At 41.8% G+C, this 144,179-nt stretch overlaps 2 protein-coding genes across 11 annotated transcripts; both read right to left on the bottom strand.

The window, feature by feature from the left end:
* Positions 1-23,702: 23,702 nt before the first annotated feature.
* On the bottom strand, positions 23,703-124,236 carry IL1R1 (interleukin 1 receptor type 1). 10 transcript variants are annotated; one of them, XM_082642198.1, is made up of 14 exons: positions 121,617-122,815; positions 86,080-86,238; positions 58,074-58,224; positions 52,396-52,460; positions 52,227-52,293; positions 44,659-44,893; positions 44,371-44,560; positions 43,427-43,595; positions 41,411-41,476; positions 36,977-37,094; positions 36,103-36,254; positions 27,346-27,489; positions 26,429-26,596; positions 23,703-25,902 (listed from the first exon to the last, which is right to left on the bottom strand). In XM_082642198.1, exons 2-14 carry the CDS (start codon positions 86,137-86,139, stop codon positions 25,484-25,486), a joined length of 2,004 nt encoding a protein of 667 aa, XP_082498324.1. In that variant the 5' UTR covers positions 86,140-86,238; positions 121,617-122,815; the 3' UTR covers positions 23,703-25,483. The 10 variants fall into 10 exon arrangements, 9 of the variants coding, with proteins under 9 accessions (XP_082498324.1, XP_082498331.1, XP_082498323.1 ...); XM_082642205.1 differs by lacking the exons at positions 86,080-86,238; positions 121,617-122,815 and adding an exon at positions 124,130-124,236; XM_082642197.1 differs by lacking the exons at positions 86,080-86,238; positions 121,617-122,815 and adding an exon at positions 122,883-122,934.
* On the bottom strand, positions 77,618-86,072 carry LOC309815410 (protein LSM14 homolog B-like). The gene has a single exon (XM_082642207.1). It carries the CDS (start codon positions 82,064-82,066, stop codon positions 81,299-81,301), a length of 768 nt encoding a protein of 255 aa, XP_082498333.1. The 5' UTR covers positions 82,067-86,072; the 3' UTR covers positions 77,618-81,298.
* Positions 124,237-144,179: the final 19,943 nt, after the last annotated feature.

The raw sequence follows: 144,179 nt of genomic DNA, 5'->3' as shown, positions 1-144,179 counted from the left end.
TTGGTAGTTTATATATGTCTATGCCTCTCCCTCGCTTTGTCACAGCTTACCCTTTCCCCTCCCCATATCCTCAAGTCCATTCTCAAGTAGGTCTGTGTCTTTATTCCTGTTTTACCCCTAGGTTCTTCATGACATATTTCTTTTTCTTAAAGTCCATATATATGTGTTAGCATACGGTATTTGTCTTTCTCTTTCTGACTTACTGCGCTATGTATGACAGACTCTAGGTCTATCCACCTCATTACAAGTAGTTCAATTTCGTATCTTTTTTTTTTTTTTTTTGTGGTATGCAGGCTTCTCACTGCTGTGACCCCTCCCGCTGCAGAGCACAGGCTCCGGACGCGCAGGCCCAGTGGCCATGGCTCACGGGCCCAGCCGCTCAGCTGCATGTGGGATCCTCCCAGACCGGGGCATGAACCCGTGTCCCCTGCATCAGCAGGCGGACTCCCAACCACTGCGCCACCAGGGAAGCCCTCAATTTCGTTTCTTTTTATTGCTGAGTCATATTACATTATATATATGTGCAACATCTTCTTTATCCATTCGTCAGATGATGGACACTTAGGTTGTTTCCATCTCTGGGCTATTGTAAATAAAGCTGCAATGCACATTTTGGTACATGACTTTTTTGAATTATGGTTTTCTCAGTATATGCCCAGTAGTGTGATTGCTGGGTCATATGGTAGTTTTATTTGTAGTGTTTTAAGGAACCTCCATACTGTTCTCCATAGTGGTTGTACCTATTCACATTCCCACCAGCAGTGAAAGAGTGTTCCCTTTTCTCCACACCCTCTCCAGCATTTATTGTTTCTAGATTTTTTGATGATGGCCATTCTGACTGGTGTGAGATGATATCTCATTGTAGTTTTGATTTGCATTTCTCTAATGGTTAATGATGTTGAGCATTCTTTCATGTGTCGGTTGGCAGTGTGTATATCTTCTTTTTTTTTTTTTTCTAGTGCGATTTTTATTTATTTTGGGTTTTTTTTTTTGGGCAGCCCTGTGGTTTGTGGGATCTTAATTCCCCCAAGAGTTATTGAACCTGGACCCTGGGCAGTGAAATGACGGAGTCCTAACCACTGGACCGCCAGGAAATTCCCTAGTTTTTTTTTTTTTTTTTTTGCTTTATAACAAATTTAATCAGTTATACATATACATATGTTCCCATATCCCCTCCCTTTTGCGTCTCCCTCCCACACTCCCTATCCCACCCCTCCAGGCGGTCACAAAGCACCGAGCTGATCTCCCTGTGCTATGCGGCTGCTTCCCACTAGCTATCTACCTTACGTTTGGTAGTGTATATATGTCCATGCCGCTCTTTCACTTTATCACAGCTTACCCTTCCCCCTCCCCATATCCTCAAGTCCATTCTCTAGTAGGTCTGTGTCTTTATTCCTGTCTTAGCCCTATGTTCTTCATGACATTTTTTTTCATAAATTCCATATATATGTGTCACCATACAGTATTTGTCTTTCTCTTTCTGACTTACTTCACTCTGTATGACAGACTCTAGGTCCATCCACCTCATTACAAATAGCTCAATTTCATTTCTTTTTATGGCTGAGTAATATTCCATTGTATATATGTGCCACATCTTCTTTACCCATTTATCTGATGATGGACACTTAGGTTGTTTCCATCTCCGGGCTATTGTAAATAGGGCTGCTATGAACATTTTGGTACATGTCTCTTTTTGAATTATGGTTTTCTCAGGGTATATGCCCAGTAGTGGGATTGCTGGGTCATATGGTAGCTCTATTTGTAGTTTTTTAAGGAACCTCCATACCGTTCTCCATAGTGGCTGTTCCAGTTCACATTCCCACCAGCAGTGCAAGAGTGTTCCTTTTTTTCCACACCCTCTCCAGCATTTATTGTTTCTAGATTTTTTGATGATGGCCATTCTGACTGGTGTGAGATGATATCTCATTGTAGTTTTGATTTGCATTTCTCTAATGGTTAATGATGTGGAGCATTCTTTCATGTGTCAGTTAGCAGTGTGTATATCTTCTTTGGAGAAATGTCTGCTTAGGTTTTCTGCCCATTTTTGGATTGGGTTGTTTGTTTTCTTGCTATTGAGCTGCATGAGCTGCTTATAAATTTTGGAGATTAATCCTTTGTCACTTGCTTCATTTGCAAATAATGTCTCCCATTCTGAGGGTTTTCTTTTGGTCTTGTTTAGGGTTTCCTTTGCTGTGCAAAAGCTTTGATGTTTCATTAGGTCCCATTTGTTTGTTTTTATTTTCATTTCTCTAGGAGGTGGGGCAAAAAGTGTCTTGCTCTGATTTATGTCATAGAGTGTTCTGCCTATATTTTCCTCTAACAGTTTGATAGTTTCTGGCCTTACATTTAGGTCTTTAATCCATTTTGAGGTTATTTTTGTGTATGGTGTTAGAGAATGATCTAATCTCATACTTTTACATGTACGTGTCCAGTTTCCCCAGCACCACTTATTGAAGAGGCTGTCCTTTCTCCACTGTACATTCCTGCCTCCTTTTTCAAATATAAGGTGACCATATTGCGTGGGTTTATCTCTGGGCTTTCTATCCTGTTCCATTGATCTATCTTTCTGTTTTTGTGCCAGTACCATACTGTCTTGATTACTGTAGCTTTGTAGTAGAGTCGGAAGTCAGGGAACCTGATTCCTCCAGCTCTGTTTTTCGTTCTCAAGATTGCTTTGGCTATTCGGGGTCTTTTGTGTTTCCATACAAATTGTGAAATTTTTTGTTCTAGTTCTGTGAAAAATGCCAGTGGTAGTTTGATAGGGATTGCATTGAATCTGTAGATTGCTTTGGGTAGTAGAGTCATTTTCACAATGTTGATTCTTCCAATCCAGGAACATGGTATATCTCTCCATCTATTTGTATCATCTTTAATTTCTTTCATCAGTGTCTTATAATTTTCTGCATACAGGTCTTTTGTCTCCTTAGGTAGGTATATTCCTAGATATTTTATTCTTTTTGTTGCAGTGGTAAATGGGGTTGTTTTCTTGATTTCACTTTCAGATTTTTCATCATTAGTGTACAGGAATGCCAGAGATTTCTGTGCAATAATTTTGTGCCCTGCGACTTTACCAAATTCATTGATTAGCTCTAGTAGTTTTTTGGTAGCATCTTTACGATTCTCTATGTATAGTATCATGTCATCTGCAAACAGTGACAGCTTTGCTTCTTCTTTTCTGATTTGGACTCCTTTTGTTTCCTTTCCTTCTGTGATGGCTGTGGCTAAAACTTCCAAAACTATGTTGAATAAGAGTGGTGCGAGTGGGCTACCTTGTCTTGTTCCTGATCTTAGTGGAAGTGCTTTCAGTTTTTCACCATTGAGGACGATGTTGGCTGTGGTTTTATCATATATGCCCTTTATTATGTTGAGGAAAGTTCCCTCTATGCCTACTCTCTGCAGGGTTTTTATCATAAATAGGTGTTGAATTTTGTCGAAAGCTTTCTTTGTATCTATTGAGATGATTATATGGTTTTTCTCCTTCAATTTGTTACTATGGTATATCACGTTGATTTATTTGCATATATTGAAGAATCCTTGCATTCCTGGAATAAAACCCTTTTGATCATGGTGTATGATCCTTTTAATGTACTGGGGAATTCTGGTTGCTAGTATTTTGTTGAGGATTTTTGCATCTATGTTCATCAGTGACATTAGCCTGTAGTTTTCTTTCTTTGTGATATCCTTGTCTGGTTTTGGTATCGGGGTGATGGTGTCCTCATAGAATGAGTTTGGGAGTGTTCCTCCCTCTGCTGTATTTTGGAAGAGTTTGAGAAGGATAGTTGTTAGCGCTTCTCTAGATGTTTTTTTTTTTTTTTTTACAAATTTTTTTGGAGTATAATTGCTTCACAAAGGTGTATTAGTTACTGCCTTATAACAAAGTGAATCACTTGTACATATACATCTGTTCCTGTATCCCTTCCTTCTTGCATCACCCTCCCTCCCACCCTCCCTATCACACCCCTCCAGTCGGTCACAAAGCACCGAGGTCATCTCCTTTTTCTTTGGGGCTCCTTCCCACTATCTATCTACCTTACGTTTGGTAATGTATATATGTCCATGCCTCTCTCTCGCTTTGTCACAGCTTACCCTCCCCCCTCACCATATCCTCAAGTCCATTCTCAAGTATGTCTGTGTCTTTATTCCTGTTTTACCCCTAGTTTATTCATGACATGTTTTTTTTTTCTTGAATTCCATATATATGTGTTAGCATACGGTATTTTTCTTTCTCTTTCTGACTTACTGCACTCTGTATGACAGACTCTAGGTCTATCCACCTCATTACAAATAGCTCAATTTCATTCCTTTTTAAGGCTAATATTCCATTGTGTATATGTGCCACATCTTCGTTATCCATTCATTGGATGACGGACACTTAGCATGTTTCCATCTCCGGGCTATTGTAAATAGAGCTGCAATGAGCATTTTGGTACATGACACGTTTTCAATTATTGTTTTCTCAAAATTGATGCCCAGTAGTGGGATTGCTGGGTCATATGGTACTTCTATTTGTAGTGTTTTAAGGAACCTCCATTCTGTTCTTCATAGTGGCTGTACCAACTCACATTCCCACCAGCAGCGCAAGAGTGTTCCCAATTCTCCAAACCCTCTCCAGCATTTATTGTTTCTAGATTTCTTGATGATAGCCATTCTGACTGTTGTGAGATGATATCTCATTGTAGTTTTGATTTTCATTTCTCTAATGATTAATGATGTTGAGCATTCTTTCATGTGTTGGTTGGCAGTGTGTATATCTTCTTTGGAGAAATGTCTATTTATGTCTTCTGCCCATGTTTGGATTGGGTTGTTTGTTTTCTCGCTATTGAGCCGCATGTGCTGCTTATACATTTTGAAGATTAATCCTTTGTCAGTTGCTTCATTTGCAAATATTTTCTCCCATTCTGAGGGTTTTCTTTTGGTCTTATGTATAGTTCCCTTTGCTGTGCAAAAGCTTTGAAGTTTCATTAGGTCCCATTTGTTTATTTTTGTTTTTATTTCCATTTCTCTAGGAAGTGGGTCAAAAAGCGTCTTGCTGTGATTTATGTCATAGAGTGTTCTGCCTATGTTTACCTCTAAGAGTTTGATAGTTTCTGGCCCTACATTTAGGTCTTTAATCCATTTTGAGGTTATTTTTGTGTATGGTGTTAGGGAGTGATCTAATCTCATACTTGGACATGTACCTGTCCAGTTTTCCCAGCACCACTTATTGAAGAGGCTGTCCTTTCTCCACTGTACATTCCTGCCTCCTTTATCAAATATAAGGTGACCATATTGCGTGGGTTTATCTCTGGGCTTTCTATCCTGTTCCATTGATCTATATTTCTGTTTTTGGGCCAGTACCGTACTGTCTTGATTACTGCAGCTTTGTAGTAGCGTCGGAAGTCAGGGAGCCTGATTCCTCCAGCTCCGTTTTTCGTTCTCAAGATTGCTTTGGCTATTCGGGGTCTTTTGTGTTTCCATACAAATTGTGAAATTTTTTGTTCTAGTTCTGTGAAAAATGCCAGTGGTAGTTTGATAGGGATTGCATTGAATCTGTAGATTGTTTTGGGTAGTAGAGTCATTTTCACAATGTTGATTCTTCCAATCCAGGAACATGGTATATCTCTCCATCTATTTGTATCATCTTTAATTTCTTTCATCAGTGTCTTATAATTTTCTGCATACAGGTCTTTTGTCTCCTTAGGTAGGTATATTCCTAGCTATTTTATTCTTTTTGTTGCAGTGGTAAATGGGATTGTTTTCTTGATTTCACTTTCAGATTTTTCATCATTAGTGTACAGGAATGCCAGAGATTTCTGTGCAATAATTTTGTGCCCTGCGACTTTACCAAATTCATTGATTAGCTCTAGTAGTTTTCTGGTAGCATCTTTACGATTCTCTATGTATAGTATCATGTCATCTGCAAACAGTGACAGCTTTGCTTCTTCTTTTCCGATTTGGATTCCTTTTGTTTCCTTTCCTTCTGTGATGGCTGTGGCTAAAACTTCCAAAACTATGTTGAATAAGAGTGGTGCGAGTGGGCAACCTTGTCTTGTTCCTGATCTTAGTGGAAGTGCTTTCAGTTTTTCACCATTGAGGACGATGTTGGCTGTGGTTTTGTCATATATGCCCTTTATTATGTTGAGGAAAGTTCCCTCTATGCCTACTCTCTGCAGGTTTTTATCATAAATAGGTGTTGAATTTTGTCAAAAGCTTTCTCTGCATCTATTGAGATGATTATATGGTTTATCTCCTTCCATAAGTTACTATGGTATATCGCGTTGATTTATTTGCATATATTGAAGAATCCTTGCATTCCTGGAATAAAACCCTTTTGATCATGGTGTATGTGCCTTTTAATGTACTGGGGAATTCTGTTTGCTAGTATTTTGTTGAGGAATATTGCATCTATGTTCATCAGTGATATTAGCCTGTAGTTTTCTTTCTTTGTGACATGCTTGTATGGTTTTGGTATCGGGGTGATGATGTCCTCATAGAATGAGTTTGGGAGTGTTCCTTCCTCTGCTATATTTTGGAAGAGTTTGAGAAGGATAGGTGTTAGCTCTTCTCTAAATTTTTTTTTTTTACAAATTTATTGGAGTATAATTTCTTCACCATGGTGTATTAGTTTCTGCTTTATAACAAAGTGAATCACTTGTACATATACATCTGTTCCCATATCCCTTCCTTCTTGCATCTCCGTCCCTCCCACCCTCCTTATCGCACCCCTCCATTTGGTCAAAAAGCACCGAGCTTATCTCCTTTTTCTTTGGGGCTCCTTCCCACTAGCTATCTACCTTACGTTTGGTAATGTATATATGTCCATGCCTCTCTCTCGCTTTGTCAGAGCTTACCCTTCCCCCTCCCCATATCCCCATGTCCATTCTCAAGTATGTCTGTGTCTTTATTCCTGTTTTACCCCTAGATTATTCCTGACCTGTTTTTTTTTCTTGAATTTCATATATATATGTGTTAGCATACGGTATTTGTCTTTCTCTTTCTGACTTATTGCACTCTGTATGACAGACTCTAGGTCTATCCACCTCATTACAAATAGCTCCATTTCATTTCCTTTTATTGCTGAGTCATATTCCATTGTATATATGTGCCACATTTTCTTTATCCGTTCACCAGATGATGGAAACTTAGGTTTTTTCCATCTCCGGGCTATTGTAAATAGAGCTGCAATGCACATTTTGGTACATGACTCTTTTTGAGTTATGGTTTTCACAGCGTATATGCCCAGTAGTGGGGTTGCTGGATCATATGGTAATTCTATTTGTAGTGTTTTAAGGAACCTCCATACTGTTCTCCATAGTGGCTGTACCAACTCACATTCCCACCAGCAGTGCAAGAGGGTTCCCTATTCTCCACACCCTCTCCAGCATTTATTGTTTCTAGATTTCTTGATGATGGCCATTCTGACTGGTGTGAGATGATATCTCATTGTAGTTTTGATTTGCATTTCTCTAATGATTAATGATGTTGAGCATTCTTTCATGTGTTTGTTGGCAGTCTGTATATCTTCTTTGGAGAAATGCCTATTTAAGTCTTCTGCCCATTTTTGGGTTGGGTTGTTTGTTTTTTTGCTATTGAGCTGCATGAGCTGTTTATAAATTTTGGAGATGAATCCTTTGTCACTTGCTTCATTTGCAAATATTTTCTCCCATTCTGAGGGTTGTCTTTTGGTCTTGTTTATGGTTTCCTTTGCTGTGCAAAAGCTTTGAAGTTTCATTAGGTCCCATTTGTTTATCTGTGTTTTTATTTCCATTTCTCTAGGAGGTGGGTCCAAAAGGATCTTGCTGTGATTTATGTCATAGAGTGTTCTACCTATGTTTTCCTCTAAGAGTTTGATAGTTTCTGGCCTTACATTTAAGTCTTTAATCCATTTTGAGCTTATTTTTGTGTATGGTGTTAGGGAATGATCTAATCTCAAACTTTTACATGTCCCTGTCCAGTTTTCCCAGCACCACTTATTGAAGAGGCTGTCCTTTCTCCACTGTACATTCCTGCCTCCTGTATCAAATATAAGTTGGCCATATGTGCGTGGGTTTATCTCTGGGCTTTCTATCCTGTTCCATTGATCTATATTTCTGTTTTTGGGCCAGTACCGTACTGTCTTGATTACTGCAGCTTTGTAGTAGCGTTGGAAGTCAGGGAGCCTGATTCCTCCAGCTCCGTTTTTCGTTCTCAAGATTGCTTTGGCTATTCGGGGTCTTTTGTGTTTCCATACAAATTGTGAAATTTTTTGTTCTAGTTCTGTGAAAAATGCCAGTGGTAGTTTGATAGGGATTGCATTGAATCTGTAGATTGTTTTGGGTAGTAGAGTCATTTTCACAATGTTGATTCTTCCAATCCAGGAACATGGTATATCTCTCCATCTATTTGTATCATCTTTAATTTCTTTCATCAGTGTCTTATAATTTTCTGCATACAGGTCTTTTGTCTCCTTAGGTAGGTTTATTCCTAGATATTTTATTCTTTTTGTTGCAATGGTAAATGGGAGTGTTTTCTTGATTTCATTTTCAGATTTTTCATCATTAGTGTACAGGAATGCCAGAGATTTCTGTACATTAATTTTGTATCCTGCTACTTTACCAAATTCATTGATTAGCTCTAGTAGTTTTTCGGTAGCATCTTTAGGATTCTCTATGTATAGTATCATGTCATCTACAAACAGTGACAGCTGTACTTCTTCTTTTCCGATTTGGATTCCTTTTATTTCCTTTTCTTCTCTGATTGCTGTGGCTAAAACTTCCAAAACTATGTTGAATAAGAGTGGTGAGAGTGGTCAGCCTTGTCTTGTTCCTGATCTTAGTGGAAATGGTTTCAGTTTTTCACCATTGAGGACAATGTTGGCTGTGGTTTTGTCATATATGCCCTTTATTATGTTGAGGAAAGTTCCCTCTATGCCTACTTTCTGCAGGGTTTTTATCATAAATGGGTGTTGAATTTTGTCGAAAGCTTTCTCTGCATCTATTGAGATGATCATATGGTTTTTCTCCTTCAACTTGTTAATATGGTGTATCACATTGATTGATTTGCGTATATTGAAGAATCCTTGCATTCCTGGAACAAACCCCACTTGATCATGGTGTATGATCCTTTTAATGTGCTGTTGGATTCTGTTTGCTAGTATTTTGTTGAGGATTTTTGCATCTATGTTCATCAGTGATATTGGCCTGTAGTTTTCTTTCTATGTGACATCCTTGCCTGGTTTTGGTATCAAGGTGATGGTGGCCTCGTAGAATGAGTTTGGGAGTGTTCCTTCCTCTGCTGTATTTTGGAAGAGTTTGAGAAGGATGGGTGTTAGCTCTTCTCTAAATGTTTGATAGAATTCGCCTGTGAAGCCATCTGGTCCTGGGCTTTTTTTTGATGGAAGATTTTTAATCACAGTTTCAATTTCAGTGCTTGTGATTGGTCTATTCATATTTTCTATTTCTTCCTGAGTCAGTCTTGGCAGGTTGTGCATTTCTAAGAATTTGTCCATTTCTTCCAGGTTGTCCATTTTATTGGCATAGAGTTGCTTATAGTAAGCTCTCATGATCTTTTGTATTTCTGCAGTGTCCGTTGTTACTTCTCCTTTTTCATTTCTAATTCTATTGATTTGAGTCTTCTCCCTTCTTTTCTTGATGAGTCTGGCTAATGGTTTGTCAATTTTGTTTATCTTCTCAAAGAACCAGCTTTTAGTTTGATTGATCTTTGCTATCGTTTCCTTCATTTCTTTTTCATTTATTTCTGATCTGATCTTTATGATTTCTTTCCTTCTGCTAACTTTGGGGGTTTTTTTGTTCTTCTTTCTCTAATTGCTTTAGGTGCAGGGTCAGGTTGTTTCCTCGAAATGTTTCCTGTTTCTTAAGGTGGGATTGTATTGCTATAAACTTCCCCCTTAGAACTGCTTTTGCTGCGTCCCATAGGTTTTGGGTCGTCGTGTCTCCATTGTCATTTGTTTCTAGGTATTTTTTAATTTCCTCTTTGATTTCTTCAGTGATCACTTCGTTATTGAGTAGTGTATTGTTTAGCCTCCATGTGTTTGTATTTTTTACAGATCTTTTCCTGTAATTGATGTCTAGTCTCATAGCATTGTGGTCGGAAAAGATACTTGATACAATTTCAATTTTCTTAAATTTACCAGGGCTTGATTTGTGACCCAGGATATGATCTATCCTGGAGAATGTTCCATGAGCACTTGAGAAAAATGTGTATTCTGTTGTTTTTGGATGGAATGTCCTATAAATATCAACTAAGTCCATCTTGTTTAATGTATCATTTAAAGCTTGTGTTTCCTTATTTATTTTCATTTTGGATGATCTGTCCATTGGTGAAAGTGGGGTGTTAAAGTCCCCTACTATGATTGTGTTACTGTCGATTTCCCCTTTTATGGCTGTTAGTATTTGCCTTATGTATTGAGGTGCTCCTATGTTGGGTGCATAAATATTTACAATTGTTATATCTTCTTCTTGGATTGATCCCTTTATCGTTATGTAGTGTCCTTCTTTGTCTCTTCTAATAGTCTTTATTTTAAAGTCTATTTTGTCTGATATAAGAATTGCTACTCCAGCTTTCTTTTGATTTCCATTTGCATGGAATATCTTTTTCCATCCCCTTACTTTCAATCTGTATGTGTCTCTAGGTCTGAAGTGGGTCTCTTGTAGACAGCATATATATGGGTCTTGTTTTTGTATCCATTCAGCCACTCTGTGTCTTTTGGTGGGAGCATTTAGTCCATTTACATTTAAGGTAATTATTGATATGTATGTTCCTATTCCCATTTGCTTAATTGCTTTGGGTTCGTTATTGTAGGTATATTCCTTCTGTTGTGTTTCTTGCCTAGAGAAGTTCCTTGAGCATTTGTTGTAAAGCTGGTTTGGTGGTGCTGAACTCTCTCAGCTTTTGCTTGTCTGTAAAGGTTTTAATTTCTCCATCAAATCTGAATGAGATCCTTGCTGGGTAGAGTAATCTTGGTAGCAGGTTTCTCTCCTTCATCACTTTAATTATGTCCTGCCACTCCCTTCTGGCTTGTAGAGTTTCTGCTGAGAGATCAGCTGTTAACCTGATGGGGATTCCCTTGTGTGTTATTTGTTGTTTTTCCCTTGCTGCTTTTAATGTGATTTCTTTGTGTTTAATTTTTGACAGTTTGATTAATATGTGTCTTGGTGTATTTCTCCTTGGATTTATTCTGTATGGGACTCTCTGTGCCTCCTGGACTTGATTAACTATTTCCTTTCCCATATTGGGGAAGTTTTCAACTATAATCTCTTCAAATATTTTCTCAGTCCTTTCTTTTTCTCTTCTTCTTCTGGAACCCCTATAATTCGAATGTTGGTGCATTTAATGTTGTCCCAGAGGTCTCTGAGACTGTCCTCTGTTCTTTTCATTCTTTTTTCTTTATTTTGCTCTGCATCAGTTATTTCCACTATTTTATCTTCCACCTCACTTATCCGTTCTTCTGCCTCAGTTATTCTGCTATTGATCCCATCTAGAGTATTTTTCATTTCATTTATTGTGTTTTTAATCGATGCTTGATTCACCTTTAGTTCTTCTAGGTCCTTGTTAACTGTTTCTTGCATTTTTTCTATTCTATTTCCAAGATTATGGATCTTGGAAATAGAATCTTGGATCAGCTTTAGTATCATTATTCTGAATTCTTTTTCAGGTAGACTGCCTATTACCTCTTCATTTGTTAGGTCTGGTAGGTTTTTATCTTGCTCCTTCACCTGCTGTGTGTTTTTCTGTCTTCTCATTTTGCTTATGGTACTGTGTTTGGGGTCTCCTTTTTGCAGGCTGCAGATTCGTAGTTCCCGTTGTTTTTGGTGTCTGACCCCAGTGGCTAAGGTTGTTTCAGTAGGTTGTGTAGGCTTCCTGGTGGGGGGGACTAATGCCTGTGTTCTGGTGGTTGAGGCTCGATCTTGTCTTTCTGGTGGACAGGTCCACGTCTGGTGGTGTGTTTTGGGGTGCCTATGGCCTTATTATGTTTTTAGGTAGCCTCTCTGCTAATGGGTGGGGTTGTGTTCCTTCCTTGCTAGTTGCTTGGCATAGGGTGACCAGCACTGTAGCTTGCTGGTCGTTGACTGAAGCTGGGTGCTGGTGTTGGGATGGAGATCTCTGGGAGATTTTTGCTGCTTGATATTATGTGGAGCTGGGAGGTCTCTTATGGACCCGTGTCCTGAAGTTGGCTCTCCCACTTCAGAGGCACAGCACTGACTCCTGGCTGCAGCACCAAGAGCCTTTCATCCACCCGGCTCAGAATAACAGGGAGAAAAAGTAGAAAGAAAGAATTAGTAGAAGAAAAAAAGAGAGAGGGAAAGAAATGAAGAAGGGAAGAAAGGAAGGAAGGAAGAAAGAAAGAAAGGAGGGAGGGAGGAAGGATGGAAAGAAAGGAGGGAGGGAGGGAGGAATGAAAGCAAAAGGAAGAGTGAATGGAAAAAGGGAGGGAGGGAGGGAGGAAGGAAAGAAAGAAAGAAAGACAGGAGGGAGGGAGGGAGGAAGGAAAGAAAAAGTGGAAAGAAGAAGGGTGGGAGGGAGGAAAGAAAAAGAAGGAAAGGAGGAGTGGAGGGAGGGAGGGAGGAAGGGAAGGTAGGAAAAAAAGAAAGAGCAGGTAAAGTAAAATAGAATAAAGTATGAAATATAGTAGCATTATTAAAATTAGAAAGTAATTATTGAAAAAAAAACGGACCGATAGAACCCTGGGACATATGGTGGAAGCAAAGCTATACAGAGAGAATCTTACACAGAAGATTACACCTACACATTCACCAAAAGAGAGCAGGGGGAAAAATCAAAAATCTTGCTCTCCAAGTCCACCTCCTCAATTTGGGATAATTCGTTGTAAAAAGAGGAAAAGGGCGAGAAGTCTGAAATCTTGCTCTCTAAGTCCACCTCCTTAATTTGGAATAATTCGTTGTAAAAAGAGGAAAAGGGGGGAAAGTCTTAAATCTTGTCCTCAAAGTCCACTTCCTCAATTTGGGATGATTCGCTGTCCATTCATGCACTCCACAGACGCAGGGCACATCAAATGGACCGTGGAGCTTTAATCCGCTGCCTCCGAGGCTGCACAGAGAGATTACCCTGTCTCTGCTCTCACAGCTCCCGGGTCTCAGCCTTGGACCTGGCCCCGCCTCTGCGCGTAGGTTGCCGGAGGGCGTCCGTTCTTCGCTCAGACAGGACGGGTTTAAAGGAGCCGCTGATTCGGGGGCTCTGGCTCACTCAGGCAGAGGGGAGGGAGGGGCGCGCAGTGTGGGGCGGGCCTGCGGCGGCAGAGGCTGGCGTGACGTTGCAGCAGCCCGTGGCGCTCCGTGCACTTTCCCGGGAAAGCCGTCCCCGGGTCTCGGGACCCCGGCAGTGGCGGGGTGCACAGGACCCCCGGAAGGCGGGACGGACAGTGACCCGCGCTCGCACACAGGCCCGGCGGGGGCGGTGGCGGCTAGCCGCGGCGGCGGCGGCGGGCGGCGGCGGCGGCGGCAGCGGCCGCCGCCCACGCCCGTCTCCGAGGTCCGCGCCTTACCCGCGGCTCGCGCCTGTCTCCGGCGCTTCCCCAAGCAGCCCTCTTAATGCCCTCTCCTCGCGCATCAGGAAACAAAAGGGAAAAAAGTCTCTTGCCTCTTCGGCAGCTCCAGACCCTTTCCCCGGACTCCCTCCGGGCCAGCCGTGGTGCACTAACCCCTTCAGGCTCTCTTCCTGCCGCCAGCCCCAGTCCTCTCCCTGCGCTCCGACTGAAAGCCGATACCCGAGCCTCAGCTCCCAGCCCTGCCCGCAGGGCCGAGCAGACAAGCCTCTCGGGCTGGTGTGTGCCTGAGGGCACCGGTCTTCTGTGCCAGAATCTCTCCACTTTGCCCTCCGCACCCCTGTTGCTGTGCTCTCCTCCGCTACTCCGAAGCTTTCCCCCTCTGCCACCTGCAGGCTCCGCCTGCGAAGGGGCTTGTAGTGTATAGAAACCTTCCCTCCTTCACGGCTCCCTCCCACTGGTGCAGGTCCCGTCCCTATCCTATTGTCTCTGTTTATTCTTTTTTTCTTTTGCCCTTCCCAGGTATGTGGGGAGTTTCTTGCCTTTTGGGGGGTCTGAGGTCTTCTGTCAGCGTTCAGTAGGTGTTCTGTAGGAGTTGTTCCACGTGTAGATGAATTTCTGATGTATCTGTGGGGAGGAAGGTGATCTCCGCGTCTTACTCTTCCGCCATCTTCCTCTGGGCCTCCTTTTTCATTTCTAATTCTATTGATTTGAGTCTTCTCCCATTTTTTCTTCATGAATCTGGCTAATGGTTTATCAATTTTGTTTATCTTCTCAAAGAACCAGCTTTTAGTTGTATTGATCTTTGCTATCATTTCCTTCATTTCTTTTTCATTTATTTCTGATCTGATCTTTATGATATCTTTCCTTCTGCTAACTTTGGGGTGTTTTTCTTCTTCTTTCTCTAATTGCTTTAGGTGCAAGGTTAGGTTGTTTATTCGAGATATTTCCTGTTTCTTAAGGTAGGATTTTATTGCTATAAACTTCCCTCTTAGAACTGCTTTTGCTGCATCCCATAGATTTTGGGTCGTCGTGTCTCCATTGTCATTTGTTTCTAGGTATTTTTTGATTTCATCTTTGATTTCTTCAGTGAGCACTTCGGTATTAAGTAGTGTATTGTTTAGCCTCCATGTGTTTGTATTTTTTACAGATCTTTTCCTGTAATTGATATCTAGTCTCATAGCATTATGGTCAGAAAAGATAGTTGATACAATTTCCATTATCTTCAATTAACCAAGGCTTGATTTGTGACCCAAGATATGATCTATCCTGGAGAATGTTCCATGAGCACCTGAGAAAAATGTGTATTCTGTTGTTTTTGGATGGAATGTCCTATAAATATCAATTAAGTCCGTCTTGTTTAATGTATCATTTAAAGCTTGTGTTTCCTTATTTATTTTCATTTTGGATGATCTGTCCATTGGTGAAAGTGGGGTGTTAAAGTCTCCTACTATTAATGTGTTACTGTTGATTTCCCCTTTTACGGCTGTTAGTATTTGCCTGATGTATTGAGGTGCTCCTATGTTGGGTGCATAAATATTTACAATTGTTATATCTTCTTCTTGGATTGATCCCTTGATCATTATGTAGTGTCCTTCTTTGTCTCTTCTAATAGTCTTTATTTTAAAGTCTATTTTTTCTGATATGAGAATTGCTACTGCAGCTTTCTTTTGGTTTCCATTTGCATGGAATATCTTTTTCCATCCCCTTACTTTCAATCTGTATGTGTCTCTAGGTCTGAAGTGGGTCTCTTGTAGACAGTATATATATGGATCTTATTTTTGTATCCATTCAGCAAGCCTGTGTCTTTAGGTTGGAGCATTTAATCCATTCACGTTTGTGGTAATTATCGATATGTATGTTCCTATTCCCATTTTCTTAATTGTTTTGGGTTGGTTATTGTAGGTATTTTCCTTCTGTTGTGTTTCTTGCCTAGAGAAGTTCCTTTAGCATTTGTTGTAAAGCTGGTTTGGTGGTGCTGAACTCTCTCAGCTTTTGCTTGTCTGTGAAGATTTTAATTTCTCCATCAAATCTGAATGAGATCCTTGCTGGGTAGAGTAATCTTGGTTGTAGGTTTCTCTCCTTCATCACTTTCAATATGTCCTGCCAGTCCCTTCTGGCTTGTAGAGTTTCTGCTGAAAGATCAGCTGTTAACCTTATGGGGATTCCCTTGTGTGTTTTTGTTGTTTTTCCCTTGCTGCTTTTAATATGTTTTCTTTGTATTTAATTTTTCATAGTTTGATTAATGTGTGTCTTGGCGTGTTTCTCCTTGGATTTATCCCGTATGGAACTCTCTGTGTTTCCTGGAATTGATGAACTATTTCCTTTCCCATATTAGGGAAGTTTTCAACTATAATCTCTTCAAATATTTTCTCAGTCCCTTTCTTTTTCTCTTCTTCTTCTGGAACCCCTATAATTCGAATGTTGGTGCGTTTAATATTGTCCCAGAGGTCTCTGAGACTGTCCTCAGTTCTTTTCATTCTTTTTTCTTTCTTCTGCTCTGCAGTAGTTATTTCCACTATTTTATCTTCCACGTCACGTATCCGTTCTTCTGCCTCAGTTATTCTGCTATTGATCCCATCTAGAGTTTTTTTAATTTCATTTATTGTGTTGTTCATCATTGCTTGTTTCGTCTTTAATTCTTCTAGGTCCTTTTTAAATGTTTCTTGCGTTTTCTCTATTCTATTTCCAAGATTTTGGATCATCTTTACTATCATTATTCTGAATTGTTTTTCAGGTAGACTGCCTATTTCCTCTTCATTTGTTAGGTCTGGTGGGTTTTTATGTTGCTCCTTCATCTGCTGTGTGTTTTTCTGTCTTCTCATTTTGCTTATCTTACTGTGTTTGGGGTATCCTTTTTGCAGGCTGCAGGTTCGTAATTCCCTTTGTTTTTGGTGTCTGTCCCTAGTGGCTAAGGTTGGTTCAGTGGGTTGTGTAGGTTTCCTGGTGGAGGGGACTGGTGCCTGTGTTCTGGTGGATGAGGCTGGATATTGTCTTTCTGGTGGGCAGGTCCACGTCTGGTGGTGTGTTTTGGGGTGTCTGTGGCCTTATTATGATTTTAGGCAGCCTCTCTGCTAATGGGTGGTGTTGTGTTCCTGTCTTGCTATTTGTTTGGCATAGGGTGTCCAGCACTGTAGCTTGCTGGTCGTTGAGTGAAGCTGGGTGCTGGTGTTGAGATGGAGATCTTTGGGAGATTTTCACTGTTTGATATTATGTGGAGCTGGGAGGTCTCTTGTGGTCCAGTGTCCTGAAGTTGGCTTTCCCACCTCAGTGGCACAGCACTGACTCCTGGCTGCAGCACCAAGAGACTTTCATCCACACGGCTCAGAATAAAAGGGAGAAAAATAGAAAAGAAAGAAAGGAAGAAAAGAAAGGAAGGAAGGAAAGAAGAAATGAAAGAAAGAAAGAAAGACGAAAGAGGATAAAATAAAATAACGTAAGATAAAATAGAATAAAGTTATTAAAATAAAAAATAATTATTAAGAAAAACATTTTTTTAAAAAGAAAAAAAAAATGGACGGATAGAACCCTAGGACAAATGGTGACAGCAAAGCTGTACAGACAGAATCTTACATAGAAGCATACACATACACACTCACAAAAAGAGGAAAAGGGGAAAAAATAATAAATCTTGCTCTCAAAATCCACCTCCTCAATTTGGGATGATTCGTTGTCTATTCATGTATTCCACAGATTCAGGGTACATCAAGTTGATTGTGGAGCTTTAATCCGCTGCTTCTGAGGCTACTGGGAGAGATTTCCCTTTCTCTTCTTTGTTCGCACAGCTCCTGGTTCTCAGCTTTGGATTTGGCCCCGCCTCTGCATGTAGGTCGCTGGAGGCCATCTGTTCTTCCCTCAGACAGGACGGGGTTAAAGGAGCAGCTGCCTCACAGACTCTGGCTCACTCAGGCCGGGTGGGGGGGAGGGAGGGGTGTGGATGCGGGGCAAGCCTGCGGCGGCAGAGGCCAGCGGGACGTTGCACCAGCCTGTGGCCCGCCATGCGTTCTCCTGGGGAAGTTGTCCTTGGATCCTGGGACCCTGGCAGTGGCAGGCTGCACAGCCTCCCTGGAACGGGGGTGTGGTTAGTGACCTGTGCTCACACACAGGCTTCTTGGTGGCAGCAGCAGCAGCCTTAGCGTCTCATGCCCACCTCTGTGGTCCGCACTGTTAGCTGTGGCTCGCGCCCGTCTCTGGAGCTCCTTTAATCAGCACTCTTAATCCCCTCTTCTGGGAGGTCTGAGGTCTTCTGCCAGCGTTCAGTAGGTGTTCTGTAGGAGTTGTTCCACATGTAGATGTATTTCTGGTGTATCCCAATGTAACAAAGCCACACAGAATTTTTGACAACTCATCTTACTTCAGAGAAGTGCACCTGGTAGTGTTGGAGGGTCTCCTGCAGAGGCAGGGGGTGGCTCTGTCTCACTGTGAGGACAAGGACACTGGCAGCAGAAGTTCTGGGAAGTACTCCTTGGCGTGAGCCCTCTCAGAGTCAGCCCTTTGCCCATTTTTGATGAGGTTGTTTGCTTTTTGATACTGAGTTGTATGAGCTCTTTGTATATTTTGGAGATTAATCCCTTGTCAGTCACATCAATTGCAAATATTTTGTGCCATTCTGTATGTTGTCTTTTCATTTGTTTACAGTTTCCATTGCTGTGTAAAAGCTTTTAAGTTTAATTAGTCCCCATTTCTTTATTTTTGTTTTCTTTCATTACTCTAAGAGAAGGATCCAAGAAGATACTCCAGCAATTTTTGTCAAAGGGTGTTCTGCCTTTGTTTTCCTCTAGGAGTTTTACAGTAACTGATTTTATATTTAGGTCTTTAATCCATTTTGAGTCTTTTTTTTTTTTTTTTGCAGTACACGGGCCTCTCACTGTTGCGGCCTCTCCCATTGTGGAGCACAGGCTCCGGACGTGGAGGCTCAGCGGCCATGGCTCACGGGCCTAGCCGCTCCGCGGCATGTGGGATTTTCCCAGACCGGGGCATGAACCAGTGTCCCCTGCATAGGCAGGCGGCCTCTCAACCACTGCGCCACCAGGGAAGCCCTTGAGTCTATTTTTGTATATGGTGTTAGAGGATGTTCTAATTTCATTCTTGTACATCTAGCAGTTCCATTTTCCCGGTACCGCTTATTGAAGAGACTGTCTTTTCTCCATTGTATATGCTTCCCTTTTTTGTTGTATATTAATTGACCATAGGTACATGGGTTTATTTCTGGGCCTTCCTCTTCCATTGATCTATATGTCTGTTTTTGTGCCAGTACCATACTGTTTTGATTACTGTAGCTTTGTAGTATAGTCTGAAATCAGGGAGCCTGATTCTTCCAGCTCGGTTTTTCTTTCTGAAGATTGCTTTGGCTATTTGGAGTCTTTTTTGTCTCCATACAATTTTTTTCTTCTAGTTCTGTGTAAAATCCCATTTGTAGTTTGATAGGGATTGCATTGAATATGTAGATTGCTTTGGGTAGTATAGTCATTTTGATAATATTGATTTCTCCAGTTCAATAGCATGCTATATTTCCATCTGTTTGTGTTGTATTCAGTTTTTTATCAGCATCTTACAGTTTTTGGAGTACAGGTCTTTTGCCTCCTTAGGTGTGATTATTCCTAGGTATTTTATTGGTTTTGATGCGATGGTAAATGGGATCATTTCCTTAATTTCTCTTTCTGATCTTTCATTGTTAGTGTATAGAAATGCAACAGATTTCTGTGTATTAATTTTTCTATCCTGAAACTTTACCAAATTCATTGATGGGCTCTAGGAGTTTTCTGGTAGCATCTTTAGGATTTTCTATGTATAGTATCATATCATCTGCAAACAGTGACAGTTTTACTTCTTCCTTTCCAATTTGGGTTCCTTTTATTTCTTTTTCTTCTCTGATTGCTGTGGCTAGGACTTGCAAAACTATGTTGAATAAAGGTGGCAACAGCCGGCATCCTTGTTTTGTTTTTGATCTTAGAGGAAATGCTTTCAGCTTTTCACCACTGAGTATGATGTTAGCTGTGGATTTGTCATATATGGCCTTTATTATGTTAAGGTAGCTTCCCTCTATGCCCACTTTCTGGAGAGTTTTTATCATAAATGTGTGTTAAATTTTGTCATAAGCTTTTTCTGCATCTACTGAGATGATTATATGGTTTTTATTATTCAATTTGTTAATGTGGTATATTACACTGATTGATTTGCAGATACTGAAAAATCCTTGCATCACTGGGATAAATCCCTCTCAATCATGGTGTATGATCCTTTTAATGTATTGTTGGATTTGGTTTGCTAGTATTTTTTGAGGATGTTTGCATTTATATTCATTGGGATATTGGCCTGTAATTTTCTCTTTTTTGTAGTATCTTTGTCCAGTTTTAGTATCAGTGTGATGGTGGCCTCATAGAATGAGTTGGATGAGTTGGAAGTGTTCCTTCCTCTGCAATTCTTTGGAATAGTTTCAGAAAGATAGGCATAACCTTTTCTCTAAATATTTGGTAGAATTTGCCTGTGAAGCCATCTGGTTCTGAAGTTTTGTTTGTTGGGAGTTTTAAAATCACAGATTCAATTTCAGTACTTGTAATTGGTCTGTTCATATTATCTATTTCATTCTGTTTCAGTCTTGGGAGACCGTACCTTTCTAAGAATGTGTCCATTTCTTCTAGGTTGTCCATTTTATTGGCATATAGTTAGTTGTTTGTTGTAGTCTCTTATGATCCTTTGTATTTCTGTGTTGTCAGTTGTAATTTCTCCTTTTTCATTTCTAATTTTATTCATTTGAATCCTCTCCCTTTTCTTGTTGATGAGTCTGGCTAAAGATTTATCCACTCTGTTTCTCTTTTCAAAGAACCCGCTTTTAGTTTCATTGATTTTTGCTTTTTTCTTTGTTTCTATTTCATTTATTTCTGTTCTGATCTTTATGATTTCCTCCTACTAACTTTGAGTTTTGTTTGTTCTTCTTTGTATAGTCACTTTATGTGTAAGGTTAGGTTGTTTGAGACTTTTCTTGTTTCCTGCGGTAAGATTGTATTGCTATAAACTTCCCTCTTAGAACTGCTTTTGCTGCCTCCCAAAGATTTTGGATCAACACGTTTTTGTTTTTATTTGTTTCTAGCTTTTTCTGAATTTTCTCTTTTATTTCTTCACTGGTCCACTGGTTCTTCAGTAGAATATTATTTAGCCTCCACATGTTTGTGTTTTTTGCATTTTTTTTTCTTGTAGTTGATTTCTAACCTCATAGTGTTGTGGTCAGAAATGATGCTTGATATGATTTCAGTTTTCTTAAATTTACCAAGGCTTGCTTTGTGGCCCAACATGTGATCTATCCTGGAGAAGTTCCATGTGCACTTGAAAAGAATGTTTATTCTGCTGCTTTCAGATAGAATGCTCAATAATTATCAGTTAAGTCCATCTGGTCTACTGTGTCATTTAAGGCCTGAGTTTCCTTATTGATATTCAGTCTGGATGTTCCATCCATTGATGTAAGTGGGGTGTTAAAATCCCCCACTATTATTGCCCTACAGTCAATTTCTCCTTTTATGTCTGGTAACATTTGCCTTATATATTAAGGTGCTCCTATGTTGGGTGCATATATATTTACAATTGTTAAATCTTCTCTTGGATTGATCCCTTGATCATTGTGTAGTGTCCTTCTTTGTCTCTTGTAACAGTTTTTTTTTATTTTTTATTTTTTTTTTGTGGTACGTGGGCCTCTCACTGTTGTAGCTTCTCCCATTGTGGAGCACAGGCTCCGGACGTGCAGGCTCAGCGGCCATGGCTCACAGGCCCAGCTGCTCTGTGGCATGTGGGATCTTCCCAGACCGGGGCACGAACCCGCGTCCCCTGCATCGGCAGGCAGACTCTCAACCACTGCGCCACCAGGGAAGCCCAGTCTTTATTTTAAAGTCTATTTTGTCTGATTTAAGTATTGCTACTCCAGCTTTCTTTTGATTCCCATTTGCTTGGAATATCTTTTTCTATCCCTTCACCTTCAGTCTGTATACGTCTCTAGATCTTAAGTGGGTCTCTTGTAGGCAGTATAAATACAGGTCTTGGTTTTGTATCCAGTCAGCCAGTCTGTCTTTTGGTTGGAGCATTTAATCTGTTTACATTTAAGGTCATTATCAATATGTATTTTTTATTGCCATTTTGTTAATTGTTTTGGATTTGTTTTTGTAAGTCTTATTTTTTCTTTCCTCTTTTGTTCTCTTGTGATTTGTTGATAATCTTCAGTGTTGTGTTTGGATTCCTTTTTCTTTTTTGTGTGTATATCTATTATAGATTTGGGGTTTGTGGTTACCATGAGTTTTTGGTATAGCAGTCTCTGTATATACATGATTGTTTTAAGTTGCTCACCTCTTAATTTTAAATGCATTTTATTTTCTTTAATTTTTATTGGAGTATAGTTGATTTACAATGTTGTTAGTTTCTGCTGTACAGTAAAGTGAATCAGTTATACATATACATATATCCACTCTTTTTTAGATTCTTTTCCCATATAGGTCATTACAGAGTACTGAGTAGAATTCCCTGTGCTATACAGTAGGTCCTCATTAGGTATCTATTTTATACATAGTAGTGTGTATCAAATGTATTTTAAATATCCAGCATTTGTACTCTCCTGCTCTCACAATTACTGTTTTTCATATCATATTTGTGTGTGGATGATTCCCTACCTTTACTGTATGTTTGCCTTTACCAGGCAACTTTCCCATTTTGTTAATTGTCTTGTTTCTAGTTGTGGCCTTTTCTGCTTACAAAAGTTCCTTTAGCATTTTGTTGTACAGCTGCTTTGATGATGCTAAATTCTTTTAGCTTTTGCTTGTTTGTAAATCTTTTGATTTCTCTGTCAAATCTGAATGAGAATCTTGCTGGGTAGAGTATTTTTGTTGTAGGTTTTTCCCTTCCATCTCTTTCAGTATATCATGCTATTCCTTTCTGGCATAGAATTTCTGCTGAAGAATTAGCTGAAGCCCTATGGGGATTCCTTTATATGTTTGTTGCTTTTTCTTTGTTGCTGTTAATATTTTCCCTTTATCTTCAATTTTCCCTTTATCTTCAATTTTTGTTAAATTGATTACTATGTGTCTTGGAGTGTTCGTCCTTTGGTTAATCCTGTATGGGACTCTCTGTGCTTCCTGGGCTTGGGTGACTGTTTCCTTTCCCAGGTTAGGAAGGTTTTTAGCTATTATCTCTTCAAATATTTTCTCAGGCCCTTTCTCTCTCTCCTCTTATGGGACCCCTATAATGCAAATGTTGGTGCATTTGACCTTGTTCCAGAAGTCTCTTAGACTGTCCTGATTTCTTTTCATTCTTTTTTCTGTTCTATGGTAGTGATTTCCACCCCTCTGTCTTCCAGCTCACTTAGTTTTTCTGCCTCATTTATTCTGCACTAGATTTCTTCTAGTGCATTTTTCATTTCAATTTTTGTATTATTCAGCTCTGGTTGTCCCTATATATTCTTTGTTAAAAACTTCTTGTAGCTTCTCACTCTGTGCATCTGTTCTTTTCCCGTGTTCTTGGATCATCTTTATGATCAGTACTCTGAACTATTTCTTGGGTACATTGCATATCTCCACTTCACTTAGTTGTTCTTCTGGGGTTTTATCTTGTGCCTTTATCTGGAATATATTTCTCTGCCTTCTCATTTCATTTAAATTTGTTTGCATTCTTATATATGTGGAAGGTTAGTTGTTTCTCAAACTTGGAGAAGTGGACCTCTGTAGGGAATGTCCTATGTGTCCCATCAGTACACTCCCTTTCTTCACCCAAGGGCCAGGGGCCAGCTGTTCCCAGGGTAGGTTCTGACCTGTGCTTGGGGACTCATATCCACAGGCTGTAGGACTGTAGTTTTCTTGCATCTGGTGTCTGCCCCCTGGTGGGTGAGGCTTGTCTAGAGGCTTGTTCATGCTTCTGGGTGGGAGGGCCCAGTGTCTGCCCACTGGTGGTCAGTGCTGGGTCTTGGCCTTCTGGTGAAAATGTAAAAGTCTATACAGTGGTTGCCCTTATCAGTTTTTGGACTGGTAAAGGGTTAATAAGAAGACTCACATTTTAATCCATTTTAGGAGCAAGCAAACAGATGGAGTACAGCTGAGGCTACAAAGGGGAATCAGCCCTCATTGGTTAGCTAATGGTCTCTGACCTCCCCAGGTAGAAGGTGTCCTCACTCTCTATGGGACCTGGGAGTGTGCAGGTAAACTCAGGAGAGGGCCGGCAAAGAAACAGATTTGAAGGAGAATGGTCAATACCAGGTTTTGACAATTTTATTGGAAAATAAGTACAGTCCATTGATCAGTGATATGTGCTGTACATGAATCTGGCATCTTACTATATAAAAATATTTGGTATCTGCTACAGAATTATACAAACAAGTTTTTAAAAAAAAAACCCTTCATCATTAACCAGTACAAATATAATTTATCAAAAATATCATTGAAAAAATGGCTCAATACCCTTTCTTTTATTGCAAATAAAATAGAGGCAGAAGGGGGAAAATAAAAATTCTGCTAAGCCAGTTTTAACAACTGGAAATGAAACACTTCATTGCATTTGCAAACTTAAACTGTTAGGCTGACCAGAACAAACAAAAAACTTACCATCAAATAATGCAGTAAAATCTAATTAATGGGGAAGGCCTGAAAGGAAGAGGTTAGAGGAAACCTTAGAAGAGATTTTCAAAAATTAAATAAGATAATCTGCGGACATTTTTAAACAATAAAGCACTACACAAATCTGTTATATGTGCAAATTACTTCTGAAGGCACCTCTGACAAAGAGACACACCCACACCTCTCCTGCAGAGAGCAGGGCTCCTAGCTGGAGACAGGACAAACTTCCCATAAAGTGACAGCCAACAATAAGTATAATCAGACTGAGAAAAAGAGAGCAAGTGCCTTAGGGCAGTTTCTTGGGGAAATATCTTGGAGGAAGTGACTTGGAGTAAATTTTGAGTTTCAGTAAAATTCTGGTCAGTTGGAGAAAATGTGAGAATTTCCAGTCAGAGGAGACAGGAAGGAGAGGCAGAGATGGAGGGGCACTGGGGGCAGGTATGAAGGTGCACAACTTGGGATTCGCAGAGCAGGACCAAGAGGGGTCCAGCTGTGTTGCGGTGGTGAGATGCTAGTGGGAGAACATGGGCTTTAGCTACTGAACCAGGAGGAGCCGGTGGAAGTATTCTAGTAAGGGCAGGATGAGATCAGAGCAGCATTGTGGGAAAGATGGTTCATCTGGGGCCGTGTGTGTATGACAAAGTATAAGGAGGAGGTGACTTGGAAGTTGTCCTTCCAAAGAAGTTACGAGTCAAGTAAAATGCAGAAGAATAAGGTGGAACCGAATGGTCATTCCAGGGGGAAGGCATTAAGAGGTGGATCAATTCTTTGCAACTCTTGCTCTTGAAACTCTCTCTCTCCTGCAGAAAGCTCAGGTTATTGCAAACCTTTCTAATACTGGAGAAGTCCTTTGTTCATTGAAATGACAGTTTTAAAGGTCTGTGAAGTGAAATTCTATCTTTGGAAAGTGACTGCCAGCTGTCAAGGGGTATAGGAAATGCAAGGCAAATGGAAAGTTCTCCAAGAATGCATCTAATTTCCCTGGGAAGTATGGGTCTCACTGTGCCTGCAGCAATGTCCAAGAGAACCGCTCGAGGACCAGTGACCCTGCTGTCCCCAGACTGGGCCACAGCCCTGCCCTCAGACTGTGGGTGACTTCCTAAAGCTGTCTATAGAAGGTATTTCCTGCATGTTCATTCCTCTTGTTTGCTGCCTCAGTGCCTTTTCTCAGCAGTTCAAACATTCAGACAGGGCATCTGCTGCCTTGTTAAAGGACTTCCCAAGCCCTCTGCTCTGAGTTGCCCTGGCCACAGGGCAACTGTCACCACATACTGCTCCCTTAACAATCCAATTCTAGGTGACCTCAGGGATAAGGGACTACACAGGTGTGTGGTATGACTGTACAAGTCAGTGAGGCCCAGCCCCGCCTGCAATGCCTGAAGACAGGAATCACCAAGGAACTCTTGACCAAGCTTCTCTGCTACCCGAGGGGCACATGGACCTCCAGTGGCCGTTTCTCCTTAGAGTCCAGCTGAGTGGCTGGCGACAGCAACTTGTGCTTGGCCGAAGGCGGCTGCCGCTGGACTGGCATGTGGTACCTGACCCTCTTCCAGAACCTCGAGTTCGTAGACTGCGTCCCTTCTCTAATGTCCCCTGACCAGCGTATGGCCCCCTGTTTCTGCTTAATGAATTTAATGGATTCTGGCATTTTCTCATAGTCTGGGATTTTCTCTAGCTCCAGAAGGACAACTTTAATTCCTTCCTGAATGAGAGCGTTGTACATGGCTATCTGCTCTTCAGATGAATTTCCCAGCCAGCAGAATCCTGATATTTCTCGGGCCAAAATGATGATCAGTCTTCTGCTTTTCTTTATGGTTTCATTAGCAACCTCAACGATGCCTGAAAAACACGAAGCACAGCAAGTAAACTTTCAACTTACAATCATTCCCTCCAGAACCAAAACCCCTCAAGGTTCTTCCCACCCATGGCCTATGTCTCCTAATGCTCTTTTTTTCTTGCCTTACCTAAGATTGAAGGAGTTTCTCATTTTACAGAATAGATCAAAAACTGACCCACAAAAAGTGAGCAGGGGTCAGAGTACTTTAAGTAGAAATTTATAAACTTTCTTGTTAAACCACTGGATCTATATCACTCCTATTTTACCATCAGTTGTAAAGTAACTACTGGATCTAACTAGTTAAGTTTTCCAAAACGAAATAAAACTTAGTTAATTGTTGCCCCAAAAGAATATGAGAAAGGTAAACACTTTGCATTTAATATGACAATTGTCATCATGCACCACTTAAGAGGCTCTTAAAATTGTCAAATATGTACACCCAGGTCACAGTCTTCCAGAAAGAGGGAGCCCAAGTTTAGTAATTAAATTAGTTTTACAAGACTATTACTTTTTCCATTGCATACATACTTTCCCCAACGTAGTCATCTCGGCCACGGATGAACAGCTTATATCCACACTGTTTTTCCAAGACCTCAGGTAAGACTTTAAACACAAAAATATCTGAGTTAGAGGTGGACCCTTCCCCAGGGGTCTTTGGACATAGTATGTATGCATCATACGTCTTTCCATCTGAAGCTAAAGAGAAAATGCAATATATTTAGAACCAAAAGAAAAAAAATGAGATTTGGTAAAGTCAATATCGCAAACATGCATTTCATAGTTAATTATTAATTTTGTGCACAATGGTATGAAGCAACAACACCAAAAGTATAATGCCTTTTTAAAGTGTTCATCTCTTTACAAGTTTACATTTATTCTGTTTTACTACAAAGTTCTTCTTATATTATTCGATGGTCCCCTCATATGCAAACATTCTTTACCCCTCAGTATGGAACTACCCTTATCTCACTGTTCTCATCTTCCCCAAATGTCTAAGCCCTGAATTCTATCCATTCTTCCTTTTATATATTAGTGTAGTATTAGTTTTTTGTGAGGTTTAAACAAAAGAGAGTGCTTCCCTGATGCATGAAAATGACATCATTTCTTCCATTTGATGGCAGATCATGGGGTGATCTGTGTTCTACCCAGCACAGAGCAAGTCCTCAATCACAGTTTCTGAATAACTGGATTTATAAGCAGATGCTCTAAATGCCTGTTTATCCCACCATTATGAACACCAGAGCAGTAACTTAGAAAATAATACTATCCAGTCTATTTGGTTAAGAAACTATAATTATGTATAATTGTTATTTTGTATATGCCACATTTCAATTTAAAATTTAAATAAAACCCCTCTTAGTTAGCTTTTACATCTCTTAACTATCCCAACAAGAAAATACTATGCATAGAAATGCATAGAAAATGCATAGAATACAAAATCGTACCTTTTTTTGGGAGAAAATCATAGAAAGAATCTCTGTACCAAAGCACAATGTCAACCTTGAAGACTTTATAGATGAAAACAGAGCATGTAATTACCAATGTTAACATGACAAATATACCAATTGTGGGTGTCTGGTAATCAGGGACTACAGCAGAAAAGAGGAGAAAAAATATTAGAACCCAAAGAATTTAAAAATTGAGCATAGCAAATTAAACATCATCCCAGAGAAATCATATTTGGGATTGGCCTGTAATCCCAAATCCCAGACAGTATTAACCCATTCATTATCATCTTTTATTAATGAATACTAATGTACAAAGTCATTGAGAATGGATACTGTATAAAACAAAGGTGCATTATATTAAATTTTCACCTAAGTCGTATGTAATAACATAGAAAAAATACCAAAGACCATAGGATAGAGCATTCCATAGGACTACGAGTGAAGTCAGAGTCACTCAAAAGCCTACAAAAGTTCTACCAAAGTAGAAGAGTCAGGTGGAGAAAGCTGAAGACAGGAGGAAAGGAGAAAAGGGTTTAGGGATGCCAGACAGTGTTTCACACTTCCACATCCTCCCAGCTTCACATGCTAGTTATTCATCTGATGACTGCAGAGGAGTCATGTGGAGAGGTAAGGGGGAGGAGAGTAGAGAAAGAAGGAGCCTTCTAAATGTCAGGGGCCAAGGAGGCATCCAGAAAGCTCTGTTATTTTGCTTTTCCAATTTCAGTCATTGATCCATCTGCAGTTGAACTGGCTATGAAGTGGAACTCAAGATAGATCAATATCCGATTGGCCCAACTGATAGTGCACGTTTACAGTCTTAATTACTGTAGCTTTGTACAAGATCATGATATCTGAAGTGTAAATCTTCGCGATTTGTTGTTTTTATTCAAGACCACCTTGACTAGTCTTGGCCCTTTACATTTCCAATATGACCTTTAGGATAAACGTGCCCACAACAACATGCCCACACAAATGCACACCCACACCTGCACAAATATTGCTCAGATTTTGATTGGCATTGTTTTGAATCTATAGATTAATTTGAAGGGAACTAACATATTTATAATACTGAGTATTTCAGTCTTTCAATCCATGGATATTGTATAGCCCTCCATCTATTAGGTCTTTAATTTATCTCAATAATGTATTTTTAGTTTGTATCACAGATTTTGAACAGCTGTTGCTGGATTTATTCCTACATACTGAATATTTGATAGTTTTTGATGCTACTGTAAATGTTATTTTTTAAACTTAATTTCTACTTGTTGGTATTTGCAGAAATACACAGAAATACTATATATAAACATATACACTAGTGATCGTGTTAAATTCATTTAGTATTAATTCTAATAGTTTGTCCATAGATTCTTTTAGATTTTCTTCCATGTACACATTCATAAATACTGTATTTTAATTCAACTACAAATTATCTTAAAATATTTCACAAACACTTTAAGATTTTTTTATTGGAGAATAGCTGATTTATAATGTCATGTTAGTTTCAGGTATACAGCAAAGTGATTCAGTTATATATACAAATATGTATATAATTCAGTTAGATATGTATATATATTGTATATATATATATATTCTTTTTCAGATTTTTTCCCCTTATAGTTTATTACAAAATATTGAGTATAGTTCCCTGTGCTATACAGTATGTTCTTGTTGGTTATCTATTTTATATATATTAGTAAGTATATGTTAATCCCAAACTCCTAATTTATCCCCCGCCCTCCCCTTCCACTTTGGGAACCATAAGTTTGTTTGCTATGTCTGTGAGTCTATTTCTGTTTTGTAAACAAGTTCATTTGTATCTCTTTTTTTTTAGATTCCACATATAAGCGATATCATATATTTGTCTTTCTCTGTTTGGTCTACTTCACTTAGTATGATAATCTCTAGGTCTATCCATGTTGATACAAATGGAGTTGTTCTATTTATGGCAGAGTAACATTTTATCGCAAATATATACCACATCTTCTTTATCCATTCATCTGTTGATAGACATTTAGGTTGCTTCCATTGTTAAATAGTGCTGTTAGGAACATTGGGGTGCATGTATCTTTTTGAATTATAGTTTTCTCTGGATATATGCCCAGAAGTGGGATTGCAGGATCATATGGTAACTCTATTTTTAGTTTTCTAAGGAACCACCATACTGTTCTCTATAGTGGCTGTACCAATTTACATTCTCACCAACAGCATATGAGGGTTTTTTCTCCATTCCCTCTCCAGCATTTATTATTTGTAGATGTTTTGATGATGGCCATTTTGACAAGAATGAGGTGACACCTCATTGTAGTTTTGATTTGCATTTCTCTAATAATTAGTGATGTTGAGCATTTTTTCATGTGCCTGTTGGCTATCTGTATGTCTTCTTTGAAAAAAATGTCTATTTAGGTCTTCTGCACATTTTTTGAATGGGTTTTTTTTTGTTATTATTATTATTGAGTTGTATGACTATTTGTGTATTTTGGAGATTAATCCCTTGTCAGATGCATCATTTGCAAATAATTTCTCCAATTCTATAGGTCATTTTCTCACTTTGTTTATGGTTTCATTTGCTGTGCAAAAGCTTGTAAAGTTTACTTAGGTCCCATTTGGTTTTGTTTTTATTGGCATTATCTAGAAGATGGATCGGAAAAAATATTGCTGTGATTTATGTCAAAGAATGTTCTGCCTATATTTTCCTCTAGGAGTTTTATAGTATCTGGCCTTACATTTAGGCTTTTAATCCATTTTGAGTTTATTTTTGTATAGGGTGTTAAAAAATGTTCTAATTTCATTCTTTTACATGTAGCTGTCCAGTTTTCCCAGCACCACTTATTGATGAGATTGTCTTTTCTCCACTGTATATTATTGCTTCCTTTGTTTAATTGACCACAGATGTCTGGGTTTATTTCTGGGCTTTCGATCCTGTTCCATTGATCTATATTTCTGTTTTTGTGACAGTACCATACTGTTTTGATGATTGTAGCTTTTCAGTATAGTCTGAAGCCAGAGAGCCTGATTCCTCCAGCTGTTTTTCTTTCTCAAGATTGCTCTGGCTATTCAGGGTCTTTTGTGTTTCCATTAGAGATTAAAAATTTTTTTGTTCTAGTTCTGTGAAAAATGCCATTGGTAGTTTGATAGGGATTGCATTGAACCTGTAGATTACCTGGGGTAGTACAGTCAGTTTGAAAATATTGATTCTTCCAATCTAAGAACATGGTATATCTTTCCATCTGTTTGTATCATTTTCAAATTCTTTCATCAGTGTCTGATAGTTTTCGGGGTACAGGTCTTTTGCCTCCTTAGGTACATTTATTCCTAGGCATTTTATTCTTTTTGATGTGATGATAAATGGCATTGTTTCCTTAATTTCTGTTTCTGATCTATTGTTAGTGTATAGAAATGCAATAGATTTCTATGTATTAACTTTCTATCCTGCAACTTTACCAAATTCATTGATGAGCTCTAGTAGTTTTCTGGTAGCATCTTTAGCATTTTCTATGTACAGTATCATGCCATTTGCAAACAGTGACGGTTTTACTTCTTTTCCAATTTGGTTTCATTTCTTTTTCTTCTCTGATTGTTCTGGCTAGGAATCCTAAAATTAAGTTGAATAAAAGTGGCAAGAGTGGGCATCCTTGTACTGTTCCTGAGGAAATCTTAGAGGAAATGCTTTCAGCTTTTCAGTGTTGATTATAATGTTAGCTGTGGGTTTGTCATATATGACTTTTATTATGTTATGTTCCCTCTATGCCCACTTTCTGGAGAGTTTTTATCATAAATGGGTGTTGAATTTTGTTAAAAGCTTCTTCTGCATCTATTGAGATGATCATATGGTTTTTATTCTTCAATTTGTTAATGTGGTGTATCACACTGATTGATTTGTGGATACTGAAAAAACCCTGCATCCCTGGTATAAATTCCATTTGATCATGGTGTATAATCCTTTTAATGTATTGTTGGATTTGGATTGCTAGTATTTTTTGAGGATGTTTGCATTTATATTCATCACTGATATTGGCCTGTAATTTTCTTTTTTTGTGGCATCTTTGTCTGGTTTTGGTATCGGGGTGATAGGGGCCTCATAGAATGCGTTTGGAAGTGTTCCTTCCTCTGCAATTCTTTGGAATAGTTTCAGAAGGATAGGCACTAACTCTTCTCTAAACATTTGGTAGAATTCACCTGTGAAGCCATCTGGTCCTGAACTTTTGTTTGTTGGGAGTTTTAAAATCACAGATTCAATTTCAGTACTTGTAATTGGTCTGTTCATATTTTCTGTTTCATACTGTTTGTCTTGGAAGACTGTACCTTTCTAAGAATTTGTCCATTTCTTTTAGGTTGTCCATTTTATTGGCATATAGCTAGTTGTTGTAGTCTCTTATGATCCTCTTATGACACTGTATTTCTGCAGTGTCAGTTGTAACTTTTTTGTTTCTAATTTTATTACTTTGGGCCATCTCCCTTTTTTCTTGATGAGTCTGGCTAAAGGTTTATCAATTTTCTTTATTTCTGCTCTGATCTTTATGATTTCTTTCCTTCTGCTAACTTTGGGTTTTGTCTGTTCTTCTTCCTCTAGTTACTTTAGGTATTAGATTAGGTTATTTGAGATTTTTCTTGTTTCCTAAGATTGTGTCACTATAAACTTCCCTCTTAGAACTGCCTTTGCTGCATCCCAGAGGTTTTGGATGGACATGTTTTTTTCATTTGTCTCTAGGGTTTTTTTTTCTTATTTCCTCTTTGATTTCTTCAGGTGACCCATTGGTTCTTTAGTAGCATATAATATAGCCTCCACATGTTTGTGTTTTTTGCAGTTTTTTTCTTGTAGTTGATTTCTAATCTCACAGTGTTGTGGTTGGAAATGATGCTTGATATGATTTCCATTTTCTTAAATTTACTAAGGCTTGCTTTGTGGCCCAACATGGGATCTACCCTGGAGAATGTTCCATGTGCACTTGAAAAGAATGTGTATTCCCTGCTTTCAGATGGGATGCTCTTATAATTATCAATTAAGTCCATCTGGTCTACTGTGCCATTTAAGGCCTGTGTTTCCTGATTGATGCTCAGTCTGGATGATCTGTCCATTGATGTACGTGGGGGTGTTAAAGTCCCCCACTATTATTGCCTTACTGTCAATTTCTCCTTTTATATCTGATAACATTCTCCTCATATATTGAGGTGCTCCTTATATGCTAAGTGCATATATATTTACAATTGTTAAATCTTCTTCTTAGATCGATCCCTTGATCATTATGTAGTGTCCTTCTTTGTCTCTTGTAACAGTCTTTATTTTAAAGTCTATTTTCTCTGATATGAGAATTGCTACATCAGCTTTCTTTTGATTTCCATTTGCATGGTATATCTTTTTCCATCCCCTCAGTTTCAGTCTGTATATATCTCTAGATCTGAAGTGGGTCTCTGGTAGACGATATACGTATTTATGGGTCTTGTTTTTGTATCCATTCAGCCAGTCCGTATGTTCTTATTGCCATTTTGTTAATTGTTCTGGATTTGTTTTGGTAGGACTTTTTTTCTTTTCCTCTTCTGTTCTCTTCTCTTGTGATTTGATGACTAACTCTAGTGTTAGTTTCCTTTTTTGTGTGTATATCTATTGTAGATTTTTGGTTTGTGGTTAACATGAGGTCTTGGTATAGCAGGCTATATATATACATTATTGTATTAAGTTGCTGATCTCTTAATTTCAAATGCATTTTAAATATCCTGCATTTGTACTCTCCTGATTACTGGTTTTCATATCTTTGTCTGTCTATGATTTCCTGCCTTTACTGTATGTTTTCCTTTACTGGTGAGCTTTCCTGTTACATAATTTTCTTCTTTCTAGTTGTGGCCTTTCCTTTTCTGCTTAAAGAAGTTTCTTTAGCATGTTTTGTAAAGCTGGCTTGGTGGTACTGAATTCTTTTAGCTTTTACTTATCTGTAAAGCTTTTGATTTCTCCATCAAATCTGAAGAATAAACTTGCTGTGTAGATTATTCTTGGTTGTAGGTTTTTCTATTACATCATTGTAAACATACAGTGCCACTCCCTTCTGGCCTACAGAGTTTCTGCTGAAAAACCAACTGATAAGCTTATGTGGTTTTCCTTGTATGTTATTTTCTGCTTTTCCCTTGTAGCTTTTAATATTTTCTCTTTATCATTAATTTTTGTCAGTTTGATTACTATGTGTCTCGGCATGTTCCTCCTTGGTTTAATCCCGTACAGGACTCTCTGTGCTTCCTGGAATTGGGTGACTGTTTCCTTTCCCATGGTAGGGAAAATTTCAGCTATTATCTCTTCAATTATTTTCTCAGGTCCTTTCTCTCTCTCTTCTCCTTCTGGGACCCCTATAATGCAAATATTGGTGCATTTGACATTGTCCCCAAGGTCTTGTAAACTGTCCTATTTTTCACTCTTTTTTCTGTTCTGTAATAGTGGCTTCCACCACTGGGTCTTCCTAATCTAATTTTTCAGCCCCATGGTGGGTTATGAGTCTGAACTTTTAAAAGCAACCTATATGATTCTGAAAATAAGTGGTCTCAAGACCAATTTTACAAACTATTAATGGAGCAAATAAGGAACTCTAATGGTGAAATTTTGAGGAGAATAATTTTAGTGCAATGAAAAAGAAAAGGAGACAGCAAAGGAAATAAGGGTACAATGAAGCAAGAGAAAGTACAAGAAGCAGAGAGTAGAATTTTAAGGAGAGCTGGCAAATGCTGCAGAGTATCAGTGAAATGAGGAGGGAGAGAAAGCTGAATAACACTTGAAAGAGTCTGTAAGAGGCTTGAAATATCCAGTAGGCCATGAGGAATCACTGAAGCCTTTTAAGAATAAGAAACACAAGATGGCAGAGTAGAAGGACCTTGAGTTCTCTCACGAGCACACCAAAATCACAACTGCTGAACCACCATCGATAAAAGAGTAGAACCTACCAAAAATGACATTCTACATCCAAGGAATTAAAGAAGAAATCACGATGAGATGGTATGAGGGGCACACTCGCAGTATAATCAAATCCCATACCACCCGGGTGGGCAACCCACAAACTGGAGAATAATTATATTGCAGAAGTTCTCCCACAGGCATGAGAGCTCTGAGCCCCACATCAGGCTCCCTGACCTAGGAGTCTGGCATCAGGAGGAAGAGCCTCCAGAGCATTTGGCTTTGAAGGCCCATGAGGCTCCACTGCAGGAGCTCCACAGGACTGGGGGAAAGAGATTCCACTCTTGGAGGGCACACAAGGTCTTGTGCACACCAAAACCCAGGGCAAAAGCAGTGACTCCATAGGAGTCATTACCTGCTGGTTTGGAGGGTCTGCTGGGCAGGTGGCAGCTGTGGCTCCCTCTGGGATCATAAAAGCTGGTGGCAGACATATCTGGGAGTGTTCATCTGCGTGAATTCTTGATAGAGGCAGATATCTTGCTTGGGTCTTTGGCATCAAGACCTGGCCTCCTGCAACAGCCTGTAGGCTCCAGTGCTGGGCTGCATCAGGCCAAACGACCACCCAGGGCAGGAACACAGCCCCACCCATCAGCAGACAGCTGCCTAAAGACTACCTGAGCCCACAGCCAGCTCTAGATGTTCCCCTTGACACGGCCCTGCCCCACAGAGGGCCAAGCCCCAGCGGCACCCACCAGTGGTCAGGCACTGGCCCCTCCTACCAGGAAGCCTTCATGAGCCCCTAAACCAGCCTCACCCACCAGAATCAAGAAAACTATCATCCCACAGCCTGTGGAACTGAGTACACAAACAGGTCAGAAGCTACCCTGGGACGAGCTGGTCCCAGGCCATTGGGTAGTAGCAAGAGGGGAGTGTACTGACACATAGGACATCCCCTACAGAGGGCCACTTCTCCAAGACCAAGAAACATAACTAATCTTCCATATACATAAAAATACAAATAGAAAGTTAACAAAACGAGACAGCAAAGGAATACATTCCAGACGAAGGAACAAGATAAAACCCCAGAAAAACAACTAAATTAAGTGGAGATAGGCAATCTACCCAAGAAAGAGTTCAATATAATGATCATAAAGATGATCCAAGAACTTGGGAAAAGAATGGATGCACAGAGCAAAAAGAAGTTTTTAACACAAAGTTAGAAAATATAGAGGCAACCAGAGTTGAATACCATAACTTAAATGAAAATGAAAAATACACTAGAAGGGATCAATGGCAGAATAAATGAGGCAGAAAAATGAATCAGTGAGCAGGAACACAAATACTGCCAATATTGTGTTTGATTACAGAATTCATGAAAACCAGTAACTTCTAACATCCTGTCTGGAAAGTGGATATTTAGGCTTCCCCTGTGCATTCATCATGTAGTTGTTTACCTAAAAATATTTTTAATCATAACATTAATGGACTTTTACCTGATCTATCTAGATGACCAGACTTAAGTTGCTATTAGCTCTGGAAATAGAAATGATTAGTAACTATCTGCAACATCACACAATTTATTGTTTTTTTCAGACTTTATATTCAAGTAAAGAAAACTAATATAGATATGGATATGCATAGCAGAGGCCCTAATACCTCATCTGTTTGGGCAGAGAGACGGGTTAAGAGTAGGCAGCAGGACAGAAAAACTTCCTAGAAGAAGTATAGTTCAGCTGGGAAGTAAAAAAGAAATGGCAGTCCCCAGGTTAAGAGGAATCTAAGAGCATTCTGGGCAGAGGAAATAGCATTGTAAACCTCAAGGTCATGAAATCTTACTACAGGAAAACAAAATTGCATTTCAAATAAACAGCTGTGTTGTTTACCTGGATGTATTAATTGGATATATGCTGTACTCCTTCCTTCTGTATTCTTGGCTAAACAGACAAATGGATGTAGAAAAAATTTACTTTCCACTGCTGTAATATTAAGCCGTGCGATGACTGTACTCCTTCTTTTGTTTAAAGGATTCTGAATGCTGTTCAAAAGAGTAGTAAAATTGTATAAATAGCATCAATTATAGATACGATAAGCATCCCTGGTTTATCATTACAGCAGAAATAATCACCAGCCCTAAGCACAGGTATAAGAATCAGGCTTTTAGCAAGACTGATCTGATATTTCATAGCCCTAAGACCACTGTTAGTAAAAGACTCAGTAGCACAGAGAAATAAAATTACCAGCTTCCAGGGAGGAAAATGGGGACATAGGCATTCTGGTCTCCATGGGGCACAAAGAATATATGAAACAAGAGTAGACTGGGACAGATGGGAAAGGGTTTGCAGGTGATGCTAAGAAGTAATAGGGCGCCATCAGAGACCTGAGCAGGGGAGTGCCTGATTCTTGGCCACAAATAATGAGTCTTTTCTAAACTACTTTAAAAATGGAATGACATGAAGGATAATTCAGGACAATTGCTTCATGGGAATGCTGCAACATTTTTAACTGAATTTACGAGAAGGCCTTCCAAGTGGTCTGGAATTTGTACCATAATGACATGTATTGTCACCTTCATTGGACAAGATCTTATGAATCCTGCTGAGGTTAGCAAAACTCAATATGGGCAGCAAAGGGTTAAGGACCAATCAATGACCAACTTGATCACTGCCACTAGATTCAATCATAATGGTTATATAACGTATGACATGGAATTTAATACCAAAATGTCTCTATGGTATGTCTGGCTCTTAGCATACTTACTGTGTAAACTCTTCCATCATCAGAGGCTCATATTCCTTAATTGCTGACCCATTCCACCTCCAGTAGACAAAGTTACTCAACTGGCCGGTAACATTGCAGATCAGTTGGAGCCAGGATCCTGCAAAGGAATGTATTTTTAATCATAACATTAATGGACTTTTACCTGATCTATCTAGATTAATAAATGACTGTTGAACAAAAATTTTAAATTACAGGAAAGCAAAAAGAAGAAATTGCCCTTATATCTACCACCGAGAGATAAGCACTATTCGTAACTTTACATATGTCATTCCTTACCTTTCTGTGTACGTATGCAATTTTTAAAATGGGGTGTCAGTGTCTACTATTTGTAATTATTGTACATTGAGAATTTTGGCTCACGTGATTAGCCTTCCAAAATAGGCTATTTCATGGCAGTTTAGTATTCCATCATACAGACATATTATGATGAATTCCTTTCCTATTGCTAAACATAATTTGTTTCTAATTTTCATTATGATTAACATTCCAATGAATGTTCCTGTACATCAACATTGTACATATCCTGAAGTATTACTCTGAATAAAAATCTGGAAGAATTGAGTTAAGAGATACATATTTTTAAAAGCCAAACGCCCTGTCCCAAGGGAGACTGTATCAGTCTGCACTCTGTCCAGCAGTGTATGTCCAGCAGTGTATGCAAGAGTCATTTATCCCCAAAAGCCCCAGATACCAAGTGTTTTTGGTTAGTCATTGCCAACTGAGAGAAGAAAAAAATTCCATTTAAATTTTCATCTGCATTTCTTGAGCTCATGGGGAATTAACATGTTTTTCATAAGCTTAGTATTCATTTGCCTTTCTTTTAAGAATTGCTTTTTATGGGCTTCCCTGGTGTCGCAGTAGTTAAGAATCCGCCTGACAATGCAGGGGACGTGGGTTCGAACCCTGGTCCGGGAAGATCCCACAGGCCGCGGAGCAACTAAGCCCATGAGCCACAACTACTGAGCCTGCGCCCTAGAGCCCACGAGCCACAACTACTGGAGCCGGTGCTCCATAACAAGAGAAGCCACCGCAGTGAGAAGCCTGTGCACTGCAAGGAAGAGTAGCCCCTGCTCTCTGCAACTAGAGAAAAGCCCAGGCGAAGCAACGAAGACCCAACACAGCCAAAAATAAATAAGTAGAACAAATAAATTTAAAAAAAAAGAATTGCTTGTTATTCCTAATGGCCATTACTAAACTGCATTCTCATATTATTAACCATATGATGCATGGAAGCTCTTTATTTATCAAGGATGGTAACTCTTTATCATACATGAAAACTACCTCAAATATCTTTCAGAGCTTGTTTTCATTTTGTTATTGTTTATTGAAATTCTTTAGTGTATATATTTTTATTATTTGGCCAAATTTACAATTGTTTTATACTATGTCTTCACTATTTTTTTTGTTGTTGAAAAGCTCTCTCTACCATCAAATCAGGAAAATATTCCATGTACTTTTTTCTTTCAGGTATGTATGATGTTTGCATTGTTGTATTGTTTTGACTGTTTTAGTTCTTTAATCTGTCTAGAATATAACTTGGGTATGGTATGAGAGAAAGCTTTAACTTAATGTTCTTATCCACATAGTTGACTGATAATTCCAGAATCTCTTATTGAATAATAAATCTCTTCCTCACTAATCTGTTATGTAAGAATTATAAAATAATTATTTATTTGGGACTTTCTAGGTTGATCTGAATGTGTATACTGGCACCAGGAGTACCACACTCTTAATTATTGTAGTTTTAGGGTAAATATTCATATCATTTCGCTTTTCTTCCCAGTATTATCTTAGTAATCTCAGCATTTTATTCTCCCAGGTGAATTTCAGTATCACTTGCCAATTTTTAAGCCCATTCATATTTTTATTGGAATTCCATTAAATCTGTAACTTACTGTTGAGAGCCCATATCTTTACAAGTTCCAGTTTTTCATATAGGAAAAATACACATCCTTATTACAGTTTTTCTTAAATTTGTGTTTCTCGAGATTGTTTTTATTATTGCCCCCTTTGGAGCTTTTTTGAATTTTTTTATCCCAGTTGCCTAACTCTCCATGAATTTTTAATACCACAGATATACACTATATCTATTGATTTAGATTTTTTCACCTCCTAAGAACCAATTTTCTCCCCACTGCAGACAACATCTCCCCATCCCTTTAAGAATGTATGCTTTAAATCTCCCAGTTTTTTGAGATTTATAGGTTAGAGTTTGTGGAGTTTTTGTTTGGTCGGTTTTTTCTTCCTTATAAATCCAATATAATTTTTAAAGGTTTTGCTAAGCTATCTTATAGACATCTCTATAGCATTTACTGTTGCAAATAGGATCTCTTTTCCCATTGTTTTCTTGGTTTCTGCTAAATAAGTCTAATATTTTAGAATATTAATTTTATATCTGGCCAATACAATAATATTTGTAGGTACATAATTATATGATCTGAAAATAATACAGTTCTTTTCTCCCCTACAGTCAGCATGCCTTGGTTCTTTTATCTTTGTATTAGTGGGCACTTCTGGAACATGTTAGGTAAACTGGTTATATGGGCATCTTTGTCTCGCTCTTGACTTCAATGAGAGGCCTAGACCTGTAGAAGGTTTAACACTATATAGTGTTTCACCATTAAAAATGTTGGTGACGATTGGTTTGAACTGATGTTAGTAAGTGCAGAAAGTATCCCTCAATTCCTATTTTTCTAAGTCATTTTATTGGTAATTAATATGAAATCTTATCAAATAAATGCCTGATTATAGGATAATCATATGCCACAGTGATCAGGCCTCTGATCAATGTGATATATTAAAATTATTATTTCCTAATGTAAACTTATTTTTAGATTGTAGATCAAATCTAGGCTTTAGAGCTCTGAAGTATACATTCCTCAAGCATGCTTTCTCAACAGGGCAAAATGTGTTTCTTAGCAAGGAGAGCAAGAAAAGCTTAGCTATTGCGATGGTTTGTGGCCTTTCAAAGTGCCATAGTGCATATCTGGGTATTAAATATCTGAGAAAGTAAAGAGGATTAGGGAAAAAATGGCTTGTTAGGCGCTACAGGGGAGCAATAATGGGGAAAAAAGGGTTGAAACCCTGCTCTGGATTCTACGGGACAATATTTAAAATTTTCACATCTTTGTTTACATCTATGAATGTCTTTATATTACTTTCCACCATGAGGAACAACTTGGCCAAGTACAGAGGTCACACATTTTACCTTCTAATCTCTGTACAACTGCTCTTTGTCTTCACGCAGTTACTATTACAGAGTTCTATATGCCAGCCTGATTTTTGATCCTCTGATACAAAAATCTGTGTTTATGTTTGGACTAGTGGTTTCCAACAGAACTTTCAGCGTTGGCAAAAATGTTCTATAGTTGTGCTGTCTCATACGTAGTCACTAATCACATGTCGCTCTTCAGCCCTTGACTGAGGGACTAATTTTTAATTAAACTAAATAAATTTACTTAATTTAAATTTACATGTATGTAGCCACACATGCCTAGTGGCTACTGTATTGCATAGCTTAGATCTGAATGCTTATCGTGTTACATCTTTATTCTTGAAATTAACATTATCACTAACTTGGAAAAATAATTTTCTAGAATAACTGTCTTTTTGGCCTGTAGTCCTACTCTTCTACCTAAAAGCTTAACTCTGATCATAAGAAATCCATCCTGCACCAAATAAATTACATTTCTTATTCCTAGGCCTATTGAAATTGGTCTTTGTTTTTCTTTTTTTTTTTAAGATTTTTTTGATGTGGACCGCTTTTAAAGTCTTTATTTGAAGTTGCTTCTGTTTTCTGTTTTGGTTTTCTGGCTGCGAGGCATGTAGGATCTTAGTTCCCCAACCTGGGATCGAACCCACACCCCCTGCATTAGAAGGCGAAGTCTTAACCACTGGATTGCCAGGGAAGTCCCTGAACTTGGTCTTTAGCTGATGTCTTCACGAGTAATAAGTGTCCATAGGAAAGTAAGGGTGGGCCAATCAGACATGGCTAGATGTTTGACATAAGAGGCAAGAAATCCATGGGCCTCCCTGGTGGCGCAGTGGTTGAGAGTCCGCCTGCCGATGCAGGGGATACGGGTTCGTGCCCCGGTCTGGGAGGATCCCATATGCCGCGGAGCGGCTGGGCCCGTGAGCCATGGCCGCTGAGCCTGTGCGTCCGGAGCCTGTGCTCCGCAACGGGAGAGGCCACAACAGTGAGAGGCCCGCGTACAGCAAAAAAAAAAAAAAAAAAAAAAAAAAAAAAGGCAAAAAATCCAAAGAAACATTTAAGACATAATCTGTGCCACTTTCCCTCTAACTTTAGATATATCCACTAAACAGCTTAGGTTGTGTGCAGTAAAGGTACAGTTTACCTTAATCTCGAGTTCAAAAAATACTGATTTCAGCATATCCTGATCGTAGCCCACTTACCCAAGACCACTTCTATCGTCTCATTAGCTGGACTCACAATCTCAGGTCTCTTGTTCCTGGATCTCACTGAAAGAAAAACATCCATAAGGTCTCTTATAGACCAGAATCTCAAGTGATGACCACACTTGGCAAAATATACCAAAAATATACTACAAGGCATCTGCCCAATATTCCCTCTACTGGCCAAAGCATATATAGCAGGAGACAGAAGGCCAGAGGTGAAGGTAGGAGGCTGACACAGAGACCACAGCAAAACCCACAGAGTTGGCCCTTCTGAACCCAGAGTTTGGTGCTGCAAAAAAAACCACACATTACCAGGCCCTGGGTCTCCAGACAAGTGTCCCTCTTCATGCAAATCAGGAAAACCGAGTCGTTGTGGAAAGGGACTTCCCTGGATGGAGCATTATTAACCAGAAGGCCATCTATTGCTAGACGTGCTTGTATTTAGTAATTTTCACAATGACCCAAGAGCGAAAGCCACAGTTATTGAAGAATGCCAAACATTTTGGCATAATTTATTAAAATAAGCATAAAAATACTAAGGAGCTCCAGAAATTAATCTGACCTTTATTTACAGGAAGATTGGCTTCAAGAGTTGATCTGGGGCCAAGCCTGAGAAACTATGAATTTGAATGCCCAGTATTCATTCCGCCACAGTCAAAAAAAAAAATGTTAGCTCCGTCAGGGCAGGATACTGTCTCCTTTGTTCCCTAATGTATACCTAGAACAGTGCCTGAAACATAGTAGATGCCCAATAAATATTTATAAATCCACCTTTAGAAGAAAACAAAATACAACCTCACATCTGATTAAGTATATTATTTCTACGTAAGGGATCAGAAAGGATGGCAGAAAGTATTTAAAACCCATTTGACCTATTTTTAAAATTCTGTAGTGCCCTGTTTTCCCTAAAATTTGGTCTGCTGGTCTGGTTGCAGTATTCCAAGAAAAACAAATCGGAGCTATACAATGACCAGAGAGGGGCTGCTCAGGAACTCAGGATGGTTGTGATTCAAGGACTCCTGAAATTTACGAGTCACTGATGCTTGTAGGATGTAGGGAAGGAATTGATTCTGAGGCAATAAACTTAACCTTTGACAAAAAAATGAATTATTGTAGAAATGAGAAAACGTATCTCTCTGAAAAGTGGTCATAATCTGGGTTTACCCAGATTAAACAGATAAACAGGTTTACCCAGATAAACAGGGATAGTCCCTGTTTATGCCTGTTGTCCCAGAGTAATTACTGATAGAGACTGCTTTGACTTTCAAAGTCCTGGTTAAACTAACTCTATTCTTATCTTCCTGAAAGCTTAGGAAACCCTGGTATTTACAGAAAGGTTGAGCATTCTGCCCATCCCCAGGTAACCTGTAGGAGTGCCTTGGTTTTATTTTGTTGTAGTTTTTAATATGAAATGTGGTTAATAGCAGCCTCAGGAAAACTAACAAGAATAATCACCATGCACCTACTCATTTCCCATCTGTTTGGCCCCAGGCACAGGACCACAAGCTGAGCACACTTGATCTCTCACTTTTGCAACAAGCATGGAAGCTTGAATTTTCTTAGAGGAGGAAACAGCCTTAGAGAAGTTAAGTGACAGAGATCTAGCAAGAGTGTAACTTGTTACAAAGTTCATTAGCATCCATCCATTACGCCCATGACGGCTAGACACTCAAGACTGCCCAAGTGAGGGATCTCAGAACTGTCGTTCCTCCAGTGCTTCTCCAAAGAACCCTCTGGAGAAGCAGCTCTAGCCAGGCCAAAGAACATGCCTCCTAGTTCAGCTGGAACACATAGCTCATCCTTGTCTGTTTGATCAGCACTGCCTCTGAAGTAGGAACGAGAAACACATACGTAGCACGTAACAACAAAAACTAAACTAAAGCCAGGTGACCTCTGGCAAGTCATCAAGCTTCTCTTGGATTTTGTCCCTCCATAGACAGTGAAGGTGATATTAGAGTTATGGTCTCTGGGCCTTCCTGGATTTAAAATCCTAGGACTGGAGCTCTGACTCACCTAGAGTAATGAGTTCTATAGCCCGGGTGACATGATACTGCTTTCCCAAGTGTGTGTAGGATGCATGACACGTATAGTGCCCATTATGCGCCGTAGTCACATTCGTGATGATGAGTTTGTTTGTTATTCCAACAAAGTTTATATTGTCAAGAAGTAGAGGTTTGCAATCCTAGACAGAGGGAGAGGAAGGAAGTATTGAAAACCAATTATTCATATTTATATTCGTACATATATGAATAGAAAGGTTCCTTGCATACAAGTTTTAATATTGCATTTTTTTGCAAAGTCATAATTACATTCCCAGGATTTACATTTTTATGCCTATGAGGCTTGCACTTTGAAGACAAGTGAAGACAAACTTACTTTGCAAGAGAAAAACATTTGAGGAAAGAATGCTAACACTATAGATGCTTAGTAATGCTATACTTCCATTCTTCACTGGTATTATTTATTTTGTATTTTTTAACCTCTACAAGATGATTCTCCATGTAAGCTCCAACAAGCCGGGTAGATCAAAGATACCAGAATATGATGTATTCCATGGAGTGCTGGCCAATCGCCTTTCAGACAGTTAGAGAAACCACTAGGCTATCCAAGGACCACTTAATGTTTGTAATAAAACACAAAATAGCATATTTGGTAACAAATAGTTATTTCTTAAAAACCCTAAATTTATAATCATCCTTATCTTTAAACATCTTTTATGCCTACTATACTTTTCTCAACTCTACCTTATTAAACAAAAATGACATAGTTTTAGTTAAGCTGCAAATTAAATGTGTACAGTCTTAAAACCTTTTAAAAACATCCTATTAAATTTCACCACTCAAAGGCAAAATAATATGCCAAAGGAAAAAGTGCTTTGCAAATTCATCCTATTGTCTGTGATAGAAAACTATTTTATTTGCTAGATGAGTAGAATGCCATATGTAATATAAAATTACCTTATACCACTGTATTTGGGGTAACACATTGTTTTCATCTTTGAAAAAATCCAAATAAGGACATACAAGTTGTCCATCTCCTGGAATCAGCAGTCTCTGTGTAAATACGGCTTGTGAATTGTAACACAAGTTAGGCTCATGCTGTACAAACTCTGCAGCTATTTTAGTTTTGAGGCAGTAAGTTGAATTGCTAAAATAAATCAGAATAGGTTTATTAAAAGATTGTTCTGTCCTTAACTATTGCAGGTAATACAACACATGTTTGTAACATATTAATTCCTTTCTTACCTCACTGCACAGTAGTAATATCCTGAATCCTCTACTTCAGCAGGAACAAACCAAAGTTTATCTTTGTGCTGATGAATCCTGGAGTCTCTTTCTGTAGATACAGGTGTCTTGCCATCATTTTTATACCAAATTATAGGGGCTTTGTGTTCACTTAGGATAAGAGGACATGAACGAGCATCAATTTCATGTGCAGACGAAACTAAAATAACCGCCTCTTCACGTTCCTCACATTTATCTTTAGAAGGGAGAAAGGGAAAGTCATTTCAATAAGAAATTTCAGTGTTTCTTCATGTAATATCTAAATATAAAACACACCAACTATTAAATACATTAATTTGTGTTATACGTGAGAGTGTTAGTAGCCTTATGATAAAGAGAATCACCTTGGAAGTCTAAAAGATTTCTAGTCAAATCCAGGATGTCACTTACTACTTGTGTCCTTGAGCAAGTTAGTTAACCTCTCTGCTCCCCTCTTTACTCAGCTAAAAATTGGGGATAAGGTAGCAGGAAAAGATGGCTGCTTCAGTAAAAAGATGGAATAACCGTCATTTAGCCTCCCACCTGAACAACTAAAAAATGCACAAAGTATATGAAATAACAATGTTCAAGACATCGAACATCAGGGAATGAAGGACACAAAGGAGGCGAGCCCTAGGGTTTTCCCAAATTACTGTGTAGAGAGCAATTCTAGGCCATGACGTTGCTGGGAGGAAATGCAGGCAAAACCCAGTGTTCTCTCTTGAGTTGAGGAGATGGAGCAGGGAATCCAGGTAAACCAAGAGAGTGGAGGGCAGAGTACCAAGGAGATTACAGCTGTACACAGAGAGTAAGCAAGCTTTGGAGGTCTACAGAATCTCCCTCAAGTTTTTAGCTGAGTATCAATTAGCAGAAGCATGAAAGAAAGCTACCCAAGGCCAGAGTGAAAATTGCCAAAAGAATTAGAGTGGATAATACCCGGAGCACACACATGCTGGGAATAGTGGCTGTTCTCAACAGCCAGAATGGACAATCTTATCAGTCATGGGGCATCAGGTAGAGAACCCAGAAGGGTTTTGTCTCAGTAGATGGAGCAAGTTAGGCCTAGAATAAATCTTGTTCTGCTCCTGACTTACAAAGCTTAAAAGCAAGACCTAAAAGGATCAACTATTTCCAAGTAACAACCTTGTAAAAGAAAAAAGTTCAAGAACATTTTTAGTAATAAAAAAATATCCAATGCCCAACATGGTAAAATCTACAATATCTAGCATCCAATCAAAGATTACTAGGCATGCAAAGAGGCAGCATAATAAAACCAATAATAAAGAGAAAAAAATCAGTCATATCAAAACTGACCCATAAATGACACAGATAATAGAATAGATGGAAAAAATTAAAATAGTTATTATCATTGTGTTCCACTTGTTCAAGGGGCCAGATCAAGCATGTTGAGTAGAGAAATGAAGGAGATTATTTTAAAAAACCTAAATCAAACCCCTAGAGATGAAAACTACAATGCTGGCTTTAAAAAAAAATGGATGTGATTAATGGCAGATTTGACACTGCAAGAAGAAAAGCTTAGTGAACTACAAGATACAACATTAGAAACTCTTCAAAACTAAACACAGAGAGAAAAATAACAAAATGAAATAAACAGGATTCTAGTTAGCTGCAGGACAACTTCAATACATGTAATAAGAATCCCTGAAGAACAGGAGAGGTGGGTTGAACAGGAAAAATATTTGAAGAAATACAAGTTGAAATTTTTCACGATCTTATGAAAATGATGTAGCCACAGACCCCAAAATCACAATAAAACCCAAGCATAAGAAGCATGAAGAAAAGCACACCAAACAAAGACCAAAATGATGCAGCTTCTTGCCAGAAACAATACAAGCCAGAAGAGGGCAGAATAAAGATAAGTACTAAAAGAAAAAACATCATCTACCTAGGATTCTATATCCAGGGAAAGTACCTTTCAGAAATAGAGGCAAAATAAAGACTTTTTTCATATTTATAAAAAGCTATAAAAATTATCACCAATACATCTGTACTGCCAAAACATGTAAGGAAGTCCTATAGAAAGAAAGAAAATAGTGTCAGATGAAAAATGAATCTACATAAACGAATAAATAGCACCAGAAATGTTTACTACATGGGTGATCATAAAATAATTTTTTCTTATTATTTAAATCTCTTTAAAAACAACAGAATATTTAAAGCAAAAATAATGTATTTTGAGATTTATAACATATAAAGAAGTAAATGTATGGAAACAATAAGGCAAAGTTCAGGAAGGGAGAAGCAGATATATACTGTTTTAAGTTTTTTATACTATTTGTGAATTGGTATAGTATCACCTGAAGGTAAACAGTGGTAAGTCATAGATGGATACCATAAGCACTAGAGTAGTTATTTTTTAAGTTATTAATATAAGCCAACCCTGAAGACAAAATAAATCATGAAAATTCTCAATTAATCCAAAAGGCAGCAAAAAAGAGAAAACACATAGAATTAATGGTACAAGGTGAAAATAAAACAAGATCCTAAAATAAAACCCAAACACATTAACAATCGTATTATATTTTTTTCATGGTCTAAACAACCCAGTTGAAAGGCAGAGATAGTCAGACTGGATAAAGAAAGAAGGATCCAACTATATGCTAACATACACATGAACTCACACATAAACACACTTTAAGTGTAAAGACACAAATATGTTAAAAGTAAAAACGGGGAGGGGAGAGAAATATCATGTTAACACTACTCAAAAGGAAGTTTGAATGTTTATTATTATCAGTCAAAGTAGATTTTACAGTGAAAAATATTAACAGGGATTAAAAAGAGTCATGTAATTATGATAAAGGAGTAATTTGTCAAGAGGTACATAGTAATCCTAGACATTTACTCACCTACTGACAGTGCTTCAAAATACATGAAGCAAAAACTGATAGAATTGCAAAAAGAAATAGAGAAACCCACAATTATAGTCTGAGATTTCAACAGTCTCCTCATAATAATTGGTAGAACAAGTACAACAATTAGACAGAAAATCAGTAATGATATAGAAGATTTGAACAGCACTATCAACCAATTTGGCATAATCAGTATTTACACAAAATCCTACCCAACAACAGCAGAATACACATTCTTTTTAACTGCACACAAAAGAACTTACCAAGATATACCATATTCTTGCTCATAACCCAATAGTCAACAAATTTAAAAGAATTCAAAGTATGTTCTCTGGTGACAATGAAATTAAATTAGAAATCAGTAACAGAAAAATATCTAGTAATTCACCCATGTATTTAAAAGCTGAAAAAAACAACAACAAACAAACAAAAAAAATCACCCATGCATCAAAGAAGAAATAAAGGGGACATCCCTGGTAGCACAGCAGTTAAAAATCTGCCTGCCAATGCAGGGGACACGGGTTCGAGCCCTGGTCCGGGAAGATACCACATGCCTCAGGACAGCTAAGCCCACGCACCACAACTACTGAACCTGTGCTCTAGAGCCTGTGAGCCACAACTACTGAGCCCACATGCCACAACTACTGAAGCCCGCATGCCTAAATCCTGTGCTCCGCAACAAGAGAAGCCGCTGCAATGAGAAGCCCATGCACCACAGTGAAGAGCAGTCCCTGCTCGCCACAACTAGAGAAAGCCCAAGCACAGCAACAAAGACCCAACGCAGCCAAAAATAAATTAATTAATCAATTTTTTTAAAAAAAGAAATAAAGGAGGAGATTAGGAGACAAGTCTTTGGACCTGAATGATAAAGAAAACACAACATAACAAAATGTATGGCATGAAAAGGAAACAATACTTAGAGGAAAGTTGATAGCACTAAATGTCTGTGTAAGAAAAAAGATCTCAAATTATGACTTCGGATTCCATTTAAGAAATTAGAAAATAAATTACACCCTAAGTAAGCAGAGGATAGTAATAGATCTAGGAGAAAAATCAATGAAATGGAAAACAAAAACAATAGAGACAAAAATCAAAGATACCAAAAGATAGTTCTTTCAGAAAAATCAATAAAATGGATAAATCTCCTGCCATACTGATCAGGAAAAAAAGAGAGGTGACATCTCTCATTAAAATGATTTGAAAAGAGTAATGAGGAAATATTATGAACAGCCTAATGCCAATAAATTCAACAACTTAAATGAAATGGGCAAATTCCTTGAAAGTACAGACTATAAAATCTTCCTGAAGAAGAAACAGATAACCTGAATAGCCCTACAGGTATTAAAGAAATGGAAAGTGTAGTTAAAAACCTCCAAACAACAAAAAAAATTTCAGGCCTAGATGGCTTCACTGGTATATTCATAGAAGGACCAACACCAGTTTTACACACACTCTTCCAGAAAATTGAAGAGTCAGTAACACTTCCCAATTCACTCTATGAGGTCAGTATTATTCTAATTCCAAAACCAAACAAAGACATTCCAAGAAAAGAAAACCACAAAACAGTCTTCATCATGAACATAGATGCAAAATTTCTTTAAAATATCTTAGCAAATTGAATGCTACAATGTATCAAATAAGGACAGTGCATTATGATGTACACAACATCCAAAAAAAAAAAAACACACAACAAAACAAAACTAGGAATAGAAGGGAACTTCCTAAAGCTAATAAAGGACAGCTATAAAAACCTTACAGCTATCATATACAAGATTAGAAACAAGGTAAGAATGTCCACTCTAACCACTTCTATTCAACATTGTATTGGAAGATCTAATTAGTGCATTAGGCAAGAAAAAGAAATGGCATACGGATTGAAGAGAAAAGTAAAATGTCTTTATTTGCAGACAACATGATTATCTATACAGAATATGCTATGAAATCTACCGAAGACCTAGAGGGTTGGTAAGCTGTAGGATACAATATGAATATGCAAATTTGAATGTGTGTGTATATTTCCTAAGAACAATTAGAAACTGGATTTTTTTAAATGCCTTTTACAATAGCATCAAGATATGAATAATTTAGGATAAATGTGACAAAAGATGCATCAGACTGATCCAATGAAAATTACAAAATAAATTTATTTAAATAAATTTTAAGAGATCTAAAAAAAATGAAGACGTCTATACTTTGTTCATTGATCGGAAGACTCGATATTGTGGAGCTGCCCAGTTCTCTCCAAACCAATTAATACTCAATTCAATATTATCTTGATTGTGATGATGGTTTCAGGGGTGGATATGTATGTCAACACATCAAATTGTATACCTTAAACATGTGTGGTTTATTGTATGTCTATTATAACCTCAATAAAGCTATTTAAAAACAGAATGGAAATACAAGTGGCTAGGCACTCAGCAAGGTACCTGCACTGATGGAGAACTGGTAAGTATTTAGCTCCTAGGAGTAACAGCAGCAACGATAACAGTGATAAAAGAGTAAACCTTAAGGGCTTCCCTGGTGGCGCAGTGGTTGAGAGTCCGCCTGCCGATGCAGGGGTGCAGGGGACACGGGTTCGTGCCCTGGTCCGGGAAGATCCCACATGCCGCAGAGCGGCTGGGCCTGTGAGCCATGGCTGATGAGCCTGCACGTCCGGAGCCTGTGCTCCGCAACGGGAGAGGCCACAACAGTGAGAGGCCCGCGTACCGCCAAAAAAAAAAAAAAAAAAGAGTAAACCTTAAGGTCTCAGCTCAACACACTCTCTCCTATTTATCTGGGGTTTGCTCCACCACTCCATCAAAACTGTTCTGATCAAAGTCACCTACGACTTTTAAGTTGCCAAATCAAATCGACAACTCTCGGACGTCATCTTACTTAGCACATCTGCATTGGACACATGTTATTCTCATCCTTGAAACACGTTCTTCACTCGGCTTTCAGGACATCTGTCTGGTTCTCCTCCTACATTTCAGGCCAGTCTTTCACTGGTTCTCGGATGAATGGAAGCCTGACCACCCACCCCTGGAGGGCTGCAGGGTTCACTCCTTGAAGTTCTGTTCTTTTCTAACCACACTCACTCCCCAGGTAGACTCATCTAGTCTCGGGGTTCTAATAGCAGCTGCTTGCCAAGGTCTCCAATTTTATACTTCCAACCCCTGGCTCCAGACTGCTTAGTCAACATCTCTATTTAGACATCTAACTTTAACATGTTCAGTCTGAACACGTGACCTTCCCCCCTCCCGTCAACGGCAACTCCACTTTGCATGTGCTTGGGCTGAAACCCTTAGTCATCCTTGATTCTTCTCTGTTTCTCACACTCACATCCAGTCTGTCTGCAAATCCTGCTGGCTCAGTCCTCAAAGTATATCCAAACTCTGACGACTCACTTCTCCTTGTCACCCTTGAATAAGTTACCATCATAGCTTGCCTGGATTGCCGTAATGGCCTCCTAACTGGCCTCTCTGTTTCTCCCTTTGCCTCCCTAGGATCTGTTCACAATATAAGAACCAGAATGAGCCTTTAAAATATGGAAATTCCCTGGCGGTCCAGTGGTTAGGACTGCGCACTTTCACTGCTGAGGGCCCAGGTTCGATCCCTGGTCGGGGAACTAAGATCCCACAAGCCGCACAGCGTGGCCAAAAAAAAAAGGAAGGAAAGTTAGATCACCTCTGTGGTTTTAAACAGGGAACCTACACAGTCTTCCCACCTCAGAGTACAAGCCAAGATCCTTAGAAAGGTCTACAAGGCTCTCTACACAGTCAAACCTCCACCGCCCCCCATTACCTGAATGACCTCACCCTGTACCACATCCCTCACCATTCCCTCTGCTCCAGCCACGGCAGATTTCAGCCCCTGGAACACGCCAGTACTCCTGGCTTCAGGGCCTTGGCACATGCTGCCTAGAATATTCCCCCACCCCCAACCTGATCTCTATATAGCTCCCTCCTCCCGCTCCTTCAGGTTCAACTCAAAAGTCAACTTCTCAGTGAGGCCTTTTCTGGCCACACTATCAAAAAATTTAACCTTCTGACCACCCCAATCCCCAAAGTGTATACTTTACTTTTCTGCTTCTTTACCTCTCCACACTTATCACCATATGACATAATATATATTTACTTATGTAATGTATTGTTTCTCTCCCCTACTGGAATGTAAACCCCAGGCAGATATTTCTGTCTGGATTATTCACCACTGTAGCCCCAGCAGCTAGTGCCTGGTGCACGGCAGGAGCTAAACGCATTTGCAGCAAGAGAGGGAGAGGGGAAGAGAAAGAATGAATAAGTGGAGAAAACAAAGAACTGCCAGCCGTGGTTCATAAAGACTGCATTTAACACCTCTTCTGAATGAAAGCCAGGATTTCCCATATTACACTCTTCAAGCAGCAACAAAGTGGGAAGAGGCCTGGACTAGACACTGGTGACGTGGATTATAGCTTTTGCTCTGAAACTACCTGCATGACCTTGGGCTCTTAACCTCACTGGGCTTCAGTTTCCCAATGTATAAATGAGAGAATGAAAAGTAAAGACCTTGAAAGGACATCCAGCAATACAGTTCTGTGACTTGGGCATCCACAAACACACGTAAGAAAAATGACTCTGTTAACCAAGGTGCTTCATGTATTCTAAATCACAGATTTTCTTAGCAGACAGGAACACAAGGAAATGCTTAACTCACCAGCCTCCAGAGAAGAAGTCAGTAGAGCTATGAAACAAACAAGCCTGAATAATACTTTCATATTCTCCTGGAGAAACAGAGGAATGAAAGAAAAATTTTAAATGTTACTATTCCCAAAAACATCTCTAAAACTACATACACAGACTCCCCACCCCGGTCCCACCCTTACCCGCAAGTCACACTGATGGGTTAGTCTTCCTACATCATTTATGTGATCATGCTTCTGGATGCAAACTGGGGAAAAGGGGAATGAAGATTTTTAACAGAACTGGGGACAAACTCACACAACTTAAGATTAACAAAACTTCCATCAACTGTTCCAACGTTCATTTCCATTTAAATTTCCCCCAAATCTAATCTATGCTACACCCAAAATAGACTACCCACTAGACCCTAAGCCATCGTGCCTCTACTTACATGGATATGTTCCCCACCTGGAATGTACCCACTGCCAGGACTCACTTGCAAAGTCTCCCCATACTTCCAGATCCTGCTAAAGCTCACACCTTCACTTTATAAGGTAAGACACTAAACCATTTGTATGAAATGGTATAGCTGCATAGAAATGCACCAGAAAGGCTAAAAGAAATAATAACAGTATATCAAAATTGGGTTGCTTCTTGTGGTTGGTTGGTTTGGCCCTTCTCTGGGGCTTGCTGGGGCTTTTTATCTAAAATTTCTAGAATAAGCATGTATTAATCTTATCACAAAGAAAAACAAAAATATAGACAAAACCTCCACAGCTCCTCTGAGTGGTTTAGAAGCCACACTAACATAGCAGCAGATACAACAGGTATTGAGCAGCCATAGGGCTCCATATTAAACTGAGGTCCTGGTAACCTAGCATTTCGATTTCCTAACACTCTATCCATATACTTGGCAGGGGGCGTAATCAGATCAGGCATTTGACTGATGCTGGAAGGAAAGCACACCCATGGCTTTATCCATAAAACATCCCTAAAATAATATCAATTGAAAAAGGAAAAAATCACTCCATTTTGCCTACCTTTCTAAACTTCTCAAGCCCAAATTAAGTTAATGCTCAGTACGGCCCCCTTTACCGATTTGAACGTTCCTGTTCCATGCTCCTGAAGGGAGACCTTACAACTACATGCAATAAATTCCAATCTCGTGCTTCCAGTGAACTTATGCACAAGTCTATTCAACAACCTATGAATTCCTAATATTCCATAGGCCTCAAACCAAATTCATTCTCCCCACCAGCCATGCTCCCCACCTTAGTGACAGGGGCAGCACTGCCACACTCCCACCCACCCAACGAGAGACCCGGGCTCAGTGACCCGCCATCCCCAGAGCTGTTCTCACCAGCCCTAAACAGTCCGGCTCCGGAGGTCACCACACCAGCCCGGTTCACTCCTACGCATTGCTGATGCCTCTTGAGCTCAACAGTCACCGGCTCCTTCCTGGATTAATTATGCCAACTAGCTCCTTATCAGTCTCTCTGCCTATGGACTTACGGCTTCTATTCAATCCAGGGATCTTACAAACTCATAGTTACCAAGTGATCGGTTCAAAGCGCCTTCACCGGCTCCCCAGTGCACCCCGAACAGTCCACACCCCTCAGCAAAGCACACAGGTCCTCTGTGTTGAGGCTCTGACTGCTTCCTCCAGACTCAACCCTCCGCCTTCCTCTCCCCCTGCCCAGTCCATACGTCAGCCTTCACCTTGCCCAGTTCTCCAACCTCAGAGCCCTTACCTTTGCTATTCCCTCCACCCTTAACCTGGTGGTGAAGGTACCTCCCCACCCATCAGGTCTCAGCTGGGGTCACCCCCCTCCCACCAGCTCCAGGGAGCCCCCAGAACCTTTGCCTGGCCAGACTGTCTTTCTCTGGGCCCCTGCAGCAACCTGTGTTAATGCCTTCACACTTTTCACTGCAGTTACCTCAGGAGAGGGAGCCTCATGGGGGCAGGAACCATGACCCGCCTATCACTGCACCCACAGCTTCCAGCACTGTGCTGGGGACTCAGAAGCCCTTGATAAGTGCTCACAGAATGAGTGAAAAAATGAACTAAAGAAATAGCTATCCCCTCGACCCGACCTCAGGGGCAATGTCCAGGGCAGACCGCATAATTTCATGCTTCAAAAAAAAAGCTGTCCTTTTCATTTTACAGAAGATGAAATTTGCCTGTATTCTTTTCTGTAGCCGTAAGTTAATTGCAAACACAAAATATTTTAACTAAGACATCACAAACCCAGATTCTAATAACATGCAATCATTTGAATATTAGCTGGAAAATGTTCTACTTAAGAAGTGGTATTAAAAGGTATAAAAAAAGTGACAATGTGCTTTTTAAATACAGGCATACCTCGTTTTATCGCACTTCGCTTTCTGCGCTTTGCAAATACTGTGTTTTTTAACAAATGGAAGACTTGTGGCACCCCTGCATCGAGCAGGTCTATCGGCACCATTTTTCCAACAGCGCCCACTCGCTTCATGTCTCTGTGTCACATTTTGGTAATTCTCAAAATATTTCAAACTTTTTTGTTACTATTATGTTTACGTTCATCTGTGATGAGGGATCTTTGATGTGACGGCTGTAATTTGTTTTGGGGGCACCACGAACCACATCCATATGAGACAGCGAACTTAATTGATAAATATTGTGTGTGTGCTGACTGCTCCACCATCTGGCTGTTCCCCCAACTCTCTCCTTGGGCCTCCCTAGTCCCTGAGACACAACAATATTGAAATCAGGCCAACTAATAACCCTACAATGGCCTCTAAGTGTCCAAGCAAAAGGAAGAGTCAATCAATGTGGCAAATTTCAGTGTTGTCTTATTTTGAGATTGCCGTGGCCACCTCAACCTTCAACAACCGCCACCCTGAGCAGTCAGCAGCCACCAACAACCAGGCCAGACCCTCCACCAGCACAAAGATGGAGACTCGCTGAAGGCTCAAATGACCGTGAGCATTTTTTAGCAATAAAGTATGTTTTAGTGAAGGTATGTACATTGCTTTCTCGGACATAATGTTATTGCTCATTTAATACACTGCAGTATAGTGTAAACATAACTTTTATATGCACTGGGAAACTAAAATTTCGTGTGACTCACTTTATTGCAATTTAAGCTTTATTGTGGTGATCTGGAACCAAACCCACAATATCTCCAAGGTGTGCCTGCAAATGCAGGGAAAAAGAAGACAACCTAAGCATGAGAAACACCCCCATTCACATTCTCCTCAGTTTCCCCCCGGCATGAGGACAGTGATCCCTATACCTGATTCAAGCCTTGAAACCTACCTCAGAGCCATGAGACCACATTCCTTAAGTATCCTGTAATTCTGACATTTTACTCACATAAATTAGCCTTCTCCCAAATTAGTCTAGATTATGAATATTATCATATTTACCTTGAACCTATATTCAGATTATTAAATAAGATAGGAGGCTTTGACGTCTTGCAGTCTGGCTTATTAACTATTTCTGTAACCCTGAGGAAGTGTGTTTTAAATTTCTATGATAGAAGAAAGTAAATAAAGGGTTAAAACATTTCCCAATTACCTGTTCCAGGCCAATCCATTACTCACATTAGTCTATTAAAGACACCACAAAATCAACTGAATTCTGCCAGGTGTTAGTTCATTTAGTCACAAGCTCTGGCTTGTTCGATGAGTGGGCAGGGGAGAAGACAAGGAAGGTGCCAGGCTAAATTCATACAGAGTGTGTCTGGAGATATAATTCCAAATTAATTGTGGGAAAACAACGTTTAATAATTGCAAGTCCAAGGACAGTGCGATCTTGGACACAACTCCTCCTGAGCCTCAGTTTCCTCGTCTGCACAGTTGGCAATGAGCTGGATGACTTCAGACCCCTTCCTATCTAATAGTCCATAAAATGCAGGAGCCTGGCCCCAGGGGTCCAGGTTTTACTTCGCCTGCCCTGGAACTGCTCTGGGAAAAAGCAGCGGGGTGAGAGAAGCCCCTTCCCCTCAGCAGGGGACCTTCTGAATCCCTGTCAGTCTCCAGGATCCTAGGGCAAGGGGGCTGGCTCCAGGCCATGGGATGGGGGTTAAGAGTTCCATGACTGCGGACAGTGTAGAGGAAGCAGGTAAAGACGTACCATCCAAGGCCAAACTAAACAAAAAAATGAAAAACCCCCGTATGTCCCAAAACAATACAAAATTCCAAGGGTGAAGCCAAACCTGACTAGCCTTCACCCTGCTAGTCCTTGAAAAGCTGGCCAAATCAGAAAATCCCTCAACAACATTTGTGTTCTGCTGTATACCAGCATATACAGCCTGTATACCAGGCTGCATATGCTAGTGCCAGGGACAAAAATAATTTTTAAAATTCAAAATAAATAAAGTGAAATATAAAACAAGAACCTGCTCTTCAAGATGGTCAGAATTTAGCCGTCAGCCACATGTGATCACGCAATACATCCCACATACCCATCAATGGCACACTGGATAAAAGTTCAGCCTGTGTTGCAGTTCCCCCTTTGGACAAAATGGGGATAATGATAACAGTATTTGTCCTTGAAGGCTGTGATTAAGTGAGCTGTCACACATGAAGGGTTTAGAACATTGTCTGGCAAACGGTCACACTCTGAATTAGTTATTATAAGTCACCCCATGCTCTGATGACAGATGTAAGTTTTGGTAAAATGTTCTCAGATATCCATTCATTTCTTTATTCATTTGCTGCCAAATCAACAACTGTATATTGAAGATCTACTACATGCCTGTGTATACACTTGGTCCTGGGAACAAAACTAGGAATAATGACCGAGGGACTCGAGGAGCTCACCAGCCAGCAGGGAGAGTGGACATGTCTGCAGAGTTACACCACAATGCGGGACTGACTGTCCATGGGGAGAGAGGTGCCCCGGGTAGGGGGGAAGACAGGGCCTAACGCGCCCTGCAGGAGGGCTTCTGGACCAGGTGAGCCTGACGGTGGGGAGAGCATGGGGGAGATTCATCATGTTCCTGAGGATAAGTCAAAGGTGAGGCGCCGGGACTTCCCTGGCAGTCCAGTGGTTGAGACTCCATGCTTCCACTGCAGGGAACGCAGGTTCGATCCCTGGTCAGGGAACCAAGATCCCATGTACCATGCTGGGTGCGGCCAAAAAAAAAAAAAAAAAAAGGTGAGGTGCCAAGAGGCAAAGCTGGAGAGGTGGAAAGTGCCCAGGACATGAAGAGCCTTGCTGAGCAGTTGGGACTGCCATTTGTAGGTGGCAAAACAATCACTTAATGGTTTTAAGCCACAGAGTGGTATACGATCAGATTTTCATTTTGTAAGGAAATTTTGGCACCCATGTGGAATATAAACGGGAGAGGTGTCTGGGGAAGGGCTGTAGATGAGCAGGGATGCAGGCATGAGAGGCCAGCAGTGACAGACAGACAGAAGGGGGCATATCTGAGTCCCACTCAGAGGCAAGCCAGAGAAGGGGTCTGGGACCCACCGGCCCTGATTCCCTCAGGTGGGACCAGCAAGGGCAGGGCAGGTGAGGAGGGCAGGTTCTGGTACCCACACAGCCGAGGAGATGCCTGGGGGTGTCACTCACTGCACCACCGGCCTGGGTCTCCTGAGACCATGTAACAGAAATCAAGAATTCGATTGTGAGGTGGAAATTCAGTGACATGGACATGGAACCCGGGATGATCTGGAATTCAGGCAGCTCAGCCCTGCACTGGGAGCCACTGTCACATGGTCACAGCTGAAGCTGAAGGGGAGGTGACCCTGAGAAAGCGGGTGAGCAGTGCTTCTTAATGGGTTCACAGACCCCTTCAGAAATCAGATAAAACCACGGAGATGTCCCAAAGAAAAATGTACCGCCAAAACCAAAATATTTTGTATACAATGGGAAATAGTCCAGAACTACCTGAAACAGGGTGGAGGACTTCAGCTGTTGATGAGAAAAGGCCGGCGGTCCCCTGGGGTGAATCAGCCCAGTAACTGTGCAGAAGGCCTTGTCTTGTAAGAAGTGACCTGCTCCTCAGGAAGGAGTCACCATCTTCAGGGGGCGCATCTACCTGGGGAAGGAAACACACACAAGCATGAGCTGAAACAAAGAACGTCAAGTCCCCGACCACCACACAGATCTCAAGGGGTCCAAAAACACAAAACAAGCTTACGAAGATGAGTCATCTGTTTAAAGAGCACGTGTTCCACAGTCCTTTGAGAAAACAGTTTCAGAAAATCAAGTCAAGGGTGAAGAATACAGAGGCTGACAACCCCTAGTTTTATTTTTTTTTTAATTTTTATTGGCGTAAAGTTGCTTTACAATGTTGTGTTAGTTTCTGCTGTACAGCAAAGTGAATCAGCTCTACGTAAACATATATCCCCTCTTTTGGATTTCCTTTCCATGTAGGTCACCGTAGAGCGCTGAGTAGAGTTCCCTGTGCTATCCAGTAGGTTCTCATTAGTTATCTGTTTTATACATAGTATCTATAGTGTATATATGACAACCTCTAGTTTGTTTTGATTCAACACACACACACACATGGCACTTTGCTGCACACAGGGATGAGTCGGACCCCCTCGGGGAGCCCACCACTTAACACACCTGGAGAATAATGCTCAGGGAAACACACCAGATGCCAGGAAAACCTTCCAGGCCCTGTTTAATAACAGTCATCCCCTCAGAACCTTCACTCTTCCTTTGCACCAAGCATATTAACACACTGGCATTCCAAATTACATAACTTAAGATAACTTCTAAAAAGCTGAGCTGGGAATGCCCTACTGTGACGTCCTCTAGATGTTTCACCATTCATTCCCTGGTTTTGCAGTTTCCTTTTAGTGTTTTGGAGTGCAATATTTTTTTCTCAGGTCTGAATCATTTCCTTGGGCCTCTGAGAAGCTTGTAAGGCCTCAGCATAAGGCCTTTTAATGGCCAGTGGATAAAACAGCCTCATTCAACGCCAAACATTCTGCTTAGACTAAATGTGCTAAATGCCACCCTTGGTATTCCCTTTGGACTTAAGAGAAAGTACAGGACATCCCATCAAGGTGTCAGAGCTCGTCATCATGAATCATAACAGGACACGAGATCAAAGACAAGCCTCCCAGATATTCCCATGTGCAGGCCCAGCAAAGGGCCCTCCCCACCTCCAGTCGTGTGGCCCGGAATGACCACAGCTGATGGCAGTCCCGTGGACGACGTCTGGGAGAAATTAACAGACTGGGGGAGGGGTGGACGGGCAAGCGGACCCGATTTGTTTGCAAGGTCCAGGAAACCTTCTGCAGGGGAGGACACCCCACAGCCCTCTAACCACTTCGCTTTCCCTCTTCCTCTTTGCTCCAGAAACTTCTTAAAAGGATTTTCACATCCACTGCAGAATGGCCTGCCCTCTGCCCCCCAAGTCTCACGGCCCCTGTGAAATGCACAGCCCAGGCCACCACACACTCCTGGTTGCTCCACGCAAAGGACCCCCCCCCCATCTTACTGGAAGGCACTGCAGCACGTGGCCGCACCCACCGTCCCTCCCTCCAGACTCCTAGGGATGGGGGTCCACCCTCTCCTCCATCACCTTCCTGGCAGGCTCCCCTCTTGCATCTGTAAAGGCCTGTGCCCTTGTGCGCCCTCAGCGCCTGCACAATGCCTCCCGGGCCTGCCATTCGACGTGACCCTCCCTAGTTGGCCGGCTTCTCCTGTGACTTCTGACCAGCTCTGAGCGGATTCTGATCAAGAGCCTCTCCCAGGGGCCCCTGCACACCCCCCTTCCTCCACAGCCAAGAGCACCAAGTCACACAGGTTCTCCCTGGCACTCTGCACCGGGTGCCTCAGACGTGGGTGCAGGGACACAGGGCTCTGGCCGCGCCCGACGGCTCCCCTGGTCGCTGGACTATCCTACCTGGCCAGGAGAGGAAGGTAGAGGGCACACCCACTCCTCTCCCGAACTCCTGGGAGGAGGGCCCACTCCTACACATCCTGCACGAGGGAAGAGCTCAAGAAATACTTGTGGGACAAAGGACGGAAGGAAAGAGAAAGGGAGGGAGCGGAGGAAGGAACCCACCCACCATCTCTGCACTAGACCAAAAAGAGACCAAAACACGCCTGGAATCGAGGGCGGGGTGGATGCGATACGGGTGCACGTGTGAGTCAGAGAAGAGAAATTCGAGGGGAACCATCCCTGGGGGCTGGAGCCGGCTGAGACTCATCCTGGAGAAGGTGGACCACTTCTTAAGGCGGGGGACAAAGGCTCGCAGCTGGAAGGCAGGGCGGCTCTGAGGGAAAGGGCAGCAGAAGCAGGACTGGAGGAGGAGCACTTTAATGCCAGAAGGGATGCTGGGTAAACATCACCCCCCCATCCGTGTCCAGAGGCAACTCAGCAACGTCCATGGTGAGTTCTGAAATCAATTTGTAATAAAATTCAAATTATCCTTTTAGAAAATATGGACAACAAAGAGTCGCCGAATTATTCCACTATGTTATTTTTCAGGTGAACTGTCCACGTAAAATGATTAATTCCCCCGATCAACGAACAAGCCCTGAGACACCGCCCGGTCTCCTTTCCTGCCTCGATGCAGTGATGCCTATGCTACATGTCAAGTTCCCCAGACTTGCTAACATCCTCTCCATAGCAGCTTCCAGCTGATGTGCTGGGGTGCAGCAGTGCACTGAGGTACCCCACTGCCCGACCCAGGGCCGTCGTGGGGGGCCTGGGTCAACAGGCCTCGGCCACTCGCCCCACCTCCAGCAGCCTGGCCTGCTCAAGACAGTGCACCGTGGAGTGGAAACACAAGGTATGACTTTCTACGACGCTCGCTGCAAGAGCGAGCCCTTGTGAGCTCCCCAGGCACAGCTCCCATTGCTTCTCGGTGATACCGTCTGGAAACCAGTACATCACAGCATGCCTATGTGTACACGGAACATACATAGAAAGCTAGTGGCGTATTAAAGACAAAGTGAAAGTACAAATGTGAGGCACAGAGCAATTTCCTCCTAGACCCAGAATAAGAAACTTCAACGTGAGCTAATTTATAAGAACAGAGATTAAGCATCAGAATGTACAGTGAGCGTACTGGCCCCAACCAAAGCCCCCCTTCTGGGAAGGACTGACTTTATCCATAGCGCCTTCCTGTCACTGCAAGAAGTTCCACACCCAGTGCAGACAAAGGAAAAGAGACATGGGGGTGGGGTGCTGTCATGAGAACCCAAGGGATTTCCACAAGTCCCAGAGCCCCAGTGAAGGGTGGGGCGGGGCATTTGCTCCTACTTTGTGGCCACAGAGCATCTGTTAAGGCCTTCTTATCCTTGAGGAATTTCCTTCTTGTTTCTAAGGAATTTCCTTCATGTTTCTGAGGAATTCCCCCTCTCTGTGACTCTTGCCCTCCAGAACAGAAGCCAGGCAGAGGACTGAGGTGGCGCACAGCAGATGCACCCCAGATGCATGAAGACACACTGTTGCGTGGGCCCAGGGTCCGGGTGTTGCGTGCACCATCCCACACAGGGTCTACAGGGGGCAGTGCCCAGTGGGGCTTGAGCAGTTTCTATCTACAGTAACCTCCAAGCCTGACTCCCCGGCCTGCCCCCAGCTCCATCCCATACTGTGAGGGCCCTGAGTGTGCATACAGGCAGACATCCTCCCGTCTGGCCCTGGCCACTCTGCAGACCAGGGAGGCCCTCGGGCAGTGGAGTCCCCAGTGGACAACCCAGGAAAGAGGGTTGTACACGCCCTGGAATCCAAGTCCAGGTTATCTGGGCAGGGAATTCCAGGGCTCTTGGGCCCCTGGACCATCCTCTTGGCCCTACAGACTCCTAGCCATGCCGAGGCCAGCAGCCGGCTCTGAGAAACAGAACAGAACCCTCCAAAGTACAGGGCCTGGGTGGGATCTCTCCTGCCAGGTCTAAGTGAAGTTTCTGGAGAAACCCAAGGAGAGACATGACAACACTAGGGGGCCCCATCCTCTTCCAGGGACCTTAAGTAGCACAACCCTGCCTCCTAAATATAAAAGGAAACCCTAACGGTACTTTCCACGTTTCCACCTCATGCCTACTCACTCTCCACACTGAGCGCCGCGTAAAGACACGGACGGCATTATTTACTACAACTTCTCATCCCAAACATTAATCAACGTGGCCTCCATGTATATCGGACATCATGGGAAAATATTCAGAGAATGACGCTCCAACTAATTCACCTATAACTAAGAAGGGACAGTGGATGAGCCCCTGGGGAAAGCAAGGACTGTAAGGCAGGTTCTTCAGCTCATGAAATGTCACCATGCACATGTTCTACTGAAAATCAGTGGGGCTTCCCTGGTGGCGCAGTGGTTGAGAGTCCGCCTGCCGATGCAGGGGACACGGGTTCGTGCCCCAGTCCGGGAAGATCCCACATGCCGCGGAGTGGCTGGGCCCGTGAGCCATGGCCGCTGAGCCTGCACGTCCGGAGCCTGTGCTCCGCAACGGGAGAGGCCCCAACAGTGAGAGGCCCGCGTACCGCAAAAAAAAAAAAAATAAAATAAAATAAAGAAAATCAGTGGAAACATGCACGGGGAATGGATGACGGTATTAAAATGAAGCTCATAATTATGATGTTCACCTGTTACAAGCATTCAACCAGCTATAAAACAGTCGCTATTATTCAGACCAAAAATGTCAGTTTTTGGAACTTATAAAGCCAGGGGACTACACGATGGTGGGAAATACTTTAGAATTCTGTGTTTACACAAGTCCTTGTTTTTTTAAACTAGAGCCACAAATCCCCACCCCCACCCCAGAGAAGCTGCAGACGGCCAGGGAACTCAGAACCCGTCTTCCAGGGGTAAGGATTCTCCCTGAAGCTTTTCTAGGGGGAATTATCATTTTTATATTAGAGGATACAGGGCTATGTCATGAAGAGGAAAGTGAAGTCTCCAAGAGATAAAACATGAGGCAAAGAACCATCCCTTAAGGTGATACTGTGCAGTGCTGGGTTGAGCATCTACTCTTCACTTCCCAAGAGGAGCATTTTGGAGGTAAACTTGGAGGCGCACTATCCTACGTAAGCACCGCGGTCATCTCTATTCCGTCCCAACCATGAGAAACAGAAGCACTGGGGTCCCACAGTCTCACACCCACCAGGCCAGACACACAGAGCAGCCCAGCCCCAAGGATGGAGGGGGCCCCAGGACGGCTCCATACGGGGAAGGAGAACATGAGTGTGACCACCTGGGGGTCGCCATGTGCCCCCGACGTGACATGATGACTATTCCCATTCTGCAGAGATGAACAACACACAGACATCCTAAACCCTGACTATGTGGTCGGCATGGCTGTCACAGATCTTCCCCCGAGAAAAAGCTTTCCACAACTCTGAGCATACAAAACCACTCCCACCACAGAGGTAAAAGGAAAAAGTCCAAAAAACCCTGAAATGTTGGTGATCTTCCTCTCAGGGGACAGGTCCAAAAGCCTAGCTCACAGAACTATTTGACTTATTTACCCAAACGGGGCAAGGAAAGTTGCTTTTTTTTTTTTTTTTATCATAAGGGTATCATGTACAGGACACGAAGATAAAGTAAAAAATAGCCACAGAGGTTTCCAGTGTTACTAGGAAATCTAAGTTATTCAGCTCTTACACTGCTCAAAGCCACCAGATTGGTGGTGTCATGTGGGTTTTAAGGGCAAAGGGGAAAATAAGGCACAGGGCTACAGACAGGAGTGGGCTTGACCGCTAGGCTGGAGTTTGGCAAGGTCTCCACTTTGCCTTCCTTGGGCTCCTGGACAAGAGAAACCAGACCTGGTGATGGGAGTGACTCTGGTCTCCATCCCTGGTGACCTTTTAAGCACACTGCCTTGTCCCTTCCAGAATCTCATCCTGAAGCATAGCCCCAACCCAGACACTTGCCAAAGGCTCTGAACTGAGTCCGGCCACACAGGACTTGCAAAAAGTCAACTGTGAGAGACAGAATGGCCCGAGCACTGCCTTCTGGTCGGCTGAGAACAGTCCCGCTTCTCAGAGTGGCGACTACAGGTGAGTCTCAGAGGACCAGACAGTCTCTACAAGAATCTTCCAGTGTTTTCACTCCTGTGGGTTTTTTTAATTGAAGTAAAACATGCATATGATGAAACACACAACAAACCTTAAGTTCCATAAACTGGAACTTCCATAAACAGTTCCATAAACTGTGCCAACTGTATATACAAGGAGCACCTCCACTGGGATATAGACTGTTTCCATCCCCCCTAAAGTTCCGGGGTACCTCTGAGCACTCACCCACCCCCACCCCCCCCGCTGCATGCAGCCCTCATCGGTCTGATTTCTGTCACCTCCTCTGCGACCCTCTGACAGTTCACACGCATGCCCCCGCTGGCCAGCTCACACCTGCTACTATGAATGCCCTGCCATTTCAGGGTGCACACCTGCGTTGGCGCTTTCATCGCTTACCACCTAGTGATGCAGTGAAAGCAGTGGTTCTCCATGGGGCCAGCATTTCCCTTGAGGGAGTTTTGGAAACTGTGGGGAAGGGGACCCTTTGGGTAGCCATTTAGTGGTGGAGACAATGGATGCTACACATCGGGAACAGCCCTACCCAGCAAAGACCTGTCCCTCATCCCCCTTGACTTCCAGGGTCCTGCAGACATTCATGGTGACAGAAGCATCGTTTACCACTTTGGGAGCCTAGCACCCCACTCCATGCTCCACTTAGGTAAAATATATTTTGTTGGCACAGTTTCATCCCCCTGAATTTTCCTGGGGATGCAACCACTGTGATAACAGAGGGAGGACTGGCCTTTGACCACCACTTAGACCTTGATGAGGAGTCAGTCCTCATCACGGGCAGCGCCTCATGTCCTCACACTCGGTCTGCATAAAGCACCGCTGACCTCACAAGTCCTGGTGTGGCTCTGCCCAAGCATTCACACACCAGAATATACCATTTTAACCCAAATTACTTATTCTTTACATCTACTATTATATTGATTATTTGGAAATTATGTTGTAGGTAAGTTTTATTATATCATTTTGGAATTGTAAAAGGGTGTTTACCATATTCGCATTCAAAGGGGGTATTGGGTTTCGAATGAGGTGAGAAGCACTGGTCTAAAGTGACAGAATATGGTATTTGTTTTTCTCCTTCTGACTTACTTCACTCTGTATGACAGACTCCAGGTCCATCCACCTCACTACAAATAACTCAATTTCGTTTCTTTTTATGGCTGAGTAATATTCCATTGTATATATGTGCCACATCTTCTTTATCCATTCATCTGATGATGGACACTTAGGTATGCTAACGCATATATATGGAATCTAAGGGCAAAAAAAAAGGTCATGAAGAACCTAGGGGTAAGACGGGAATAAAGACACAGACCTACTAGAGAATGGACTTGAGGATATGGGGAGGGGAAGGGTAAGCTGGGACAAAGCGAGAGAGAGGCATGGACATACATACACTACCAAACGTAAGGTAGATAGCTAGTGGGAAGCAGCCGCAGAGCACAGGGAGATCAGCTCGGTGCTTTGTGACCGCCTGGAGGGGTGGGATAGGGAGGGTGGGAGGGAGACGCAAGAGGGAGGAGATATGGGGATATACGTATGCCTATAGCCGATTCACTTTGTTATACAGCAGAAACTAACCAATATTGTAAAGCAATTATACTCCAATAAAGATGTTAAAAAATATATATAAAAAAATAAAGTGACAGTACCTAACTCTTAATTTGACTCTTGGTCAGGAGCCATCGGCTGTATTTTCAGGGATCCATGAGTCCTCTGGTTTGGGGTGCAAGAGATGCAGAGCCCGGCATGCCAAGATGCTCCTCCATCCCCATCGACAGCACCCTGAGTCCCGCTGAAATGCAACCAACTGCACTTTTAGTGGGGGTCGCTTAAGAGATGCCCTGAAACTCGCTCTTTGTACCTCTTAAATGGGGACCTTCAGGAGAGAGTTCCCTCTTCTCTCTACCAGGAATGCTTTTGCATCCCGAGGACTTCCTTTTTACCTCGAAGACACGGGCAGCTGTGCTCTGCCAGGTGTCCCCTCTCCCACTGCCTGCAGGGAAGTGTGTGGTCGCTGTCGGCCTTGGCTACTCGTTAGAACCACCCTGGGGGCTTTAGAAACACCAGGGCCCGGGCGCACCCCGAGATGCTCGTTCGTTTGCTCTGCCGTCCGGTCCAGCAGCAGTCGGAGGGCCCCGGGGGGTGCAAGGAGCCAGCAGGGACGGGCACTGTGCTTTCCTCCGCCCCTGCAGCCCCGCTTGGGTCACCTTACAAGACACATAACTACTACGTATAAAACAGTTAAACAACAAGGACAGGGAACAATATTCAATATCTTGTAATAACCCATCACGGGAAATAATATGAAAAAGAATATCTATATATATGAATAACGGAATCACTTTGCTATACACCTGAATTACTGTAAGTCAGCTCTACTTCAATAAAAACAAGCACATAGTTCATCAGGCTTTACCTTTTATACATTTCTAGACTCCTCTTTGTCTCCATTCTTGTTTTACTTTCTTCCCATTGTTAACCCATAGCATCTTACAAATCCTTTCCAGAACAGGTAGGAATGGAAAAGTTCTCTCTGTTACTCTGCTGCAGGCATAAAAGAGGGGAAAGCGCCGTATCCAAAGGTATGCCGGCGACCCGCAGCCTCGAGGAGGCCAGCCTCTCCCCACACTTAGGGAGATCACTCTACAGGCTCCTGCATGCCACGGCCAGGAGGCTGCGGCAGTGCTGCCTGGGGCCCCGGCAGGCAGCGGGGCAGGTGGGTGCAGAGAGGGAGCAAAGCTGCTGACGGTGCAGACCCTGTCGGCCCACCTGACAATCTCCAAGGGAGGAAGACGCAAGCAGGTGCCTGCTTGACAGCAGCAGATGGGGAGCGTCACGGGGCAGAGCCCCTGACGACTTCTGTCCTTCAAAGCGGCAAGTTCACATTGAGTCTATCGTGTACCATAACAATAATAACATCTGCGCTTCCCTACCCACTATGCTATGGTAGCTTCACTGCAATTGTCCAGCTTTGCCACTTTGATCAATGACATGTTCTCTCCACAACCTCTCTACCTACTTCCAGGTGGACACACCTCCCACCGATGCATCCCAGTCACAGGCTCTCCATCTGTCCCGGTCCAAGGCCACGGCCGAGCCAGAGTATAACCAGTAATGTCCTGCCTGAGGGCAGTCCGTTTCCCCCCACTTTGTCCAAGGGGGCAAATTTCCAAGAACCTCATTACGCAGAGAGACCTCCAATGTCCTGTGACTTCACCCAGAGGACTCCCATCCATTAGAGGACAGGAATTTGCATCTATCTTGTTCACTGCTCTATCATCAGTACATGGAACAGTCCCCGGCACACAGCAGACATCCAATAAACATTTGTTAAGTGAATCTAAAATTAAATAGTGTTTCACCAACAGTGAAGGAATTACTCAAGATGCTACGTGTTTCAGAACCATAAAAGAAAGCCCACAAAGGGCCCCGGAGAGCCTATTAGAAACGGGGAGGGTTTTTCCTGCCTCTGCCAAGTTCACGTGAGAATTCAGGTCAAGTATCCTTTCTGGAACCGCAGGGAGGATGTTCAGGTGCCCGAGATGCTCCACACAGCAGAATGGCACCCAGCCAAACAAGTCACAATAAATCAGGGCTCCCACACCCCTTCTCCATCAAATCCCATCCCAAAGGCCCCACGTTTTTGTCTAGCACAAAACTTAAGGTAGGATACGAACACAGAATATTAAATGAAATACTAAATAGGATATACTAGATAAGAAACTAAAAGGAGTCCAGAGAGAAAAAGATGCCTGTAGCTGCATAGCAGATTGGGTGGGGAAATGGTAGCCACCTTCCCCAGCACCACCCGTAGTTCTCCTCATTTTCTTAACGGTCCCAGAGTCCCATTTTGCACATCCGCCTTCCAGAAGCCCTGGAAAGCAGGACGACTGGGAACTATCCTGCCATAAAGTAGAAGCCATACGGTGTGGAGTCCAGAGGCCTCTGTCTCCTTCTGGATGCCAGCCCTCCAACAAGTTAACCACCCTGTTTAAGCTTCTGCTTCCTCTGCTGGAGCAGGAGGGTGATAACTGCATGTCTCTCACAAGACTGCTGGGAGGATAAAAGAGCAGTAAGTGTAAAGGGGCTTCGAGGAGGCTCGTGTCAAAAGCACAAACCCGGAGGCTCCTAGCAGAGAGCGGACCTGCAGGCCCCAGATGTGCTGGTTTCTGCTTCAGGCAGAGCAGCCAAGCCCCCTGGGGGCTGCAGCCGGGTGCCCCCCCAGTTCTATCCTCTGGGTCAGGCGAGGCCACACTGGATTCCCAGCCACTGGCTAGATGTGAGCTCAGAAATGAGATCTCCCTATTCACCAGTTAGACCCCAATTCTACCTATTTCCACATCTGTGTTTTAAGTAAATCTAAAAGAACTGTACAGTGCTTGACCACACTGAATGGATGTGACCCCCGAGCATGGCAGAAGAAAGTGGTGCAGTTTAGTAGATTCTGGAGTCCCGCAGACCTCGACTGGAATCATTATTCTGTGGCACTATATTCTCTCCAAGCCCCGGGTTCTTCCTATTTAAAAAGTGGAGCGTTGACACCTAGAATTCAGGTTTGTGTCAGGAACTTTACATATGTATATATACATATAATAGTTCCAGACACATGCAGATGTGCCAATGTACCTAAACACATACAAAGACATCTAATGTAACTACTTTTTAATTGAATAAATGTGAAATATTAAAACAATTACAAACCTAATTTTAAACCTTCTATTTTGGGCACCTTATAAATAATATATATGGATAAAATGGACAAAGTGCTAATCTATGTAGTGTCAAATAACTATTCCATGCCATGCTGCTTTCAGGATTGGTCCATATCTTTTTAAAGCTCCCTTCCTATGTAAAAATGTACCTTTTCAAACTTGTCTTTACATTAGAAAATTACTTAGGGTGTTGGTAACACAAATCAAATACAAAATACTTTCAAATAAAAAGATTTGAAGTAAAAAAAGTGTAAAGGGCCTTATAAACTGTAAAGTGCTGGACATGCCTGCTGTGAATGAGTGTCTTCCTGGTGTCCATAGCTACACCACCCAGCATCATCCTTCATCTGAAGGGGCTACAAATTACCCTTCCCCACTGTGTTTAGGGAATTCTACCTTATCTTCTCGAGAAGACAACACTTTTGACCCTAAACCCCAAAGAGGGCCACTGCCAAATCAGCTGAATTTGGCCCGATTAAAACGCCTGGAAGCAATTTACAGACACACCCTAGAACAACCCTCCAGAAAGATTGCCAAGTTCCCCAAAGACAGATTTGAACAACTTTTACTCCCGCTTCACACAGGAATAAAAACAACCCCCACCCGGGCTTCCCTGGTGGCGCAGGAAGATCCCACATGCCGCGGAGCAGCTGGGCCCGTGGGCCATGGCCACTGAGCCTGCGCGTCCGGAGCCAGTGCTCCGCAACGGGAGAGGCCGCAGCGGTGAGAGCCCCGCGTACTGCAAAAAAAAAAAAAAAAGAAAGAAAGAAAAAACAAAACCACCCCCCCAAAAAAATAAACCCACAAATCAAACTACCATCACCTTCTTACACAACAAACTGACAACCAAGAGTAACAGAAAGGACGCTTTCTGCGCTCTGCACAGGGAAAGGGGACTCCGCGAAGGTGCCAAAGCCACAGTGGCCACCCCCACACCCAAACCCTACCCGCCTGAATTCCGGCCCCGCGCCCCAGCGTCCTCCTACCTGGGCGCCCCGCGGGCGGCAAGAGGAGAGGCTGGCCGGGCGGGGGCGCCCTGGGAGCGGGGCGGGAATCACATCCCCGCGCTCGGGGCCGGGCTGTGCGCCCCCACCCGACTCCGCCCTCTCGCCGGGGAAGCGCAGGCGCGGCTCGGGCTCCGCGGGGGCGGGGACGGCTCCCACCCTGCCCCACTCAGGAGACGGGGAGACCGCCAGCCCCTTACGGTGCCGTCTCCCCCGCCCTGGGCATCCCCGCGGGGGACCCCGGACGGCTGCCGCGCGCTCCCCCCGGACTGAGATGGAGCGACTCACCGAGACCTCGCCAGTCGGTTGCGCCCCTCCACGGCGGGGTCCCTGGGCACGACTTCTAACGGAGCTCCCGACCCGCCGGGCTCCCAGGCTCCAGCGACACTCACACTTCTGTCCCCGAGCCTGACCGGCGGCCAGCCTCCGGAGCTTTGTGAACTTGGACGAGTCGGAACTTGTGCGAACCTCCGTTTCCTCTTCTGCGAAAAGGGATCCTAACAGCACCTACCTCGTGCAGCGGTTGGGGCTATTAAAGGATTTAATGCTGTAAACCTGGGCCAGGCGCGGAGTTGATACTACACGAATCACCTGCTACTTTTATTGTTACAGTTAAGCGCCTGAATGGACAAGCAGCGGTGCAAGTGGTACAGTCTTGATACCAGACTTCTTGGCCAGACCTCGTGTGCTTTTAAGCTTAAAACCTACTTACCCCACCGGTTCGTTTTGAACTCAGAGGAATGCAATGAATGGGTCACACCTAGACCTCTGGGGGGGGGGGAGGATGCTGGGGTCCTGGCAGCGCGCGCTTGGCTCCAAGCGGCCCTTCCCCTTCCAATCCGTGCCTCCAGCAAGTGACTGGACCCCAGCTTGTTTTGAAAGCCACCTAGGCAATCCTTCCAGGAGACACTGAGTAAATGATGATTGTTTCCTTCCTAATAGAACACACCACCCCTTCCTGTATCCCTTCCAGCTGGGCAGGCACTCCTTTCCCTAACCCACCCCTTGATATCCACATCAGAAACTCAAGAATTGAGATAACCTGGGCCTCAGCTGCCCCAGATAATTCTGCGATGGAAAAAAAGCATAAACGATACAGCAGCAAGAGTGCCTCTGCCCTAATGCTGCCTGTGACCTAGAATGATAACATTTTCTCACTTTTTATTTTAGCTGGTTCTAGAGCATGTATGGTTCCTCTTTCTCAGAGGAACTGGCTCACATCTGGGGCTGGTGACATAGTATTATGAGAACTCATCACATGTCCCATCTCTTAGTTTATTCCTGTTTAGGTGGCTGTTCTCTAAACCTGGCCCACATGTTAGAATCACTGAGGGCATCTGGACCACCCAACGCTCAGATCAGTCCCATCAGAAACTCTGCAACTGAGGCCCAAACCTCAGGGTTTTTAAACCTCCCAGATGATTCCAACGTGCACGCAGGATTGTGAACAAATGTGCATCCAAGCTCCTACAGTGATGCCCTCCCTCTGTATCCTCTACCTGAAAATACTTCAGTGAGTGTGTCCAAGTGGCAGTGAATAAAACTAACACAGTTCGACACCGCAGAACTATCCCACAAGCGATAAACTGTCTTACTATTTATACAATGAAGATTTTTGAATAGTTCACAAGTAGAAAGAAAAATTGATTTGTGCAATAATGTAGAAGTAAAAAATTATACTTTCCTTGTATTTTTCTTCTATGTTCTTGATGCTTCCCACCTACCCCCACCCCAGCTGTTCCACTAGACACCGGAGCCCCTAAACCCAGGTGGGACCCTCAAACACCCCCCGTTATAGGGATGGGATCTGAAGACCTGACCTTCTCACCTATAGCCACTGCTCTACTGGGACCATGAATTCATCTCCTCCCTCACAAAGCGATGCTGACCACCTTCCCTGCATTCTCCTCCCTCTGTTTCCTCTCCTAGGTAACAGGTGTGTCCACCCTGGGTTGGAGGCTTCACGAGGTGGAGACTGTCACCCTACATCACTCTCTGCTCTGGTCTCAGCACCGCACAAATGCTCTGGATGCAGGCGTGTGCTTCAGTTCAGAGACCACCTCATGAAAATGATGACAGGTGTGTTTGACAAAACCGCACGAGTAACAGAAATAACACCCAGAGCCTCAGGACCCCCCCTGGAGTGTGTGTCCCTCACTACCCTCCCACCTCTGAAACTTATCCTTTGGGAGACCTGACTGTCTACCACCCTGGGCCACCTTCCTTAAGAGAGACCATATCCCTGAGGATTTTCAGCCTCTCCCCGACCTGTCAAGATGCTCAGATCACATGACCCTCTTTGGAGGAATATCTAATAATGCACACGAAATAGCACCCCACTGACCAGTACAGCATGCTCTGGTGATCTGAAACACAAGACATTCCCCATGGCCTATGAGGCATGACGCTTTGAAGGATTGTCCATTATAAACATTCACACTAGGCTTGACAGCTTTAAAGAGGGAGCATTTGTGTGCTTGTTTCCTTGAATCCCCAAAGCCAAAGTGTTGGAGAACTCTGAGCCTTGAGTTTATATTATAAACCATCGAGTTCAGAAGGATGTACGGTCATGTCAAGAATGAAAGATTTTTCCCACCCAAAGAAGCAGAGTTAACCAGCAGGTGAGAAGGAAAGCAGAGGGGAGACGCCTGATGTTTACTGACCCTGGAAGGTCGCTGAGAGGGGGTCCAGCACCCCCATTCTCCACCACCACCAAACAAGAGACACCCTAGCCTCCTCCCAAGAGAAGAGACTGAGGGGACCCTGGAAGAGAGAGGCATCCCTGGGCTCCCCTTGGCGTAGCCCTGGACACCACCCATGTCATGGCAAAGTCTGGGGTCCAGCATGGCCTGTTCCGAGGGGCAGCCCGACAGCAGAACTGCCCGAACCCAGGGCCAGGCTGCCTCACTAAGTCCAGTGTATCCTTGAGTGTTCAGAGCCCCAGACCCTCCAAGGGGGCTTCAGTCGGACTGAGATGAGCCATTGCAGTTGGGGACCAGCAGGGCAAGCAGGATCTCAGCTGAGGGCTGTAAGTCCAGAGGATTGACCAGCAGGCAGAAGCCCTACCAGATGCCAGGACGAGCCTCAAGCAGTCCATACCTCCATCTCCACCACCCCTGAAGAACCCCAATTACTGTCCAGAGAAAAAAAGCCACTTGAAGAGGGAAAATTCTGAATAGAGTGTGCTGTTTCCCCAAAGAGATGGAGCCTTGACCCAGCAGAGGCTAAACAACTCTGCATTGGCAAGATTTTCTTCTGGCCTCAGATGGAAATGAGGATTCATGAGCTAAGTTGACTTCAGCTGGGGAAATTTTTTTTTTAAATTACATTCGCGCCTCTGTGACTCTGGCTACGCCTATTTTTTGTTATTTATGGAACTGCCAGTAACTGATCACAGAACCACAGCGTTCCCTGAGATAGATTTAAAAACCACTGTCCTAGATGGACTTCCTTCTATGGCCTAGTTTTTTGCTCTTTTCACACATTTTCCATCCACTGAGCTCCAAATAATTACTTTTTAAACCTATGTCTCTTTCCATGTGATACTTCGCAGTTTTAATCGGCTGAAGGCTCCCGTTCTCTATGCAGTCTTGTGTGGGCTTCTGTGACCATCTTTCTGCTCAAGTTCCTCTGATTTTGTAAGACCTTTACCAATCAGACAGCCACGTGTGCACTAGAGAGGAGAGCTGGGGAGAAAGTATAAAATATCAGAAGACTTCCACAGACAATAAACTATTTCTTAACCTCCTTTATGAAGAAGAGATAGACATTTTGCCCTGCCAACCCTTAGTTCCAATTGCAGCTTTCACCTTGTTCAATGAAGGCAAATGACCACAGAGGCTCCTTGTACCTGGTTTTTCCCATGTTAACACAGAAAGTGCACAGCAAGTTCCAGAGGCCGATAGACTTAGTAACTTCCAAGAACTGTTAGTAACCTAACAGAACCAGACTGGCAGGCCTTCTCTTTTATACCAGCTGTCTTTGATTTGATGATTGCTTCAAAACATAATACTGAAAGCACCAATGACCAAATCATCCATCACCATCCAAAAGGCAGCCATTACCAGCTTCCCACATCATCCAAGCAGGGCCAATTGAAACCTTTGTGCTTAGTCATATGCAAGCTATGTAACAAAAGTACTGCTTTCCTTAAACACAGTTTTAAGTCTAACAGTCTTTCCTGGTAATTCTACATGGTCCCACCACCACTGGTGCCCTGCAAGTTTCTGTAATTCATCCCTAAATTTTGTCACTTTCCCTTTTCCCCAAGCACCTTCCAAAATCCATATTTTCATGTTGCAGCCTCTCAACTCTTTGATACTTCCTGAATATAACTGCCAATTTAATTTCTCTAAGTGGTTTCCTTTTTATATGATCACTATAATAATACATTATAGATGGCTGCAAATTCTTCATTCCTCCTCTAATTAAGGGGCGAAGTCAGATTCCCTCCCCTTGAATCTGGCCCCCCCGAATCAGTGACTTAACCAACACCAACCAATAGGATAAGGTGGAATTGAAATTTCTGGGACTTCTGAGGCAAGATCATCAAAAACCTTTCAGCTTCTTTCTGGGTCTCTTGGAGCACTCATTCCTGGTGCCCAAAGCTACCTGGTAAGAAGTATTACTCTCCCGAGACAGCCACACTATTAGAAACACTAAGGCTCATAAAGACCACATGGATGCACCCCAGTCCACAGCCCCAGCTGACAGCCAGAACCCACCCCAGCCATGGGAGCGCCATCTTGGATGTTAAGCCAGTAACCCTAGTCAGCTGCTTTCTGACTACATCCACAGGAAAGGCCCCAAAGGAGAACCACCCAGCTGAGTCCCATCAACCCACAGACCCATGAGAGATAATAACACACTGTTGTTTAAGTCACTGAGTTGTAGCACAATAACAGACAGGCAAAGCAATGACCACACTCAGGAATGTGTTATGATTCCCCATGGCCCATCCTGCACCATGTAGAGTCAGCCCAGCATGCAAAGTCTCTATGAATTAAAATGACGCCTATCTCCCTTCTCCAGCATCACCTCTGAACACTACCCAGTTAGAGAGTTCCTTAAGATTACGACTGTCTCACCAGCAAATAAAGGAAAAATGAGAGCTATGAGATAGTCCAATAGGTTTAGCTTTACATATACTATTTTGAGTAAAGGAAGTAACCATGGGGCTTCCCTGGTGGCACAGTGGTTGAGATGAGAGTCCGCCTGCTGATGCAGGGGATGCGGGTTCGTGCCCCGGTCCGGGAGGATCCCACATGCCGCGGAGCGGCTGGACCCGTGAGCCATGGCCGCTGAGCCTGCATGTCCGGAGCCTGTGCTCCGCAACGGGAGAGGCCCGCATACCACAAAAAAAAAAAAAAAAAAATCCAGTTGCCCAGATGTACTAGCCACATTTCAGGAGCTCAGTAGCCACACATCATTAGTGGCTGCCATATTGAACAGCACGGTCATAGAATGTTCCCATCTCTGCAAAATATTCCATTGGACATTGCTGCTCTAAAGCCTAGACAATTCAGGACCTCTGGAATAGGGGGTCCTTCTCTGGCCAGCTGGTTTTCATCCAAAATAGACAATCTGCTCATTTTAAATCTATACCTGAGCAAGAAACCTCTTCATACCTCCGTCTTTCCTCTCAACCAACCAGGTCATCATTTAGACTGCCTTTCATGGCTCAGCCCAACCCCACCTCTTCACCCCTTCCCTCTATAGTTCATGTTCTCAGTTTGTATACTGCTATAACTACTTGACATTCGTCAATATAATGCTTTGCCTATAATCATTTCCAATCTACATTTTTTATTTCTCTAGTAAATATAAGTATTTTTAAAGTTCTCTAGTAAATATAAGATTTTATATTTACTAGAGAAATAAAGACTACAAAACCATGTATTTTGTGGGGGAGGAAGGGAATCCCTCCACTCCCTGTCCCAAAACACTCATATCAACCATAGCAATACCCTGAACGTCAGAAGTAGTCAACAGACCAGCTAAGGAGGAGGGTGTACAGGAGTTTTTATAGCAAGTATCACCCCATACTTCTACTGCCCCGCAATGAATTCTAGCAGAGGCAGCACTGTAGTCCCTAGTCACAGGACCATAAAATCAGCAGCAGAACATTGATTACCTTTCAGTTTAAAATAAAAAGGCCAAAGATTTTAAATACAAGTATGCTAGTAAATGAAATTGAAAAATCTTACCACACTCTATATTTTTCTCATTCCTTTCTGTTATCCTCTAAGAAATAATCATCACTTACAGTGATTGCTTTGACATATTAACCATGTGTTTATCAAGTAACTTGGTGTTGCCCAACTCAACCTGGCCATGGAAATAGTGACACAGAGAAACAGTCTCAGAGAGAAGGTGCCCACCTAGAACCCAGGCTTTCCTAAGAGCAGGAAGAAGGGGTCCCAGTGCATGCTGTTTTGAATGCAGAGGAAAGCCCTAAGTTTCCTGGGATGAGAGTTTTCTTTCCCTATGCTGCTTCATGAAAAGGAAAGCATCTCAGGAATGAATTGGTGATGGGTGAAAAAGGATTAAGTGCTTTTTTCTGCTTTCCCTGTTCCATGTATAGAAGAAGTGAGCTAGGTACCTGAAAGACCCGGTAAAAGCCAGTAATTTGGGAAAGATCTTGAAAAAGTCTCTGCAGAGAGAGCAGCATAAGCCAGGGAGGGCAGGGAGCAGAGACAGCAGACAAGAGCAGTGCCTCGCCCACCGTGGGCTCAAGGGAAGGACAGTCTCCCATGGCTACCACCTCACATGCGGATCTTGTAAGTCTTTTGTCTATTTTATCTCTAAGTTTTCATACTGTTGATCCTACTGTAAAGGGTATTGCTTTTAAATTACAATCCTGGATCTTCATCGCTAGTGTATGGAAATACAACTGATATTGTACATTGATCCTGTGGCCCACAAAACTCACTTATTAGTTCTAGTAGCTTTTTAAAATAGATTCCATAGACTTTTCTATATAGACCACCATCGTATCTGCAAATATAGTTTTACTTCTTCTTTTCTAATCTGGATGCCTTTTCTTTTACTTGACTTTTTAGATCCTTTAGTACAATGCTGAATAGAAACGAGAAAAGTGGATACTCTTGCCTTGTTCCTGATCTTAGGGGAAAGCTTTCAGTATTCTACCATCAGGTATGATGTTAACTACAGATCTTTCATAGATGCTCTTTATCAGGTTGAGGAAGTATACTTGTATTCCTTATTTTTGGATAATTTTTATCAGGAATAGACATTGGACTTTGTTAAATGCTTTTTATGCATCTGTTGAGATGATATATGGTTTTTCTTTTTTAGTTTTATTAATATGGTGAATTACATTTCTTGATTTTCCGATACTAAGCCAACCTTGCATTCCTGGGATAAAGCCTGCTGGGCCATGACGTGTTAGCCTTTTTATACATTGTTGAATTAGATTTTATTTTGTTTAAAACTTTTATGTCTGTGTTCATGAGGAATATTGATCTATAGCTCTCTTTTCCTGTGCTGGTATTTTTTTTAAGATGTTTTTATTTTTATTTTTTAACATCTTTATTGGGGTATAATTGCTTTACAATGTTGTGTTAGTTTCTGCTGTATAACAAAGTGAATCAGTTATACATATACATATATCCCCATATCCCCTCCCTCTTGAGTCTCCCTCCCACCCTCCCTATCCCACCCCTCTAGGTGGTCACAAAGCACCGAGCTGATCTCCCTGTGCCATGCAGCTGCTTCCCACTAGCTATCTATTTTACATTTGGTAGTGTATATATATATGTCCATGCCACTCTCTCACTTCGGTTTTGATTCCAAAGTAATACTAGCTTCTTAGAGTTGGGACGAACTTGTGAGTTGGGAAATATTTACTCCCCTTCAATTTTTTGGAAGAGTTTATGCAGAACTGATATTATGTCTTCCTAATGTGTTTGGTAGAATTTACCATGGAAATTATTTAAACCTCAAGTTTTCTATGTGGAAAGATTTCTAACTGCAAATTCAATTTCTTTAATAGATAGAGGGCTATTCAAGTTATCTCTTGCTTCTTGAGTGAGGTTGGTAGTTTATGTCATTCAAAGAATTTGTCCATTTCATCTAAGTGTCAATAATTTTTGTATAATTTTGTTCCTAATATTTTGTTATCATTTTAATATTTTTACTGTAGTGCAGTGATATCACCTAATTCCTGCTATTGATATTTCTGTCTTCTATCTTTTATTCTTAATCATTCTGGCTAGAGGTTCATCAGTTTTACTGATCTCAAAGAATTAGCTTTTAGTGTCATTGATTTTCTCTATTGTATTTCTGTTTTCTACTTAATTGCTTTCTGCTTTGATCTTTATTATTTCTTATCTTCTGCTCTCTTTGGGTGTAATGTTTCTTTTTCTAGTTCTTGAAAGTGGAGGCTGAAGTTATTGATTTGACACTTCTCTTTTTTTTTTTTTTTTTTTTGCGGTACACGGGCCTCTCACTGTTGTGGCCTCTCCCATTATGGAGCACAGGCTCCAGACGTGCAGGCTCAGCGGCCATGGCTCACGGGCCCAGCCGCTCCATGGCATGTGGGATCTTCCCGGACCGGGGCACGAACCCATGTCCCCTGCGTCGGCAGGCGGATTCTCAATCACTGCGCCACCAGGGAAACCCTCTGCTTTTTAAATAGACATTTTGTGATGAAAATTTCTCTTTATGATACATTTCCATTTCTCCCTGCCTGGCCTTTGTGCTATTTTTGTAATTCATTTTGCTTTTACATATGTTATAAACCTTGCACTGTACTATTATTATTTTGTTTAAACAGTCAATTTTCTTTTAAAGAAGTTTAAGTAATAATTCCATTGCCATTTCTCATGGTCTTTATTCCTCTGAATAGATCCATATCTGTATCTATCATCATTTTCCTTCTGCCTAAAGGATTTCCTTTAATGTTTCTGTAGTTCAGATCTTCTGGTGAAGAATTCAGCCTTTTATGTTCGAAACAGTTTAACTTTGTTTTTGAAAGATATTTTCAGTGTGTATAGAATTCTACGTTGACAGGGCTTTGGGTTCTTCTTTCCTTTCAGTACTTTATAAATAAGGCTCCAACGTCTGCTAGTCGGCATTGTTTCTGTAAGAAATCTGCCACTTTGTCGTCCTCATTCCTCTGCAGGTGTGTTTATTCTCTGGCTGTTTTAAGATTTTATTCTTTATCACTGGCTTTAAGCAATTTGGTTACGATGAAACTTGATATTTTTCTTTGTGTTTGTTGGGGTTCTTGGATCTATGGGTTTACCATTTTCATCTAATTTGGAAACATTCCGGTCACTAATTTCAAATATTTCTTCTGTTACTCCCTTCCTTTGGGGGACTTCAGTTACATGTGTATTTGGCTGCTTGAAATTGTTCCAAGTTCACTGATGCTCTGTTCTTTTGTTTGTTTGTTTCCCCTCTGTTTCATTTTGATAGCTTCTATTGCTGTGTCTTTAAATGTATTCATCTATTCTCTTCAGTGTCTAACCTGCAATTAATCTCATCCAATATATTTTCGTCTCAGCCATAGTAGCTTTCATCTCTAGAAGTTAGAGGTGGGTCTTTCTTTCTCATATCTTCCATTCCACTACTTACTTCTTCGAACATATGGAATACAGTTATAACAAACTTTAAGGTCCTCGTCTTCTAATTCTAATACCTGTGTTAGTTCTTAGCTGGTTTTGATTGACTGAGCTCTGCCCTCATTATTTTCCTACTTCTTTGTATACCTGGTGATTTTTTTTTTATTGGATGCCAAACATTCTGGATTTTGACTTGTTGGATGCTGGGTATTTTTGTGTTCTGGGATGCATTTGAAATGTTTGATGATTTGGGGTGCTGCTTTGTGCCTCGTTAGGCAGGGGCACAGCAGCATTGGGTCTAGGGTTCATCTTGCCCCACTGCTGAAGCATGATCCTTCTTAGTCCTCTACCAAATGCCTGCAGATTAGGTTTTCCAGCCTTGCTGGTAGGAATAGAAATCATTCCTGGCCTTCTGCACCATCTAATCCTTTCAGGCTGGTACTTTTTCTGGCCTCAGGTAATTTCCTCACATACATGTGCATATTGGTACTCTGCTGACTCTTTTTTTTTTTTTTTAAACAGAGTCAACAGGATTATTTATTTTCAGAGCAGAGAAGAAGAGAGTTTTAAAGGTTTGCATGTTTGTTTATAATTACAAGTTTACATTGCTCCAACAGAGCAGCTGCATTGCTATGTTCTAATTCTTAGCCATTAATTCCTACAAAAATAAACCTAAGCTTTTACAGTAACTTAATCCATACAGAACTAAAACCGTTACACCTACTTAAAGGGATTTAGTCACCAAGGTGCTTATGCTCACCACGATGCCCTGTCAGAGGGACGCATGCTTCTACTGAAGGTCTGATCCCTTTGTTCATGCAACAAATTTATATTCCCCACCCTCCCTCCACCCACCAGTAAAACAAAAACACAGAACTATTTACAATTGAGAGGAAATAAGCTCTCGGTCAACCAACCTTGCAAAAAAAAAAAGACTGGCTCATTTCCAAGTGGATGAGACACCGAACAGTATTCGGCCAGAGTCCACTGCTGACTAGCCTGGGTCAGGGACTGGCAGGGAGGGGGCAGGAGGGAGAGGGATGCTGCAGAAGAGCCTGTCCTGGGTGCTCACCCCCAGCCCGGATTCCTATGGAAGCCACACTCCAAGTGACAGCTCCCAGCTCCCTCCCGTTCAGGGCCCCGTCCTATACCTCCAGCACCCCTGACCCCACCAGCCCTCTGCCAGCCCTCTACCTTGACGTCGCCGCTTGGGATGTCAGGGTCGTCTGGTTTGCTTCTACAACATGATCTGTGGGACACCCCACTTTCCATGCCCTAGACCCCCCCCCATATCCCCATGCTGGCCACGCCTGGCTCCTAGGCCCCCACCTGTGGCAGTGAGTGCCAGGCCAGCAGCACCAGCGGCCAGTTGGATTACAGAGATGCGCTTTGCTGCTGCATTTGCCAAATGGGATTTGGTTCCACGTTAAAATTCAAAGCTGTCCAAAAAAGGTCACAAAGCAAGGATCATGCTTTTGCTCTAGAAAGCTTTCTGCAAAATACCAAAACCTTAGAATCAGGCTGTGCACAACTAAAATGGAAAAATAGGCCAAGATACCTCAAAGAGGTTTCCCATATATACGTCCCCCCAAAAAAGTGGTTCTAACTCAGACCATGTCCAAGTTCAGTTCAGTCCAAAACATAAGCAGTAGCATGGGAATTTTCCAAACTCAGTAAACGAAATGACCCATGTCTCCCGCAGTAAGTGCAGCGTTTCCCAACGTCCTCGTAGACACAGTCTGGCGTCTGTGCCGCTTCAGCCAGAGCCTTCAGCTGCCTCCTTACACCCTGCCAGTCCCAGCTCTGTGGGAAGTCATGTTACGACGGGTTGCACCGCTGCCCCTGTCCCCTCGAAATCCACCCCGGAAACTACGGCCACGAAGAAAACTTCCGACACCCCGAAGGTCTCCGTGTTGAGATTCCTCTCTTCAGCCCACGTCGTCCGCCTGGAACAGGTCTTGAGTTCAGAGGAAATGTTGTCAAATAAGGACTTGGATTTGTCATCGTAGCAGTTGGGCCCCAGATGGTCCTCCTCAGCAGGGGCCTCGTCACTCTGGGTCACCACCGCCAGGTCCTTCTCCTCCCCTTTCTCAGCTTTGTCATCTTTAAAATTCAGTTTCTTCTTAAATTCTTTGTCCAGCTCCTCTCGGTTGAACTGGGCATTTGCACTCTCAAAATCAAAGTTGCCTTCAAACTTGATTGTGTTTTCCTTGACGGTAGTTGGACGGCTTTGCCCTCTGGAGCGATTCCTTGTTCGTCTGTCCCCTGATGGCCTCCCCTGAGGTCTTCTGTTCTCGTCATTCACCTGCCCTTGAGTCTGCCCAGCTGCCGGCTGAGCTACATCGCTGGCAGCCTTGCTGCTTGGCGGGGCTGAGCGCCCGTTGAGCTGCATCCCCATGGTGCCCTTGCCAGCTAACAGCTTTTTGGTGTTCAAGTTATCAAGAGAACCAGTCTGGACAGCCTGCTCCACCGTGCGGCTCTTACTGACTGAGACAGCCGGAAAGCCGGTTCCTAAAGCCAAGGAAGCGGCATACTGATGGCTGAGCAGGGAGCTGGCGGCCAGTTGGCTGTAGGGCGGCATCCCTCAGAAGGGGCTGGAAGGCACGTGTGGCTGGAAGGAGGAGGCCGAGCCCCAGCCCAGGGAAGATTGAACAATAGCAGGTCCTGAGGGAGCGCATGCTGAGCTTTCGGAGGTTCGCACTCGGTAACATCTTTGATGCCACTTCCCCGGAAGATGATGTACTCATAAACTTCCTCTCTAGGGGGGTCAGGCCTATCTGTGGGACGGTCTCCAGTACCAAAGGACCTCACTTTGGCGAGCGCCACCGTACAGCTGTCCGTGTCGATGGTGTAGAGAATGCTCTCGTAGCAGATCTGCGCCTTGGAGATGAGGCTGATCTTGCTGCCCAACTACGGGGTGCCCAAGGGCCTGCGCGGGGACCAGAGAGTGAGCAACGGTGCGCGGTCCTCTGCTGATTCTTAATGGGGGCCCTCTGCAGGTCTGAAGTTCTCTCTTGTTCCAGCTCCCTCTCCTCTGGCACCCTTTCTGTGAACTGTAGCCGCCTTGGTCTCCCTCAGCTCTCAGCTCCATCTTACCCATTCAGGAAGTTGGCTGAACTCTGCCTGGATCCCCCTTCCCCAGGGAAATTGGCTGGACACCCTCCCATGGCCTGAAAATTCTCTCAGTTGGTGACCAAGAGCATTCATAAGGTCCACCTCATTTGTTTTCCTCTCAGGGATCACTGTCCTTCACTGGCTGATGTCCAGTATTTGAAAACCTCTGGTTTCATGTATTTTATATAGTGCTTTTCGTTGTTGTCTCTGGTGAGAAAGTAAATCCAGGCCCAGTGACTCAGTCTTGGCTGGCAGCAGAATTCTGCTGCATAGTTTCTGAAGTTCACAGATATTACCCTCAGCCATGAACATGCCACAAATTCTTTACACATCTCAAAAAAATTTTTGGTTGGAAACATTTTTGAAATATTTATAAAACATAAGCCAGAATTAATAAATGTCAGCCAAGACCAAGAATTTTGTGGAAGGAAGTAGATTGTGAATGATGTCAAGCAAAACACAGCCTGGCAACTGTCAGGTTCTAGAGGCACAGAGACCAGTCGGGAGGCACCAGAAAAACTCCCCAGGTTGTGAAGCAAGGAAGGAGGGTAGGAAGGGAAGAGAAGAGGAAAGGAGAGAGGGAAGGAGGGAGAGAAGGAGGGAGACCTCTGAATCCACTATCTCCAGGCTTGCCAAACCCAAGAATGCTGAAGGAAGAATTATTATCAATCATGATCACTTGAATACAGGCATCAGGAGGGAGGCGTTGAAAAGAAATTGTAAGAATGTTGAAAAAAGATGTTTAAAGAGAAAAAGATATTCTACATGAGTGGTTCTCAAAGGTCCCTGAGACCCTTCCAGGGGGTCCGTAAGGTCAAAACTACTTTGATACTAACTCAAAGATGATCTGTGCCTTTTCCACACACATTCTCTCGCAAAAAGCTATGTGATGTATAATACCTCAAAGACTGAATGCAGATGTGGACATGAGAATTCATCTGTCTCCTGCCCAGATATTAAAGAGATTTCCAGAACAATGTGAACAATGTAAAATAATGTCAGAAAAAAGTCTATTTTTTCTATCTGTTTTAAAAATCTAATCATTTTATAAAAGAGATGTTACTTATGTTAACAGGTAATGAAGTTATTATTTTTGAATGATCAATAAAAATTCATTTTAAAATTTGTGTTCACTTCTAAAACTGTCAATATCAATAGTTAACCCATGTAAATAAATCTCTTTAGAGTTCTCAATAATTTTGAAGAGTGAAAGGGGTCCTTAAATCAAAAGTTGAGAACTTCTGTTCTACCTAAAGCTTGGGCAGCGCTATGGAGACCACCATGTAGTTCAGGGAAGCATCTTCCCAGAAAAAAGGACCAAGGGCAGATCAAGAGGTCGGAAGGGAGAATCACCCCCGCACCAGCTTCTTCACCTGTTACCCAGACTTTTAAATGATATTTCACTGAACAGTAGCCCCTCTAAGCCTCACCCATGAGGAACCGTGCCCTCACTCACCACCGCGATCTGAGCTGCTCTCTTAGGTTACACAAGTCCCACCCTGAGTTTCTCAAAGGGTATGCAAAATAGCCAGTGCCATTTCCAGTTTACTTCACTACTGTGTCCCTACTGTTCCTCTGACCCAAGTCTAGTGATGATCCTTTATGTAGGAAGGAAATGTACAAGCAAGAAGCACCTATTACGTGTCCGACAGTAAGTTAGATGCTTTAATAGGACATCCATTTAATGCTCACCACGCTGTGAGGGGTATCACTATTCCCTTATTTTACAGACAGAATCAGACATTCTAGGGAGCTTAAGGAACTCACCCAACTGCAAAATAACCAAATGAACTGGAACTCAGGTCACTCTCCAAAATTGATGGTCTTTCCCATCCACACTGCTGCCCTTAACTGCTCCAACATCTGTCACTGCTGTGGTGATATTGTTTGTGAAGTTAAAAACTCCCTAAAATAGGTAGGAGCTGGGAGATCTGCTTTCCAGAACAAAAGGAGTATAGCCTGGTGGTTTGGAGTGTAGACACTGGTGGTTCTGAGCTCCACCTTATCTGAGCTGTGTGGGGCTGAGCAAGTCACAGCTTCTCTGGGTCTGTTTCCTTGATGGTGAAATGATGTTATAAATAGTCTCCACTTTACTGAGCTGTTGTGAGGACTGAAAAAGTTAATATGTACAAAGCATTTAAACACCGTCTGACACATACATAGTCAACGGTAGAGAGGATCATTATTTTGCATACATTACCTATACTTGGGTAACTCGCTCAGCCTCTTTGAATCTACGGAAAGGGTATAACATTCCTGCCCTGATAACCACAGAGTTACTGAGAGACTTACAGGTAATGAATATGCCTGAGAGTGTTTTTAACCGAATATTATACAAATAAGCAAATATTACTGAAGCATTATTAGCCATAAACTCCTAATGTGATATCATTTTGGAATAGGGATATTTCTGGTAAAGAGTGGGTCAATATTTCTGGCAAAAAGACTATACACACTAGTATATACACCACAGCTGATAAGGCCCTCATTCCAAAAACACCAATCAAAACCACATCTAAGAAGCAGGGTTTTTTCTGCACAAATACTCCAGTCTAAAGTAGTCAGGTGTGAGATGTACAAATAGCTTGGTCTCCATGTGATAGGACAGTGGATTTAGTCAATATCACGAAGAACTCTAAGGAACCGAAATCTAAACAGTACTCAAAGACTGCGAAGGGCTTCAGGGAAACAAAATGTTGGTTTGCAACCAGAAGTTTCTCAACATTCCTTACGCAAACCCAGAAATGTAATTATTGCCATGCTAAAGTGGTTCTGTTTCTCTTCATTTCTCATTGTTAAAAAGCTTTACCCAAACCTGAATCATTTCCTGTCTTAACAACTGCAATCTCTCTTTCCCGTTCTTCCTGCACAACTGAACTCCTGATCACCACTGTCAAAGAAATTCCCCTCCACATTGCCAAAGAGATATCCCAAGCCATATGATGTCACGTGCACACATACACACATGCACATACGTTCCTACCCTACTGAAGTCCTTACTGGTGCTTCACAGCATGTCACCATCTAACTTACTGTGCATATTCTGTCATGATCTTGTTTATTAACCTTCTATTTCTACTAGTATGTGTGCACCCGGAAGATAGGATTTTGGTCTGTTTTATTCACTGTCATATTATCTAGAAGAAAGCCTGATATGTAGTAGATGCATTTTACATTATGTAAGATGAATAAATGAACCAATCATTTAACTCTGCACTTTGAAAACTCCTGTGCTTGATTTCAGTATTTTTCATCCCTTCCATTTAACAATACTTTGTCTTCCTTGCCCAGCTCTTTTTCACAGCCCTGATAGGACTCTTCAGCCGTCTTTGTTTTGTCCCACCAGGCACTGTCCATGAAGGTACAGGTCTTGAGTTTTAGGACAACGTTTCTGTATTGGATCCTTCTAAAGGTAGCCGGGGAGCTGACTCAGCCAATGGGACTTCAAAGGATGGAGACCTGAAGCAAAGTGTTTCTCACCCTTGACTCAGTGGGGGAATGAGCAGAGCAGAGAAAGCTGAAGTCTGAATCATCAGTCATCCATCTCCAGGGCTGCTGCGGGCAAAAGCCCAGAGCAGGAATGTGTGCATCAGACCGGCTGCTCCAATCCTGGCTTTGCCTCCTGGGCTGACAAGTGGGCTGGGAAGAGAAGCGACTCTGTTGATGCCATTTACTGAAGCATGGCGCCTTCAAACCCAGGCTGGGCAGCCACTGGCCCCAGATATGGGAAGGGGACCCCGTGAATAAGAGCGAGGGATACCTGGGTCAGGAGGCCCCATACCTGGCTGTGCACCAGAGTCTCCTGGACATTCTAGAGTCCTGCCTCCTGAGTGGAATCTCTACAGGTGGTGCCTGGGAATCTGTATGTCTTAAGAGCTACCAGCTGCTCCCCAGACCAACCTTTGGTAACCAACAAGCCGAGAAGACCACTAAGGACCCTTCCAACCCATGACTACGAGACTCTGAGACCTCCAGAGAGGTAGGACATTGGCCCAGGGGAGTTTTAAGTGGAGGCGGAGGTACTTTGGTCGGCCTGTGTTGGGGAGGGTGCCTTGTTTAGTGGACAGAAGCTAGGGCTTCTAGAGGTTCTGCAACACCCAGGACAGCACTGCACAACAAATTGCCCCCCATCCTACCAAATTTTCAAACATCCCACAAAACCTGAATGTAGGTCAAATCCGAGCCTGGAACCTAACTCTGTTTTTCATAGAAACAGGAAGTATTTTGGTGCAGTTTTACTACATATTGAATTTTGCAGAAATGCAGTTACCATGAAAATTGAGAGGAAGTAAAACTTTTCTTCCTGAAATTTAAAAAAATATTTCTCACCATGGGAAAAGTCACTGATGGCTCCACCACGCATGATATCTGAAGCTCCAGAGAGGGACAGACTATTTCCATCTGGCTTTGCAGCTGCCACATTACAGACTTGTCTGTGCGTATCTGCACACCTGATGGCTTTTGTCTCCCTGTTCAGTGGTGCTCACAAATGTCCATGTTGAACTGAACATGGAATAGCTTTCATTTCTCCTTCACATTATGCTTAGTATAATATAGGTACATGTCTAATGTCATGTGTAGGTAGAATATGTTATCAGTGAATTTCATTATAACTTAGTAAAGAGAATGTTATAAAATATGCATTAAAAGACTTCCAGGGAAGATGGCGGAAGAGTAAGACGTGGAGATCACCTTCCTCCCCACAGATACACCAGAAATTCATTTACACGTGGAACAACTCCTACAGAACACCTACTGAATGCTGGCAGAAGACCTCAGACCTCCCAAAAGGCAAGAAACTCCCCACGTACCTGGGTAGGGCAAAAGAAAAAAGGAAAAACAGAGACAAAAGAATAGGGACGGAACCTGCACCAGTGGGAGGGAGCCGTGAAGGAGGAAAGGTTTCCACACACTAGAAGCCCCTTCATGGGCGGAGACTGAGGGTGGCGGAGGGGGAAAGCTCCCGAGCTGCGGAGGAGAGCACAGCAACAGGGGTGCGGAGGGCAAAGCAGAGAGAGTCCCGCTGATCGGTGCCGACCAGCACTCACCAGCTCGAGAGGCTTGTCTGCTCACCCGCTGGGGCGGGCGGTGCTGGGAGCCGAGGCTCGGGCTTCGGTCGGATCCCAGGGAGAGGACTGGGGCTGGCAGCATGAACACAGCCTGAAGGGGCTAATGAGCCACAGGTAGCCGGGAGGGAGTCCGGGAAAAAGTCTGGACCTGCCGAAGAGGCAAGAGACTTTTTCTTCCCTCTTGGTTTCCTGGTGCGCGAGGAGAGGGGATTAAGAGCGCTGCTTAAAGGAGCTCCACAGATGGGCGTGAGCCGCAGCTGAAAGCGCGGACCCCAGAGACGGGCGTGGGACACTGGGGCTGCTGCTGCCGCCGCCAAGAGGCCTGTGTGCAAGCGCAGGTCACTGTCCACGCCCCGCTTCCGGGGAGCCTGTGCAGCCCGCCATTGCCAGGGTCCCAGGATCCAGGGACGGCTTCCCCGGGAAAGCGCACGGCGCGCCTCGGGCTGGTGCAACGTCACGCCGGCCTCTGCCGCCGCAGGCTCGCCCCGCACTCCATGCCCCTCCCTCTCCCCCGGCCTGAGTGAGCCAGAGCCCCCAGCGCAGCTGCCCCTTTAACCCCGTCCTGTCTGAGAGAAGAACAGATGCCCTCCAGCAACCTACATGCAGAGCCGGGGCCAAATCCAAAGCTGGGACCCAGGAGCTGCGAGAACAAAGAGAAAGGGAAATCTCTCCCAGCAGCCTCAGAAGCAGCGGATTAAAGCTCCGCAATCAACTTGATGTACCCTGCATCTGTGGAGTACATGAATAGACAACGAATCATCCCAAATTGAGGAGGTGGACTTTGGGAGGAGGATTTATGATTTTTTTCCCCTTTTCCTCTTTTTGTGAGGATGTATGTGTATGCTTCTGTGTAAGATTTTGGCTGTACAGCTTTGCTTCCACCATTTGTCCTAGGGTTCTGTCTGTCCATTTTTTTTTAATTTTTTTTCTTAATAATTATTTTTTACTTTAATAACTTTATTTTATTTTACTTTATCTTCTTTCTTTCTTTCGTTCCTTCCTTCCCTCCATTACACAACGAATCATCCCAAATTGAGGAGGTGGACTTTGAGAGCAAGATTTATGATTTTTTCCCCTTTTCCTCTTTTTGTGAATGTGTATCTGTATGCTTCTGTATGAGATTTTGTCTGTATAGCTTTGCTACCACCATTTGTCCCAGGGTTCTATCCGTCCTTTTTTTAATAATTATTTTTATTTTAATAACTTTATTATATCTTACATACTTTATTCTATTTTACTTTACCTTCTCTCTTTCTTTTTTCTACCTTCCCTCCCTCCTCCCTCCCTCCCTCCTTCCTTTCTTTCTTTCCTTCTTTCTTCCTTTCTTTCTTTTTTTCTACTTCTACTAATTCTTTCTTTCTACTTTTTCTCCTTTTTATTCTGAGCCGTGTGGATGAAAGGTTCTTGGTGCTGCAGCCAGGAGTCAGTGCTGTGCCTCTGAGGTGGGAGAGCCAATTTCAGGACACTGGTCCACAAGAGACCTCCCAGCTCCACATAATATCAAACGGCGAAAATCCTCCAGAGATCTCCAACTCAACACCAGCACCCAGCTTCACTCAATGACCAGCAAGCTACAGTGCTGGCCACCCTATGCCAAACAACTAGCAAGACAGGAACACAACACCACGCATTAGCAGAGAGGCTGCCTAAAATCATAAAAAGCCCACAGACACCCCAAAACACACCACCAGACGTGGACCTTCCCAACAGAAAGACAAGATCCAGCCTCATCCACCAGAACACAGGCACTAGTCCACTCCACCAGGAAGCCTACACAACCCACTGAACCAACCTTAGCCACTGGGGGCAGACACCAAAAACAACGGGAACTACGAACCTGTAGCCTGCAAAAAGGAGACCCCAAACACAGTAAGATAAGCAAAATGAGAAGACAGAAAAACACACAGCAGGTGAAGGAGCAACATAAAAACCCACCAGACCTAACAAATGAAGAGGAAATAGGCAGTCTACCTGAAAAAGAATTCAGAATAATGATAGTAAAGATGATCCAAAATCTTGGAAATAGAATAGACAAAATGCAAGAAACAGTTAACAAGGACCTAGAACAACTAAAGATGAAACAAGCAACAATGAACAACACAATAAATGAAATTTAAAATACTCTAGATGGGATCAATAGCAGAATAACTGAGGCAGAAGAACGGATAAGTGACGTGGAAGATAAAATAGTGGAAATAACTACTGCAGAGCAGAATAAAGAAAAAAGAATGAAAAGAACAGAGGACAGTCTCAGAGACCTCTGGGACAACATTAAATGCACCAACATTTGAATTATAGCGGTTCCAGAAGAAGAAGAGAAAAAGAAAGGGACTGAGAACATATTTGAAGAGATTATAGTTGAAAACTTCCCTAATATGGGAAAGGAAATAGTTAATTAATCAAGTCCAGGAAGTACAGAGAGTCCCATACAGGATAAATCCAAGGAGAAACATGCCAAGACACATATTAATCAAACTGTCAAAAATTAAATACAAAGAAAACATATTAAAATCAGCAAGGGAAAAACAACAAATAACACACAAGGGAATCCCCATAAGGTTAACAGCTGATCTTTCAGCAGAAAGTCTGCAAGACAGAAGGGACTGGCAGGACATATTTAAAGTGATGAAGGAGAAAAACCTGCAACCAAGATTACCCTACGCAGCAAAGAACTCATTCAGATTTGATGGAGAAATTAAAACATTTACAGACAAGCAAAAGCTGAGAGAGTTCAGCACCACCAAACCAGCTTTACAACAAATGCTCAAGGAACTCCTCTAGGCAAGAAACACAACAGAAGGAAAAGACCTACAATAACAAACCCAAAACAATTAAGAAAATGGGAATAGGAACATACATATCGATAATTACCTTAAATGTAAATGGACTAAATGCTCCCAACGAAAAGGCACAGACTGGCCGAATGGATACAAAAACAAGACCCATATATATGCTGTCTACAAGGAACCAACTTCAGACCTACAGACACATACAGATTGAAAGTAAGGGGATGGAAAAAGATATTCCATGCAAATGGAAACCAAAAGAAAGCTGCAGTAGCAATTCTCATATCAGACAAAATAGACTTTATTAAAATAAAGACTACTAGAAGAGACAAAGAAGGACACTACATAATGATCAAGGGATCGATCCAAGAAGAACATAACAATTGTTAATATTTATGCACCCAACATAGGAGCTCGTCAATACATAAGGCAAATACTAACAGCCATAAAAGGGGAAATCGACAGTAACACATTCATAGTAGGGGACTTTAACACCCCCACTTTCACCAATGGACAGATCATCCAAAATGAAAATAAATAAGGAAACACAAGCTTTAAATGATACATTAAACAAGATGGACTTAATTGGTATTTATGGGACATTCCATCCAAAAACAAGAGAATACACATTTTTCTCAAGTGCTCATGGAACATTCTCCAGGATAGATCATAACTTGGGTCACAAATTAAGCCTTGGTAAATTTAAGAAAACTGAGATTGTATCAAGTATCTTTTCCGACCACAACGCTATGAGACTAGATATCAATTACAGGAAAAGATCTGTAAAAAATACAAACACATGGAGGCTAAACAATACAGTACTTAATAACGACATGATCACTGAAGAAATCAAAGAGGAAATAAAAAAATACCTAGAAACAAATGACAATGGAGACATGACGACCCAAAATCTATGGGATGCAGCAAAAGCAGTCCTAAGAGGGAAGTTTATAGCAATACAATCCCACCTTAAGAAACAGGAAACATCTCGAATAAACAACCTAACCTTGTACCTAAAGCAATTAGAGAAAGAAGAAGAAAAACACCCCAAAGTTAGCAGAAGGAAAGAAATCATAAAAATCAGATCAGAAATAAATGAAAAAGAAATGAAGGAAATGATAGCAAAGATCAATAAAACTAAAAGCTGGTTCTTTGAGAAGATAAACAAAATTGATAAACCATTAGCAAGACTCATCAAGAAAAAAAGGGAGAAGACTCAAATCAATAGAATTAGAAATGAAAAAGGAGAAGTAACAACTGACACTGCAGAAATACAAAAGATCATGAGAGATTACTACAAGCAACTCTATGCCAATAAAATGGACAACCTGGAAAAAATGGACAAATTCTTAGAAATGCACAACCTGCCAAGACTGAATCAGGAAGAAATAGAAAATATGAACAGACCAATCACAAGCACTGAAATTGAAACTGTGATTAAAAATCTTCCAACATACAAAATCCCAGGACCAGATGGCTTCACAGGCGAATTCTATCAAACATTTAGAGAAGAGTTAACACTTATCCTTCTCAAACTCTTCCAAAATACAGCAGAGGGAGGAACACTCCCAAACTCATTCTACGAGGCCACCATCACCTTGATACCAAAACCAGACAAGGATGTCACAAAGAAAGAAAACTACAGGCCAATATCACTGATGAACATAGATGCAAAAATCCGCAACAAAATACAAGCTAACAGAATCCAACAGCACATTAAAAGGATCATACACCATGATCAAGAGGGGTTTATTCCAGGAATGCAAGGATTCTTCAATATATGCAAATCAATCAACGTGATACATCATGTTAACAAACTGAAGGAGAAAAACCATATGATCATCTCAATAGATGCAGAGAAAGCTTTTGACAAAATTCAACACCCAGTTATGATAAAAACCCTGCAGAAAGTAGGCATAGAGGGAACTTTCCTCAACATAATAAAGGCCATATATGACAAGCCCACAGCCAACATTGTCCTCAATGGTGAAAAACTGAAATCATTTCCACTAAGAACAGGAACAAGACAAGGTTGCCCACTCTCACCACTCTTATTCAACACAGTTTTGGAAGTTATAGCCACAGCAATCAGAGAAGAAAAAGAAATAAAAGGAATCCAAATTGGAAAAGAAGAAGTAAAGCTGTCACTGTTTGTAGATGACATGATACTATACATAGAGAATCCTAAAGATGCTACCAGAAAACTACTAGAGCTAGTCAATGAATTTGGTAAAGTAGCAGGGTACAAAATTAATGCACAGAAATCTCTGGCATTTCTATATAATAATGATGAAAAATCTGAAAGTGAAATCAAGAATACACTCCCATTTACCACTGCAACAAAAAGAATAAAATATCTAGGAATAAACCTACCTAAGGAGACAAAAGACCTGTATGCAGAAAATTATAAGACTGATGAAAGAAATTAAAGATGATACAAATAGATGGAGAGATATACCATGCTCCTGGATTGGAAGAATCAATATTGTGAAAATGACTCTACTACCCAAAGCAATCTACAGATTCAATGCAATCCCTATCAAACTAACACTGGCATTTTTCACAGAACTAGAACAAAAAATTTCAAAATTTGTTTGGAAAAACAAAAGACCCCGAATAGCCAAAGCAATCTTGAGAACGAAAAACGGAGCTGGAGGAATCAGGCTCCCTGACTTCAGACTATACTACAAAGCTACAGTAATTAAGACAGTGTGGTACTGGCATAAAAACAGAAAGATAGATCAGTGGATCAGGATAGAAAGCCCAGAGATAAACCCACACACATATGGCCAACTTATCTTTGATAAAGGAGGCAGGAATGTACTGTGGAGAAAGGACAGCCTCTTCAATAAGTGGTGCTGGGAAAACTGGACAGGGACATGTAAAAGTTTGAGATTAGATCATTCCCTAACACCATACACAAAAATGAGCTCAAAATGGATTAAAGACTTAAATGTAAGGCCAGAAACTATCAAACTCTTAGAGGAAAACATAGCTAGAACACTCTATGACATAAATCACAGCAAGATCCTTTTGGACCCACCTCCTAGAGAAATGGAAATAAAAACACAGATAAACAAATGGGACCTAATGAAACTTCAAAGCTTTTGCACAGCAAAGGAAACCATAAACAAGACCAAAAGACAACCCTCAGAATGGGAGAAAATATTTGCAAATGAAGCAACTGACAAAGGATTAATCTCCAAAATTTATAAACAGCTCACGCAGCTCAATAGCAAAAAAACAAACAACCCAATCCAAAAATGGGCAGAAGACTTAAATAGGCATTTCTCCAAAGAAGATATACAGACTGCCAACAAACACATGAAAGAATGCTCAACATCATTAATCATTAGAGAAATGCAAATCAAAACTATAATGAGATATCATCTCACACCAGTCAGAATGGCCATCATCAAGAAATCTAGAAACAATAAATGCTGGAGAGGGTGTGGAGAAAAGGGAACACTCTTGCACTGCTGGTGGGAATGTGAATTGGTACAGCCACTATGGAGAACAGTATGGAGGTTCCTTAAAAAACTAAAAATAGAACTACCATATGACCCAGCAATCCCACTACTAGGCATATACCCTGAGAAAACCATAATTCAAAAAGAGACATGTACCAAAATGTTCATTGCAGCTCTATTCACAATAGCCCGGAGCTGGAAACAACCTAAGGGTCCATCATCGGATGAATGGATAAAGAAGATGTGGCACATATATACAATGGAATATTACTCAGCCATAAAAAGAAACGAAACTGAGCTATTTGTAATGAGGTGGATAGACCTAGAGTCTGTCATACACAGTGAAGTAAGTCAGAAAGAGAAAGACAAATACCGTATGCTAACACATATATACGGAATTAAAAAAAAAATGTCATGAAGAACCTAGGGGTAAAACGGGAATAAAGACACAGACCTACTTGAGAATGGACTTGAGGATATGGGGAGGGGGAAGGGTAAGCTGTGACAAAGCAAAAGAGAGGCATGGACATATATACACTACCAAACGTAAGGTAGATAGATAGTGGGAAGCAGCCGCAGAGCACAGGGAGATCAGCTCGGTGCTTTGTGACCGCCTGGAGGGGTGGGATGGGGAGGGTGGGAGGGAGGGAGATGCATGAGGGAAGGGATGTGGGAACAGATGTATATGTATGACTGATTCACTTTGTTATAAAGCAGAAACTAATAAAAATATATATATAAATAAAAAAAACAGGTACCTTGAGAAAAAAAAAAGAAAATTATAAGACACTTATGAAAGAAATTAAAGATGACACAAATAGATGGAGAGATATACCATGTTCTTGGATTGGAAGAATCAACATTGTGAAAATGACTCTAGTACCCAAAGCAATCTACAGATTCAATGCAATCCCTATCAAACTACCACTGGCATTTTTCACAGAACTAGAACAAAAAATTTCACAATTTGTATGGAAACACAAAAGACCCCAAATAGCCAAAGCAATCTTGAGAACGAAAAATGGAACTGGAGGAATCAGGCTCCCTGGCTTCAGACTATACTACAAAGCTACAGTAATCAAGACAGTATGGTAGTGGTGCAAAAACAGAAAGATAGATCAATGGAACAGGATAGAAAGCCCAGAGATAAACCCACACACATATGGTCACCTTATATTTGATAAAGGAGGCAGGAATGTACAGTGGAGAAAGGACAGCCTCTTCAATAAGTGGTGCTGGGAAAACTGGACAGGGACATGTAAAAGTATGAGATTAGATCATTCTCTAACACCATACACAAAAATAAGCTCAAAATGGATTAAAGACCTAAATGTAAGGCCAGACACTATCAAACTCTTAGAGGAAAACATAGGCAGAACACTCTATGACATAAATCACAGCAAGATCCTTTTTGACCCACTTCCTAGAGAAATGGAAATAAAAACACAGATAAACAAATGGGACCTAATGAAACTTCAAAGCTTTTGCACAGCAAAGGGAACCATAAACAAGACCAAAAGACAATACTCAGAGTGGGAGAAAATATTTGCAAATGAAGCAACTGACAAAGGATTAATCTCCAAAATTTATAAGCAGCTCATGCAGCTCAATAGCAAGAAAACAAACAACCCAATCCAAAAATGGGCAGAAGACCTAAATAGACATTTCTCCACAGAAGATATACAGACTGCCAACAAACACATGAAAGGATGCTCAACATCTTTAATCATTAGAGAAATGCAAATCAAAACTACAATGAGATATCACCTCACACCAGTCAGAATGGCCATCATCAAAAAATCTACAAACAATAAATGCTGGAGAGGGTGTGGAAAAAAGGGAACACTCTTGCACTGCTGGGGGGAATGTGAATTGGTACAGCCACTATGGAGAACAGTATGGAGGTTCCTTAAAAAACTACAAATAGAACTACCATATGACCCAGCAATCCCACTACTAGGCATATACCCTGAGAAAACCATAATTCAAAAAGAGTCATGTACCAAAATGTTCATTGCAGCCCTATTTACATAGCCCGGAGATGGAAACAACCTAAGTGTCCATCATCGGTTGAATGGATAAAGAAGATGTGGCACATATATACAATGGAATATTACTCAGCCATAAAAAGAAACGAAACTGAGCTATTTTTAATGTGGTGGATGGATCTAGAGTCTGTCATACAAGTGAAGTCAGAAAGAAAAAGACAAATACCGTATGCTAACACATATACATGGAATTTAAGAAGAAAAAAAATGTCATGAGAACCTAGGGGTAAGACAGGAATAAAGACACAGACCTACTAGAGAATGGACTTGAGGATATGGGGAGGGGGAAGGGTAAGCTGTGACAAAGCGAAAGAGAGGCATGGACATATATACACTACCAAACGTAAGGTAGATAGCTAGTGGGAAGCAGCCGCAGAGCACAGGGAGATCAGCTCGGTGCTTTGTGACCGTCTGTAGGGGTGGGATAGGGAGGGTGGGAGGGAGACACAAGAGGGAGGGGATATGGGAACATATGTATATGTATAACTGATTCACTTTGTTATAAAGCAGAAACTAACACACCATTGTTAAGCAATTATACTCCAATAAAGTTGTAAAAAAAAAAAAAAAGAAAGAAATGCATTAAGGAAAAGAGCATTAAGTCTGTTGAAGCCAAGAACCACTGATCCAAACCTCTTAACTCATCCCTGAAAACAAAGCCACCACTCAGGCATAAAAAAAGAATGAAATAGTGCCATTTTCAGCAATATGGACGGACCTAGAGATTACCGTACCAAGTGAAGTAAGACCAAGACAAAAATCATGTGATATCATTTATATGTGGAATATAAAAAAATTGATACAAATAAACTTATTTACAAAATAGAAGTAGACTCAGACATAGAAAAGAAACTCATGGTTTCCAAAGGGGATAGTGGGAAGGGGTGGGGGTATAAATTAGGAGGTTGGGACTAACATATATACACTTCTATATATAAAATAAATAAACAAGGTCCTACTGTATAGTCCAGGGAACTATATTCAGTACCTTCTAATAACACATAATGGAAAAGAAGAGATATATATGTATAAATGAATCACTTTGCTGTATACCTGAAACTAACACAATATTGTAAATTAATGATACTTCAATTTTTAAAAATGGTTATAAACCTCTTAACTCATCTCTCAGAACAAAGCTACTAGTTGGAGGAGAAAAGACTATTTTTTTTGGCTCATCCTTGTTGTTGGTTTGTTTACCCTTGACTTGATCCCATTCGTCATCCAGGTTTGTGACCTAAATGTCTTCCAGTAGAACCAGTTCAAATTCAAACCAGTCTTCCAGTACAAACCAGATGCTTGTAGTGTCTCAAGCATCACAAAAGAGATCTATTTTCATGGACGGGCCCCCAGGAGACCCTCTCAGATTTGCTCAGCGTTCCTTTTGAAGCACAGAGAGTGTGAGCTTTCTTTTTAGAACTTGGTTTTATTAATGTGAACTCTGACAGTTTACAGTCAAGACCACAAGGAGGGCTTGACATAACCACACTGGCTGACCCTGCTGGGCAGTAAGTGCCACAGTGGGGCTAGAAGCTCTTAACGTTTAGTGCTTCTCCTTTTTAAGCATCTCCCTTCCTCCTACCCCTCACCTGTGTGCCACACTGGCTGCTAAATGTGACTGCTCTCAACGTACCTCAGAAACTCTTCCTTTCAATTCCTGGGGAAGCCCTCGGTCCAAGAAACAATAATAAGGTTACCAAGACCTCTGACCAAGGGGGAAAGGAGATACTGTTTGTACCAGACTAGATCCCAGCTGAGAATTATTCTTCATGCAGAGGTAATGAGGGAAGTTGCAAGAGAAAATCCTCTAGTGTGGTTTTCCTACCAAGTTGTTCTACAGAGAAAAGATGGCACCTGCTAAATGATCAGTGGGTTCTAGATGGCTGGGGAGTAGCCGAGAAGGAGTCTCCAGGATATCCTCCCAGTCATCATCCTCCAAAGCTATAAGGGTGGCCATTCCGCCATCTTCCTCTCCATCCTCAGCTAAACTTCTCCTGCCTCAGCTGTGGGCGTTGCCATCTGAGTGCTTTACTTAGATGGACTTTCCCCTCCCCCTTCCTCTTTCCATCCTTTGCCCCCTTTTCCTCTCCTTCTTATTCTTCATCTCCCTCTACAGTCTCTTCCAAGTCTCATTCCTTGCTCTCCATCCAACAAGAAAGACCCATATGAGATACTACCTGTATTTTTATATTTTCTTGCAACTGTATCAACGTACCTTATTTTAAACTGTAACATTTTATCATTGTATATATGTAAAGTATTGATATAATTCATAAGTATTCCCCCCAGCCTTTTCATTTACCATTAATATTTATGATATCTTCTGCTCTGATTTACTCAAATTTGTTTTAAGCCTAGAATTCTGGGAATACTTCATTCCGAAAAAGCTAAATGCATTTATGAGAAAACTCACCTTGCTTCTCAAAGTGGGGCTGATGATGCTTTTCCCAATAAGATATAAATACAATTTTACATATAATAAGAATAGCACGGCATTGGAACGTCTGAGGTTAAATGTCTTTGAGTGATGAAATCCTCTGAATCAACACGCCTTGGATTGGAATGCAATGTCACCTTAAGGAAACAGACTGAATGTATTTGAATACTTAACTCAAGGCCGCATTCAGCCTTGCTCCATTTATATAATGTCTTTGGGTTGGTGTCTACTCAGTGTACAGTGTACCCCTATTTCTCAGGAAAGGGAACCAACTTCCCTGTTCCGCCACTTCCCGTCTATAGATGTGGGCCTAGGGATGAAGGGATGATACCCTGGGCCATGGCTGGCTGGGCCAAGAGCGTTTGCTAGGCCCAAAGCTAGAGCATTCACTTTCTCTCTCCCCAGAATTTTACATCCAACCTGAAACACACATCCTATGAGTCACGGTTGGAGTCAAAACAAAGAAGGTGCTATTCTGCTTAGAAATTCATCTGGGACATGCGGGGCGGCTATGTTTTCCTCTATATGAACCAGAGATGCAAAGAAAGGCAGTTTTCATAGAAAGAGAGAAGCAAGAAGTGGAAATAAGAAGAGAGAAAGACTCCTCAGGCTCTGCCAGGCAACCGTCCAGGCTGTTGCGGAAGCCAGGTGGCAGCCCCGAAGGTTGGTTACAATTTCTCTCTGTTTTGCTTGAGCAAAGGCAGATCATTTCAACAAGCTCATGGGTCTTGCCATTGCGAAATCCTATCGCTTGTTATCACCAACATCCACCCGAGTGCATCTCACTCTTCACAGTGAACTTTTTCTCAGATTTGGTTGTTATTACACAATTTGGTCCCTCTCTACTTCATGTCCACTCATTCGTTATCATGTGTGTGTGTGTGTGTGTGTGTGTGTGTGTGTGAGAGAGAGAGAGAGAGAGAGACAGAGACAGAGAGAGAACTGACACAGAAAGCTCTGACCTAAGTATAGAAGTTTTCAAAGAAAGGCACTGTTTGAGGTTAACCTGTTCCTAAAAAGGACATCCAGCTAACCCCAAAGTGTCCTGAACGATGGCCTTCACCTCTGGATCCACTGGGCCCTCGGGCCTGGCTCTCATTGTACAGACTCAGGAATTCAGGTTTGGTGGTGTTTCACACGCATACTGTTCTTGTGAGGCAGATGTGTCAGTCTAGAAAGGAACTCTGACTATTTAGCTGAAAATAAAACCTATAACTTCCAAAGGGACAAGCTATTATTATTTACTGACAGCACGTTTTCTTCTTCCAGGAAGGACACAGTGGGAAACCACAATAGCATCAGAAGTGTTCTTAAGGATCAAGGAATCAGACAGAAGGATGGGTCCAGTGATTAATGGCATCCGTCTTGGGGACCTTCATCCCCACTCTGCATCAGCACTTCTCAGTGGCTGTGACTGGTGCATAGCCAGGGTGGGCACTGTCGCATTTGTCCAGGAGTCCGTATGTCTTGCTCCATGGCAGCCTCAGGCTCTTTTTTTCTCTTTAGCTATATTCCAGGATATAACATGGAAGCCAGCCTATTGCATGAAGGTGGTGGAATGCCATTTATACTGATTAAAAGGGCGATCTTATGTACTGGGAATTATATTTCTTGAAAGTATTCAACAATGTATATTCTTTCTGGGTCACCCTTTAATTGTTTCTGGTTGCCTGGTAGCTTCCTACCTTTGAAGGAGAGGCATCCATTACCTTGGGGAGAAGAAGACGGAGGCTAGAACAAAGAAGGTATTGCTTGTCTTAATACTCCAGAGTAGAGTTTAAGGCCATGGCCAGACAATAGCCTAAGCCAAGTGTCCTTAATTGTAATAGGTGCAGTGGGAAAGGAAAAAAAAAAAATGCTGACAAGTAACTATGACCTGTCATCTATTGCAAGATGTATCTTAAAATGTGGTGGAAAATGTGCCAGGCTTTGCCGAGAGACAAGAGGAATTTATCTGGAACTCCTCAAACTGGGCTTTACTTCTCAAGAGTCAGAGAGGAAGAGTGGACCCACACACCAGAGAGGGAGCTGGGCTGGACTAGGACAGGGAGGCCTTCCACCCAGCCCAGGAGGGCACGGCCTGTGGTTGATGGGAAGAGCCCGCAGAAAGAAAAAAAGGAGGAAGCAAGAGCTTAGCTCTGATGGTCAAGTCTGGAAGTGGGGGTAGAAACCTATGGTCACTGGGCTCGTGGCTTCCTCCCCGGGGGGAGCCCGGGAGGTGGCAATTGCCCCAGAAAGGTGGGCGCAGAGTGAGACCCAGCTTCCAGCCAGGCACAGAAGGATCCCAGAGCCCAGAGGCACCAGCAGAGTGGGAGAAGCCACCAAGAGCTCCGGGGACCAGGAAGCTGGAGTCCAGGAGCCTCACATCTGGCGCAATGGCAAGGCCCATGGCTGTTGGCACCGAGCAGCTTCATGGCCCACACCCGGTGAGACCTGTCACACCACAGCTGACACACAGGGCACAGGAAGCCACAAGGACCCAAGGACAGGGGCTACCGCCTGACCCGGCAGGATGAGGCATCTCCCCTTGAGGGGGGCAGGCTGGGACCTCTCCACAATCCCTGCAGATGCCATACCAACGTAAGGGAGAGGACCCGTGGCAGCCGGGGGCGTTGCCCTGAAAGGCCAGGTCCCAAGAGTTACTGAGATTTAAAATAAATTCGGTGACAGACATAGTCGTACCTGCCCTGGGCTAAAAACCTTGACCTGGACCAAGCATGCTGGAACTCGTTAATCCTGGCATGTATTCATTCAGTAAATATTTATGGAGCACATACTACCTGCCGGGCAATGTTCTAGGTACTTGGGATGGATCCGAGAACGAATCAGGCAAAAGCCCTACCATGGAGCCTACGTTCTGCAGGGGGTGAACCGACAGTAAACTGTGACCATAATAAAGAAGGGATTTCCATGGGATGTGAGACACGAACCTGGAAAATAAGTGTCTGCCTCAAGGAGTCCGGGCCTGAGAGCAAAACTGTGTCCAGTTACACAATATCCATCCCCCCCGGTGCCCCTACACTTGTGTATGCCAACGTCGCCTCCCTCTGAAGGACCCTGAGGACAGAAAGATGAACACAAGGTAGGCCGTGTCCTCGAGGACCTGACAGCCCAGCCTGTGAGTCTGCACTATGGGCTTCACGGGGCAGGAACTGTGTCCTTTCCTTCATTTAACAAATGTTTACTGAGCACAGAAAATACACACGTACGACAAACAACACACGCTCAAACGATACACCCTCACACAACACACACAGAAAAGCCACACAACATACCACATCACAAAACACACAAAACCACACACTCACACAACATACACAAAACACACACAACACCTGCCACACACAACACACATGCTGACCCAACACACGCATCCAAGTCTCCGTGCTGACATGTTTTCACATTAAAGCCCCCAGGACAGAGATGCAGGCTGATGGGGCCAACCAACCAGGCAAAATATGACCACATGGAGGTGGTGAAAGGAACGAAAGCCTTAAGACCTGGGTGGAGTGGCAGGGCGGGGGGGGGGGGAGTCCCAGCTGAGACACTTCAGGACAACTCTTGGGGGTCCCAAGTTCCCTCAGGCACCCTCCCGCAGGCGCCCCCCACAGGCTCTGAGGAGGGAGTTAGGACCATGAGAGTTGCCTACAATCAAGAGCTCGGGGTCTGCTCTCATGATGTAATTTCTTTAAGATGCTCTAGACTCTGTTCCTGCAGGGCCGAGAAGGCCACCAGGCACCAGGTGTACCTGTGTGTCTCCCAACACCTGGCGCTTCAGTAAAGGTTATAGTCACATCGTGCAACCGTGTCATCGGGGTTTCCTTTCCAGAAGTTAGTATGATGCAGTGAAGTTTAAAACAATAACCTGCCGACAGCATGAAATTTATTTTCTAACTTTCAGCGGATCAAAGGAAGTGCAGTTTGGTTTCCATAGTGAATATCCCAGTTTTGCATGACAGCACAAAGTGTTTTGAGAGGAAAAACCCTCTGTGGTCAAAGGCATATCTTTGAAGTGCAGTAAGGAGCTTATGTTTTAACTAGATATTCTTGAGTTATTGAAAGAAAGTTCCAATCTCACTATGGCACGAAGTTACAGCTTTTACCATTACCCTCTGATAAACATTTCTTTGGTCCCAGCTGAGCTGTATACTTATTTTGAACAATTTTAAAAGGATATGTGTGTGTGTGTGTGTGTGTGTGTGTGTATATACACATATATATATAGTATATATTGTATAGTTTTAAAAGAATATATATATATATGTTTCTTTTCTTGATACTTTCCAAACATATTCTTTACCATGATTGTAATGAAAAACTCCCAGGAGGTAGCAGTTTTAGCACTTTTTCAAGGTCTGAATAAATGAGATTAACTCTTGAAACTCAAGTGCTCAGAGTAAATGTTTTCTGCCCAGTAGTGTCCCCTGCACACAAGCGTTATTTCCTAGAAACCCGTATCACACATCCCCAAGGGGCCATACAGACTTGGACAAACATTTAAACGAGCAACAAGCTGCCTCAAGTCCTTTTTGGAACAAGGTGAGATTCACCTAAACAAAGAAAGAAGCAGGGAACATGCCAGGTGAAAGTTAGGATGGAGAATCGAAGGTGGCTGAGTGCAGAAGTGGCTCAAGTGAAACGTTGACAGCTGTTCAAAGATCTGAGAGTTGGAGGCAACTAACAGTAACATATGCAGGCACTTTACTTTGCAATGTCAACAGAAGAGCTAAGCCACAAATGTGTGTGCCGGGGATGCCACTAATGCATGTGCCGGGGATGCCACGAGCAACACTAACTCACAGACAGGAGACGTTCAAGGTGCCTCCAGCTCTACCCATTCCAATGGTGCTTCGTCAGCCTCAGTTCCCCATCTGTCACATGGGGAAACCAGAGCCCACCTGGCCAGGATGGTGAACATACAGGTAAAGTGCCTATTGCTGTAGTTGGCACATAGTAGGTGCTTTGTGCTGCTACTTTTGGTCCCCTAAGATAGGTAGGGGATGTGTTACAGTTTCAAGCCTGGAGTAAGGATGGCTTCCCAGTCCAAAACTGGACCTGCGGTTTGATGAGAAAAGGTGCAGATATGAGACAACACTGCCCAACATCGAAAACTAAGACCTTTCAAAATCTTACCTCCCGACTCTGTCACACATCCAAGATTCACACATAAATAAGTCTTACCTTTAAGAAGTGACTTTTTCCTTCCTCCTTTACGACCAGATTCTTTCAAACTAGGTCAAACACTTATTGCAATGGGGTTATGAATTAATGTGAGAACAGTAAGGAGCAGAACTGAGAAACTATAGACATGCAAAGTTTATCTAGAAGAATGTTAGCCTTGTCATACAGAAAACACTAGGACCCAGCATAGCAAGTCTGCTAACGTGATTTCACCCTTTTCTGCCAATGGGAGAAAAAGTGAACCCGAGAGTCTTCAGGACCATAAGCATCCTCCTTCTGTGTGTGTGTGTGTGTGTGTGTGTGTGTGTGTGCGCGCGCGCGCGCGCGCTGGAGGGGAGGGGAGGAATCCTCTAATGTGTCCAACACAATGCAAATAAATACTCCTTAAACTGAAATATGATTGACATGTTCGTTTCCGGTGTACAACATAATGATTGGATATTTGTATATACTTTGAAATGATCACAATAAGTCTAGTGAACAACCGTCACCACCCACAGTTACAAATGTCTTTTCCTGTGATAAGAACTTACAAGATCTAACCTCTTAGCAACTTTCAAATATCCAAGGCAATATTCTTAACTATGGTTATCATGCTGTATATTACATCCTAGGACTTATTTATTTTATAACTGGAACTTTGCACATTTTGACCCCTTCACCCATTTCACCCCTCCCCACCCCCTGCCTCTGGTAACCACCAATCTGTTCTATCTCGGAGATAATTCAAAATCAGACTTAGACAAAGTGATCTCAATTATAGGGAAATCGCTCTCCCTCCTCTCCCCGTTTAGACAGAACCACTAACAACACTTTCTTACAAATAAAATTCTCAAAATGCATTGAAGAACATTTAGAAGCGATCAAATGAATCCAGAAACATCACTGGCAGAAGTATGTTGGCCATCTGTGCCAAAAACTTGCTGACCTTTCAATGTTATTATTGTATTGTGAAAAGAATTTTTAAACAAGCAGTTACCATATTTACTTAAGAGTCAATGTGGCCAAGACTGAAGAAAATACCGTGTGAACCATCAGGCCTCTTAATGACCAGAGAATCTTTTTCTACTCAAGAGTTTCACTGTCACTACTTGAGACAACAAGATTATATGTGTGGGAGGCTCTTCAATTTTCCCCCTCAGAAGGAGGTCTGCGGAAGAATAAAGGAAGTAGTGCTCAAAGCTAGAGAAAAGGAGAGGTGAATAAGGCAGCAATCAGGAAAGGTCTGAACCACCCTAATGCAATAACCCACCCACTCTGTGAACACGAAACTGACGTGTGGAACCTATGTGGGTGTTTTTCCCACTTTGTCAAATGAGATGGTTAGACCAACACAGGCTTTTCTTCTAAAGCATCCAGATTAGCTGGATAAAGAGTGCTAGGCCAGCCCCTACTTGCCCTTTGCTTGGGCTTTGGCCGTCAAAACCCACCCCCGCAGGGCTCCCACTCCCCTGGATGAAGCCCAGACCACTGGCTCTCATTCCAGACCTGCCTTGCCTCCCTGACTCCATCTTTCTGACAAGGTCCCCACCTTGCCTTGATGCTTCTTGGCTGAGGTCAAATCACAAAGCAGTCTCCTTGCCAGTTTCTCCACTGTTCCCTCATTCCCTCTGCCCAGACTGTTAGCCTTCTTCCTCCTTCTCCTTCCAGGCCCATCCTCAATACTGTATGCTCCTTTCAGAGGGCATTCTAGAGTTTTCCCACCCCTCCAACCAGGGGAAACAGGTGACTATCTCCACCTCCTCTGAGCCCTTGGCTTCACCTCCCCGTCCCTGGTGGCACCAGCACCCCGGACTCCGTATGGCTGAGTCCTTCTCTCCCTGATACTCATCACATGCTGAAAGGTAAGCTCTTTCCCTTACTGACCATAGCTTGAGCAGAGCAGATGTTTAAATCTTTGCCGAATAAATGAAAGCGGCTCCATTTACAGTACTTACACCCACTGTCCCTTAGAAAATTCAAACCACACGGACGGGACAGAGAACCTGTGACCATGTTCAGGAACAAAGTTTTCTGGGAAATGGACCTAAATTCCCTCAGCAGAGGGATTTCACAATCACTCAGGACAGCCTCCTTCTAGCCAGCTTCTTGTCGACTTGGGTAAATTATGGCTGTCTATTTCCCGGGTCAGTGATTCTCAGGCCACATTATAACACCCGCACCCGGAGAGTTTTTTAAAAATCCTTCTGCCCAGGTCTGCTGCATCTCAGACCTATGCCATCAGAACGTCTGGCGGGTGGGGCCCACGTACAGGTCGTTCTTAAGGCTCCCCAGGTGATTCCATCGTGCAATCAAGATGGACAAAGGCTGGCCTAGATCACAGAGGGTGATCATAGTCAGTAGATATTTGTACGTAGCTGAGGGGGTCCCCTAATGCAGCAACACCATTTTCTACACCAACTGGGCCGACAGGGGCCAGGCAGAGGAAGAGAGTCCAACTTCAGGGGTTTATTCACACACAGCAGGTTTCCCTGGAACAATAATTCATGATCCAGACATCAGTTCCAGACTAAAGGAAGTGTCTGTCTCCACCACCCCTCCTCCGCCACCCTCCCAGCATTTTTCACTTTCCTATGAACCTAGTTTTTACATACTATGTCACATTACCTAAATTTCGTAAACATTTCAACTGGGAAAGAAAATCTAGAACTCTGATCTTGCAGTTAAATAAATCTCAGAATTTGAGGTTGATGAGAAATATTCAAGTGTGCTGAGTGATGTGGGGTGTAATTTCCCACATTATTACAATAGCAAAAATGTAACCTCTCCTTCTCCCTATGAGTCAGCTCAGTAAACCACTGCGATAGTCTAGTGAAGTGCTTAAACCTTGAGGGAAATTTGTTCAAAAGAGGTTGTCATGGCAAGTATCACATGAGATTTTTTAAATCAACAAGTCAAAGCACCCATTCTATCACCCCTGACTAGAATCATATATTTTCTCCCCAGGAAAGAAATGCTGTGACTTTTTGCCTATTGCTTAACAGGTTATTGTTTTGTTTGTTTGTTTCCCAGCTTAATTGAAATATAATTGACATATAACATTGTGTAAGTTTAAGGTGTACAACGTGTTGATTTGATATATTTTTATACTGTCAGATATGACCACCATAGTGTTAGCTAACACCTCCATCCCATCACATAATTACCACTTCTTTTTTTGTGGTGAGAACATTTAAGATCTACTCTTAGTGACTTTCAAGTATGTAATACAATATATTAGCTACAATCACCATGCTGAACATTAGATCCCCAAACTTGTTATTCTTATAACTGGAAGTTTGTACCTTTTGACCAACATCTCCCCATTTCCCTCACTCCCCAGCCCCTGCAAACGCCACTCTACTCTCTGTTTCTCTGAGTTCAGTTTTTTTTGATTCCACATATAAGTGATATCGTACAGTATTTGTCTTCCTCTGTCTGGCTTATCTCACTTAGCTTAATACCCTGAAGCTTCTTCCATGTCCTTGCAAAAGGCAGGGTTTCCTTTCTCATGGCTGAATAGCATTCTATTGTATGTCCAGTATGTACCACATCTTCTTTATCCATTCATCTGTTGACAAACACTTAGATTATTTCCATATCTTGGCTATTATGAATAATGCTGCAATGAACATGGAAGTGTAGGTATCTCTTTAAGATACTGATTTCATTTCCTTTAGATATATATCCAGAAGTGGAATTGCTGGATCATATGGTAGTTCTATTTTTAATTTTTTGAGGAACCTCCATACTGTTTTCCAAAGTGGCTATACCAATTTACTTTCCCACCAACAGTGCACAAAGGTTCCCTTTTCTTCACATACTCATTAACATTTGTTATCTGTTCTTTTATTGATGTACAGATTCATTAACAGATAGATGATACAATCTGTGAAACCAGGTTCCTCCCACCTATTTCAGGCAGAGTATGTTTAATCCTTCCAGAGAAATATCTGTTGAGTTCCCATCATAGTTGAATTTTTACTTTATAATATGTATTGTATTGGTTGTAGCTTAAATATTATCTACAGACCATTTCGGAGGCTAGAAAATAACCCTTGTACATAATGCCTTCTTTAAAAACTAGCTTACAGGTAACATGTGCCAGCTTGGATGATAAATTCCCATAAGAAATGTTAGAAGGGAGCCTTAATCATGTTCCCCACGTGAACGAACTCTGAAAGCTTCAGCACTCATACAAATATGAGTTCAAATACATCTCAAAAAGAATTATTCATCAACTAGCACTTCCCTTCTTTGGGTCCCGTTATCATATCAGCACAATGAAACGTGAAAAGGTTTGGGAGCCCAGCTGACCCAGGTTCCAATCCTGACTCTGTCATTCATCTGCCACCATCTGGAGATGGTACCTGCCTAAATCTGCTACCTCTGGCCTCCATCTTCCTTTGGGACAAATTGAAAACAGTAAAACCTGTGTACAGAGCACAGGTAATGTCTGTAAAGCACCCAGACGTCGCCAGGAGGAGCCAGATGACAGCTGACCCTGGTTCATTCAGGATGGCAGCAGATCTGCCCAGAGCAAAGAGGTCAAAGAGCCAGCAATCGAAATCCAGGTAATAAATGGTCTGAGAAAAGTTGTCCCACGATTTCCAGTCAAGTTCTGCCCTCTCACTAAGTCCAGGAATTGAATGAGGGAAACCACATCAACCTCTGGGGTCATACTCATGGCTGTGGAATGTGTTGGGTTTGCAGCCATGTTGGACTATACTGTTGGTGTAAGTGGCTGAGTGGCTACAGTCAAAAACACCAACACTGCTTACCTCAGCCAAGAAGTTCAGCATCTTCAGAAAAAAGAGGATAATGTATAAGTGTGTCCACTTCCAATAATGTCCCCTCAAATGATAAAAAAGGCAAAACTCCACAAAAGGCACAATCACGCCATCGCCTAGTTCTATAGCAACATGATTATTCAATTGTTCATTGATTCGGAGAATGTCTGAAGCCTTCAGACATCAAACTCGCTAATATTCTCACTGACGTTTTAGTCATTGTCATGAACACACTGAACACCGATATCGGAAAACCAAGAGCCTAAAATATATGAATCCTAAAATATTTATTTTAATTACAATTAGCACAGATGCCATTCAAGTTTTATAAATATGTTTCTGGACTTTTCCTTTGTAAGTATTCCTTTGGCTGCCTTGTAAGTATTCCTTTGCTGCCCCTTTTACCTCCTTATCATTATCACTAGACAAGTCCCAACACCACCCCATGTTGTGCTGGATTGGGCCCCTCTGTCTAAGTTGAGCATCTGGAACTCATCTGTGGAGTCCCTTCTCCTCCAGAGCAAACACTGCTCTCTTCTCCCTGGACCAGGAAGCAAAGCTAGCTGAGGTGTTAACTGATCTCACAGCTGTCCCACTTCCTGCCCAGGTGGTCCTATCTCCATGGAAACCTGCATCCCTGAACACGTCTTCTGGGCCAGCAGGTCCCGAAGCCTTCATCCAGACACACCACCTACACACACACACACACGTGCGCGCTAATCCCCACTCTGCTCTGGTCACAAATCACCAGTTGTGCCCTAGATAGGGGCCTGAGAGCCCGACCAACAATACTTGACCTCAGTCCCCTGTGTTTCTTCACAAGACAGAAGCACCTCTGGGCTTAGAGCCTTAACCATCAGGCACGTGAGGGTGTGGTCCAGCCCTTCTGCAGGGCCCTGCCAACGCTACAGGCTCGGAAGCCAAGCAGCCCCATAATAATGGAACCAGAGGGGCCAAAGTGAAAGAGGAGACGGGGCAGAGAGAGAGCCTCTCCTCCAGGCCTTCCCCAACGATGAGGCTGACGAATTTTGCTCTATTTGGGGATGCTTGGAGAGCATCCTCAGAGAGCTCAGAATCAGGGGCTAGTCCCAGCTCCACCCTTGGCCCACCCCGTGGCCTTGAGGAAAGCTCTTGATTCTTCACCTCTAAAGATAGAAGGAACACCCTACCTGCACCTCCAGAGAAGGATATAAGAGGAGCTCCAGCTCCATGGACTCCCCAGCACCAAACAGGCCCCCGCAGTGGTCTGCAAGGCCGGAGTTCTCATCTGGAACCAGAAGTGGCTGGGCCTCTTTGCTGCCCCTCTGCCTGCCTTTTGATCATTGACATTAATTCTGTCTCGAAACTGTAAGTAAGAAAGTAAGAAGCTGCTGCTCACTTTCTTCCTCTGTGTTTTCCCGACCTCCTCCACCTCCTCCTCCTCCTCTCGACACTGGAAGCACCGAGCACAGGGCTCAGCCCGGACCGGACACTCATGAATCATTTCTCAAAACCCTCAGTTAATTTAGCAAAGCGTGAGGGGATGAGCGAGAACGCCCTTTGTACACCTAGTTTCATTCCTGGGAGAGGCAGAGTGCGTGCCTGTGGAATGTCTCCACGGCCACGTTCAGGCAAAGCACCTGTCGCTTGTCACACACCCAGGAATCCAGGGCTGGGCGAGACAGCACAGTGTCCTGCGTGCCAGCCCTGTGGAAATGTCCGCCCTGCCACATCTCTCATGGTAAATACAACGACGTCCCCCAGTGCTTGGGCACAGGGATTGGACTTCTCTAATATCACACAGGTGAGCACTCGTGGTCTGGGAGGTAAGACTGTACACACTCTGGCACCATCTCCCCAGCCTGTGACTGGGAAGTTCAGAATAAAACCCAGGCTCCTTACCATGGCCCCGTCTCTGTCTACGCCACCGTGATCTGGTCCCGTCTCTGTCTACACCACCGTGATCTGGCCCCATTCTCCTGCCCACCCCCCACAGGGCTCACATGCCGCTGTGCCCTTTGCCTCAGACCTCACGCCTCCTCACAAGGACCCCCCATCACCAGGTAACGTAGACTCAGCCCCTTAGCCAATGTCTCAGCAAACGTCTGTGTCTTTCACGACACTCATCACACACTGGACTCGGGCTACTGCCTGGCCCCTCTGTGTGCCCGGCCCTACTGCAGCGTCCCATGGCTGGACACCCACGAGGCTCCAAAAACAATCGTCATGATCACAGCTGGTTTTAAAACAATCTCAATGCCACTACACACCTATTAGAATGGCCAAAATCCACAACACTGATGGCAGGTGCTGTCAAAGATGTGGGGCACCAGGGACCCTCATTCACTGCTGGAGGGGGTGCAAAACAGTGCAGCCACTTTGGAAGACAGTCTGACAGTTTCTCACCAAACTAAACATACTCTTACAGTACGATCCTGCAATCAGTCTCCTTGGTATGTACCCAAAGGAGTCGAAAATTTATATCCACACAAAAACCTGCACGTGGATGTTTATAGAAGCTTTATTAATAACTGTCAAAACTTGGAAGCAACCAAGATACCATTCAGTAGGGGAATGGATAAATCACCAGTGGTCCATCCAGACAATGGAATATTATTCAGTGCTAAAGAGAAATGAGCTATCAAGCCATGATAAGACATGATGAAACCTTCAATGCATAATACTAAGCAAAAGAAGCCAATCTGAAAAGGCTGCATAATGTATGATTCCAATCATACGACATTTTGAAGAGGTGAAATTATAGAGACAATAAAAAGATTGGTAGTTGCCAGGGGGCGGGTGGGAGGAGGGATGAACAGGCAGAGCACAGAGGACTTTTAGGGCAGTGAAAATACTCTGTATGATACTATAATGATGCATACACGTCATTCTATATTTGTCTAAACACATAGAATGTACCACACCAAGAGTGAACCCTAAGGTAAACTACGGACTTTGGGTGATAATGACGTGTCAGTGTAGGTTCATCAGTTGTACCGAATGTATCCCTCTGGGGAGGGGGACATACTGATAATGGAGCAGGTTATACACGTGTGGGGCAGGGGGTACATGGGAAATCTCGGTACCTTCCTCTCAATTTTGCTGTAAACTTAAAACTGCTCTTAAAAAATAAAGTCTAAGTAGAACTACCATATGACCCAGCAATCCCACTCCTGGGCATATACCAGGAGAAAACCATAATTCAAAAAGATACACACGGGGCTTCCCTGGGGGCACAGTGGTTGAGAGTCCGCCTGCCAATGCAGGGGACACAGGTTCGTGCCCCGGTCCGGGAAGATCCCACATGCCGCGGAGCGGCTGGGCCCGAGCCATGGCCGCTGGGCCTGCGCGTCTGGAGCCTGTGCTCTGCAACGGGAGAGGCCACAACAGTGAGAGGCCCACGTCCCACACACACACACAAAAAAAAGATACACGCACCCCAGTGTTTATTGCAGCACTATTTACAATAGCCAGGACATGGAAGCAACCTAAATGTCCATCAACAGAGGAACGGATAAAGAAGATGTGGTACATGTATACAATGGAATATTACTCAGCCATAAAAAAGAATGGAATAGTGCCATTTGCAGAAACATGGATGGACCTAGAGATGGTCATACTGAGTGAAGTAAGTCAGACACAGAAAGACAAACATATGATATCATTTATATGTGGAATCTTAAAAAAAGGGTACAAATGAACTTATTTACAGGACAGAAGTAGTGTCATGGATGTAGAAAACAAACTTATGGTTACCAGGAGATAAGGGGGAGTGGATAAATTAGGAGATTGGGCTTGACATATACATATTACTATATATAAAATAGATAACTAATAAGGACCTACTTTATAGCACAGGGAACTCTTCTCAATACTCTGCAATGACCTCTATGGGCAAAGAATCTAAAAAAGAGTGGATATATGTATATGTATAACTGATTCACCTTGCCGTACACCTGAAACTAAGACAACATTGTAAATCAACTACATTCCAATAAAACTTTAAAAAAATAAAACAATAGTCTAAAAAAACCCCTCAGCTATGATATGAGATATGAAAAATTCGAAAACACACTGAGTTAACCTCTTCCCCCTATACGATCACCAAAGCTAAAACAACAAAGACAACGACAAAAACAGTTTGCTAGCATACTGTGTTGGCAGACGTGTGGAGAAACGTTTTCTCAAACATTCCTGGCAGGGGTGTTAACTGTTATACCCTGATGGGAGGTGGGTGGGCAAATCACAAATGCACACAAGCCTCGGACCCAGCAGTCCCACTTCTAGGAATTGAGCCAACAAATACGCTTGCTAGCACTTCTGCAAAATGACACAGGCATGGCTGTTTGTGATTCATTGCAACATTGGTTGTAATAGCAAAAGACTGCAAACAAGTTATTAGTCAGCAAAAGGTTAAAAAAGCAGCTCGTTAGATGCAGATTCGGAGCCAGGTACAGATGAGTGTACATCATTGGCATGTGTGATGATTAATTTTATGTGTCAACTGAACTGGACCATGGGATGCCCAGATAGCTGGTGTGTCTGTGAGGGTGTGTCTGGAAGAGATTAGCACCTGAATTGGTGAACTGAGCAAAGCAAATGGCCCTCCCCAGTGTGGACGGGTGCCATCCAATCCTCGGGGGGCCTAAATAGAGCAAAAAGGCAGAGGAAGGTTGAATTAACTCTGCCTGACAACTTGAGTGAGGATGTCGATCTTCTCTTGCCCTTGGCACTCCTGGTTCTTAGGCCTTCAAACTAGACAGGTGTCTACACCACTGCTCTCTAACTCTCAACCTTCTAACTACACCATCTGCTTTCCTTGGTCTACAGCTTGTAGACGGCAGATCCTGGGACTTCTCAAGCCTCCATGATGGCATAAGCCAATCCACACCTTATAATAAGTCTATTCCTAGATAGATACATATAGACAGATAGACACATATATAACCAAGAGGAGATTGATACAGCTATATCGATACCTACATATCTACATATGTATCAATCTCCTATTGGTTCTCCAGAAAGAGAACCCTAATACAGTGTCAAAGAGGTGGAAGAAACTATTAACTATCAACCTATTGGTGAGAAAGAGGGAAAGACTTCACTGAATAACCTTTTTAAAGCCTTTTAAACTGTGCGTTACCTATTCAAAAGCACGCAAGCTATGTGTTTTTATTCATTTATTCTCCCTAGAATGAGACCGTGTCATGAATCCCAGTCATGCACTAAGTACTGATGTGACTGTAGGCAAATCGTGTCCCTGCACTTACATTTCTTAGTCTGCAAAGTAAGGTAATAATAAACACTACCTCGTACACAGGGCATTTAGAACCAGGTCTCACATGTAGAAAGAGCTCTATTGGTTATTTGCCATCATCATTACTTATTCAATACCAGGTTCAAACCATTGCTAAATGTTCATTTGATCCCAATTTTAACAAACGACCACTGAGCTGAGGGTCAGAGTGAAACTCTGTACCTCCTGCAAAGCTTTCCATACATGCCAAGTCCATGGGGTTTGCACTTACAAAAGCTGCGATCTCCGTTTTCCTGATTCTACCCTGGGTTTGTATTCATTTGCTTAACATCCATTAAGAGCTTTAAAGTCTTACTCAGTAGAAACAGAAACCAACCCACATTAAACTAAACCAAGAAAACAATATGTCCCAGATAAAGCTCCATTTTTAAATCCTCTGTGATTCCTTTGGGGATATTCATTTCCCTGCAGAGTTGGGTAAAAACGTTCCTAGCTCCCTTCCACTGACTCATGCGAGAAACGTTCATGAAGCCCTCACAGGGTGTCGGACCCCTAACCAGGCCCAGGAGAGAGAGAGAAACACATAAAACCAGCCCCTACCTTTCAGAAGCTCTCACTGGGGATCAGAGTAAAGCAAGTGGATGGTGAAAATGCAATATGAGAAGAATGGCATATTATCCCATGTGCAGGTGAGATAAATAAGCAACAAAATAAATCCTGTTTTTAATCTAAAGTATGTCCATGAGCTACTGAATCTAGGAACCAAGAAACATGTTGTAACACGCACAACCGTCCAAGTTTAGAATTAGAAGACATTGTCGAAATGTCAGCACGCAGCTCTCCCCAAACTAGATACTCTGTAAGGTGAGGCTGTAAGTAAACTTCATATTGACACTAGTAATAGTTCCATTTGGTATGTTTACTCTCTTTCTATTTAAAGAACATTCCTCTAGCTTTTCTCTTTATCTTCCCAGTAGGATCATGTGGTGGAGTGGAAGGTCAGTCCTTACCTCTAAATTGTAGAGATAAACGGAGATAAAATCATAAAGACTGAGGTTTGCCCTCAGTTGTTCAAACGGTAAATAAAAAGTCAGCAAAAGCATTTGACTCCCACACACTCTGGGCAGACTTGCTGAGAGACATCAAATGAGGTCAAAGCCCTCAGAAATTAGGTTGGCAAAAGTTACTGTGAGAGAGGATGGGTTTGATAATGTAACCAAAAAAAGACAAGAAGCTGAACCCAAAGGGGCAGAATGGGAAGCCAGAAGGTTTCACAAAAAGTGTCCTTGAAGCAAATTAAGACAACAGAATACTCTTGGCCAGTTATCAGATTAGTACACTTCAGAAAAAAAAAAAAAGGTGAAAAACCCAATGCTGGTGAAAGTGTGAGAAAAGGGTGTCCATACAGTGCTGGAGGGAGTATACATGACTAGTACTTTCCTAGAAAAATTTAGTAACAGAAGCAAGAGCTTCAAATATGCTCGTGCCCTTTGACCTCTGGGATTTTATTCCAAGGAAATAATCAGGAAGAGATGCATAGGTTTCCCTATAGGAATGTTAGTTTGGGGAATGCTAATAATAGAAAAGAAAAAAATCAAATATACCAACATGATTTAATAAGTCATCTGTGTAATGTGATTAAAAAGCTTTTGTAGGAAGAAATACATTAGCATGGCAAAACACTCACAGCATATTGCTGAAAGGGAAAAGCAGGTGATAAAACATCATGTACAGTACAAGCATGTTTTATCAAAAATGTAAATGTGTTCAGAGAAAACCATACCCACCAAAATACTAACAGTATTTATCTCACAATGTTAGGTTTTATGTTTCACCTTTTTCATTTATCTCTATGTATTCTTTTTTAATTTTATTTTTGACCATGAGCATGTGCTGTCTGTGTATTTTTTTTTTACATCTTTATTGGAGTATAATTGCTATATTTTAGAAGTGGATCACAGCCACTCCGTGACCTCGCCTGTGGAGTTTCTCTCCTCAGCAAGTTAACAGTGCCCAAAAGGGTTTGTAGGTTAAAGATTAAAAACTGAATGTTGGGACTTCCCTGGCGGTGCAGTGGTTGGGAGTCCGCCTGCCAATGCAGGGGACACGGGTTCGAGCCCTGGTCCGGAAGGATCCCACATGCCGTGAAGCAACTAAGCCCACGTGCCACAACTACTGAGCCTGCGCTCTAGAGCCCGCGAGCCACAACTACTGAAGCCCACGAACTACAACTACTGAAGCCCACGCGCCTAGAGCCCATGTTCCACAACAAGAGAAGCCACCGCAATGAGAAGCCTGCTCAGCGCACCAAAGAGTAGCCCCCACTCGCCGCAACTAGAGAAAGCTTGTGCACAGCAACGAAGACCTAATGCAGCCAAAACTAATAAATAAATAAAATAAATTTAAAAAAACTGAATGTTGAGTAGAGACAGGCCAAAAGCATCTTTCAGAATTCATCACTACTAGTCAACACATGAATGGATAAAGAAGATGTGGCATATTTATACAATGGAATATTACTTAGCCATAAAAAAGAATGAAATAATGCCATTTGCAGCAACATGGATGGACCTAGAGATTATCGTACTATGTAAAGTCAGACAGAGAAAGACAAATATTATATGATATCACTTACATGTGGAATCTTAAAAAAAATGATACAAATGAACTTATTTACAAAACAGAAATATACTTACATAGAAAAAAACCTTATGGTTACCAAAGGGGAAAGGGGGGGGGGAGAGATAAACTGGGAATATGGGATTAACAGATACACACTACTATATATAAAATAGATAATCAACAAGGTCCTACTGTATAGCACAGAGAACTATACTGGATAACTTATAATAACCAATAATGGAAAAGAATCTTAAAAGGAATAGATATATGTGTATAACTGAACCACTTTGCTGTACACCTGAAACATTCTAAATCAACAATACTTCAATAAAAAATACTTTTTTATCATATGATATCACTTATATGTGTAATCTTAAAAAAGGTAACAAATGAACTTATTTACAAAGCAGAAATAGAGCCACAGATGTAGAAAACAAACTTATGGTTACTGGGGGGAAGGAGGGGAGAAGGATAAGTTGGGAGATTGGGATTGACATATACACACGACTATATATAAAATAGATAAGAAGAACCTACTGTATAGCACAGGGAACTCTACTCAACACTCTGTAATGACCCATATGGGAAAAGAATCTAAAAAAGAGTGGATACATGAATAACTGATTCACTCTGCTGTACACCTGAAACTAACACAACATTAAATCAACTATACTCCAATAAATTTTTTTTTTTTTTTTTTTTTGCGGTACGTGGGCCTCTCACTGTTGTGGCCTCTCCCGCTGCGGAGCACAGGCTCCGGACGCGCAGGCTCAGTGGCCATGGCTCACGGGCCCAGCCTCTCTGCAGCATGTGGGATCTTCCCGGACCAGGGCACGAACCCGTGTCCCCTGCATCGGCAGGCGGACTCTCAACCACTGCACCACCAGGGAAGCCCTCCAATAAAAATTTTTTTAAAAATAAAATGCACTAATTTATAAGTTAACTTTTAAATTTAAGTAACTGTGAAAAACTATTAGAAGTATAATAATATAAAGCAAATTGGAATAAATGTTGAAGAAACTCTAAAAAATACATTTTTAAATAAATAAATAAAAATAAAATAAAATTCATCACCACTATTAGGAACATCAAATTCATCTCGAGAAGTGTCCCTACTCCTTCCAGATGGTATGTCTCCTCCCTTTCCCCAACTATCCCACGTTTCCAGTGAGCACAGATTTCCCCCCGGCCCCCAGCACACACAATGGTGGCCTCCAGTCGCCTGTGGGTGGACATGTGATTCACCAAGCCAGCTAGTCACTCGCTGCACCTTTTGAAATGTCCTTCCCACCATCCAGCCCTTCACACCCTCACACCCACAGTGCAAAGTCACATTTGGCATAAGAGCAAGAGGAAGTCTGAAGTTGAATTGAATTGAATGCTTAACCTCATTTTTGTTTTCTTCCTTCCTTTCTTTAATATCTCAGATTCTGTCCCATTTTCTTATTCTTTCACACAACAACATTATTATAGGACATATAGAGGTCAAGGGTGTCCAATAAGAAATACAAGGCAATGTTGACCAAACCCTGAGAGCCTACAGTCTTCCTTGCAACTCCAGATATAACATTTTCAAAGCCACTGAAAAAGCATGCTGAAAACAGTGATGGCTGACCAGGACTCCCTGAGCTATACAGGCCTCTGCTCTGGGGGTGATGGCCAGTCCTAGTGTCTGAGTGATTCCCTAGGCCCAGCAAAGGGACCCAGTTTCCAGAGCCCAATAAAAATAAACAGCAACAACAACAACCATGCTCAAGCTTTTAAGGGTTCATTGTATCTATTGAGATGATCATATGGTTTTTCTCCTTCAATTTGTTAATGTGGTTTATCACGTTGATTGATTTGCGTATATTGAAGAATCCTTGCATCCCTGGGATAAATCCCACTTGATCATGGTGTGTGATCCTTTTAATGTGCTGTTGGATTCTGTTTGCTAGTATTTTGTTGAGGATTTTTGCATCTATGTTCATCAGTGATATTGGCCTGTAGTTTTCTTTTTCTGTGACATCTTTGTCTGGTTTTGGTATCAGGGTGATGGTGGCCTCGTAGAATGAGTTTGGGAGTGTTCCTCCCTCTGCTATATTTTGGAAGAGTTTGAGAAGGATAGGTGTTAGCTCTTCACTAAATGTTTGATAGAATTTGCCTCTGAAGCCATCTGGTCCTGGGCTTTTGTTTGTTGGAAGATTTTTAATCAGAGTCTCAATTTCAGTGCTTATGATTGGTCTGTTTATATTTTCTGTTTCTTCCTGGTTCAGTCTCAAAAGGTTGTGCTTTTCTAAAAATTTGTTCATTTCTTCCAGGTTGTCCATTTTACTGGCATATAGTTGCTTGTAGTAATCTCTCATGATCTTTTGTATTTCTGCAGTGTCAGTTGTTACTTCCCTTTTCATTTCTAATTCTATTGATTTGAGTCTTCTCCTTTTTTTTCTTGATGAGTCTGGCTAATGGTTTAAGCTTTCGACAAAATTCAACACCCATTTATGATAAAAAACCTCCAGAAAGTAGGCGTACAGGGAACTTACCTCAACATAATAAAGGCCTTATATGACAAACCCACAGCCAACATCATTCTCAGTGGTGAAAAACTGAAACCATTCCCTCTAAGATCAGGAACAAGACAAGGTGCCCACTCTCACCACTATTATTCAACATAATTTTGGAAGTTTTAGCCACAGCAATCAGAGAAGAAAAAGAAATAAAAGGAATCCAAATCGGAAAAGAAGAAATAAAGCTGTCACTGTTTGCAGATGACATGATACTATACATAGAGAATGCTAAAGATGCTACCAGAAAACTACTAGAGCTTATCAATGAATTTGGTAAAGTAGCAGGATACAAAATTAATGCACAGAAATCTCCTGCATTCCTATACACTAATGATGAAAAATCTGAAAGAGAAATTAAGGAAACACTCCCATTTATCACTGCAACAAAAAGAATAAAATACCTAGGAATAAACCTACCCAAGGAGACAAAATATAAGACACTGATGAAAGAAATTAAAGACGATACAAACAGATGGAGAGAAATACCATGTTCTTGGATTGGAAGAATCAACATTGTGAAAATGACTCTACTACCCAAAGCAATCTACAGATTCAATGCAATCCCCATCAAACTACCAATGGCATTTTTCACAGAGCTAGAACAAAAAATTTACAATTTGTATGGAAATACAGAAGACCCCGAATAGCCAAAGCAATCTTGAGGAAGAAAAATGGAGCTGGAGGAATCAGGCTCCTGGACTTCAGACTATACTACAAACCTACAGTAAACAAGACAGTATGGTACTGGCACAAAAACAGAAAGATAGATCAATGGAACAGGATAGAAAGCCCAGAGATAAACCCACGCACATATGGTCACCTTATTTTTGATAAAGGAGGCAAGAATATACAATGGAGAAAAGACAGCCTCCAGTAAGTGGTGCTGGAAAAACTGGAGAGCTACCTATAAAAGAATGAAATTAGAAAACTCCCTAACACCATACACAAAAATAAACTCAAAATGGATTAAAGACTTAAATGTAAGGCCAGACACCATCAAACTCTTAGAGGAAAACATAGGCAGAACACTCTATGACATAAATCACAGCAAAATATTTTTTGACCCACCTCCTAGAGAAATGGAAATAAAAACAAAAATAAATGGGACCTAATGAAACTTAAAAGCTTTTGCACAGCAAAGGAAAACACAAACAAGACGAAAAGACAATCCTCAGAATGGGAGAAAATATTTGCAATTGAAGGAACTGACGAAGGATTTATCTCCAAAATATACAAGCAGCTCATGCAGCTTCAATAGCAAAAAAACAAACAACCCAATCCAAAAATGGGCAGAAGAACTAAATAGACATTTCTCCAAAGAAGATATACAGATTGCCAACAAACACATGAAAGGATGCTCAACATCACTAATCATTAGAGAAATGCAAATCAAGAATACAATGAGGTATCACCTCACACCAATCAAAATGGCCATCATCAAAAAATCTAGAAACAATAAATGCTGGAGAGGGTGTGGAGAAAAAGGAACCCCCTTGCACTGTTGGTGGGAATGTAAATTGATACAGCCGCTATGGAGAACAGTATGGAGGTTCCTTAAAAAACTACAAATAGAACTACCATATGACCCAGCAATCCCACTACTGGACATATACCCTGAGAAAAACCATAATTCAGAAAGAGTCATGTACCACAATGTTCATTGCAGCTCTATTTACAATAGCCAGGACATGGAAGCAACCTAAGTGTCCATCTACAGATGAATGGATAAAGAAGATGTGGCACATATATACAATGGTATATTACTCAGCCATAAAAAGAAATGAAATTGAGTTATTTGTAGTGAGGTGGATGGACCTAGAGTCTGTCATACAGAGTGAAATAGGTCAGAAAGAGAAAAACAAATACCGTATGCTAACACATATATATGGAATCTAAAAAAAAAAAAGATTCTGAGGAACCTAGGGGCAGGACAGGAATAAAGACACAGATCTACTAGAGAATGGACTTGAGGACATGGGGAGGGGGAAGGGTAAGCTGGGACAAAGTGAGAAAGTGGCATGGACCTATACACACTACCAAATGTAAAATAGCTAGCTCGTGGGAAGCAGCTGCATAGCACAGGGAGATCAGCTCGGTGCTTTGTGACCACCTAGAGAGGTGGGATAGGGAGGGTGGGAGGGAGACACAAGAGTAAGGGGATATGGGGACATATGTATACGTATAGCTGATTCACTTTGTTATATAGCAGAAACTAACACATCATTGTAAAGCAATTATACTCCAATAAAGATGTTTAAAAAAAAAGATTCCATTGTAAGCTCTTATGGAAGGAAGCATGCACAAATCTTGCTAATACAATATATTATAATTTTAAATGCACTCGGTGATATCTGTTTGTAGCAATGCAATGCCTTCAGCCAAACACAGGCCCAGGTTATGCCCCTCTAGAACTGTAGAAGCATAAAGGAAAGTCATTAAATGTCTTAATTCTAACAACTAGTACAGCATTTTAAAAGAACTTTACAATACCCTTCAGTTAAACCTCGTGATTTACCAAAAGACACGTAACTATTGATGGCTTATAGGTAGTATGTAGTCATAAAATATATCTCCCACATATTTCATAGTTAATCTTCCATGGAATAAAACATATGTAATCATAGGTGAGCTTTTAATAGGGCTCACAGACACACTTAGGGTTAAATATGCCTACAGAGCCGCATAACTCCAAGAAATCCTTCAAATCTTGTCTCAACAAACAGCATGACACTGTCAATTTTATCAGATTCCATTTGCCCCTCTTAAATACTTCATCAGTGTATAAGTAAACAAAGGGAAAAGGAGGGGGAAAAATACAGAAATGAAAACCAAAGTGCAAAGCAATCATCTTACCGTCCCCTTTCCTTATGGTTGGAGGCTTTGGGAACGGCTGGCCCCAAGGGAGGTGGTAAGTCAGGGTCAGCCCGCAGGGTTTCTGTCCCTGGATGGAGCCCGCTGAGTTGACAGTGGTTATTAAAAACAAAAGTGCATTTAGAAGTCAGCCCTGGATGGAGTTGCTAATTGCGCTTTTCTTTCCCAAACAGCTTTCGGTCTGGTCTCTACATAGGAGAGGGATGCCTCACAGCTTGTCAGGAGACCCAACTGTGCAGAGGCTGAGAGAAAGGAGAAAGTGGGCTCCGGTGATGCCTCTTAGGGCTTTAATCCTCAGCTGTGACACATGTGGGGAACTAGAAACAGGAAACTCTGAGCCCGGCAGGCAGCCAGAAGCATTCAGAAAACGTGCCAAGCCCTTTCGAAATACCACACTCTCCACTGAGCATTCACTCCTAACAGTTCACAGGCTGTGTCTCTCTTCTCAAATGACTGAGCCATAAACGTGGGCAAGGCTGGCCCACAGACATCTCGTCTGTCACAGTTCCTGTCATCAGAATCTGGACCAGTCCTCAGGCCTGGGGTCTCCTATGCCCTCCCTCTTCTACGAACCTCCCAAGCCTCTTGTAATGACATCCACAGATGGGAGTTCCCAGCGATGCTGCAGGACCCTTCATTCAGGTCTTTGCATGTTTCAGACACAGGGCCTCTTCCTACTATGCCCACCGCCCCTGCCATGTGCCCTGGGAACACTGCAGGGATCTCTTCTCAGCATCCTGGAGGCGAGGAGACCCAAGGGTCACCCCTGGGCTCAAAATCCATCAGGGCAGGGAGGATTCGGGGAAATGTAGCCAGAGCTTCTGGCTTCCACTCGCGGCGGCCTGATCCATCCCCAAGAGACTGTGCTGCTGAATCCCTCTTCTGTTTCTCTCTCACGGCCCCTCCTGTGCCCGGCATCCAGATTCATGTTCTCAACACAGCACGGGCCCCGCCTATCAGAGCTGTACTCAAAAGTCTGCAGCGCAAGGACCAAAATGGCCAAAGCTCCTCTCCTGGCACCCAAGGCCCTCCCGCAGCTACCATCGCATACCTTTCCGCCTTGTCCCACTGCCCTTTAAAAGAACCCCCCGCGCCAACCTGGATGGGCCACCACTCTCTCCCGAAGACAACTTTCAAACCTGTGTTTGCGCGTGCTCTGCAGCCACCACCCTGCCCCGTCTCCCCTTCTCCTCTTTTTTTTTTTTTTTTTTTTTTTTGTGTGTGTGTGTGTACGCGGCCATGGCTCACCGGCCCAGTCGCTCCGCGGCATGTGGGATCTTCCCGGACCGCGGCACGAACCCGCGTCCCCTGCATCGGCAGGCGGACTCACAACCACTACGCCACCAGGGAAGCCCTCCCCTTCTCCTCTTGAACGTGATGTCACAACACACACAACACTCCCCCTCCTCTTCGTCCCCCTCCCCGCACTTCCGGTCTTCACCACAGTTCACTCATACATACCCCCTACTGCATCCTGGGGTGATGCTCCCTGCTCTGAATCCAAGTCTTCTCTCCATGATAATAACAGAGACAGCAAGGGTGGGCACTTATTATGTATCAGGCGTTCTTCCAGGAACTTTAAGTCCTTTAAGCCCATTTTACAGATAAGGCAATTAAGGCATGGAAAAGGTAAGTACTTTCCCCAAGATTCCCTCAGCCGGGCAGGGTGGAGCCCGGGTGGAGCCCAACCTGGCCTTGCTCTTTGAGTCTTTCCAGGGACCTGTGCTACTTATCAATATTTGTGAACAGGGAGTATGTACTCAGGGAGAGCGCAATTTCTTCACCCTTCTCGGTATCCTTTCCAGAGGGCCTCCCAGAATGTTTTCCCATGCTAAATGATTACAAGTAGCTGTGACTAATTGGTAGACTAATGAGCTTTAATTGCGAGATCAAATGTTTCCACCTGAGCGGTAGACAGGACTTCCAACATTAAGTATAAGCAGAATGGTCTTAAAGTTAAGGCCACATTCCTGTAGAGGTTTTGCTGACATTTTTAACCTACCTATCATGTGACTATTCAGGCCTAGGCCATCTGGTGCGTCAACAGACTGCTAAAGACATAACCTCACTGAGAAAGCTGAGATACCCGCTAAGGTCGGGGGCCGGGGGAACTTTCCACTCTTCCTCCAATGTGGAGTAGCAGAGGCCTCTGGAGCCTAATCCACCCCCAGCTCCAGGGGCAGCCTTGCTGATCTGAGCTGTTAGAACCTTAGAAACACACTAGCGCCTCCCACGTTGCTGGCCAGGTGCTACTAATGCTGGAAGGTGAATGATATTTCACTGAAGAGATGCTCCTGGCTTCCACTGAAGGCAAGACCCTCTCAATGCTCTTTGGAAGAACAACAACAAAAGATCAGGAAGACCCAGCTTTTGTCCCCAAGAAACTTACTACCCAGTTGACAGGGAGGCCATGGACAAGACACTAGCAGGTTTAACCCACCCTAGGTATTTGCCCTAAAATAGGAGTTTGTTTTCCCTAATCAGTTTATCTTTACCTGAACATTTAGTGGAGAGGAAAGATTTTGTTTCCAGGATTTTTCTGACCCTCTTTTCCACTCCAGACAACGTCTCCCTTCCTCTTTCCCTCTTCTCAACAAGGAGACACACACACACACACACACACACTCCTGCCTGGGTTTTGTCAGTTGCTTAGTCCCCCCACCGACAGAGTTCAGGGAAAACAAATAGTCAGACTTGGCAATAAAAATTCAGTACCAGAAGTTCATGGAAAATCTCCAAACTCCAAGATCCTTTACAAAGTCTGGAGCACAGCACTCACTGAGCCAAGCCCGTAGCTTTTACCATGGAAACTCTCAGAAGACGTCATTATGACGTGATTTTATCAGCGACGTGGTCTTTGCAGAACTCCGGAACATCTGTATTTATACTTAATAGGTCAGAAATAACTCATATATTTTTCCGTAATATTTTTATGGAAAAGTTTACACATTCAGAATGGATCTGCATTTAAGAATATCTTTAATGTGACTGTAACCCATTTCTCCATGTGTTTCCTTAATCCATGTGTTTCCTACACATCATAATCAATGAGAAAGAATGCAAAGCACATACGTGTGTGTGCATGTGTGTGCATGCATGTGCATATGTATGCATGTGTGTGCCTTCAGGCAAGCATGTCCATACCTGGAATCTGACCTTGCCTGTCCTGCCACATACTACGGGTCCTTAAGAAAGGGTGGTAAACCCTGCTTTACTAGGTCCAGCAATTTGGTAATTAATTTTGTAGTTAGACACTGACCTGGGCCCCAGGAGGCCTGGATGAAAGAGGCTGCTCTAACTTCATGGATGTGGCTTTGGGGAAACCACTTCGCCTCTCTGCACTTCAGTTTCTACATCTGGAAAGAAATACAGTATAATCTAAATCCTTGCTACACAAAGTGTGGCCACAGTCCAGAGACATCATCAAGGAATGCACTAGAAATGCAGACTCTCAGGCCCCACCCCAGAACGACTGAATCAGAATCAGCATTTTAATAAGAGTCCCCACGTGACTCGTGTGAGCGGTAAAGCTTGAGGAGCACTGATCTAAATGTTCTCTGAAGTGTGCCTCCCAGGCCACATTTTGTTAGTTTAACCCTTGTCCCTTTCAGCTGAAGGCTATACACAACGGCTGCTTTGTGACCTCTGTAGTTATGCCCCGGGAGGATCTGGCTGATTTCACTTCTGTTCCAGGCAATGACACATAAACAGATCATCTCCATGACTCTCCCAGACCACTAAGTCACACTCTGTCTTCCAGCTTCCTACCAAGCCTCTTAGGAGAATACTTAATACTTAACCCTTAATACTGCCTACCTCCAGACAGCTCCCACATCCATCACTGGGTCTGAGGGGTTGTGCAAGCACAGATTAGTGAACAGGAAAGATTCTAGATGAATTATTACAGCGATCGTCTTTAGCACTTAATGAAGCCATGATCACTAAGAGAAAGCACGAAGTGACTAAGAATGAACCAAGTCTGGTGAAGCTCATTTAATCTTGTATTTGATGGGGTTAGAGAGGTGGAGATTAGGCAGAATACTGCGAATTTAATGAATCAGGATTTCATGAAAGCATTTCAAACCTCTTTCTTGTGAGCAAGATGAAGAACACACATTTCAAACCTCTTTCTTGTGAGCAAGATGAAGAACACACATTACAAACCTCTTTCTTGTGAGCAAGATGAAGAACACACGTTTCAAACCTCTTTCTTGTGAGCAAGATGAAGAACACATTTTCCTAAACGCCCATACTCCATGACAAATGGGTTAATGTGAAGAGTGGTCACCAGTGGACAACCTCGGGTGCCATACTTGGTCCTTCCCAGGAAAGTGGCAGCTAGGATGGATGTGGACAAGTTTACGGTCACCCTCCGGCTGCAGCAAGTCAAGAGTAGAGGAGGTAAGGGTGGTTGGAAGGGATATATTCCCCCCCTCTGCCAAAAAAAGCAAATTCAGGATTAAAAAGCAAAACAGAAATCTGAAGCCAAAAAAATTACCAAGTGAGCATGGGCAAAAAAACCCCAAAGAGTGTGGAAGTGGTAATATTTCCAGGGGTCACAAGTGCAAGACAACAGAGGGCCACAAACCCAAGCCAGAGATTGGGAAGGGAATTGGGAGCTGCAGAGTGAGTTCTACAACATGAGGGCACAGCTCACCACGTGATGGGAGACCAGCACTTAAAATGGGCTTTGAATTCACGGAGTGAGCAAATCAGGATCCCAAAAGATCCCATGAGGATGGAGTCATGGCCAAATCTAACAATAGGAAATGTAACAGAGACAAATCTAAAGTCCTATTCTTACTTCCCAAACCTCATTTTGTAAGTACAGGACAAGGCACACAAAAAGCAAAAGCATGGGTGGAGGACAAAACCAAACAAATGTTAGGGTCTCAACTGACTAAGATGTCCTCTGTGAACCCTAAGTGTGATGGGAGACTGCGAATTCAGCTGCCCTGGTAGAAGCATAACTTCTCATACAAGGAGGGCTGTCACTCTCGAGATTGTCCTCCAGAGCAATGTTTTCCAAATGTTCTCCCACCATGGCACTCAGAGAAAATGAGAACAAGGGTTGCTCCTGGCCAGAGAAGACCAGCCAAGCCCTCCACCCTGCCCATAGGTCGAGGGGATTGATATCTGTACACCTGGAAGCCATCAGGCCGAGGGACCCTACCGTAGACCCTACCCCAGAGATGTTGAAACAGGAAACCAGGGCCAGTGGGGACAAATCCAAAACTAGAATTCAGATCTTCAAACTTCAACACCTTTCTTGGTTACTCTATTCACAGTGCCTCACTGTATATATCTGTGAACTTTGGGTGAGGTTTTCAGCTCTTTCAGTGAATGAGCAAGTCATTGTTTTTTAATAAGGTAAGATGATATATTTACTATGTGTCAAGTTCTAAATATGAGTAACAGCCTAATAAATGTGCCCAACTTACTGTGCCATTAAATTTTACATGAAAACACTGTCTTTGGTTGTTCTTTGACACAAGTTAACTAGTGTCACTAAGTTTGTAGGAAGGTTCAAAACATTCCAATTAGTACAGATTTTTAAAATATTTTGTTATGAAAAATATAACTATGATACAGAAGATAAGAAGGAAAAAAGAAAAGACTTAAACATTCTTCATGATCTAGCAGCCAAATTCCCATCACTGTTGGCATTTTGGAATATTTCCATCTACTCTTTTTTTTTCTAGGCACATATGTCTTTGTAATCTCTTCTGATTTAACATTACATCATAAGTGGTTTTTTATGCTATTACATGGCTTTTATAACTATCATTTTTAGTGCCAGGTACTGCATATCACCTCCTATTCTGACACATTACCCCTTTTTCACAGTCTTGACTCTTGCTTTCATTTTACATTTAAAAAGAAAAAAGACTGTATCCACACACTACATTTTAAAAGTCTGGATGAGAGGAAATGGGGGGAGGGATAAATTATGAGTTTGGGATTAACATACACACACTACTATATATAAAATAGATAACCAAAAAGGACCTACTGTATAGCACAGGGAACTCTACTCAGTATTTTATAATAAACTATAATGGAAAAGAATCTGAAAAATAATATATATGTGTGTGTGTGTGTATATATATATACACACACACACACACATGTATAACTGAATCACTTTGCTGTACATTTGAAACTAACACAACATTGTAAATTAACTATACTTAAATAAAAAATAAAGAAAAAATTTAAAAATAAAAAATAAAAGTCTGGATGGATAACACGTCCCTGGCACTCACAGTGGTTGTTTGGAAAGGAAGGAACTGTTGATAATACAGGGTTGATTTCTTTGTTATATTTTTCTGCATGCTATAGATGTTTTACCAAAGGTATGCATTCTTTCTAATAGAAACTCTAAAAATCTATAGAATATGACACTACAGACTCAGTGACTACAGACAGAACAGTCAGGTGCTCCTGCTCCTTCTGTAGCTGACGCTCAAATGGCCCACAAACACCACTGCATCCAGTGCAAGGAAATCAACAGAGCATGTTGATTCACTTAAATTTAACAGCCTTTATCATCAAATGCGTTGGAAGGTGTGCATGTATGTGTGTGTGTGTGTGTGTAGCCAGAAAGCATCATTTCCCATGTTTATTAGACCTATATCCTCCTAGATGAAGATTTCATGAGCAAAAAACACATTAATTTTCCAGCTTACTGCAAATATTGTTTCAATTATAGAAATCATAAAAATAAAAAGGTCTATAAACATAGTTATGGGTTAACAAAGGGCTCGTGAGGCTGTACTCAGTTTTTTACTCAATGTCAAACCCTGTTCTTTTTTTTTTTTTTTTTTTTTGCGGTAGGCAGGCCTCTCACTGCTGTGGCCTCTCCCATTGTGGAGCACAGGCTCCGGACGCACAGGCTCAGCGGCCATGGCTCACGGGCCCAGCTGTTCCTTGGCATGTGGGATCTTCCCGGACCGGGGCACGAACCTGCGTCCCCTGCATCGGCAGGCGGACTCCCAACCACTGCGCCACCAAGGAAGCCCAAACCCTGTTCTTTTGTAAGAAATATTTCTCCTTAAAAGTCAGTTCAGTCTCCTTACTTCATCCCCAAACCCCTCCCTGTGGAGAAATCCTCACTGATCATGTTCCCAAAAGTTGATCTAAGTGATGCTTCCTTTCAAGTTATTCTTTCTGATGCCCCTCCATCTGCCTCCCTAAGAAATCTGAGTGCTTCTTGTCTAAAGGGATGGTTCTGTACAAGCTATTCTCATGATATTCTCCCCTTTCTATCGCCAAGAGAGGAAAGGCCCTTATCTGGAATGAAAACTCCAGGACCCAACTGCAGTCCGGAGACCAACGGTCATGAGCTATCCACAGGGCTCCTCTCCCCATACCCACCACCCTGTTCTGTAAGGCAAGCATGGGGTGAAATGACCCGGAAGAGGTTCTGCGAAATTCAGAGACTATGATTCATTTGCTTCTCAGGCCTATGTTTAGGATGTGAGGTTATTGTTCTGAGGCCTGTCTCTAGGCAAACAGCCCAGCTCTGTGTGGCCCTGACCAAGTTTCTTAACCTCTCTGTGCCTTGGTTTTTCATCTACAAAACAGCAACAATATCTATATGTTCTTCATTGTGTTATGGAGAATTTTAAGTGAGATAATACATGTAAAGCACTTAGAATAGTGCCTGGCGTATAGAATTGTTTAGTTATCTATAACTTTGTTCTTTTATTTAAAAAAACAATGTGCCACATAAATACACCTAAAACAAAATTTGCCCTCGGGAACATTTGACTCAGTGAACAATCTCCTTCTACCCTGGTTTTATGTCTCCCTCTCTGAACATTGCTTCTGTGTTCTGAATCTTCATCTTCCTCCTAACTTCTAGCTACCATGACTCCTCAGGAATCACACCTGCCAAGTCAAGTGAGGCTCTTCTCCCACCTCTGCCTCAACCCTCCCCCTCCGGGAAGACGGGTGCTATTGCACCTCCAGCCCGGGCTCCTGTCCCAGCTCAGAACAAGTTTACCTGTCCCCTGGGCACTTCACCCTGGGGTTGTTCAACATTCCTCTATTGCAAACTGGTGTCAAGTACTGCACTGGCCTGAGAATACAGCTCTGAAAACCCTGCTTTCAGGAACCCTGCAGTCAAAGACAGCAGGATGTGGGCCAGAATCCTGTCCTGAGGACGTGGGAGATGTATGTCCAATGTTAGCAGGGTACGGGGGACCAGCACAAAATCAACTCGGCTACCTGAGCCCCCCTTCCAGCTCCCCCCACAGACTCACTCCACACTCACATGTCCCCCTAACTCTCATCACCAGGGACAATTATTAACTCCCCCTCACCCTGTCCATATAGGCATCATAACTCTTTTACTTTCATTGTTTCTTCACATTTGGTTCTTTAAATAGCCAACAAATATTGGCTTGATTTTGCCTTAAAAATCTTTCTTCTAAAGAGGTGGGAAGAAAAGAAACTATTTGTTCAGTCATCATTAACATTTTATATGCTAGAAGGTTGAAATTATATATATAATCATATATAATATAAATTATATGCCTATATGCAAATATTGATATATTTAGTGGCTTATATCAAAAGCCAGTAACCAGGGATTTCCACCAAATGGACTCAGGAACCTCTCTGCTAATAGACTGAGGAAAAAGATTTAAACCACATGGGATGAAGAGTAAGATTAAAAGCATCTCACACTTAAAGATAGAACACAGAAAGGATAAAAACTTTCTAGAAGTATGAACTCATAAAAGACAATCCCAGAGACAAAGAGCAGAGAAAACTGGTTGTCTCAGTCTTGTCTCTAGGTGAAGGTTGACAAAGAATTATCATCTCCCATGAAAATATATGCCTCCTGGCACACCTTTGTGAGGGGTTAGAGCCGATTTTACACACTTTTATATGTTCTGAAAAGCCATAAGGCAATTTAAAGTAGTCCTAAGTCTCCTGACTGAGGGAAATGTAAATACTCCCTGGAAGAAGACACTAGAAATGGACCTCAAAAAATTTCCACTGATTGATGTCAAACAAACATGACTTCACAATCAAAAATTTAAAAACATACAAGTACATAAGCTATTAAGCATTCACAGAAAAAAAAAAAAAGAGAACCAGGCTGACAAAAGAAAAAAACCTTCAAATATTGAATGATCAAATATAGACTATAAAGCAAATATATACGTTTTAAACAATTGAAAGGAAATCAAAACATAGTAAGGGGTAAAAGAATATTAAAAATATTCAGGCTGACTAAAAATAAGACACATGTACTATTTATTAAAACTGACTCTGAAATTAGGCCATAAGTTTAGAACAAATTTCAAATTATTGGTATCAGACACAGACCCCATTCTCTTACTACAGTGCAATTAAATTAGAGAGAATAACAAAGACACACACATATTCGGAAATGTAAACATACACTTCTACCTAACTCAAGGTAATAACAGAAATTAGAATATATTTAAAATTAAATTATACTTTTTAAAAACTACATATCAAAACTAACAGTATATAAAAAACTAACAGTATATAAGGGAGCATTTTTAGCTTTAAGATCATATATTAGAAAAAGGGTTAAAATTAATGAGCTCAGCACCCTACTTAAGAAATTAGGAAAAGAACACAGAAAAATTTAAAGAAAGGAAAAGAAGAAAATATTAAATTTGAGAACAGACATTAATGACATGAAAAGCAAAATAAAGTACAGCAGATCAGCAAGGCTCTCACACAAGTAAAAAAAAAAAAAAAAGACTAATAAAATTGACAGGCCTGTAGCAATACTGATGAAAGAAAAGAAACTTCATAAACTATTAGGAATGAAGGAATGAACAGGGATACATATATATGGCAAGAACTAAAAATAAGAGAATACCAAGCGAATACCAAGAGAATACCACTTCAAGCCAATAAACCTGAAAATTTAGATGAAAGGAATAAATTCCAAGAAAAATATGATTTATCAAAACCGACTAGAGAAAAAAGTAGAAAATTTGAATAGTTCCATGCAATATTAATCCACGTAATAAACTATTTCTACAAAGAAAACACTTTGCCTAAACGGTATTCTGGGTGAGTTCTCCAATTTTTCTTTTTTTTTTTTTTTTGCGGTACGTGGGCCTCCCACTGTTGTGGCCTCTCCCATTGCGGAGCACAGGCTCCGGACGAGCAGGCTCAGCGGCCATGGCTCACAGGCCCAGCAGCTCCCCGGCATGTGGGATCTTCCTGGACCAAGGCACGAACCCATGTCCCCTGCATCGGCAGGCGGACTCTCTACCACTGTGCCACAAGGGAAGCCCTCCAATTTTTCAAGCAATAAATAAGATTACTCTCTTGGTTATAAGACTACTGTCCAAAAATGAGTTGTATTTCTGTACATGTAAAATCTTTATTAGCAACAAAAATTGTAAGGACCTAGGAATAAATCTGGCAAAAATACAAGCAATACCTTTGTAGAAAAATATCATACAACTTTAATGGAAAACCTTAAAGAAAACTGAAGTAAATTGATAGAGAAACAGTAATCGCAAAGATTTCAATCCTCTCCAAACTGATTAATAGAGTTAATGATTTAATCCTACAGGAGTTTTTATGGAAATTTACAGGCTGGCTTTAAATAAATGGAAGAGATAGGACCAAAAAAAGCCTTTTTTAAATATTGGGAAAGGAAATTAGATCAGGGCACTTCATAAAGCAAATATCAAAACTTATTATAAAGCTATAGCAATTAAAGAATTGGTGTGAGCATATACAAACAGACCAGGAACAGAAAAAAGGGCCCAGAAAGAGGCCCACACTGAGATGACAAGGCAGAGGCAATGCACGCTTATTAAACGTGTACGTGCCCCCCAAATTTCACCACCTCCCTTGTGGTATGCTTGGGGCCAACTAGTTCTGGACAAGTGGCTGTGAGCAGAATTGACCAGTTAAGGGTGCAGGTTTTTTAGCTTAACTCCTTCGTATGTTACTTTTATTCCATTAAAAACTTCAAATATTTCGTAATTTAAAAATGAAAACATAATCATTGCTTCTCTCTTGTCTTCTTGTTTTTAAAGAAAAAAGAAAACTATGTTGTAGTGAAATGTCATCAGATTAAACAGAATTTATTGGGTTAGGGTTAGCAATATAAACAAGTGGAATTTTTCTCCCTAGTGGAGAAGTTGGCTTCCTTTCCTTCATTCTTTATCATCACTGCAAACTTTTTCTACCACAACAGAAGTCGGGTTGGGCATTTTCCCCCCATTATTACTATAAAAAATGGCATCATCACTACTACTGTGCAAGAACTGTACATATGTGACTTTCAGAGGAAATACCTGGTTCATGAGGTAGCAATAAGAAAGGACGCTGTGGTGGAGGGAGAGGATAAAGTTCAAAGGTTAAACTCTTGGGAAACAGCTGTGAAGTGGAAAATTTGATAAGTTTTGACATATGTGTAAGCCTGTGAGATCATCACCACAATCAAAAGAATGAATATACCCATCACCTCTAAAATTTTCTCACACCATTTTGTAACTCATCCCTTCTGCCCCTCCCGGACCACCACTGATCTGCCTTTCTGTTAGCACCGATTAGTTTGCATTTTCTAGAATTTTATATGAATGGAATCATACAATGTATGCTCATTTTTGTCTGTCCTTTTTCACTCTGCATAATCATTTTAAGATTCATCTATATTGTAGTATGTATGTATAGTTGGTTCCTTTTTAGTGCGGAGTGGTATTTCATTGTATGGATGTACCACTGTTCACACGTTCTCTTGTTGCTGGACATTTGGAGAGTTTCCATTTTAGGTCTATTACAAGTAAAACTGCTCTGGACATTTGTATACAATCTTTGTGGGCTTCCATTTCTCTTGGGTACATACTTTGGAGTAAAATGTCTGCATCAGATAGTAAGTATATTTTGAACTTTGGGGGAAACTACCAAATTGTTTCCTGAAGTGTTTGTACCATTTCACATGCCTGCCAGCACTATTTGAGAGTTCCTTGTCCTCCACATTCTCACCAACACTTGGTATGGTTAGTCTTTTTCATTTTGGCCATTATAACAGATTTTTCCCTGAGGACTAATGATGTTAAGCATCTTGTCATGTGCTTATTTTCCGTTCATACATCTTCTTGGGTGAAGCATCTGTTTAAGTCATTTGCTCATTTTTAAATTGGATTGTATGTTTTCTTACTGTATCCTGAGGGTTCTTTGTATATTCTAGTCCTTTATCAGGTATAAGATTGGTAAATGTTTCCTGTGGCTTGTCTTTTCATTCTCTTGGGTGTCCTCAAAAGAGCAGGAGATTTTTTTAATTCTGATGAAGCCCAATTTATCAACTTTTTTTTTTTATGGATTGTGCTTTAGTCACATATATCTTTTTTTTAACATCTTTATTGGAGTATAATTGCTTTACAATGTTGTGTTAGTTTCTGCTTTATAACAAAGTGAATCAATTATACATATACATATATCCCCATATCTCCTCCCTCTTCGTCTCCCTCCCTCCCACCCTCCCTATCCCACCCCTCTAGGTGGTCACAAAGCACCGAGCTTATCTCCCTGTGCTATGCAGCTGCTTCCCACTAGCTATCTATTTTACGTTTGGTAGTGTATATATGTCCACGCCACTCTCTCACGTTGTCCCAGCTTACCCTTCCCTCCCCATATCCTCAAGTCCATGCTCTAGTGTCTGTGTCTTTATTCCCGTCTTACCCCTAGGTACTTCATGACCTTTTTTTTTTTTCCTTAGATTCCATATACATGTGTTAGCATACAGTATTTGTTTTTCTCTTTCTGACTTACTTCACTCTGTATGACAGACTCTAGGTCCATCCACCTCACTACAAATAACTCAATTTCGTTTCTTTTTATGGCTGAGTAATATTCCATTGTATATATGGGCCACATCTTCTTTATCCATTCATCTGTTGATGGGCACTTAGGTTGCTTCCATGTCCCGGCTATTGTAAATAGAGCTGCAATGAACATTGTGGTACATGACTCTTTTTGAATTATGGTCTTCTCAGGGTATATGCCCAGTAGTGGGATTGCTGGGTCGTATGGTAGTTCTATTTGTAGTTTCTTAAGGAACCTCCATACTGTTCTCCATAGTGGCTGTATCAATTTACATTCCCACCAACAGTGCAAGAGTGTTCCCTTTTCTCCACACCCTCTCCAGCACTTATTGTTTGTATATTTTTTGATGATGGCCATTCTGACTGTTGTGAGATGATATCTCATTGCAGTTTTGATTTGCATTTCTCTAATGATTAGTGATGTTGAGCATTCTTTCATGTGTTTGTTGGAAGTCTGTATATCTTCTTTGGAGAAATGTCTATTTAGGTCTTCTGTCCATTTCTGGATTGGATTGTTTGTTTTTTTGTCATTGAGCTGCAAGAGCTGCTTGTAAATTTTGGAGATTAATCCTTTGTCAGTTGCTTCATTTGCAAATATTTTCTCCCACTCTGAGGGTTGTCTTTTGGTCTTGTTTATGGTTTCCTTTGCTGTGCAAAAGCTTTTAAGTTGCTACTAGAAAACTACTAGAGCTAATCAATGAATTTGGTAAAGTAGCAGGATACAAAATTAATGCACAGAAATCTCTGGCATTCTTATACACTAATGATGAAAAATCTGAAAGTGAAATTAAGAAAACACTCCCATTTACCACTGCAACAAAAAGAATAAAATATCTAGGAATAAACCTACCTAAGGAGACAAAAGACCTGTATGCAGAAATTTATAAGACACTGATGAAAGAAATTAAAGATGATACAAAAAGATGGAGAGATATATCATGTTCTTGGATTGGAAGAATCAACATTGTGAAAATGACTCTACTACCCAAAGCAATCTACAGATTCAATGCAATCCCTATCAAACTACCACTGGCATTTTTTACAGAACTACAAAAAAAATTTCACAATTTGTATGGAAACACAAAAGACCCCGAATAGCCAAAGCAATCTTGAGAACGAAAAATGGAGCTGGAGGAATCAGGCTCCCTGACTTCAGACTATACTACAAAGCTACAGTAATCAAGACACTATGGTACTGGCACAAAAACAGAAAGATAGATCAATGGAACAGGATAGAAAGCCCAGAGATAAACCCACGCACATATGGTCACCTTATCTTTGATAAGGGAGGCAAGAATATACAGTGGAGAAAAGACAGCCTCTTCAATAAGTGGTGCTGGGAAAACTGGACAGGTACGTGTAAAAGTATGAAATTAGAACACTCCCTAATACCATACACAAAAATAAGCTCAAAATAGATTAAAGACCTAAATGTAAGGCCAGAAACTATCAAACTCTTAGAGGAAAACATAGGCAGAACACTCTATGACATAAATCACAGCAAGATCGTTTTTGACCCACCTCCTAGAGAAATGGAAATAAAAACAAAAATAAACAAATGGGACCTAATGAAACTTAAAAGCTTTTGCACATATATCTTTGCCTAACCCAAGATCATCAACGTTTTCTCTTACATTTTCTTCTACCAGTTTTATCACTTTAGGTTTTACATTTAGTTCTATTATCCATTTTAAGACACTTTTTGTGGATGGTGTGAAATATGGATCAAAAGTTTTTTGGGGGGTGTGCTTTTATTTTGCATATGGATGTGCAATTGTTTCAGCACAATTTGTTGAAAAAACTATCCTGTCTCCATTGCCTTTTTAAACTTTGTCAGATATCAGTTGTCCATAAGTGTGTACCTCTGTTTTTGATTCTCTATTCTATTCCATTGATCTATTTGTATCTCTGTGTTAGTGTGTGTATATCAGAGAACTGTCTGCTATCACTTTGTGAAATAAAATATTTATCCTAGGAAATATGCTTCTATATAGCTCCACTGCTGGGCTTGTAAACTGATTTCTTTGGAAACCAATCAAGTGTAAAAATTGTGTCACCTTAATCATTTTCAGTATAAATGTAGCATCTCCTCACACACAGACACAGTGATCCACATTCATGGGGCCAACTTATATATTCTTATCTCTGATGTAGTTATGCATACTGTCATTTCCTAAATTCAATATCCAACAACAAAGAACTTTCTTTCTTTTACTTTTTCAAAAATTATTTTTTTGAAATATTGAAAAATATTTTTTGAAATCAACTAAAGGATAGTTGATTTACAATGTTGTGTTGGTTTCAAGTGTACAGCAAAGTTACTCAGTTATATATATATATATATATATTATTTTTCAGATTCTTTTCTATTATAGGTTATTACAAAATATTGAGAACAGTTTTCTGTGCCATATGGTAGATCCCTGTTGGTCATCAGAACTCTCTAAAATTTTGGTAGTGATCACTTAATACCTTTTTCTAGTAACTGGGTGGCAAAACTGGAATTGATCAACTGCCCTATATAGAGCGTGCATTACCTTGCGCAAGGCTTTATGCGTGTTGTTTGTTCATTTTGTTTTGGTGCACAAGGGTTTTACAGGGTGTGCTCACTTTATCAATAAGATAAGTTAGACTGGTGTTGTTTTCTTTTTTGTCTCGTAAAATGATGGCTCTTTTTTCTTTTTCACTTGACCTTCCGCTCACTGCCCGCCACCACCACCTTTAACCACCACCCATGCTGGGCAGTTTGAACCACAGGACCCTACATCCAGACAAAGTTTCTACCTCAAGTTACTTGAATCACAACTAAGTCCATCACACCAAATATTACTTTCTCATCAACCTCTCAGTAAACAAAAGGTGGAAACCAATTAACACTCAGTCTCTTATTTCAAAACTGCTCTCATTCCAAAATGTGCTCATTCTAGGCAACATCTCTATGGAGCTTTGCTTTAAGTATAAAGTTATCTCCCTTTCTGGGCTCAGTTTCCTTTGCTAAGTGCATCTTAGCAAAATTTCACTTGATCGTAAATAAATACTAGCCTATTGACAAGATACTCTTTGCTGGCAAAAAATCATAGTCCTAGAACTGGGGATGATTGAGTGGAAAACCATCTTGCCTTGGACCCCGACTCTCTCCACCCTACTCTCGCAGGCCTTCACTTGGACTTTAGCCTCCCATTCTTCCCTCTCAACCACCCTGATATGCAGATAAGCCCCACATCTAATGAACAAGAGCTCCACTTCTAAAGGAACTAGAAATGTATTGCAAACATGCTTCCTCATGCTCTGTTATCTGACTTCGTATGTGGTGTGCAAAGTAGAATTTTCAGTGTTATTTTTAGCACAGGCCAAATTGTTATTTATCTCATTAATGAAGAAATGAATAAGGAAGACCAAAAAAAAAACTTGGTTTAAGGAACCCTGAGAAACATGGGTTTATATAACCAGTTGGGAAATGAATATCAAGATTAGATTGTCAAGAACTTCTACTTCTGGGGAAGATATACTAGATAAAAGGTACACTAGATCTTGCTGTAATCACTGGATACATATGAATAAATTTAAGAAGCTGTATTTTTAAAAGGATCAGAGAGCTGTGAAAGCAATAAGGAGTAGGAAAAAGATTTTCGGAGAACAGAGAACAATAACAATATGAACTTATAATTGCCAGCCATTTCTTCTCTGACATCTACCAATTCTGCCTGCAATCTGAGAACTGAGCTTGGCTCAGACAGAGGATGCTGCTGGGGAAAGAGAAACCAGCAAAGTTTTTCATCGTTACATGGGACAACTCTGCCTGATTAGAAATTTGAGGGCTCTCAAGCACATGACAGTTTGCAAAATAAAACATCTGCTGAGGCCTGGGTAGGGTAGGTAGCTGGGAAAGAAGGCTGAAAGCTTTTCAAATGCAGAGAGAAATCTCCTGAAGTGCTGTAATAATTACAAGTCAAAACCTCCCAGACAGACAGGGCCTGTCTCAAGCTCATAACTCATTTTCCCCTCAAGACATTTGTCAGATTTTTTATCTCTGGGGACTGAACACTGGCAAGCAGGGCTGTGAGTCTCTGGGGAACATATGTGGATGTCTCACAATTTTTCAGGACTAGGGAAACAGAGACTCGTAAGGCTCTCTACAAAAAGCCCAGAAAAGCCTCAACCATGACACAGGGTTACACCAGGGTCCAACCTGTCTCTAAAGCTGCGAATCTGACTGGATTGAGCTTACACATTTCATCTGCCTAACAGAAAAAAAGAGGGAACACTCTTGATAAATAATAACATTATCTGAGCCTCTTATGCACAATTGCCTGGCAAAAAATAAAAAGTTACTAAAGACGCAAGAGGACCAGGAGTCAAGAAAAAACAACAGACAGTAGAATCAACTCACGGATGGTCAAGAAATTATGGTTAGCAGATGAGGACTATAAAATAACTATGATTGGGCTTCCCTGGTGGTGCAGTGGTTGAGAGTCTGCCTGCCAAAGTAGGGGACACGGGTTCGTGCCCCAGTCCGGGAAGATGCCGTGGAGCGGCTGGGCCCATGAGCCATGGCCACTGAGCCTGCACGTCTGGAGCCTGTGCTCCGCAACGGAAGAGGCCACAACAGTGAGAGGCCCGCATACCGCAAAAAAAAAAAAAAAAACTATGAGTAATATCAAAAGATGGAGAAAAATATGGGCTAAGTAGGTAAAAGGATAAAGCATATCAACAAAGAATGGGAATCTATAAAAGGTAATCCAAAAGACAGTCTAAAACTAAAAACTATAATAGTTGAAATAAAAAATTTAATTGATGAGTTAACAACTGATTAAACACAGCAGAGCAAAGGATTAGTGAAATGGCAGACAATTTTAACAGGAAATATCTAAACTAATGCATAAATTTTTTAAAAAGAGCATATGAAACCTGTGAGACATACTTAAAAATCTACATATTATCAATCAACAGATAAGTAGTAAATGAAATTTCTTAATGACATCATGCATAATCTCATTAAAAATAGGAATCACCTAAAAGCAAATCTAATAAATATGTAAGTTCTCTACAGTGAAAAAAATCACAAAAATTGCCAAGAGAAATTAAAGAATGTATTCTTCATCTTCAAAACTTGATAGACTCAGGATAGGCATACCTCAGAGATATCACTGGTTTGGTTCCAGACCATTGCAGTAAAACAAATTTTACAATAAAGCAAGTCACACGAATTTTTTTGTTTCCCAGTGCATATTAAAGTTATGTTTACATTATACTTTAGTCTATTAAAGTCTATTTAGTCTAGCATTATGTCTAAAAATCAATATACACACCTTAACTTTATTGCTAAAAAATGCTCACCACCATCTGAGTCTTCAACGAGTGGTAATCTTCGCGCTGGTGGAGGGTCTGGCCTGGACGTTGGTGGCTGCTGACTGCTCAGGGTGGGTGCTGCTGAAGGTTGAGGTGGCCACGGCAATCTCTCAAAATAAGACGACACTGAAGCTTGACTTCCTTTCACAAATGTTTTCTCCGTAGCCTTCAGTGCTGTGTGATAGCATTTTACCCACTGTAGAACTTCTTTAAAAATTAAAGTTAATCCTCTCAAACCCTGCCTACTTATTAACTAAGTTTATTCCCATCCTTTTTTGTCATGTTAACAATCTTCACCACATCTTCACCAGGAGTAAATTCCACCTCAAGAAGCCACCTCCTTTGCTCATCCGTAAAAAACAACTCCTCATCCAATTCAAGTTTTATCCTGAGATGGCAGCAATTCAGTCACATCTTCAGGCTCTACTACTAATTCTAGCTCTCTTGCTATTCCCACCACATCTGCAGTTACTTCCAACATGAAGTCTTGAACCCCTCAAAGTCATCCATGAGGGTTGGAATCAACTTCTTCCGAACTCCTGTGAATGTTGATATTTTGACCTCTTCCCATGAATCATGAATGCTTTGAGTGGCATCTAGAATGGTGAATCCTTTCCAGAAAGTTTTCATTTGACTTTGCCCACATCCATCAGGGAAATCACTATCTGTGGTAACTATAGCCTTATGAAATGTATTTCTTCAATAGTAAGATTTAAAGTCAAAATTACTCCTTGATCCATGGGCTAGAGAATGGATTTTGCATTAACAGGCATGAAAATAATGTTAATCTCTTTGTACATCTCCATCAGAGCTCTTAGGTGACCAGGTACATTATCAATGAGCAGTAATATTTTGAAAGAAATCTTTTTTCCTGAGCCGTAGGCTTCAACCATGGGCTTAAAATATTCAGTAAGCCTTGTTGTAAACAGATGCGCTGTCATCCAGGTTTAGTTGTTTCATATATAGAGCACAGGCAGAGTAAATTTATCATAATTCTTAAGGGTCCTAGGATTTTCAGAATGGCAAATGACCACTGGCCTCAATTTAAATTTACCATTTATATTAGCCCCTAACAAGAGACAGCCTGTCCTCTGAAGCTTTGAAGTCAGCTTTCTCTCTAGCTAAGAAAGTTCTAGATGGCATCTTCTTCCAAAATAAAGCAGTTTCATCTACACTGAAAATCTGTTGTTTAATGCAGCCATCTTCATTAATTATCTTACTAGATCTTCTCGATAACTTGCTGCAGCTTCTACATCAGCACTTGCTGCTTCACTTTGCACTTTGATGTTGTGACTACAGCTTCTTTCCTTAAATCTCATGAATTCATACCTGCTAGCTTCAGACTTTTCTTCTGCATCTTTCTCATCTCTCTCAGCCTTCACAGAATCAAAGAGAGGTAGGACTTTGCTCTGGATTAGGCTTTGGCATAAGGCAACGTTGTCGCTGGCTTCTATCTAGACCACTAAAACTTTATCCATATCAGCAATAAGTCTGTGTCACTTTCTTATCATTTGTGTGTTCACTGAAGTAGCACTTTTAATTTCCTTCAAGAACTTTTCCTTTGCATTCACAGCTTGGCTGTTTGGTGCAAGAAGCCTAGATTTCAGACATGCCTTCCTTGTTAAGCTTAATCATTTTTAGCTTATGATTTAAAGCGAGAAATGTGCTAGTCTTCCTTTCATTTGAACACTTAAGAGGCCAACACAGGGTTATAAATTGGCCTAATTTCAATACTGCTGTGTCTCAGGGAACAGGGAGGCCTGAGTAGAGGGAGAGAGATGGGGGAATAGCCAGTCGGTGGAGCAATAAGAACACACACAACATTTATCAATTAAGCTCACTGGCTTGATTGGTCACGGTTACTGGCACCCAAAAACAATTACAATAGTAACATCAAAGATCGCTGATCACAAATCACCAGGGCAAATATATTAATAAGGAAAAATTTTGAAACGTGATGATTACCAAAATGTGACCCAGAGACACAAAGTGAGCAAACGCTGTTAGAAAAATGGTGCCAATAGACTAGCTCATTGCAGAATTGCCACAAACCATCAATTTGTAAAAAAAACAAAAAAAAAACAAATAAAAAAAACACAGGATCTGTGAAGCATAATAAAGCAAAGTACAATAAAATGAAGTATGCCAGTATTGTAAAATATGTCAGTTCTTCCCAAATGTATTTATAAATTCAATGCAATCCCAGTCAAACTGTCTGTAGGGTTTTTATAAGAATTGACAGGTTATTCTAAAATTCATATGAAAATATGAAGTACAAAGGAGAGCCATGACAATCTTAAAGGAGAATAAATCTGGAGGATTTACCCTACCAGGTATCATCTTATTTTAACGCTAGAGTAATTAGGACAGTATTGTATCAGTGCAAGGATAGATAAGCTGACGAATGCAACAGAATGAATAGTCCAGAAAGAGACTCCTTCACACAGTTACTAAATTATGCCAAACATGACACTGAAGTCAAGTGGGAAAAGGGCGTTCTTTTCTACAAATGAATCGTTTCAACAAATCAAATGGAAAAATTAAAATCAGACCTCAAACCACCACCTAACACCGTAGCAAAAATCATTTATAGACAGACTGCTGATCTAAATGTGAAAGGTAAAACAAGAAAGCCTTTTAAGGAAAACATAGAAGAAAATCTTCATGACTTGGGAGTAGACAAAGATTCATTAAACAAGACAGAAAATACTTGAACCAAAAAAGAAACAATATTGATAAATGATATTCATAAATCAAGATCAGTTCATCCATTCCATTAGGAGGGTGAAAAGCCAATCCACAGAGCTGAAGAACGGATTTGAAATCAACATATCTGACAAAGCATTCTTATCTGGAACATATCAAAAACTCCTGCAAGTCAATAAGAAAAACACAAATGACAATAGAAATACAAACAAAAGACTGAACAGATACTCAACAAAAGAGAATATTTAAATGGCAATAAATATGTTTTTTAAATGTTCGACTTCATTAGCCATCAGGGAAATGCAATTTCAGCCAGAATGAGATACAAGGACACACCTACCGGAATAGTGAAAAAGAGAAAAAAATACCAGAATAGTGGAAAATAGAGAAAATACCAAATATTATAAAGATCTCAAGCAAATGGAGCTCTCCAACATTCCTGCTGGGAGTACAAAGGAGTAAAACCACTTGGAGAAACAGTGAGGCAGTATCTACTACTAGCTACAACCCAGAAGCATATGCATATCCTCCAACCCAGGAATTTCACTCCTGGGCTTATGACCAATAGAAGAGTGTAGAAATGTTCATTACAAGACAAGATATGCATAGCAGCTCTATACATAGTAGCCCCAAACTAGAAATTACCTGTGTCCATCAGCAGTACACTGGACAAATAAATCTCAGCATATTCCCCAAACCTGATTTTGTAAAAACTCATTGAGTTGTCTGTAATAAGTTCACTTTTCTGTAACTGTCACTTTTCTGTAACATCGATAGACTGTGTTTAATTTAATTGGGCTTCATTTAAATGGGCTTTTCAGCTCAGGTTTTTACATGGCCTTTCTCATTTGAGCCTCACATTACAGCTACTAAATTTTAGTTTTGCCAACAAGGAAACTGAGATTTAGAGTCTCAAGGAGATTTTGGCCAAGGCCACAGAGCTAAGTAGTAAGGTCAAAACAAAATATTCAAATATATATACACATATATATATAATTTATATAATTATATATATAATATATAACATATTTTATGTATAATTATATGTAATTAACATTATATTAATTTAATATATTCATATTTGGCTAAAGTACATATTCATATTTCCACTTCTACAAAGCACTAGCCTATATTGCAGATTTTTTAGATAACTGGTAACTATAGTTTTAGGTGCTGAGGAAAGGCCTTAAATGAATCGTCAGCAGTGCTCAGATCTTTTGAACTGTTCTGATACTTGCATCAGACACTGAACCAGAGCAGCCTGGGATGGAAGAGTCCATACCTACTGGTGTCAAGGTTCACTCAGGGGTTACCCTTGACCACTCAGACCTTCCAGCTATTTTATAAAAAAGGAACTAGTAGGATTATACACAAGGTGATGTCACTCCATCCAGGTATGTATACACCCAGCACTTTGGGGAACAAAGCATCCATTTGAGGAGAAGGTGACTCCCCAAAAGAAAAGAAAAGATTCTATTCTAGGTACTGTCAGCCCAAGTCAGCAGCTGACGGGTAGGAAACTTACATCTATTTGCATTTTCTTTCCAAACACCCACTCAAAGAAAGTGTTCTCAAAAGTGTGGAAATGAGTCAGTGTATGAAGTTTACTCTCCTGATGCACTAGCCAAAAGTCGTGGAGTCCAGAGCA

This window comes from Mesoplodon mirus, assembly GCF_964341445.2.
Source record: "Mesoplodon mirus genome assembly, chromosome: 14".
Lineage (NCBI taxonomy): Eukaryota > Metazoa > Chordata > Mammalia > Artiodactyla > Ziphiidae > Mesoplodon > Mesoplodon mirus.
Note: the sequence above shows the minus strand (reverse complement) of the source record. Positions and strands in the feature narration are given on the sequence as shown.

Coding starts and splice junctions, on each gene's coding strand:
- LOC309815410 (XM_082642207.1), bottom strand. CDS start 82,066: ATGCCGCCCTACAGCCAACTGGCCGCCAGCTCCCTGCTCAGCCATCAG.
- IL1R1 (XM_082642198.1), bottom strand. CDS start 86,139: ATGACTGATGATTCAGACTTCAGCTTTCTCTGCTCTGCTCATTCCCCC. Junction 37,095..41,410: donor GACGATAGAAGTGGTCTTGG/GTAAGTGGGCTA, acceptor ATTCCTTTGCAG/GATCCTGGCTCCAACTGATC. Junction 26,597..27,345: donor TGATTTTCTCCCAAAAAAAG/GTACGATTTTGT, acceptor TTTTCTCTTTAG/CTTCAGATGGAAAGACGTAT.